Raw genomic sequence first — 110,487 nt, 5'->3', positions numbered from 1 at the left:
AATATGTCTCTTTCTCTAGATATATTGGGTCAAAGTTTGAGAACTCTGGCCCCTTAAAATCCCTAATAACGTAACAAATTGGTGTGGAAGCGATTTTTCCAGATAGATATTGTTACGATCACCACCTTTGCTTCAATAATGCATTACAAATCTTTACAATTTTTTATTTTTAATAGAATTTACGCGTCATTTGGCCTTTGATTAAAGTGGCCATTAATTTTGTTGGAACGGACTTCTGATTCTCTACCACTTTTGTAATATTAGTTCTTACAAAATATCAACTAATAACAAGAGGCTCAGGGGCCACATCGCTCACCTGAACAACAACTGCCTTAATTCTGATCAAATTAGAATTACAGTATCAAAATATTTTGACAACTAAATACAGAAGCTCTTGCTTAAAAAAAAAAATGAAAATGCCAATTTTTATCCACCTCTTTTTTTTGGTAAATACCAAGCCCCTTTTGTTGTTGTACCTGTAAGAAGATTTTTCTCTATTCTAATATACCCCCCCCCCATTTCGTGGCCCCACTCTTCTATGGGAATCATGGTTTCATCAAATTAAATCTGCATAACCTGTGCTTTCACACTAAGTACTGAGTTTTGGACCGAAAACTTTCCCAGATATTTTTAAAGATTTTCTCTATATGTTCCTATGTAAAAATTCAAACTGCCATCACGGCCCCGCCCTACCACTAGGGACTGTGATTTTGAAAACTTGAATTTATATTACCCGAGGATGCCTCTGCACAAATTTAAGCTTTTCTGGCCAAATAGTCTTCAAAAAGAAGATTTTTAAAGATTTTCTCAATATATTCCTGTATAAAAATTTATCCCCCAATTGTGGCCCCACCCTACCCCGAGGACCATGATTTGAACAAACTTAAATCTACACTATCTGAGGATGCTTCCACTCAAATTTGAGCATTCCTGGCCTAATAGTTTTTGAGAAAAAGATTTTTAAAGATTTTCTCTATATATTCCTATGTAAAACTTGATCCCCCAATTGTGGCCCTACCCTACCACCGGGGACCATGATTTGAACAAAATTGAATCTACACTATCTGAGGATACTTCCACTCAAATTTGAGCATTCCTGGCCTAATAGTTTTTGAGAAGAAGATTTTTAAAGATTTTCTCTATATATTCCTATGTAAAACTTGATCCCCCCATTGTGGCCCCACCTTACCCCCAGGGAATATGATTTGCAGAAACTTGAATCTACACTACCTGAAGATGCTTCCATTTTAATTTGAGCTTTTCTGGCCTAATAGTTTTTGAGAAGAAGATTTCTAAAGATTTTCTCTATATATTCTTATGTAAAACTTGATCCCCAAATTGTGGCCCCACCCTACCCCCGGGAACCATGATTTGAACAAACTTGAATCTACACTATCTGAGGATGCTCCAATTTTAATTTGTGTTTTTCTGGCCTAATAGTTTTTGAGAAGAAGATTTTTAAAGATTTTCTCTATATATTCCTATGAAAAACTTAATCCCCCTCTTGTGGCCCCACCCTACCACCGGGGACCATAATTTGAACAAACTTAAATCTACACTATCTGAGAATGCTTTCATTTTAATTTGAGCTTTTCTGGCCTAATAGTTTTTGAGAAAAAGATTTTTAAAGATTTTCTCTATACATTCCTATGTAAAACTTGATCCGATATTGTGGCCCTACCCTACCCTCGGGGACTATGATTTGAACAGACTTGAATTACACTATCTGAGGATGCTCCCATTTTAATTTCAGCTTTTCTGGCCTGATAGTATTTGAGAAGAAGATTTTTAAAGATTTTCTCTATATATTCTTATGTAAAACTTGATCCCCCTCTTGTGGCCCCTCCCTAACACCGGGGACCATGATTTGAACAAACTTGAATCTACACTACCTGAGGATGCCTCCACAAAATTTTAAGCTTTTCAGGCCGAATAGTTTTTGAGAAGAAGATTTTTGAAGAATACCAACAAATTTTCAATAATTCTCAATTATCTGCCCTTTACAGAGGGCGTGGCCCTTCATTTGAACAAATTTGAATCCCCTTTACCTATTGGTGCTTTGTGCCAAATTTGGTTGAAATCTGCCCAGTGGTTCTTGAGAAGAAGATGAAAATGTGAAAAATTTACAACGACAACGACGACAACGACAGACAACGGACAAATTGTGATCAGAAAAGCTCACTGGAGCCTTTGGCTCAGGTGAGCTAAAAAGATACAGGACCGGAAGTGACGAAAGCAAAAATTCAAAAACATATAAAATTTGGATAATGTTCTATCATCTGTGAAATTATTTTTGAGATCATATGAATACTTTTCGAGGAATCGCGTGCACAAAATTTAGGAGGGGGATAATTTAAAAAAAAACATAAAAAAATACACTAGAAGCCATCAAATGTTGAAATATTACAAGCCTAACCAAGGGGGCTGATATACAGTCATTCAAAGACACCAGACGCACAACTCATGAATTACAATGCCACCTGTTTTACTTGAACCATTTATGGCGGTTGTTGTCGTAACCCTTTGTCGTTCCCATTGGACAAGATATCAGAATTTGTTTAGATGATTGTATCAATTTAATAAAGAAACAGATCTCATAGCGAGACACAGGGTTAAGTTCAGCTTTTGGATAATCGCTTTTGATCTTGTGCAAAGGAAAACTTTTCTTTTGAGGGTTGTTTATTCCCAGCTGTTTATATTGCATCAGAAAGTACTAAAGATATGTTATATCCCCACTGACTGTCATGAAAATCACTATTGTGCTGGTTGTGTCACTTGAAATTCCAAACCAAATATCTGGTAAGGGGACAGAGAATGCTCCAGTTGTTGAGTTAGATATTGTACTTGTTGAAAAAACTGATGTTGTTTTAGTTGTTGAGTTGAATTTGTAGTTGTTGTGAAGAATGATGTTGTTTTAGTTGTTCATTTGAATTTTGTAGTTTTTGTTAAGACTGCAGTTGTTTCTGATGGTGGGCTGGATATTGTTGTTGAGACTTGGGATGTTATACTTGTTGAGGTAGTCATTGTAGTTGTTGTAAATTCTGGGCAAGTAGCAGAATTTGGTCGATTGGAGCAGAACCGACCAGATTCCGAAATAAGTAAAGACATGCCTGCTGAATTTGCTGGCTTTTTACATGTCAAATTAACCAAATCTGGAAAAAGGTATTGCTTTCAAAAACTGATGAATTCTATAAAGATTACAAATGCACACAAAATAGTTTTGCAAGAAAAATAAATAATTGACTTTTTTCATTAGTATATATTTTGTTATCGGAGATATCGATGAATTCCAAAGAATATGTTTTTGAATTTTGATTTTTGAAAGATGCAGATAAAACAAACTTTGTGTTAATATTTCTTAACTTTAAAGTTCTCAGATAAGAAAAGTTATTGAAATTCGTACTCTCCTCAATAGTATGCATGTCAAATAATTGTAACTCAAGCACTTGAAGACTGGCGATGTTTTTCAGTTGTTCAAATGGATGGGGTAGCACTGCATCACATTGGAGTTTAAAAACTGTCAAAACATTTAATGACAGGCACCCATTTTTTCGAATATTCTTTATACTGGTCAGGCCAATGGACTGTTTCTGGTCTGGTTATTGAATACTTAGCTTAACTGAATATAATATCTAAATTGCTTTATCCCTTCTAAGAATTTCTTATTGATGTAATTTTTAAGTTTAAATCTATGATATGACTTTGTCTTCTGTCATTTAAACAATGTACAGCCACGTTCGATCGTATCAGAAAACCCCCGTAACTGGAACTTTGGGATTTTCCGAATCACCCAGCGATTCGTGTTTCTTAAAAGTTTAAAGGTACGCACCATCAACACATGAAACTATGGGATATTCATAGTCACCCAGCGATTTGTGTTTCTCAGAAGTATATATATTTAGATTTACGAAGAAATACAAATGTAGCCGAGTCACAATCGAGGGTTAACCGTGTACAAAAAAAAATCAAACCAAGGGATTAATCAAAGAAAGAAATATTATTGTATACCATCTTTTGTTATTGAACCACTGTGGACAAAAATTCAATCTTTGGGATCCTTCTAAAGAACAGATTTATGAACAATCTATTGATATCAAATAATTTTTTCAACTTTAGTATTATTAGATATTAGAAATGTGGAAAATACCACAGAATTAAGATGTTATTGATGAAATTTTTAAGCACTTAGATACAATTTATATAGTTGCAGCTAGAATTGCAGTACAATGAAAATGCTAGTACAAAATACCGTAATGGCAAACTTTATTATTATAGAACAACTAAGTTCATTTTTGACAGGTAAGTTGAAATTTACAGAACTATAGGGAACGATTTGAAGATTCTGTGATTGTTGGCCGGATATTACACATGAATCTTCAGATAGACTTTTTGTTGACTGGCACGTCTTAGGGGGGTAGAAGACAGTTCGTGATAATAGCTACGTATGGATAGAGGTACATGTTATGTCTTGCTTCAAATCCAGCGTCGTTCATGGCCCGAATTGCTGTCGCTCTTAGGCAGTGTACTGTGTAACGTTTACACCCGGCGGCCTTGCAAATATCCGGAAGGAAATTAGCATATGATCGCTTTTTTATGGGCTCGTCTGTTTACCGTGTGTTGCAGTCTTTCGGATAAGAAATGGCAACTTTAACGCTTTATTGAAAAGCTGAGATGCATTTTGGTCCGTTTTAGACAAGAAAAACTTCAACATCTTCACCGGACAAGTTTCGTTTCCAGTTTCATACATTCTTTTGTCGTTCAGTGCTTTAGGTTTGTGAATGCCACCTTGATATATTTTTGGTTTTAATTCATGCTTCAAACCAGCATATATGGAGCCTTCTTTAACTTTGAAATCGAAGGAATCTACGCGATGCTGATGAAGGAATTCAAGACCCCGAGACACAACTTGTATCGCGATAATGTACCACATTGCAAGTCACAGATTGACTGGAGAAGAATATGCACTCTCCAGCTAAGCAGAAGTTTTCTGTAAATTTGATTTGTGATTGATCTCTTTACAAGTTGTCTGGCGAGAAGTTCCAGAGACCATTCTTTGCTGGTCAAACTTTTATTTGCAGCTTTGAACGCTTTATCGTTTACTAGCATGTCTTTATTTTTATGATATTCGGAGGTAAGCTCCTTTTCGGGTTTTGGGGTTTTGCTTCACTGTAAAGCGACTGAGTTTTTTAGCCAGATCCTCCTCGCAAATATCAGCCAGATCTTGAGGGACTCCAAACGTTTCAATGTGCCAATCTGTAATAGAAAACGCACAATGATATCGATGTTTTGACAGCTATTTGAAAAAAAAAAACCTGTGACTGCATTATATGGGCTGTTTTTGTTTGCGTTTAATTACTGCTTACTAGTATTCACTTTTTAAGTAAAAACCCAGATAGCAAGCTTACGTTGGGCCAACGTCATCGGTTACATCGGACCAACGTTGGCAAATGACATTGGTCCAATGCAATTTTGCTCATCGGCCCAACGTTGGCCCCACATGTTGGGCCAACGTTGGCATAATGTCGAATATGTCATCTTCTGATATTGGCCCAACAGTGGGCCAACGTATGTTACATATTACCAACGTTGACCCAATGTTGGGTCAACGTTTGCTTAATGTTGGTTCAACGTTGACCCAATATTGGTTCGACGTTGGTGTAACGTTTGGTCAATAAACACCACAACTGCAACAAAATATAATAACAAAATATGAATTTACCAGCCATGATAAACATCCTTAGAATGAAATAACGGCCTACAATTTGTTATGGCAAGCATATTTTCACAGGGTAAATCTATATCCACACTTTCAAACTAAGCCCCAAAAATTGTTTGTCTGTGTTCATTCAAATTGGTTTATATTTTTGATTGCTTCTTGTTCCATTTTCTTCATAGTCAATTGCACAACACGCAAACCATGAACAGCACTTGCTCCTGAGAGTCAGTAGAAAATTCAACAAAATGGTTGCAGGCCCAAACATTTCCTGTAAATAAAAGTACAAGCATTAGATATAGAGGAGAGTCATAGGATTAGAAAACACAAAATCCATTAAAATATGCAATCACTTGAGATAAATACTTACATTTCTGTTTTATTTGCCAGGCTGTGACTGTAACATCCTCTCTAAAAACGAAAACAGCAAATATCACGAGTTTCTTTGTTCGCTAAATCTGCTAAGTATGAGCAGATTTGGCCATCCCAGCAGATCAGATATCACGATTACCATGGAAACTGGCCAGTCTCACGCTGTGAAAACTCTGTCTTAATTGCTTGGTCAGTGAATGTGCTCTTATCTCAGGGTCGGCTTGTTAAAATTCTACACTTTAGAACAATTATGCAACAGAATATTATTTTGCAAAATCTATTTGTTTTGTTTTCGGCTTTTTTACATACAATTTTAAATTCAACTTGTATATTTTCACATCTTTTCGTTGATGAAAAAATAGCCTGCAGTATATTTCCACATGTTTTCATTAATGAAATAATTAATAGGCGTTAATTATGTATATATTTAGATTTAATATAAATTAAATATCACAATTCTATTATACATATCAAATGTTTCAAAGTTTTGTGTATATATATGTTATCGATCAAAAAATCTTTTAAATAAATATTTAAAAAATTGCAATTGACACACATTGGGTCAATGTTGGGCCAATGTCATGGTCTCAGTAAAATATGGACACATTTTACAACATTGGCTTAACGTTGTCCCAATGTTGTGCCACCAACCAACATTGGCAATCGAATGGGAATGTCTCAGGTGGACATAGGCCGAACAATGGGCCAACGTTGTGTACCCAACAGTAATGGACCAACCATTACCCGACGTTGGTCTAACATTGGGCCAACGTTGTTTACCCAACGCCAACGGACCAACCATTACCCAACGTTGGCCCAATGTATGCATGCTATCTGGGAAAGAAGCGTACCTGCAACCCATTTTGTTTTGTAGCCTTTGATTGCGTGAGTTCGTCAAATCCTTTGATTTCTTCGTCGGAAAGCTTGACAAAACGAGTACTTTTTGGGGTCTCTGGGGCTGGCAACCTGGGATCATCGGATTCCTTCAAACCGGAATATGCCTGCTGAGGTAAAGTTATATCGATGTTCGAAACGAAACATCTGTTAAATCCAGTAAAATATATCGTTTTTTTAAAGTGATCTGGTTAGACACTCCTTGTAAAGGTACTCTTCTCGACCACTTGTGCCTCAACATTTGAAAAGCACCGAATATTTTACCAAAGATCACACGTGTGTTTCTTTAAAAGTTTATTTATAGGCGCTTGTTTACGACGATCCGATTGTATCAATAACTAGCAGCTGCAGCCAATCCTTTAACGGATCTTGTAATTGTCACTGAGTTCTTCCATGGGCTTATGGAGAGCGAAGTGGACCGAAAACCCTTGGCTAGCGAAAATGGCTATATGTATTACGACGCGCGCTGCATAGCCAATACCGTTTTTTTGGTTACGCTATAAGACACGCCCATTTTGTGTCACTCGTGTTTTATGAAGTTATTGGGTTTTGGGGTTAAAAATTGATTCGTAGCGGTATCACCGATAAAGACAGTTAAAATGCAAATATTCCATTTTATTTATTAACCTTTCTGTATTTATGGAAGTATGATCCAAGTTATCTGGCCGCGATGCATGTTGTACTCCTCCTACAGTTTTCGCCTTACGTTGATTAGTCACTCCTCGTTCTTATCCACAGACAGATACTATCTAAAAGATTATTAACCTATTATAGTTGATACTACTATGCACCCAGTACACGTTTTACATGAAAGAGATGGGAACAAGTTTAATTGAGGATTAGAATTAATTGACTCCCATTTGTTTTGTATCCATCCACAGCACTAGACTATCAATAGCATTGGAATCCATTGGTACACACGCAGCTTCATATGAAAATAGCAATATTGGCAAACTCCATTTCTAAATGTATTTCATTTTCATCACTGTTTCAATATTTTCTTCACATTGTGCTCCCATGTTTTCTTGACTTTGTGGTGCTCAAACATTATCTTGAATCTCACTGTTCACTTTGTCTGTGGGACTCGATGAAAATCAATGATTTAGGATGCCACCCTCAGAGGAATGGGACATAGGGTCTCTGTTTGCAATTGGGGTCTGCGGGAGAGGTCGAGTATCCACAGCCTTGGTGTAGTTGTCTGCTTGTTCCATCATTCCATTGTCAGATTTAGAATTTGGGAGTAGTAGTAGTAGGCATTACACTGTCTGGAGACCCACCCCCAGGCTTAGGTTCCGGAAGAAGCTCTAAAATTTGGTGTCTACGGTTTCTTTATTCTTCTCACCTGTGGCCCCTTTTGATTTGTTCCTACAGCTGACGAAAACAAATAACAAAACAACAATAAGAGCTATAAATAAAACACATCCGAGAACGACCCCCACTATTTCAACTCTTTTATCTTCTGAACAAGAGGTTGTAGCTGTTGTAAATTCTGGGCAAGCAGCAGACTTTGGTGGATTGGAGCAGAACTGCCCAGAATCCAGATAAAGTAAAGACTTGTCTGCTAAATTTGAAGGATTTTTACATGTCAAAATAACCAAACCAGGAGAAGTCATTGCTTTCAAAAACTGGTAAAGTCCATAAAGATTACAATCACACGCAAAAGAGTTCTGCGAGGCAAAAAAGTGATTAAGTTTGTTACAACCTTCAAAAACACATTTTTCAATAGTATATATTTGGTTGTTAGAGATATCAATGACCTTCAGTGAATATTTTAACCCGTAAAGAGATTCTTGTCTCAGAACTGTTATGTTGTTTTTTTTCATGGAAAGACTCTCCAGCATTTCGTGATTGTAGAAAAGCAAGGATGGAATATCAGAAAGTCCTTCTCCAGATATGTCTAGACTGGCAAGATTTTTCATAGCAGCAATAGCCTCCCAAGCATACTGATCAATTAAATGGTTGTCCTGTAGATGTAGGGTTTTCATGGAAACCTCTGCTCCTTTTAAGGCATCTAGTCTAAAGTTCAGGGGGTTGTTAACATTTGAGTTATGCTGGCTTCTTAGATCTAATGTATCCAGTCTTGTCATGGGAGATAATGCTCCCTTTTGAATTGTGTGGATCCAATTTTCGGACAAATCCAACGCATGCATATTTGCAAGGCCATGAAAATCGTTGCTTTTAACTCATGCAGAACATCGTTAAATCAAAATTAATCTAATCTATGAACCAAGTTCTTTTCCCTCTTGAGTAGTCAGTCCCATTTGTGTTATATTGCCGCATGATTTTAAACCAAATATTTAGTACCCTAACAGGAGGGAAGCTAGTACTAATTGCACTATGTTTTCACCCCTTATCAATCACTTTTTCCTTTTTGACAAGTTACTTTACAATATAAGTTGCAAGGAATGGAGTAATGATGGTTAACCTGAACAGATACTTCAGGCACAAGTACCTTCAGAAGAACCTCGTTTTTCCTTTAAGTCCGTTGATACTTTAGTCAGATTTAAATAGTATTTCAGGTATTAAGAATAAGAAATTATTGGAAATTCATTATACTGGCCAGGCCAATGGGCTGTTTCTGGTCTAGTTGTGAATATTTAGCTTAACTGAATAAAATATCTAACTTGCTTTATTCCTTCTCTGAATTTCTTATCGATGTAATTTTAAGTTGTAATCTATGATATGAATTTGTCCTCTGTCATTTAAACAATGTACATCCACGTTCAATCGTATAAGTAAAAAACCCGTACCTGGAACTTTGGGATTTTCCGAAATACCCAGCGAATTGTGCTACCCAAAAGTTTAAAGATACGCACCATAAAGAAATGATACTATGAGATATTCCAAATCACCCAGCGATTTGTGTTTCTCAGAAGTTTATATATTTAGATTTACGAAGAAATGCAAATGTAGCTGAGTCACAATCGAGGATTGACCGTGTACAAAAATAATCAAACCAAACCAAGGGATTCTTCTAAGAAACAAATATCATTATGTACCATATATTGCTATTGAACAACTGTGGGAAAAAATCAAACTATGGGTTCTAAAGAACGTATTTATGTACAATCCATTGATATCAAATAACTTTTTCAACTTTTGTATTATTAGATATTAGAAATGCGGAATACACCACAGAAGATATTATTGATGAAATAATTGACCACTTAGATACAATTTATATAGTTGCAGCTAGAATTGCAGTACAATCAATTTGAAAATGCTGGTACAAAATACCGTAATAGCAAACTTTATTATTATAGAAAACGTACATAAAATGCAAATAAAAAATATGAATAAAGTAATGAAATATTCTCGATCAAAAGGAGCTAACGTACATATATTAAATTTGTAAACATTTAACGGATATATAAAACGAAAATCTCAACGAGTATAGGAAAAAATAAATAGATAAAATAAAAATAATTAAAGCCCAGATCAATTGATACCGATGAACTACATGTATACAAGTATTTCAGGGATTGAAACTGGTCTCCTGAAATAAGCAATGAAAGTAACACATGGTTGATAACGATATAATTGCTAATCTACGGTGTGAGTGTATGCATCAAGGTCTAAATAACTATATAAAACAAGATTCAAGAAAAAAAATTATTAAAAAATAAAACGATAAGATGGGATAATGAATAAGGATAACAAAGCACCACAGCAGCAAATTAAGCCGGTTTATGAAAATTATTTAATTGAAGATTTCATCTGGATAGTCTTTCTATTTTTTTGAATAAATGCCAATAAAGAAAACCTCTACACAAAATAGACCTATCACTATTGTAAATTGTATTTGAAAACTTTTTCTACATTTCAAACGAACTGTTATTGTATTTTTGAATGAAATTGAAGTATGACATCAGAACCAAACAGGTTACAGAAAAGAATACTCAACTATGTATAACGTATTTGTATTAAAATTAAGATATTTAATTCCGACTTATAGGAATGGAGAACAAAAGCTTAACTGTAGATTTTGAAAAAGCATTTGATAACATAAGGCGAAAAACATTGTGGCTTTAACTATTATCTCATAATATTTGTAGCATATTGTATAATATCAATTTGAATATGTACAGCCAGATTAAAATAAAGATATGGGTATACTTGTACCTTAAAGATTAACATTATTTTTTTTATAAACGCATCTAATTTTCAAGGGTTATCAACTCTGTCTGAAATGTTTGATGAAATGGTGTGTTACATATATTATGTATATCCAATTGACCCTCTATTTCTAGTGAAATCTCCCGATCTCCAAATGAATTGCAAAGACAATTAGATTATTTTTATATTTTTTAGCAGATGTAAATAAATTCTTTCATTCAAATACTAGTATGTGATATCTCCATTCGGATTGAAGATATCACGAAATGACAATATAAACATAGTGAATTCCAAGGTGCAATTGCCAGATTTGTTATTTCAATACAATTAATTCCCACGATAATTTTGATCATTGTATGCTTTTAACCTTTTATTTATTCTGTAGGTGAATTACATCATTTATTCAGAAGGATTTTATAATTTACCAACAACGAAGTTTTAGTCGATGACACATCTAGGAATGTAGACTTTTTGTCAATATGGAATCATGTTACAAGGTCAGGTTAAATCCTGACATAGCTTGGTGGGGATTTAATGTTTCAAAGATCATATCATATATGGGGTTTTGGTAATTGAATCGTCTGGTAATTGAATTTGCATTTTTAGTTTTAAAATTATGTCATAAAGACAATGCAATGCAAAGCTTGAGACTTAATTTATCTATCAAATTTAACAATAGAACAATTGTTTCTACAACGAAGTATACGTGAAACTATTTCCCCATCAATAAAGTTTTATCCAAAATTAAAAACAAGAATGTTCAAGTATCCAAAAAATTTAATTAGAATTCCAAATACGTTAAAATCAATTACTGGGAAGTCACATGTAATTAATGGCAGTCTTATTAGATTTGAGTGAATTTACATATTTCATAGCTCAGCATTCTCTTAGATATGGAATATACTTAATATAAAAGTCCTAATTAAGTACTGTCTTAGATTTTAGTACACGTTATCATTGTGGAGCTAACGGATGGTATACTAATTAATGTCCATTAACGTTTTGCCCCCGAATAAGTAGTTATCGATATATATTGCCCCTGACTAATAGAAACTAGGATGTTAAATTAGCCTTATTGTCTATAGAGTCATTCTCGCAAGCTCACCTGTCTTCGCTAGTTTTGCTAATGTGTTAAACTTCCAGTAAAAATCACATTAAGCCAAGATAGCAAATTTACCTTTTCGCCCTTTGTTTCCAACATTAATAAAACATTATCGGATCCAAACGATGATTTATTTTCACAAGAGGATATTGTTAAATAAGACTCTTAGTTAAAAGACAAAAACATGTTATAACTTCTGTTTAATTTTGCGTGTATTTAACCTTTAATACGAGCATGCGCAGATCTAAAGGTGGGGATGCGAGTTCGGGACAAGTATTCCTTTTAAAAGAATGATCGGCATGAAATACCATTGGTCAGCTCTGTTTATATAATATACGCAACATGCAGTAAACTATATATAGCACCGTTTAATCATTTTCGAAATGGCAAGGCATGAATGAACTTTACTTTTAGTAGGTGAATTATACTTCCGACTTATATCCCTATGCATATGTGAAGAAAAACGTGATTTGAATCATTATGTATGTAACTCTAAAAATGTTTTATTTTCAGGGTAAACGGATAAGATTACCGTTTTAGTAATCTATGTCTAATTAGAGATTTAAATAAAGTTGTCAATGAATAGTAAATAAAATAGTGCAAGGCGCAATGCGTGCGCAAATAGTTAAATTTGCCGGATGCCTCATATGGACCAACTGTGATCGGCCGAAGCCGATCACAAAAACCTAGCTGGAAAATTCAAATAGTAAATTTAAAGGGACACACAAACCCATGATTCAGGAAATATCAAATTTTTACGACATTTCTACATTTTTTATATAAAAAAAATGAACTTTCGAAAAATAACGGTGTTCCAAAGTAAATAAATTAAATTAAAAAGAGACACGCAAGCGCAGGGTAATGTAAATACTGCAGCGTGGCATGCTCCATGAGCTAGAAAACTATCATTGAAACATGATGTCTTCAAGACCTATATATTTATTAAGATGAAATCTCTATGAATGCATATTTTTTACCACAAACATCGAAAAGCTTCAAATTCCAAATAATTTTTTAAGTGTGGCAATCCCATTGCAACTATATTTAGACAGAAATCGCGATCAAATGATACTAAACCGATGTCCAAAACAACTCGGTTTGTTTTCATGTGCAATTTCCGGTTGAGTTTTTATCACCTGTAGATTGATAGGGGATGACTTATAATGCATGAAACCTTACATTTGATGAAATTTCGAGCTCTTTTTATTTCTGTTGTCATAATCAAAAAGTAAAACATCTATTTTCAGTCACCGTGTAACTTTAACGAAACATGTCTCAGAACACCCCCCCCCCCAAAAAAAACCAAACAATTATCCATGACCCCCCCCCCCCCCACCCTTTCCGGGAAAATTCTGAAATCGCACATGATCAGTACCGACATTAAAAATATCTAACTTAAAGTTAAGATTACAGATTCATCCATTATTACGAGTGTGGGATAGTGAAATTCCACCGAGGGGAGAAGATTCACGGTCTAGGACGAGGCTCTTCCGAGTCCTACACCGTGAAACTTGGCACCGAGGTGAAATTTCACTTTCCCACACGAGTATGTAATGAATTATTATTTTTTCTCGCATTATTTTACATAAAAGAGATGTTTGACAGCTTTCTCTTTTGACGTTTAAAAGTGTACTTTCGGTTTATCCCGCCGCGCGCTACAAATAGTGCAAGTAAAGAAGAGAGCATTTGACAATATCTTCAATGAAAATATGATTGAATTTTAGTCAACTAAGCAAAATAATGACTTATAGATTAGCTGATTCCATCATTAATCATTTTCTTGCAGCATAGGATGATTCACATTTTACAGCGGCGTAGTAATGCACAGTGTAAGACAGAAAAATCTCACACTGCTGTCTCACACTGGACAAACCGATCTGGCGATCTCACACGGTGATTATGCGAGGAAAAACTATCACGTGGAAGATAAATACGGTAGTAAATATTCCAATCACTGGTCGTTGGACAGGTAAATACTTAATAAGGTATTCTTGTTTTAAGTTAGATTCCTCTGAGCTGTGTTTGGTTATAATTAAATTCAAACGTTGAGATGTAAGTGAAAGTGTGAAAGTCAACCCGAAAAAAGAGAGCTTTGAAGATGCCGCAAAGTGAACAAACAAGCAATGGACCACAGAAAATTCCAGAGAAGAAAAAATTGGTTACGAAGTACAATGAAGTGTTTTAAGTGTGACAAAGTTTGACACTTTAAAAGAGACTGCAGAGATAGGTCTAAACAGTAAAAAAAAAAGACCATGAGAAATTAGACAAGGATACAATCGAGCGTTCAGGGATAAAATATCATCTCCATATAGAATATCAGAAGGTATACAAAAACAGGGGTGCAAGAAAAGACCATAAGACAGCAAGGAAAAACTAGTAAATGCGGTGGAACAAGCCGTTTCTAAGCAAGATATGCAAACCCAAACCCCCCTACCCCCTCAAAAGGAGAACAGACTAGCAGGTAAATTTCAATCATCAGATAAATCAGCAATGGATGAAAAGGAAAATGTGTTATCAATGGGAGAATATATCCTAAATCGATTGAAAGATTGTTTCGGAATTTTTTTTTTTTTTGATATTAATGAAATCTAAAACGAAACACAAGCCATAGACACGTTGAACATTAATAATAATCCACCTAGTGTAGGAGAGGTTTAAAAAGACTATTACAAAACTAAAAACTGCAAAAGCATCAGGAAATAATCAGATAAATACTGAGCCTCTCAAGGCCGTAAAATACTGTACAGCAAGCATCTCGACAAATATTGCCAAAAGATATGGGATTCAGAAAAGACGCAAACATTCTGGAAAACAGACCTCATGATTAAACTACCAAATAAACCTGCAACAACTAGAGAGGTCTGATATTCCTCTCGATCACCATGATTTATCAGTAAGGGATAAAAAGGGAAATGTGTTGTCAAAAGAAGAAGTCATCCTTTATCGCTGGAAAGATCCAGAAAACAAAGCATTGGTAACATCAGTCATGAACATTTTGAAAATTAATACAGATCCGCCTAGTGTAGAAGAGATAAAAAGTTAAAAGCAAAACTAGAAAGTGCAAAAGCATTGGATTTTGATCAGATAAATACGGAGTTTCTCAAGGCCGAGTATAATACTACATTTCCAAACATCTTGAAAATATTCCTAAGAAGAAATGGGAATCAGAAGAGACACAAACTGTGTGGAAAACATGTCTTATGGTTTAACTACCAAAATAAACCCCGCAACAATATAAGGGGTATGATGAAAGTTTCAAGCAGAATTACACTTCACTGTACAGAATCACAGAAAAAAGTAATCTCTAACTGCAAAAAGGATAAGCAGATTTTTGGGAAGGGTTGATCATGCGTGATCAGGATATCACTTTTGGAATTTCCAAAGCTTTTCACAGTGTCAACAGCCTACTCTTAAAAGGATTTTCAGTAACTGTGGAATCCCATATAACTTATTTTTATCATTAAGATGCTGAATACAGACCTAAATGTCATTTAGTTATTTGTATAGCAAACCTAAGTGTTGATGATAAGATAAATTTCAAAACAGGATTGAACCAGGGATGTCTGCTCTCTTCCTGTTTCTTCATATCCTGCATTGAGTGGATCATGCGAGAAACCAACAAGCGAACTGAAATCAGCTGGTCAATGTCGGAAATGCTTGGAGATCTAGATTTTCGCAGGTAATTTAATACTGATATCACGACTTGTAAAGAAAATGAATCAACCAGCTTGTAATTGGCCTGAAAATCAAAAACACTTATACAAGGTCATAAAAGTCAACACAAAATCTAACGAACCTATCACCCAGGATCGCGCAAATATTGAAAATGTCGGAGACTTTGTCAACTTAGGAAATAAGATCGTAAACCACAGATGAGAGCTTAGTAGCTTTGATTTTTAAAGCAATAGTATAATTCTATGCTGCATTACCAAACAACAGGAGACCGTAAAAATCAGCACAAACACCCAAAACAAGATTTTCAAGAGTAATGTGCTTTGGGATCCTCTTATAATAATATATAGTGCTGAATCTTGGAGTTGTGTTACCAGATAGTCATGATATAACCTTGAATTGTTAGTACTACAATCTATTCACTATGATACTTATGTCTACCTTAATACTACAGTATTCCTAAATGATGTTATGCAACCAGTTGCAGAATGCGAGCAAATAATTTCCAAATTGTGAGTTTATAAATAATTTGTCATATTTGGGGATTCTATGCTCTGGTACTCTATACTGAGTCATGTATTGCTTATTTTATATAACCTTTGTAACCTTTTAAATCATGAACTTATGTATACTTTTATATATGACCTTTTAAAACTGTACGTAAGCGATGCGCCATACTCAGGCGGGAGACTCAAAGCCTGCATCCCAATACACTTATTCCTAAATGAGGTTATTTAACCAGGTTCGGAATTCAGGCACAGTAAAATCCAACTTGAAAATATCTAAACAAGTTATCAACAAGGAAGTTATAACTCTGGAATTTAATCACTAAATTTTCACTCATGACCGTCGTAGATGGGCCGAACTAGTGGGAACTGTCAATCATAAGTAAAATGTTATATATTCCCCTGTAGAATTATGTTAGACATGCAGAATTTTTTTTAGATCTAAATCAAACATCTTTAATTTTTTAGCTTAAAATTTTAACTGGATACCTTTAGTTTTTCGGCTTATAATTTTGATTTTGGATTTTGATTCAGATTGAAACTTGGGCTGTTATATTTAATTTTGTAAACTGACAAACCTATACGATCATGCTTTTTAATAAACTGCTTGTCAAACAACTATGGGCCTTACTGGTTCCTAAGTTTGGGTGCTACTCAAACAGATTAAGATATCGGACCTCTTGCAAGTGACAAACTGTTTCAAGCAAGATATCGATCCGTTGCCGTTGCAGAATACCATGCACTTTCTGGCCAAATACTTTATCGGATGAAGAACTAACATCACCCATCTTTCCTAGATACCAGAAATACGTTAGAGAAGGTGACAGTGGATAGGATACATGTGTAATATACACCCTACCTCTATCCAAATGATAGCAGCAATGAGATGGACACAAACCTGCAATAGAGGAAGACTGAAAGAGACCCAAAGAAGTGCAGTAGATCTAGAGAAAGAAGTAAAGGAAAACAACTGAACAGGATACAGGTCCAGAGATGGACACAAGATAGACCAACATAGAAGTCCCTGGTGACGCCCTTGTGTGGTTATCAACATGACGAGAACTATAAGTAAGTTGACTGCGACTGGGATGTCGAGAGAGTTAAGGTAAATTGTTTTCCGGTCGAGGCGTTAAGGTTGTGTGGACTTCTAAATACACTTTTAAAAGACTTCTTAAAAAAATATTAAAATAGGGAGAAAAAAAGTAATCCCTTAATTTAAAAACATAACATTTTTTTTAAGAATCAAAAATGGTAATTAAATATTTAAAAAATGACGATAAACTTTTTCATACATACAAGAAAATAAAAAAAAACATATACCTTTAAATACTTTTACATAAAAAAAATGTGACCCTGAAAGTCAAAGGTTGGGGATCGACTAATGCAATTTTTTGAGAAAAAAGATTTATTGGTACACAACAAAAAACAAAACAAAACTTGGTTTTGCAAGAATTGCAGAATTATCCGCAAACGATGGTGTTGTCATACTTTGTAGAATAAAGTGAAATAGGGCATGGTGGTATTTTTAAAATCCACGTCAGCTTTAAGGTTGAATCAATTTAAAAATAATTCTAAGTTGACTTAATAACCTATATTAATAATTATTTCCGTAGTTCTAATCATATAATCCGTTTTACAGCAATCATTTTAAGATTCAACACAACCAAATTATTTGGACACACAGATGCATGATCTGATGATAAATATATTGGTAATAAAAACTGCATCGTTTTAGAATGTAGTATTTGAAGCTCAAAAGAAAATTCAGTATTGAAAAATCTGCACGCATCCTTGCAAACAATTCATAAAATGCCTTAAAAATTAAGTTTTAAAAATCGTTATAAGATATATAGAGTAATATGACTTGTACAAACCAACTCCAAACTTGAAATACCGTTAAGTGAAGAAAAAATAAGATTTTTATCGGATGGTTTTAGAAAAGATAATCAGTATATGAGAGACCGGTGGGCGTATATTTTTCGACTATGGATGTGTTACTTCCTGTCTGAACGAACTTCAATGTAAAGTGTTGTATGTTACAACGCCCTGTGAAAATTACTCACTTCGAAAAAAAGTGCGTTAATTTTGGGACCAATTCAACGCACTTTGAAAACAATTAAAACCAATGTTTCCTACAGGAAATATGCTATAATTATTATAATCTCAGATAAAAGCATGTTTTAAAGAAAATAAACGGGGGGGGGGGGGGTAATCCCAATTAAACTTCGTCGTTTTACGCTTTTATCATTTATCCACATAGAAGTAGAACACAATCAGTTCATTGTTTACAAATTAATTTTTCAAGTTTATCAATCTGTCGTGGTTTAAAAATGTATGCAATGAAAAGACGCTTATGTATGCATATTTATTTGTACATTTTAAATTCAAAGTATCTGCCCGATGGTTTACTCGCCCTACAATTTCCGCCATGAAGTTATTAATCCGTTTCTGAGAATCCCTATCAGGAAAGTTCTTTCCAACAAAACTGTTTCATTTTAGTTATTAACATTTTTGTATTTATCAAAGTCCGATCCAGTACGCGAGTCTGGTGAACAATGAGGGGGTTTCACACATCTAGACTGGTAAATTGATTTGTATATAATTAGCTACTCAATTGTTATCAAATAAAACCAAAAACAATTTTGTGAAATCAAGCATTCTTAAGCTTAAACATCTGTATAGTCCGTCAATTAGTGGTTAAAGGTCTTATGCAAGGAAATAGCCAATTGTAGTTCCATATATAGAGAGACAAATTCTTTTCTTTTTTCCTTTTTTGGCACCTTATTTTAGGCCTACAGTATTGATTATGGACTCAGTGGCTAGGAGAATTATAACTTGAGTGGAATTGTCACACTAATTTCAATAGAACTATTTTTTTAATGCAAATGATGCAACTTCCTGAATGAAGCTTAGTCTGTTTTTCAACATGTGAAACCCAAGGCGTTTTTTAAACTATGCATGCTATTTTGATTGTTACATTCAATCAATATTAAAGAATAATCGAGCGACATCAGTTGTAATGTTATGCCATAAGTATACGAGAAATAGACCCCGCATTACCTTTTACAAATTATGTATTATAAATATTATGAATAATGTCATGGAAAATCTTCCGAAAAAATGACAATGTTAACAAAATATGTTCTTATAACAATAGAGCTTTGATTAATTTTCGTTTTGCTACATATGCTGTGCATTTATATGCAAATTGTGTTACACATTTGACTAAATTCATGAAGCAAACAATTTTCCGAATTGGGCATTTTTGTTGGATAAAATACAGGTTTAAACTCAAATAACAGTATTTTAGTCATCCAGGGTTGATAAGGAAATAAAACAACAGAAAAATGTTCATAAATCGATAAAACAATGCAAGAAAACAAATAAGGAATAAGGAATCATTCTTTGAGTATTATGAGGTGATAATTTTGGTCGGGGCGTGATTAAATCCAATAAAGCCCGAAATGCTTTATGATAGATTTGATCACGCTCCGACCGAAATTATCACCTCATAATATTCAAAGAATGTTTCCTTTTTACTTATATTTATATAATTTTAAACCATCTTACGATTAAATATTTAAATATAAATAAGTAAACCCTGCTAGCGCCTCAATTTGGCTTTATGGGTTATATAGTACAACATCGATACGTAGTGTTATCACAGGCAAAGACACAGGAAAATGTAAATACAATATTCTTGTTTCTCATATGACGGCGTTGACCCCGTGACGTCACAGTTCATCTCGCGCCAAATTCATAGGTGTGAAATCGGGTTTTTCCCAAATATCTCGAAAACTACCTATGCAATCGCAGCATAATTTCCAGGATGATGTTTTACACATAGATCTCCATAATATAGAAAACATATGCAAGCATTGACCGGCACTGCATGCACCCTTTTAATACGAACAAAATGCACAACATTTAGATTTCATGCACAACATTTAGAATTCATTCCCCCCTGTTGTCTCAATATATTAAGTAACACACTACTCTTGAACAAATTTGATTTCAACTGTAATTTATTTGTTCCTGTACGAGCAATCATCAATCATTTTCATATAAAATTAATTTTAGATTTGGTACAAACAGTTTGAAACGTATTTGGTTTTTATTTTGGGAATATTCAGCAGACTTTATCTGAAGACAAAAATGTGTCTTAATGAATTTATTTTAATTTATTATGCTGTATTTTCATAAAGATTAAAGCAGCTGATTATAGGTTTATATATATTGAATAACATTTCCAATTATATATGTGTTTCATGTTATGAAAAAAAAGCAAATTGATTTTTTGACTTGATCATAAAATCAAAATCATATTTTTTTTCATCACTGGTAATTTAGATATCAATTTTGAAATACAAAATATGACAAAAATTAATTGCTTATGAAATGAAAATATACTAGGTGGAATTTTGAACAGAGATAGAAGTATTATCCACAGACAGTTATAATTTAAAACATTTTAACCCATTATAGTTGATACTCGTATGTACTGGTTTAATTGAGGTTTAAAATTAATTGACCTCCATTTGTTTAGTATCCATCCACAACCACTGGAATATCAATAATCAGATTAATTATTAGAATCTATTGTTACACACACAGCTCCATATGAAAATAGCACACATTTTGAAAAACTCCATTTCTTAATGTATTTCATTTCACACCACTGTTCCAATATTTTCTTTAAATTGTGGTGCTCCTACATTTTATTGACTTTATGGTGCTCCAATATTAGAGAGGTTGAGATTTATAACTACACGTACACGATTTTGTAATTTATCAGTTGAGATTTCATTACCAGTAGGATATAAACGTGTACGTAAATCGACGCAGTTTTGTGACATGAATTTATTTAATTTATTCCAAATCAATGGCATAATTCTTATCAATTTGCATGCAATTCTATACAATGTATCACAATGATATATTACCTCAACTCAATTAGATTATTTTGTTTTAAAAACTAAAAGTTTGTTATTACATGTAGACGACACTCTATATGTTTAGAGGACGTGTGGAAACTCTGTTTTCACAAAAACCGATGATGTAATACGCAAAGAATTTAGGTGATATGTGACACGGTCGCATACTCGAACTCGTTTGAAATCTCAACCTCCCTATTATCTAGAATCTCAATGTACATTTCGTCTATGAGACTTGATGAAAATCCATGATTTGGGAAGCCATCCCTAGAGGAATGGGACATTGAGTCTCTGTTGGGGGTCTGTGGGATGGGTCGAGTCTCCACGGCGCTGGTGTAGTGATCTGCTTGAGACATCTTTCTTTTTTCATATTTAGGTTCGAGAGCAGTAGGCATAACTCTGTCTCGAAACCTACCCTCAGGCATATGTTCCGGAGGAAGCTCTACGGTATGTTGTTTGAGGTCTCTACCTCTTCCCCTTCCTGTGGCCCCTTTTGTTGGATGGGGGTCGTTATTTACTGTTGTTTTTTGACATTCACTGAGTGTGATATGACCATTAGCGGACTGCAGTGATTTGTCGAAATTTTTCTTCCTACAGATGACGAAAACAAATAACAAAACAACGACAAGGACTATAAATGAAACTCCTCCTCCGAGAATGCCCCCCACTATTTTAGGTGTTTTATCATCTGAACCAGGGTTGACTGCTGTTGTGGCAACATCTGTAAAGGAACCTTGGGTAGTGCCTGTTTGACAGGATATCAGGATTTGATTTGATGGTCCTGTCAATTCAATGAAGAAACAGATCTCATAGCGAGACCCGGGGTTAAGTCCGGTTATTGGATGATCCCTTTTGGATTTTTCCAATAAAAAACTTTTCTCTTGGGTATTGTTTATGCCTAATTGTTTACATTGCACTATAAAGTTCTTTAGATAAGCCATTTCTCCACCGACTGTCCAAGAAATCACTATTGTATTTTTTGTTTCACTTAAAATTCCAAATCGAATATCTGGTAAGAGAACAACAGAGGTTGTTCCAATTGTTGAGTTGGTCGTTGTAGTAGGTGTAAAGTCTGGACAAGAAGTAGAACTTGGTGGATTGGAGCAGAACTGACCAGTTTCCAGATAAAGTAAAGACTTGCCTGCTAAATTTGTTGGATTTCTACATGTCAAAATAACCAAACCAGAAGAAGGTATTGCTTTAAAAAACTGGTGAAGTCCATAAAGATTACAATCACACGCAAAAGAGTTCTGCGAGGCAAAAAAGAAATTGAGTTTGTTAAATCCTTCAAAAACACATTTGTCAATAGTATATATTTGGTTGTTAGAGATATCAATGACCTCCAATGAATATTTTAACCCATAAAGAGATTCTTGTCTCAATACTGTCACGCTGTTGTTTCTCATGGTAAGACTCTTAAGCATTTCGTGATTGTAGAAAAGCAAGGATGGAATGTCAGAAAGTCCAGTTCCAGATATGTCTAGATTGACAAGATTTTTCATAGCACCAATAGCCTCCCAAGCATACTGATCAATTAAATGGTTGCCCTGTATATGTAGGGTTTTCAGGGCATGCTCTGCTCCTTTTAAGGCATCCAGGCTAAAGTTCAGTGGGTTGGTAACACTTGAGTCATACTGCCTTCGTAGATCTAATGTTTCCAGCCTAGTCATGGGAGACAGTGCTCCTTTTTCAATTGTGTGGATCCAATTTTCAGACAAGTCTAACGCATGCATATTTCCAAGGCCATGGAAATCGTTGCTTTTAATCACTCTCAATTTATTACCAGCCATAAAAAGGCTGGCTAGTTTTGGCATGTTTCCGAATAAACCATTGGGAATATCTGTAAAATCAGCCATCATATCACCTAAATTAAGCTGTTTCAGTTCATGCCAGTTGTGATTGCCTAATGGTACAATGGATTCTTTTGTTAGCCTATTCAGTCGAAGACTCAGAACCTGGAGTTTTTCAGTGATGCCTATGAAACTCCCATTGTACATATACCTTATATCATTATCCCTCAGATCCAGTTCAGTAAGAGAACTTAGAGAATCAAACGAGTTGCTTGAAATGTTTGTCATTCTGTTGTGTACCCATGAGAGATGTTGTAGCTGACGAAGTCTGTTTATAGCAGACTTTGGAAAAGTTGGCACTTGGTTGTTTGCAAATTCCAAAACAGTCAGTTCCTGTAACTGATTTTTGAAAGATTCAGACGAAACAAAGTATGTGTTCATTTTTCTTAACCTTAAAATTCTCAAATAAGGAAAATAATTGAATTTTGTACTCTCTTCAATTGTAGACATGTTAAAAAATTGTAACACAAGCTCTTGAAGATTGGTGATGTTTTTCAGTTGTTCAAATGGAGGGTATAGTACATTATCACCCTGGAGTTTCACTATTGTCAGATGTTGCTCCAAATCTGCAAAAGCATTTGGGTGAATGCTGTGTAATTTGATATTTGGGCCACTCATATCAATTTCTTCAAATTTTATCGCATTAAACGCATTGGCTTGAATAACTTCTATGTTGTTGTTTGGAGACTTCATGTCTAATTTCTGGAAAATTTCTGCAGAGGAATTGAAAACTGGGATCTGTGTCAGACCAACACACCTGATGTTTCTCTTGCTTTGGCCGGTTACAGTCTCACAAGTACATGTTGGCACTGTGCTGGGGCACTGTGATAAGGAGTAGCCAACATGTAGTAGAACAATAGTCACCAACACTAAGTGTTTCATCCTGTAAAGAGTATAATAACCGTAAAATAACATTAATCAGAAGCAGTCTATGTAGTTCAACGATAGCTTTTAAGTTTATCGTTGAATTATGATCAGAAGATTTGTTATGTGACGGAAAGAGTAAAGGGAAAAGAAAAGGTATCTAGGATTCGATTCCTAAACTTTTGATAAATATTCTAATTCAACCTTGAGTTCCAAGAACCGCACGAAACACCAAATGTATCAAAAAGAAAAATTCCCCCATACCAAGCTATATTGACCTCAGATTTTCTAAATTTTAAGCTAATATATGAACCAAGCTTTTTTTCCCTCTGGAGTAGTCAGTCCCGTTTTAGATAAAATGCCACATGATTTCAAGTCAAATAATGTTAACTAGTACTTTAAAGGTGTTGATTTTTTTTTCAGCGGATAGTTTAATATATGGTTTATCAGTTTTGAAGAGGATAACTAAGTCCTTTTGAATTAAGATTTCATTTATATAATAAGTCACAAGTTCACTTCGAATCTATCAACTTTTTTTAACAGGAGGGAAGCTAGGAATAATTGTACTATGTTTTCACCCCTTATCAATCACTTTGTCCTTTCTGACGAGTAAGTTTACAATATAAGTTGCAGGGAATGGAGTAATAATTGTAAACCTGAACAGATATTTTAGGCACAAGTACCTTCAGAATAACATCCTTTTTTAAGTCTGTTGATACAATAATCAGATATAAATAGTATTTCAGAATTTGTAATATTTATTGACAGACAACCATTTTAGCGGATATTCAATATACTGACGCGGTCAATCGGCTGTTTCTGGTCTAGTTATTGAATATTTGGCTTAACTGAATATAATATCTATATTGCTTTATCCCTTCTCTGAATTTTTTTCGATGTAATTTTAAGTTGTAAACTATTATATAAAATTGGTTTCTGTCATTTAAACGGCATACAGCCACGTTCGATCACATAAGAAAAAAACTCGTAACTGGAAATTGGGATATTCCGAATCACCCAGCGATTCGTGTTTCTCAAAAGTTTAAAGGTACGCTCCATCAACAAATGAAACTACTTAACAGTCTTCATGAGCAATATATGTTATTTATTTACAAAGTTAATCATTTCTTCCATTATAATAATCTAATTCAGTTCCATTTCGAGCATAAAAATCGACTACTAATATTACATTTTCGTCATCTGTGGATATTTTTTGAATCTCTTATTCTCTCATACTAAATAAATTTCTACTGCTGTCTTTTAATTAAATCTGGAGGTTTGTACTTGTCTATAATTCCAATTAATAAGTTTTTGAATTCATGGAAGATGAAATAACAGTCACAAACATCAAATTGAAAACAAAATAAAGACGAATATTAGAAAACAAATGGGTAACTTCTATTAGAAATGTGCAAAACAAAAGAGATATTAATTGTATCTGGGCGCATTGATAGTAGTCTAAATGAGAGGTTAATATGCAGAAGTTCAAGCACTGTATATTGCGTCATATGCAATTATTATATTTATAAATAGATGCCGAATGTGAGAGTACTAAAACAAATTAAACTATGTTCTTATGTTCATGCACCTGTTGTATTGTTTTGTATTGTATTGTATTTAGATTTACAAAAAATGCAAATGTAGCCGAGACACAATCGAAGGTTGATCGTGTACAAAAAATCTAACATTTCCTTTTAATAGAAACAAAAATAATTAATATGCACAATCTTTTGCTATTAGACAACTGTGGAAAAAATTTAAACTAAAGGATCCTTCTAAAGAACAAATTTATGTGCAATCTTTTGATTTCAAATAACTTGTTCAACTTTTGTTATTGTAAGGTATTAGAAACGCGGCAAATACCATAAAAGATGTTATTCATGAAATTATTGAACACTTAGATACAATTTATAAAGACGCAGCTAAAATTGCAGTACAAGTTTTGATAGTGGAACAAAAATCAAGTAAAAAATCATATTAATTCTAACCCTTTGTTTACAAAAGTCGTCCAAAAGACTCGTACAACTCATTACCGTGATAGAAAACTTTATTATCATAAAAAGCGTACATAAAATGCATATAAAAATATAAAGAAATTAATGAGATATGTTTGAATAATCCTCGATCAAGAGGAGCTAAAGAACATATTAAAATTAATAAATTTTTGAAGGGGATATATAAAATAATTAAAACAAAAATAATATAACGCCCAGATTAATTGATGTCAATGAACTACATGTATATAAATATTTTAGAGATTGAAACAGGTCTCTTGAAAGAAGCGATAAAAGAAACCACATGGTATAACGATATAATTGCTAATTTATGGTGTGAATGTGTGGTGTGAATGAATCAAGGTCTAAGTGATTACATAAATCAAGATACAATACAGCAATCTATTAAAAAAATAAAGCTACTGGATAAGATGGGATAATGAATGAGTATATCAAAGCAACACAGCAGCAAATAATGCTGGTTTATGAAAAATTATTTAATTAAAGTTTTTCATCTGGTAAGATTCTTTCTATTTGGTAAAATAAATGAAGGTAAACAAAACCAAGGACTTAAAAACCTTTCCACAAAATAGACTTATCACTATTTTAAATTGTATTTGAAAAATCTTTTTTATATTACAAACGAATGATTATTGCATTTTCGGATGAAATTGGAGTATGACATTAGAGCCAAACAGGTTATGGAAAAACATACTCAATTATTCACAACGTATTTTTTATTAAAACATTGATATTTAAATCGAACTTATAAGAATGGAGAACAAAAGCCTTAATGAAAATTTTGAAAAAGTAATTGATAACATATAAGGCGAAAGCATTGTGGTTTAAACTATTACAGTGTATCTCATATTATCTGTAGCATATAATATAATTGTATAATATCAATTAAATATGTACAGCCAGATCAAATTGAGATATGTGTATACATGTACCTTAAGTATTTACATTATAGTTTAAACGCATCCGATTTTCAAGGTTTATCAATTCTGTCTGAAATGTTTGAATTTTGTACATCCAAATGACCCTCTATTTCTAGTGGAATCTCCTGATCTCTAAAAGAATTGCAATTTTATATTTATAGCAGATATAAATAAATTCACTCGTTTAAATATGTGATATCTCCATTCGGATTGAAGATATCACGAAATGACAATACAAACATAGTGCCTTCCAAGGTGTAATTGCCAGATTTGTTATTTCAATACAACTATTTCTCACAATAATTTTAATCATTGTATGCTTTCAACCTTTTATTTCTTCTGTAGGTGAATTACATCATTTGTTCAGAAAGATTTTTAATAGATAGCACCAAGGAAGTGTTTAGTCGATGACATAGCTAGACTTGTTGTCTTCGTGAAATCATGTTACAAGGTCCGGTTGAAGTCCTCCCATAGCGTGATGGGGATTAAATGTTTCAAAAATCCTATCATATAGGCCGGATTTTGATATTTGAATCGTTTAAAATTATGTCATAAAGACGATGCGATGCAATGCTTGAGACTGAATTTAACTATCAAATTTAACAATAGAACAATTGTTTATACAACGAAATATATGCGTGTAACTATTTCCCCTTCAATAAAGTTTTATCCAAAATAAAAAAAACTGGAATGTTCTAGTAGCAAAACATTTTCATTGAAATAGTATTCCAAATACGTTAAAACCAATTTCTAGGAAGTCACACGTATTGGCAGTCTTAGATTTGAGTGAATTTACATTTATGGAATATATACATAATATAAAAGTCCTAATTAAGTAAGTCTTAGCACACGTTATCATTGTAGAGTTAACGTTCATTTTTTCCCGAATAATTAGTTATCGATGTATATTGCCCCTGACTAATTGAAACTAGTTTGTTAAATTAGCCTCATTGTATATAGAGTCATTGTTGCAAGCTCACCTGTCTTATCTAGTTTCGCTAGTGTGTTAAACTTCCAGTAAAAATCACATTAAGCTAAGATCGCAGCTTTACCTTATCTTCCTTTGTTTCCAACATAAATGAATCATTATTGGAACCAAATGTTGATCTATTTTCACAGAGGATAATGTTAAATACGGCTTTTAGTTAAAAGCCGAAAACGTGTCATAACCTCTGTTTAATTTTTGCGTTTACTTAACCTTTAATACGAGCATGCGCAGATCTAAAAGAGGGGGGTTGGGTTCGGGAAGACCTAGCTGGAAAATTAATATAGTAAATTTAACGAAAATATGCCCCAGACCCCCCCCCCCCCCCCCCAAAAAAAAGTTATCCATCAGACCCCCCCCCTTTCCTGGAAAATTCTGGAACTGCACATGATGAGTACCACCATTTAAAATACTTAAGTTAAGATTTATTGAATCATTCATTATAACAAGTGTGGGATAGTGAAATTCCAATGAGGGCACAATAATCACGGTCCAGGACGAGACTCTGCCGAGTCCTAGACCGTGAATATTGGCCCCGAGGTTGAATTCCACTATCCTAGACGAGTATGAAATGAATGATTAAATTTCCTGCATTTTTTTTTTACACAAATAACGATGTTTGACATTTTCTTTTCTTTTTTGACGTTTAAAAGTGAACTTTGGTTTATTTGTAACCGAGCAGTCAAGGAAAAATGAAGATGTGTATCTGATGACTTTATTTGAATAATGAATATAGAGGCATTGACCTACAAAAAATATTCATCATATGAGAAAACTGACAAAATTAAAGAAAATACATTAGCTACAAGTTACTACAAATAAATCCAGGTGGATTAATTGGAGAAGTATTCAATGCCCAATGCCAGTCAGGTAAAAATAAAGCTATGGATAGCTTCCATAACAATGGGAAAGCAATCAACCTCAGGAAAATTTTCATTATTGCAATGACAGTACTTTGGAAAGAGGGAAAATGATCAGTTATGATTGTTATGCAAATTGTGAAATAGACGCCTTAAAAAGAGATACTAGTATTTACTCGATATGGCGGACCATGCACATAGCCCTCGAGGGGCGGGGGGGGGGGGGTGACCCCCCCTCCCACTTTTTCTCGCACCAAACATTTTATCTTAAATTTATTTCTAGAAAATTGAATTATGAAAACTTTGCCCCACCCACCCCTACCACTTTTTTGGAGCGTATAAGAAATAAGAAATTGAAGTGAAATTAAAGAAATTAACTTTCAATTTGAGGTTTTAGGTACTACGCAGCCCCTCCTTACAGATTATGATTTTGAAGAGTCATTCCCCTTCCCACATGCAAAAACGATGCTAGGTGCCTGGGGATGTATGTTTCCGATGCGTGCGTATTGACGTTAATAGTCCCGTCTATTAAAATTCTAATTCAAATTATTTGAATCCATAGACATTATTCCGTAACTTGATATAAAATACGTATAATTTTTGGACGCCAATGTACATTTAGCTTCTATCCTATTTACTCCACGTTACCTGCACTAGTTCTTATTCAAATGCTAAAACATTTGTACTTGAGAGAGAGAGAGAGAGAGAGAGAGAGAGAGAGAGAGAGAGAGAGAGAGAGAGAGATTCTTAGGCTCAAACACTCATAAACGGGTGGTCAGTTTTTAAACTTTGTCGCAGTCACCCGTTCGTTTGTATAGTTACGTGTATAAACTTCGGAGGCTTTTCTTAATATCGACAGGCAACAGATTTGTATCAGTATATAGACATGCACAAAAGAGGAAAAAGTACACCATCTTTAATAAAAATGACTTTTTAGCGTTGACTTCCAATCAGTAAGAAGACAATCACTTAACAATGAATTTCAAATTATTGTGAATCCATAGACATTATCCCGTAACTTGATATAAAAATATGTATAATTTTTGGACGCCAATGTACATTTAGCTTCTATCCAATTTACTCCACGTTACCTGTACTAGTTCTTATTCAAATGCTAAAACATTTTTTCTTGAGAGAGAGAGAGAGAGAGAGAGAGAGAGAGAGAGATTACATAGCGTTTTATAATGTTCAGGAAATCAATATAAAAGCAACCTTAGTCAATAAACGCATGTATACATGCATGTGTGTATCTATATATGGGATTAAATACTAAGCAGTCCTCCTTTTTAAGCCGAGTAGAATAACGTGGGTGCATTGCTAAATGTTGTGTGCATACAGTCATTGAGATGGCGGCATTTCTTTGATGCCGGCAAAGCGACCCAGCGAACTCTAATGCGGTCGAACTGCAGGGGCACTTCGGCGGCATGTCTTTGATGTCGGCGATGCGACGAGCGTCGGAATTTAGAGAGCTGCTGACAGAAAAGAGCTCTATATTTGTACTAAAAAAAGCCGCTATCTTTTTTATTTATGACAAAATAAAACGGAAAACATTCAAATCCATCATTTTAAAGATAAACCCATTAATCAAAACACAAATGAGAGAGAAAAAAGATTCGGCACTCAGGGACTGAACCCGGGTCGCCTGGGCACAAGTCCAACACTCTAACGACTGAGTTACGCGGACATTTCACTTCAGAACTTTGGAGTCCAAAATCTCAAGAATGCGTGGATTGATTTTTAAAACGAATATCATATTCTGAAGTTTTGAGAGCGTCTCTATCGAATGAAAAACTAAAAAAAATTCGAACCAAAAAATTAAAAAATTAAGGTTTTTCATTTCCTTCCGGTGACGACCGGAAGTGACGGCGAACGTTTGGATATGCAAAGGGCACTGCGGCCGTTCACTCTCTACCATCTCTGAAAATTTGAAAGTCCTATCTTGAATACTTTTTGAGAAAAATTGTGAACAAGCAAAAACATAAAATCTTTAATATCTCGGTACCAGAAGTGACGACCAAAAAAATCTCGTGTAATTTTCTTACAAATTTTGTCATGAATAAGATCTGAAAGTTTCACGAAAATCGGCTGAAGCGTTTTTGAGAAAACGTGACAGAAAAAAATAATAATAATAACTAGACACGATCTCGTTGCGAGCAACGAGGAGGTCTTCCGTCTGATTTTAGAATTTGAGATATATGTTCGATCTTGATTTTGCTATTCAACAGCTAAACATGATTTAGAATAAAAAAAACAGGGTCTACATTCTAAGGGCCAGATATTATTTTGTTTCAGGTATAAGAGCTTTGTTCAATAAATGTTTTGAAATTCGTCACCGTTCTTGAGATATCTGAGAAAAAAAAGTTTATGGGGCCAGTCCCTCATCTCCTTATTGGAGCCGCCGAACCAAATTTTGAAGGTTGCATTTTGTAAAGTACATCATTTTGAGCATCTTTTCTTCTATACTGCATTTCAAAAAATTTTACTTTTTGAGATATAGGTGGTCATAGTTTATGGACTCTTGACCCCTAAAATATCATTATTACATAACACATGAATGAATCATTACATTACTTGGATACAGAACTGTAAAATAAGCATATTTGCCTTTATAGCCTTTCATTAAATTTCCCTCAGTAAAGAGCTACAAATGAAAGATTTTAGAGTCCTTAAGTTCCCTAATTTGAGGGACCAGCCCCCTTTATTGATATCAAATAAAAGGTCATTTAAATCTGAACACATTCTGTTCAACAACTGTTTAGAAATTCGTTACCGTTCTTGAGATATATGGGAAAGAACATTTTAGGGGCCGATCCCTTAACTCCTTATAGGGGCCGTTTAACGAAATTTTGAAAATTGCATATGATTTAATACATCATTTTGAGCATCTTTTCTTCAATACTGCATTTCAAAATATTTTTCCTTTCAGAGATATATATGATCAAAATTCTGGACTTTTGGCCCCTAAAAACCCCTAATTACGTAACACATGATACAATCATTACATTGCTTGAATACATAACTGTGAGATAAACATATTTGCTTCTATATCCGTTCACAAAATATCCCTCAGTAAAGGGCTACAAATAAAAGATTTTAGAGTCCTTTGGATCCCTAATTTTAGGGGCCAGCCCCTTTTTCTTGATATCAAATAAAAGTTCATTTAAATGTGAACACATTTTGATCAACAACTGTTTAGAGATTCGTTACCGTTCTTGAGATATATGGGAAAGAACATTTTAGGGGCCACTCCCTTAACTCCTTATAGGGGACGTTTAACGAAATTTTGAAATTTGCATATGATTTAATACATCATTTTGAGCATCTTTTCTTCAATACTGCATTTCAAAATATTTTTCCTTTCTGAGATATATATGATCAAAATTCTGGACTTTTGGCCCTTAAAAACCCCTAATTACGTAACACATGATACAATCATTACATTGCTTGAATACATAACTGTGAGATAAACATATTTGCTTCTATAACTGTTCACAAAATATCCCTCAGTAAAGGGCTACAAATAAAAGACTTTAGAGCCCTTTGGACCCCTAATTTTAGGGGCCAGCCCCTTTTTCTTGATATCAAATAAAAGTTCATTTAAATGTGAACACATTTTGTTCAACAACTGTTTAGAAATTTGTTTCCGTTCTTGAGATATATGGGAAAGAACATTTAAGGGGCCGATCTCTTAACTCCTTATAGGGGCCGTTTAACGAAATTTTGAAAATTGCATATGATTTAATACATCATTCTGAGCATCTTTTCTTCTATACTGCATTTCAAAATATTTTTCCTTTCTGAGATAAATGTGATCAAAATTCTGGACTTTTGGCCCCTTAAAAACCCCTAATTACGTAACACATGATACAATCATTACATTGCTTGAATACATAACTGTGAGATAAACATATTTGCTTCTATAACTGTTCACAAAATATCCCTCAGTAAAGGGCTACAGATGAAAGACTTTAGAGCCCTTTGGTCCCCTAATTTTAGGGGCCAGCTCCTTTTTCTCGATATCAAATGAAAGGTCTTGTAAATATAAACTTTTTTTGCATTACATGTGTTAACAAAATAATTTTCAGAAAAGAGATAAACCAAGAAAACCATTAAAAATTACGACGTTTTTTTAGTCTCAATTTTCGGGACCAGGCGAGCTTTAACGCCTTTTGAGCATGACAAATTTGAATGCAAAATTGCACATCCACAATCTCTTGTCTACAATCCCTGAAAGTTTGAACTCAATATCTTTTACCGTTTAGGAGTAGATCCCTGGACAAGCCGACCCTCTGAAAATCACTAAAACGTCATTTTCTCAAGAACAGAAATGACGTCATCAAAATTAAAAAATATATATTAAGATCGGTCTAATATCTATTAGATCTGAAAGTTTCACGAAAATCGGTTCAGCCATTTCCGAGAAATCGCCTGCACAAATTTTATAAGAAAAAAAATAATAATAGGGTACTAGAGCAAAGCTCGTTGCAAAGCAACGAGTGGGTCTTCCGTTAATGTCGGAAGTAAAGCTGGAAGTTCCTGTAAGAAGCAGAGCTCTTAAACCAATAACAAGAGTAACTAAAATAAAAAAAAAATGAAAAAAAATCGAATTATTCCTGGTACGACTGAACAAAACCCGAATGATTTTAAGTACGATTTAACAAAAACCTTGTTGATTTCAGTAATGACTTAACAAAAAAAAATCCGAATGTGTTTAAGTACGAGTTAATTTTACTATAAACATTACGCTATTTATTAAACCAAGGATGCGGAAACAAAATTTCCGGAAAAATCAATTTTAAAACCCCGATATCTCTCTAATGCATCGTCTGATTTTAAAACGGGTGTCATTTTTTAATTAAGCTAAATAAAAGCTGCTTTGTTGCTTTATAATAAATATCAAATTATTGGTCAGAAAAGAGTTATCATAAAAAGACTTAGTAGCCATTGTACCCCGTAATTTGTGGGGCCAGCCCTTTTTCTTGATATCAAATAAAAGGTATCGCTAATATAAACATATTTTGTTCAACAAGTGTTCATGAATGGTAAACCGTTCTCGAGATATCTGTACAAATGTGTTTTAGGGGCCGACCCTTTAACCCTTTACCGGGGCCACTAGCAACAAAACTTTTGGTTTAATATTGTTCAGAACAATATTTCGACAACTTTTGTCCTACATTGCTTTTTAAAATATTTCTCCTTTTTCGGATATTAATTATCATAGTTTTGAGTTCTGGCCCTTTTGAAACCCCTAATTACGTAATATATGACTTAGGTATGGTACTGTATAGATGAACAGCTGTACAATGAACATTTTTGCTTCTATAATTAATAATAAAATATTGTTCAGTAAAGAATTATTGTAAAAAGACATTAGAGCCCTTTTGGCCCCTTATTTGAGGGATCAGCCCCTTTTTCATGATATAAAATTTAAGGTCTTGCAAATTTAAAGATATTGTTCAACAAGTGTTCATGAAATGTTAACCGTTCTTGAGATATCTGTACGAAAGTGTTTTAGGGGCCGAAATTTTAACTCCTAAATGGGGTCATAAACAAAAACATTTAAAGTAGCATATTGACAAGAATACCATTTTAAGCAACTTTTGTTCTTCATTGCTTTTAAAAATATTTCTCCTTTTTCAGATATTAATGATCAAAGTTTAGAACTTCTGGCCCCTTGAAACCCCTAATTACGTAACATATGACTTAAATATGGTACTGTATAGATAGACAGCTGTACAATGAACATTTTTGCTTATATATTTATTAACAAATTATTGTTCAGTAAAGAGTTATTGTAAGAGGACTTTAGAGCCCTCTTGGCCCCTAATTTGAGGGGTCAGCACCTTTTTCTTGATATCAAAGGAAAGCTCGTGAAAATTAAAACAACTTTTGCATTACATGTTTTAACAAATTATGTGCACATCGAAAGGTATTACAGAAAATGTGCAAAAATTTCGTGGAAAAATTTGGTGCTAATTTTCAGGTTCAGGCGAGCTTCGAGGCCTTGAGCAATTTTCATAATTGGAAGCATGGGGGTACATCTACAGACATTTATCTACAACCCCTGAAAATTTCAAGCTTCTATCTTGATTAGTTTCGGAGGAGATGCGTGGACAAAATGACCCTTAAAAATTTACAAAATCGTCTATATCTGAAACCGGAAGTGACGTCATCATGCGAAAATTTAATAATATGTAGCAACGACAATGTTCTATCACTCCTAAAAATTTCGTGCAAATCGGTTGGGTAGTTTTTGAGATATAATGCTCCAAAAAAGTCAGAAAAAGAAAAAAAAGAATAATAAGAATAAAGAAAAAGAAACCGTAGAATAACAAGAGGGTCTTCCGTTGGAAAACGGAAGACCCTAAAAAGAAACCGAACGAAAACAATAAGGTCTTCCGTTGGAAAACGGAAGACCTTAACTAGACACGATCTCGTTGCGAGCAACGAGGAGGTCTTCCGTCCGATTTTTAGAAGAGGAAATGACCTTGCCTTTTATCTTCATCAACGAAACATATCACGAAATGCAGATGTGATCTTAAAGTGCGATGGATGAAAGATTATACACCCCGTTGGATCCCTTATTTAAAGAACCAACCCCATATATTTCATATTAAATAAGAAGTCTTTTGACCTAATAACAGATCTAATGACCTGTAATAAAAAGAAACCGAAGAAAAAAAAGATGGTCTGCCTTTGTAAACGGAAGACCCTAATAACAATAAGAATAGAAGGGTCGACGGAAGACCCTAATAATAAAAGACTGTTTTTGTCTAAATCTTAATTGAAGAGTGTTTTTCAACTTGAACTACAGTCCAACAACCCTTTTATGTTGAATATTTTAGTTAGAAAATTAAATAAAAAGGAGAGAAAGAAATAGAGAGAAAGAACAAATCTTGGCTCCGGCGAGATAAGAACACACAGCCTTTGCAGGTGTCTCAAAACATGTTTGACGCGAAATAATTCCCGAATTTGTGTTTTAATTTGGGGCGTTTCCGCCCGGGAGAGGAGCTGAGTTTTTGTATGAGATGAAAAACAACGTGTAAGATGTCTGACTATTTAGGTTTGGTAACAGTGCGAGGTCATTTGAAATATTGATGCTTGTTTGTGTCTGGAGGGGGGGGGGGTGAAAAGACCCGAGCTTGATTTTCGTCGTAAATAAATCGAAAATAGAATTTTGAGGTGTGAATCTCGGATTCGGTTAACAACAATTAGGGCAAATCCTAAAACAATGACTGATGCATTTTACCCATGTATTTCAGTATTGAGATTTTTTTTTGTGACGTTTACTATTATGTTTGACTGTTTTATTTCAACATAAAAGGTAGAAATAACGAAATCAGTAACACGTAAATTTATTCGGTAAAAATTTGATGACAGTAATTTCCACAGTTTTAACATTCATAAGTAGTTCACACGCTATCGTAGATACAGACAAAATGGAAAACAAGAAATATACATGCAACACAAATATTACGCGGCTGCTTACATCCCTTGTACTCTGAAAATTTTAAGTCCCCGTACAGGCTATACTCGCCGTTTGATCTCAGGAATATCTTCTTAATTGTTCAATCCGCTGCATATTTGGCAGACAATAAGAATGGGGTCCGAGATACATTTACACAAAATTTCATTAGGATTGAGTAAGGGGCTTGGGAGTTAGAATTTTTTTCTACAGTACATGTCAAGCACGCCAATCGAAACTCAAATGCCCAAAAAATCATAACACTCTCTTAAAAATGAACGAATAGGTCTGGTCATTAGAACAGTAATCTAGAATTGAACTAGGTTGAAAATAAAGGTTCAAGATGAAAGATCCAGTTAAATCAGGCCAGAAAAACTAAATGATTTTGTGAATAGGAAGGAGGAGAGGGGGGGGGGGGGTGTCGGTGCGTGTACTGTGTAAATTGAATTTCCACGTATAGGCAATAAGCGTCGTTTAATCCCAGGAATTTCGTCCTTATTCTTCAATCCGCTGCATATTTAACAGACGATAAGAATGTGGTCCGAGGTTCATTTTCACGATTTTTCATTAGGATTGAGTGAAGGGCTTGGGAGTAAGATTTTTTTTTTACAGTACATGTCAAACACGACAATTGAAACTCAAATGCCAAAAGCTTCATAACTCTGTTATTAATACAAGTAAAATCTGGCCAGAAAAACTAAATGATTTTATGAATGGGGGGGGGGGGGGGCTCGGTCGGTCGGTGACTTCTATATTAAACGTAGATTATCAAATTCTAAATATCACATGTTACACATGTATAATTTCTAAATAAAATAAATATGTTAGAACAATGTATAAGCGTTGTTTGAAAGATGTAACTATTTTTTTTTTTTTTACATCTGTTTATTCTTAGGCTCAAACACTCATAAACGGGTGGTCAATTTTTAAACCTTGTCGCAGTCACCCGTTCGTTTGTATAGTTACGTGTATAAACTTCGGAGGTTTTTCTTAATCCCAGACAGGCAACAGATTTGTATCAGTATATAGACATGCACAAAAAAAAAAGAAAGAAAAAAGTACACCATCTGTAATAAAGATGACTTTTTAGCGTTGACTTCCAATCAGTAAGAAGACAATCATTAAACAATGAATTTCAAATTATTTGAATCCATAGACATTATCCCGTAACTTAAAATAAATACATGTATAATTTTTGTACGCAATGTACATTTAGCCTCTATCCAATTTACTGCATGTTACTTGTATTAGTTCTTATTCAAATGCTAAAACAGTTGTACTTTAGAGAGAGAGAGAGAGAGAGAGAGAGAGAGAGAGAGAGAGAGAGAGAGAGAGAGAGAGATTTCATAGTGTTTTATAGTGTTCAGGAAATCATATTATATGCAACCTATGTCAATAAACGCATGTATTCATGCATGCGTTTATCTATATAATTATGTAAATAAATACTAATCAGTCCTCATTTTAAAGTCATGTAGAATAACGTTTGTGCATTGTTAAGTAAATGTTGTGTGCATACAGTCAAGGAGATGGTGACATTTCTTTGATGCCGGCAAAGGACCCAGTGAACTCTAATGCAGTCGTACTGCAAGGGAGCTTTGGCGGCATGTCTTTGATGCTGGCGATGCGACGAGCGTCTGAATTAAGCAAACTGCTGACAGAAACGAGCTCTATATTTGTACTAAAAAAGCTGTTATCTTTATTTATTATAAAAATAAAACGGAAAACAATAAAAACCATCATTTTAAAGATAAAATTATTAAACAAAACAAAATTAGGGAAGAAATATAATCAGCACTTGGGGACGGAACCCGGGTCGCCTGGGCACAAGTCCAACACTCTAACGACTGAGCTACGCGGACCCTCGCTTCAGAACTTTTGAGCTCAAAATCTCGGGAATGCGTGGATCGATTTAAAAACGAATTTCATATTCTGAAGTGTTTTAATTGTCTCTATCGAATAAAAACATAAAAAAAAATCAAGTTTAAAAAATTGAAAAATTAAGGTTTTTCATTTCCTTCCGGTGACGACCGGAAGTGACGGCGGACGTTCGGATATGCAAAGGGCACTGCGGCCGTTCACTCTCTACCATCTCTGAAAATTTGAAGGTTCTATCTTAAATACTTTTTGAGAAAAATCGTGAACAAGCAAAAACGTAAAATCTTTAATATCTCGGTACCGGAAGTGACAACCAAAAGAAGCTCGTGTAATTTTCTTACAAATTCTGTCATTAAATAAGATCTGAAAATTTCATGAAAATCGGCTGAAGCATTTTTGAGAAAACGTGGGAGAAAAAAAAAAGAATAATAACTAGACACGATCTCGTTGCGAGCAACGAGGAGGTCTTCCGTCCGATTTTTAGAAGAGGAAATGAACTTGCCTTTTATCTTCATCAACGAAACATATCAAGAAATGCAGATGTGATCTAAAAGAGCGATGGATGAAAGATTATAGACCCCGTTGGATTCCTAATTTGAAGGACCAGCCCCATTTTATATCATATTAAAGCTATACACGCTATAATTTACGTCAATTTTGAATGATGTGTTTGTCTACTTATAAAAGTTATCCTTAATCTGTAAATTACAATGGTGAATTCTATCTCGTTACAAAGATATATATTTTTAATTGTTTATTTTCCTGCCAGGAAAATATAATTTTTCATGAATATTGATGAAGGAAGAGCAAACCGACCTCATTGCGCATGTCCGCGGAGAACTAGGTGGTCGTTATTGTTTGCCTAATTAAATATCCAACTTGATTTTTAATATGCTTAACAGTTGTTAATGTGAAATACATACATGTATAATGAGTAAAATACGTTTGTCATTCACGATACCCTTACTTTTGCATTAACACTTATAGGATCTATAAATAGCACATAGGGGAAAAACACAGGTCTACGTCATTTTTTTTAAGGAAGTATTCATATCTACTCACATGCTTGTATTTTTTTCTTTTGTTTGTACTCGTATATCGGACAAATATATGCTTTACTGAAAATATCCTTTCCTTTGTGAAACTATCACAAATATGAAGATGTTGACCCTTCACCAGTTTTGGTATGATAGGCTAAATTTAGCTGTCGATATCACGTGATAGATTGATATTCACGAGGAGGCATTACTTTCCTGGCAGGAAAATAAATATTTTTTGTTGTTTAATATTTGATATATTTGTTACGTGATCGAATTGAGCATTATAATTAACAGCATAACGGTAACTTTTATTAATAATCAAACACATACAGTTTCCCCTTTATTCAAAATTGACGCAAATTATAGCGTGTATAGCTTTAAATAAGAGATCTTTTGACCTAATAACAGGTCTAATGACCTGTAATAAAAAGAAACCAAAGAAAAAAAGGAGGGTCTTCCTTTGTAAACGGAAGACCCTAATAACAATAAGAATAGAAGGGTGTTCCGCTGAAGACGGAAGACCCTAATAATAGAAAACTGTTTTTATCTAAATCTTAATTGAAGAGTGTTTTGTTTTTCGACTTGTACTACAGTCCAACAACCCTTTTATGTTGAATATTTTAGTTAGAAAAAGAAATAAAAAGGAGAGAAAGTAATAGAGAGAAAGAGCAAATCTTGGCTCCGGCGAGATTAGAACACACAACCTTTGCAGGTATCTCAAAACATGGCTGACGCGAAATAATTCCCGAATTTGTCTTTGAATTTGGGGCGTTTTCGCCCAGAAGAGGAGCTGAGTTTTTGTATGAAATGAAAAACAACGTGTAAGATGTCTGACTATTCAGGTTTGGTAACAGTGCGAGGTCATTTGAAATATTGATGCGTGTTTGTGTCTGGACCCGAGCTTGATTTTCGTCTTAAAGTAGTCCGAGTATCGCACTACGTCATAATACGGATTTAACAATATTGGTTCGACTTTTACAAAGCGTTTTAGATACCCGGTATTGATTTTGCTCTACATCGCTGTTGTAAACAATGGAAATAATAAGCAATTAGAACGGTAATACATGTATTCTAATAGAAATGATTAATGATGAGAAACTCGATTCTGTTAAAGTTAAATGAAAAACGAAGTTTCTGATTAACCAGGATCTCAGGTATGCTTATATCTTCTTTGTTTTGATGCCCCCCCCCCCCCTCCGAAATTTTCTTTTTCTTTTACTAAAACCGGTTTAAATTTAGAGACAGAAGCTATTTCGAATTTAATCATTCGTCAATTAATTAATGTTTAAATGATATCTAACATTGTTGACAGATCTAGGCAGAAAACGGTCGGTGCGTGTACAGTGTGTAAATTTAATTTCCACGTATAGGCAACAAGCGCCGTTTAATCTCAGGAATTTCGTCTTAATTGTTCAATCCGCTGCATATTTGACAGACAATAAGAATGGGGTCAGAGGTTCATTTTCACGAATTTTCATTAGGATTGAGTGAAGGGCTTGGGAGTCAGAATTTTTTTTTTTACAGTACATGTCAAACACAACAACTAAAACTCAAATGCCAAAAGCTTCATAACTCTGTTCATAATGAACGAATTAATCTGGTAATTAGTACAGTAATCTAGAATGGTAATTAGTTGAAATTAAAGGTCGAAGATCAAAGATCAAGTAAAATCGGGCCCTAAAAACTAAATTCTAAATATCACATCTTGCAATATGTGGTATTAAATAAAATACATATGTTAAAAACAATGTATAAGCGTTGTTTGAAAGATGTAACTATTGATTTTTTTTTTACATCTGTTTATTTTTAGGCTCAAACACTCATAAACGGGTGGTCAGTTGTCAAATCTTGTCGCAGTCACCCGTTCGTTTGTATAGTTACGAGTATAAACTTCGGAGGTTTTTCTTAATCCCAGACAGGCAACAGATTTGTATCAGTATATAGACATGCACAAAAAAGGAAAAAGTACACCATCATTAATAAAAATGACTTTTTAGCGTTGATTTCCAATCAGTAAGAAGACAATCATTAAACAATGAGTTTCAGAGAGAGAGAGAGAGAGAGAGAGAGAGAGAGAGAGAGAGAGAGAGAGAGAGAGAGAGAGAGAGAGACAGATTTTCTAGTTTTTTGTAGTGTTTAGGGAATCAGTAAATCAGCAACGTATGTCAATAAACGCATGCATACATGCAAGCGTGTATCTATATATGTGAACAAATACTAATCAGTCCTCCTTTTAAAGCCATGTAGAATAATGTTGGTGCATTGCTAAATGTTGTCATTGAGATGGCGGCATTTCTTTGATGCCGGCAAAGCGACCCAGTGAACTCTAATGCGGTCGTACTGCAGGGGCGCTTCGGCGGCATGTCTTTGATGGCGGCGATGCGAACTGCTGACAAAAACGAGCTCTATATTTGTACTATAAAAGCTATTATTATTTTTATTTATGATAAAAAAGAAACGGAAAACATTGAAAACCATCATTTTAAAGGTAAAATCGTTAAACAAAACAAAATTAGAGAAGAACAAATAATCGGCACTCGGGGATGGAACCCGGGTCGCCTGGGCACAAGTCCAACACTCTAACGACTGAGCTACGCGGACTCTCGCTTCAGAACTTTTGAACTTAAAATCTCGGGAATGCCTGGATCGATTTTAACACGAATTTCATATTCTGAAGTGTTTTAAGCGTCTCTATCGAATAAAAACATAAATAAAATTCAAATCTAAAAATTTGAAAAATTAAGGTTTTTCATTTCCTTCCGGTGACGACCGGAAGTGACGGCGGACGTTCGGATATGCGAAGGGCACTGCGGCCGTTCACTCTCTACCTTCTCTGAAAATTTGAAGGTTCTATCGTAAATACTTTTTGAGAAAAATCGTGAACAAGCAAAAACGTAAAATCTTTAATATCTCGGTACCGGAAGTGACGATCAAAAAAAGCCCGTATACTTTTCTTACAAATTTTGTCATGAATAAGATCTGAAAATTTCATGAAAATCGGCTGAAGCATTTTTGAGAAAACGTGACAGAAAAAAAAAAAGAATAAAAATAATAGTGAAAAAGAAACAAAGCAATAACAATAAGGTCTTCCGTTGGAAACGGAAGACCTTAATAATAATAGAGGAAAAGAATCAAAGCAATAACAATAAGGTCTTCCGTTGGAAACGGAAGACCTTAACTAGACACGATCTCGTTGCGAGCAACGAGGAGGTCTTCCGTCCGATTTTTAGAAGAGGAAATGACCTTGCCTTTTATCTTCATCAACAAAACGTATCAGGAAATGCAGATGTGATCTCCCAAAGAGCGATGGATGAAGAATTATACACCCCGTTGGATCCCTAATTTTAAGGACCAGCCCCATTTTATTTCATATTAAATGAGAGGTCTTTTGACCTAATAACACGTCTAATAACCTGTAATAAAAAGAAACCGAAGAAAAAAAAGAGGATCTTCTTTTGTAAACGGAAGACCCTAATTACAATAAGAATAGAAGGGTCTTCCGCTGAAGACGGAAGACCCTAATAATAAAAGACTGTTTTTGTCTAAATCTTAATTGAAGAGTGTTTTTCAACTTGAACTTTAGCCCAACAACCCTTTTATGTTGAATATTTTAGTTAGAAAATTAAATATTGGTAACAGTGCGAGGTCATTTGAAATATTGATGCGTGTTTCTGTCTGGAGGGGGGTGAAAAGACTTGAGCTTGATTTTCGTCGTAAATAAATCGAAAATAGAATTTTGAGGTGTGGATCTCGAATTCGGTCATTAAATGTACAGTAATCTAGAATTGAACTAGGTTGAAAATAAAGGTTCAAGATGAAAGATCCAGTAAAATCAGGCCAGAAAAACTAAATGATTTTGTAAATGGGGGGGGGGGGGGGGGGGTCGGTGCGTGTACTGTGTAAATTTAATTTCCGGGTATAGGCAGACATATTTGGCAGACAATAAGAATGGTGTCCGAGGTTCATTTTTACGAATTTTCATTAGGATTGAGTGAAGAGCTTGGGGGTTATGATTTTTTTTACAGTACATGTCAATCACGACAATTGAAACTCAAATGCCAAAAACTTCATAACTCTATTAATAATGAACTAATTGGTCTGGTAATAAGTACAGTAATCTAGAATGGTACTTAGTTGAAATTAAAGGCCCAAGATCAAAGATCAAGGAAAATCGGGCCAGAGAAACTAAATGATTTTATGAATGGGGGGGGGGGGGTCGGTCGGTCGGTGACTTCTATAATTAAACGTAGAATATCAAATTCTAAATATCACATATTACACAATTTCTAAACAAAATACGTATGTTAGAACAATGTATAAGCGTTGTTTGAAAGATGTAACTATTGATTTTTTAACATCTGTTTATTCTTAGGCTAAAACACTCATAAACGGCTGGTCAGTTTTCAAACCTTGTCGCAGTCACCCGTTCGTTTGTATAGTTACGTGTATAAACTTTGGAGGTTTTTCTTAATCCCAGACAGGCAACATATTTGTATCAGTATATAGAATAGAAGGGTCTTCCGCTGAAGACGTTTCCGCTCGGCAGAGGAGCTGAGATTTTGTATGAGACGAAAAACAACGTGTAAGATGTCTGACTATTCAGGTTTGGTAACATTGCGAGGTCATTTGAAATATTGATGCGTGTTTGTGTCGGGGGGGGGGGGTGAAAAGACCCGAAGTTGATTTTCGTCTTTAAAAAATCGAAAATAGAATTTTGAGGTGTGGATCTCGGATTCGGTTAACAACAATAAGGGGAAGTTCTAAAACAATAACTGATGCATTTTACCCATGTATTTCAGTGTTGAGAATGTTTTTTCGTGTCGTTTACTATTATGTTTTACTGTTTTATTTCAGCAGGATTGATAAAATCTTTATAAAGGTAGAAATAATGAAATCAGTAACACGTAAATTAATTCGGTAAAAATTTGATGACAGTAATTTCCACAGTTCTAACATTTATAAATAGTTCACACGCTATCGTAGATACAGACTAAACAGAAACCAAGAAATATACATGCAACAGAAATAATACGCGGCTGCTTACATCCCTTGTACTGTGTAAATTTTAAGTCCCCGTACAGGCTATACTCGCCGTTTGATCTCAGGAATTTCTTCTTAATTGTTCGATCCACTGCATATTTGGCAGAAATTAAGAGTGGGGTCCGAGGTACATTTACACAAAATTTCATTAGGATTGAGTAAGGGGCTCGGGAATTAGAATTTTTTTCTACAGTACATGTCAAGCACGCCAATCGAAACTCAAATGCCCAAAAATCCATAACTCTCTTATAAATGAACGAATAGGTCTGGGCATTAGTACAGTAGTCTAGAATTGAACTAGGTTGAAAAAAAGGGTTCAAGATGAAAGATCCAGTAAAATCAGGCCACAAAAACTAAATGATTTTGTGAATAAGAGGGGGGGGGGGGTCGGTGCGTGTACTGTGTAAATTTAATTTCCAGGTATTAGCAATAAGCGCCGTTTAATCTCAGGAATTTCGTCTTGATTGTTCAATTCGCTGCATAATTGACAGACAATAAGAATGGGGTCCGAGGTTCATTTTAATGAATTATATTTAGGATTGAGTGAAGGGCTTGGGAGTTAGATTTTTTTACAGTACATATCAAACACGACAATTGAAACTCAAATGCCAAAAACTTCATAACTCTGTTAATAATGAACGAATTGGTCTGGTAATTAGTACAGTAATCTAGAATAGTACTTAGTTGAAATTAAAGGCCCAAGATCAATTTCTAAATAAAATACATATGTTAGAACAATGTATAAGCGTTGTTTGAACGATGTAACTATTGATTTTTTTTTTTACATCTGTTTATTCTTAGGCTAAAACACTCATAAACGGGTGGTCAGTTTTCAAACATTGTCGCAGTCACCCGTTCGTTTGTGTAGTTACGTGTATAAATTTCGGAGGTTTTTCTTAATCCCAGACAGGCAACAGATTTGTATCAGTATATAGACATGCACAAAAAAGGAAAAAGTACACTGTCTTAAATAAAAATGACTTTTTAGCGTTGACTTCCAATCAGTAAGAAGACAATCACTTAACAATGAATTTCAAATTATTTGAATCCATAGACATTATCCAATAACTTGAAATAAAAACATGTATAATTTTTGGATGCCAATGTACATTTAGCCACTATCCAATTGACTACATGTTACCTGAACTAGTTCTTATTCAAATGCTAAAACATTTGTACTTTAGAGAGAAAGAGAGAGAGAGAGAGAGAGAGAGAGAGAGAGAGAGAGAGAGAGAAAGAGAGAGAGAGAGAGTTATTTTCTAGTTTTTTATAGTGTTTAGGGAATCAGTATATCAGCAACGTATGTCAAAAAACACATTTATATACATGCATGCGTGTATCTATATATGTGAATAAATACTAATCAGTTCTCCTTTTAAGGTCATGTAAAATACTGACTTAAACGTGGGTGCATTGCTAAATATTGTGTGTGTCATTGAGATGGCGGCATTTCTTTGATGCCGACAAAGCAATCCAGCGTACTGCAGGGGTACTTCGGCGGCACGTCTTTGATGCCTGCGATGCGACGAGCATTTGAATTTAGCGAACTGCTGACAGAAACAAGCCATCTATTTGTAATGAAAAAACAAGTTGCTGTCCTTTAAAAAAGGACTACAATACGTGGACCATTTGCATGTGTTTCCAATGAAAACGTGAAATCCTTAAAATTATCAGAGATTCCACCGACTCTAGCCCTCTGCTTTAACCACTAAATTTGTACGTTGTATAACGTATATATATATGTATATATAGCCCTGACTTTTTATCTCAAAAGTTAAAGGGTTCATACTTCTAAAATAATTATGATCTATCTATCAGTTTGCATGTATAGTATCAGGCATTCGGTGAATTCTACTATTTGCGCACACATTACGATTCGCACTACTTCGTTAACTATGCAGTGACAGCTTTGTGTAAATTAAAAATTTCATATTTTGATGCATTTTTCTTGAGATTTAAACATTTATACAGTGACATAATTATTCAATCATACTTAAATGCTTAAACAAATTTAATTGGGAAGTTCTCTAGCCTCACCTACTATAAAAATAAAGTTAAGTTGTACATGTGTATTCAGAAAACAACAAAACATTGCAAATTATGCTATTTAATGCATGTTGTAGTTTCGGCATAACATTAACTTATTTCATAATACTGATAGGTCATATCACATGCCAATCATTTTTTTTAAGGAATACTTTGTTTCTGTACTGTTTACCTACAACTTTACAATTACAGCGCCTTTGAACTTAAAGTGTGGATATGGCACGGAATCCCGATCCCGATTCAGATAAACGTGTGCTAGCCTGGTTCCCTGAGCTACCCATTACGCACAGGAACCAGGCTAGCTCATGCGCAGGCTGAATTTTCCCCATAGCATCCGGTTTAACCTCGCTTATATATTTTCTGCGTGGACCTCAGGGTCCACGCAAAAAGCTGGTATCATTCTTATTTACAATAAATATAAAACGGAAAACATTAAAATCAATTATTTTAAAGATAAAATCTTTAAACAAACCTAGAAAAAACGTTCGACACTCGGGAACTGAACCCGGGTCGCCTGGGCACAAGTCCAACACTTTAGCGACTGAGCTACGCGGACTCTCGCTTCAAAACTTTGAAGCCTAAAATCTCGAGAATGCATGGATCGATTTTAAAACAGATTTCATATTCTGAAGTTATTTATGTGTCTCTATTGAATAGTAACATAAAAATAATTCAAAACAAAAAAGTTAAAAAATGACTTTATTTGTTTCCTTCCGGTGATGACCGGAAGTGACAGCGGACGTTCGGATATGCGTAGTACACTGCGGCTGGACACTTTCTACCATCCCTGAAAATTTAAAAGTTCTATCTTAAATACTTTTGGAGAAAACTCGTGAACAAGCAAAAACATAAAATCTTTATTATCTCGGGACCGGAAGTGACGACCAAAAAAATCCCACGTACTTTTCTTACAAATTTTGTCATAAACAAGATCTGAAAGTTTGATTAAAATCGGCTGAAGCGTTTTTGAGAAAACGTGGGAGAAAAAAAAAGAATAATAACTAGACACGATCTCGTTGCGAGCAACGAGGAGGTCTTCCGTCCGATTTTTAGAAGAGGAAATGACCTTGCCTTTTATCTTCATCAACGAATCATATCAGGAAATGCAGATGTGATCTAAAAGAGCGATAGATGAAGGATTATACACCCCGTTTGATCCCTTATTTAAAGGACCAGCCCCATTTTATTTCATATTAAATAAGAGGTCTTTTGACCTAATAACAGGTCTAATGACCTGTAATAAAAAGAAAAAAAGAGGGTCTGCCTTTGTAAACGGAAGACCCTAATAACAATAACAATAGAAGGGTCTTCCGCTGAAGACGGAAGACCCTAATAATAAAAGACTGTATTTGTCTAAATCTTAATTGAAGAGTGTTTTTCAACTTGCACTACAGTCCAACAACCCTTTTATGTTGAATATTTTAGTTTAAAAATTAAATGAAAAGGAGAGAAAGAAATAGAGAGAAAGAACAAATCTTGGCTTCGGCGAGATTAGAACACACATCCTTTCCAGGTGTCTCAAAACCTGGCTGACGCGAAATAATTCCCTAATTTGTCTTTGAATTTGGGGCGTTTCCGCCCAGGAGAGGAGCTGAGTTTTTGTATGAGATGAAAAACAACGTGTAAGATGTCTGACTATTCAGGTTTGGTAACAGTGCGAGGTCATTTGAAATATTGATGCGTGTTTGTGTCTGGAGGGGGGTGAAAAGACCCGAGCTTGATTTTCGTCTTAAATAAATCGAAAATAGAATTTTGAGGTGTGGATCTCGGATTCGGTTATCAACAATTAGGGGAAGTCCTAAAACAATGACTGATACATTTTACCCATGTATTTCAGTGTTGAGAATATTTGTTCGTGTCGTTTACTATTATGTTTGACTGTTTTATTTCAGCAGGATTGATAAAATCTTTATAAATGTAGAAATAACGAAATCAGTAACACGTAAATTTATTCAGTAAAAATTTGATGACGGTAATTTCCACAGTTCTAACATTCATAAGTAGTTCACACGCTATCGTAGATACAGACTAAACGGAAAACAAGAAATATATACATGCAACAGAAATATTACGCGGCTGCTTACATCCCTTGTACTATGTAGATTTTAAGTCCTCGTACAGACTATACTCGTTTTAATAATTTGATCTCAGGAATTTCTTCTTAATTGTTCAATCCTCTTGGCAGACAATACGAATGGGGTCCGAGGTACATTAACACAAAATATCATTAGGATTGAGTAAGGGGCTCGGGAATTAGAATTTTTTTCTACAGTACATGTCAAGCACGCCAATCGAAACTCGAATGCCCAAAAATTCATATCTCTTTTAAAAATGAACGAAAAGGTCTGGTCATTAGTACAGTAATCTAGACTTGAACTAGGTTGAAAATAAAGGTTCAAGATGAAAGATCCAGTAAAATCAGGCCAGAAAAACTAAATAATTTTGTGAATAGGAAGGGGGGGGGGGGTCGGTGGGTGTACTGTGTAAATTTAATTTCCACGTATAGGCAAAAGGCGCTGTTTAATCTCAGGAATTTCGTCTTAATTGTTCAATCCGCTGCATATTTCACAGACAATAAGAATGGGGTCCGAGGTTCATTTTCACGAATTTTCATTAGGATTAAGTGAAGGGCTTGGGAGTTAAAATTATTTTATAGTACATGTCAAACACGACAATTGAAACTCAAATGCCAAAAACTTCATAACTCTGTTATTAATGAACGAATTGGTCTGGTAATTAGTACAGTAATCTAGAATGGTAATTAGTTGAAATTAAAGGCCCAAGATCAAAGATCAAGTAAAATCGGGCCAGAAAAACAAAATGATTTTATGAATTGGGAGGGGGGGGGTGGGTCGGTCGGTGACTTCTATATTAAACGTAGAATATTAAAACAAATATATATGGGAGTAGAGAAGAAGATTTTCTAAGATTTAAAACATTTTCACTATTTGGCCATATTGGCCCCACCCTAGAGCCTGAACCCCTGACCGAGGGGTCATGAATTTCACAATTTAAGTAGAGGGCTTCATGGACGTCATAACCATGCATTTAGTTTTCAAAAATTATATATGGGAGTAGAGAAGAAGATTTTCTAAGATTTATAACATTTTTACTATTTGGCCATATTGGCCCCACCCTAGAGCCTGAACCCCTGACCCAGGGGTCATGAATTTCACAATTTTGATAGAGGGCCTCATGGACATCATAATCATGCATTTAGTTTTTAACAAATTTATATGGGAGTAGAGAAGAAGATTTTCTAAGATTTAATACATTTTTACTATATGGCCATATTGGCCCCACCCTAGAGCCTGAACCCCTGACCAAGGGGTCATGAATTTCACAATTAAGGTTGACGGATTCATGGACATCATAACCATGCATTTAGTTTTTAACAAATATGTATGATAGTAGAGAAGAAGATTTTCTAAGATTTAATACATTTTTACTATTTGGCCATATTGGCCCTACCCTAGAGCCTGAACCCTTGACCTAGGGGTCATGAATTTCACAATTTAGGCAGAGGGCTTTATGGACATCATAATCATGCATCTTGTTTTCAAAAAATATGTATGGTAGTAGAGAAGAAGATTTTCCAAGATTTAAAACATTTTTACCATATTGGCCCCACAATCGAGCCAGAACCCCTGACCCAGGGGCCATAAATTTCACAATTTTGGTAGAGGGCTTCATGGATATCATAACCATGCAACCAGTTTTTTCCTCACATGCGTGGGAGTAGAGAAGAAGATTTTTGAAAATTTGGCCTTTTTTGCATATTTGGCCCCGCCCGTGGCACCCCAGGGGTGGTAGAGCCATGAATTTCACAATTTAGATTCTTCTTACCATAGAGATGCTTCACACCAAAAATTGTAACGATTGACCTGGTAGTTTTCAAAAGGAAGATAAAAATGTAAAATTGTTAACGCACGACGCACAACGCACGACGACGGACGAAGACCAATTGCAATAGGTCACCTGAGTGAGTGAAGTTGACTTATAACTTATATTAATAATTATTTCCGTAGTTCTAACCATATAATCCATTTTACAGTAATCATTTATAATAAAGCTTGAAAAAGTCAGATATCTATCGGATGGTTCTGGAAAAGAAACTCGGTATATGAGAGACCGATGAACATTAATATTTTATTTATGGATGTTTTTCTTACAAAGTAAGGATTCATGAGCGTGAGCATGATTTTTTGACACAGAATAAGAAGAGAAACATGCATGTACTTTCAATTATCTGGCATATTTTTAATTATCATATGTTAGGGGGTATCAAATATAATACAGCAATATAACTGTAAATGCAGGGAAGATTTTCACGAGTGTCTGCTTTTTCGTCTTCACTTAGATGGTTTGAAATGATGCAATACCAGTGTCATAACATTAATTTTACTTTTTCCAAATTCAAGTTAGTTTATATATAAAATAAACGTTATTGAAGACAGTTTCTGTCATTTAATGAATTATAAAATTTATCACATATGATACAAATCAATAAAACTGATATGAACATTGCACAATGATTTACAAATCTGGCAAACAAACAACTGTAACAGAACTTCATCATTCATGAACATCACATGATCAGTCAGCTGACTGACAACAACAACAACAACCATGCATTACATGTTTACATATAAAACGCATTTCTTTTGTAAGGAAAGCCCTGTAGTTATACAACTATGCATCGACTAGTAGACAAGACTCCAACCCTTCTGTACTGTTAACATGAACATTTCTGGGCGAGGGATATTTACCACAGTTTGAAAATAGCATTTGTGTTTGTATGATTTTTGATGTTAGGTAATATGCAAACCACTAGGTTCACAAAACATAAGTAAATATCACTAAAATACAATAGTATCCACAGGTACAATATCATAGGGTGGCAAGCCAGTATTTAACAACACACAAAAATATGAATTACCAGTACTGCATATGTATAAATGAGACTGCGATAAATATAAAGTATCAATTTAACTATAAATCCAAAAGAAGAAGGCATTCTTATTTCATATTATTATATATTCTAAAGAATTGAAAGTGGATACCTCTTACATGTTTTCTTTTTTATTTCTTAAAAATCTTGTCTATGTTATTAACTAATAAAATATCACTTTTTACATTGGAATACAATTACAGAAATGGAAGTCAATAATGCCTGCAATATGTAACTGCTTTACCTCCCTAATTTTTTTGGTTTTTCATTCACAATGTTCTGGGTATTGCATATTGCACATGAAGAGGAAGATATATAGTCACAAGGCTGGATAATACATTTAAAGTCAACAAAGTCAACAGTAACAGTCTTGATTAGTCCCTTAAGTCTGGTTCCCTTTCCACTTCTCTTCATCTTCTTTTCTAGCATCTGGCTGCAGCTGATTCCTCATGCCCCCTAGGACATTGGAGGTGGCCTCAGTGGCTATGATGACAGGGGAGAGAACTGTTGGGGGAACCAGTCTAATGGCCGCCCCCACCGCCCCCGTCATTCCTTTCTGCTGGTGTTCTTTTGTTGCCACCTCCACAATGTTATATGCTGTGTTACTGAAGCCCTGCAAAGAGTTTCAGCGGTTTTAGCAATCACATAGTGAAATACATTAAATTTCCAGCGGTTTTAGAAATCACATAGTGAAATACATTAAATTTCGTTTTTACTTGCATTTTCAGAAAAAAAAATCTCCTGACACATCAACTGTTTCGAAAAGCTACAGAAATTAAAAATAGGTTATGTAATTTGATTTGTTAAATAGTGTATTTAATTACCTCTGTTATGGCGATGTAAGCATTCTCCACACCCTCTCTGACATCAGCTGGAGGACCCCTCAGTCTGCGTCGCTGAACTCGACAGCTGGGTCCAGGTGTCACCATGTCATACGTCACTTCAGCAACGTACTATTAAATTATCAAACAATAGCTTATAAAACTAAGAAAATGATCCTTTGAATTACAAAATCATTCCTTATGAATTATATGTATACCAGTACACATGTACAGAAGCAGAATTGTTTTTGGAGATTAAACTTGGTTGACTTCAGATCTGACATGGTTTTTCCTGAACTGAATATCATTTTTTTATATAACCACATTAAACATGAAACCATAAAGATTTTCATGAGGGATATAATTTTGTTGATAACAAACTTAACTAAATCTAATCTACGAATATTTCTGCTTTCACAGTAAATACCTTTGCAATACAGTGTACCTTTCTCAGATGTGGATTTACCTGAACAGATTGGACGGCTCGGTTGGTCAGTTCTAACATCGCCATGGCAGTGGAGGTGGAGAAGGAGGTCGCCCCTCTCTGCATCCCCCGAACAAATCGGCCATCTCTCTTGTATTGCTCCACAGGCAGCCAAAAGAGATCTCGAATTCCTTGTGCTAAAATTACACAAAGTAGAATCAATTTTAAGCATAATAACTTTTATCATTAAGTTTTGTACATTTAACGGAGATTTTTTCTTCCTGATAATTATCTTAAATATTAATATGGTTTTACTTAAAATTGACTGCCCCATTGCTTAGAGGAGGAAGAATTACCATGCATTATACATGTGCTAGTTTTGATGGACAAGCATACATATAATCATATTTCTAACCTTACAAATTTACAATGAGTACTTATCTTTTATATAGTTTTACCTATTTGTACAAATGAGTGCATTGGTCCTACACCACCCAGAATGCTGGGAAGCTGTTTCTTCAGGATGTCCGTGACCCACTCATTGATACAGTAAGCCTGAAGCTTATCCATCCCTAGAAGCCTGTAAAGGAAAGACCACTCTATGGAATATTTATAGTAAATCAAGGGGCTCAAACAAATTAAAATACTTGCAGTTATCAGTTTTTGAAGATTGAGTAAATATCACTTTCAAGGATACATGAATTGACAGAAGTTTTAGTGAGAGAATTTGTGTCACATTCAATACTTTGATGGTGTGGATAGACTCAACAAAAAAATCAAATACAGTAATAGATATACAGCAATTATTGATGAAATCACGGCAGAGGCTACTGAAGATTCCTTATTTTACCTGAGAACTTCATTACGCGATTCAACCATCTTTCATCAAATTGTGAATGCTAAACTTTTATCATAGTTTCTTGCCATACTTTTATCAGATTTTCTCAAGTTTATATCTGTCCAAAAAATACAAGCGAGATCTTTGAAGTGCCTCTAACAATTTTACATGATATAAGTTCCTTGCATTTAATTAGGAATCTACAGTATCTAAATTTGTGAGTTTTATTGAAACCCTCTGAATTTTTCTCTGAGAGAAATTTTCAAAATGCTACTGACCCATGTTTATAATTTAGCCTCTTCAGCTTCAGCTCAGAACAGTTAAGACTGGCCAGTCCTACTAACACACCTGCCAGGGTCCCCTAAAGTTCAGGGAAATAAGAGAAGTTATATAGATACTGCCTCATATACACAATATTTTCAGATTTATTTATTTGAATTTTTTAAAATACAGTTTGTTCTTTGAAACTAGGGCAAAAATTGCATTATGTGTACTATAATTATGATACCGGTAATTTATTTTTGTAAGATTCAGAGTGAATAACGCACCAGTACTTGAGATATTTCAGAACTTACATGTTCTCTGTCGACCCACTTCTTTCCATGGTAGTCAAGTCTGATTGGCACATCAGGAGAAAACATGAAGTTTCTACAACATAACCATATAATAGATATAGAAGTTCAAAACAAGCAATAATGCTTTCTTTATGGCCTTTTTAACAGGATGTATAAAAAAAACACTTTATCAGACACAACTGCAAGACAACTGTGTCCATTTATTACTGACACATTAACTAAATGAATTTCGTACTTGATGAACACTGGTTGAGACTGCTCTGTGCGATCTGAGTCACTACTGGCAACAGAGGCAGACGACATCACCGACCCTTGACTGGCTAAGCTCTGCTGCATCTCATCAAACTTCATCAATAGTTCTTGGGGGGTTCTTTCCTCCCCGGGGCACTCTGGTTGACCGACTGTTATCACAGGGGCTGGAGCTCCACTGGCTCCAGATACTGACCTTGCCCTTTGTTTGGGGTCAGGGTCAGAGGGATCATCTACATTACCACCGGTTATTTCTGTGAAGAATTTCTTCAGGAAGAACAAGGAGTCCTAAATATAAAGAAGACATTTTTTTTAAATGTTATAGATAAATCATACAAAAATTGCAAATAGAAAATTTTGCACCATTAAAATTTTGTTTTTTTTGTCATCATCTCTTTGAATACACTGTATGTAAGAAAAATTGATGTCTTTGTTCTGGATCAAAAATTACTTATTGCAAGCAAAAAAATGTGGCCATTTTTAAAAAGCTTTATTTTTTAAAGAGGTACAAAACCTGGCTAGATACCTGGTCAATATTGAGTCTCAGTGGCTGTAGAGAAACTCTCAGTGAGCACTCCTCAGTCTTTACACTGGGATCTGGTCTCTTGTGTAATGCTTTTATGTACACCTGAATGGAAAGCATCAAGTGATGGATATTTTGTATTCTTATATGTCATAATGACTAAGTTTCAATCAATTTGTTTAGCTATTGTTAAAGACATATATCATGGTTCAGAAGTACCTGAGGTATAGGGTGGATACAGGAATTACAGCTAGGACATTATACACAGATTATTCCAAAGTACCGTTATAAATATCATAAACTTATCTCATTATAAACTGATTTTTTCAAAGTATAAATATTACCAACTCATATTTCTTGTAGTAAATGTTAATGAATTTTTGTTTGCTAAATCCCATTTTTACATGATTTTAATTATATTTGGCCATGTGATTTACAGAGTGTATGATAGGAGTTATAACCATTTTAAGAGTTGGATTTTTGATTTACAGACTATTTGATTAGGTTCTAACCATGTTGGAGTTGGTCTGTTTTGGCAAGTTTTCAGAGGAGTACTGGTACAGAAACTTGTTGATCTTGGAGTCAGACAGTCGGTCCCTGATTTCGGCATCACTGATAATCAGCACCTGTCTAGAGGCCTGCTCTGTGTGACCAGGGTACCTCTCATGCTGAAATCTCACCTAAAAATATATGACATCCATTATAGATGGACACAGTTATTCAAAGTGTTATTGCTTTTTTGTTGTGTTTCTGAAATTTGTGATTAAACTTTAGCTTAGAAAATCAGTTAAGAACATCAGTAAATCCAATAAATTTTCAATTTAATATGGAAATTGAGAGAAGGACTTGACAGTGTTAATCAGTGTGAAGCAATTCATGAATCAACATTACTGGTAATAAACTAACTGGTGATGACAGAAAAAATTGAAACATACATTTTTATCTGTTTCAAAAAAGCATTACATGTTAACACTACAGCGAGTGAAGACATCATTCAGAAAGTGAAACAAAACCTGCTTTGATCATCTCAACAAAATTTGATCCAGATGTAAAGAAAATTCAGAAGGTTACATGTAGGTGTTGGATGAGATTAGTCTCAGTATTTAGACTAATGCAATAACCAGTAGTTGACCTGTCTTACCTTAGTGAGCTGGAGCTCCATCAGAGTGTCGTGGTCCCTCCCCACCCCTCCGCGCTGTGTCCACGGGATACGGTCCACTGACGACCCTTTGGAGGCAAATCGTATGGAAGGCTCTGTTACATATTCTCTGAAATTTAGAAAAGAGTAGACTTGATATTTATTTTTAAGCCCTTTATGGCAATACAAATTAAATTCATTTCATGAATGATTTACTTTTATCACAAATAAATATCATTAAAGCTCTGCAATTACCCATAATCCTTCATTTTTCTAGACATGACCACTTCTGTTTCCACCGGTTTCTGTTGGACAGGTGTATCGGAGAAGTCGCTCCCTCCATACATATGCCAGACGATGGTCAGCTCCTTTAGGGTGTACCTGTACTCGGCGTTAGGGAAGTGGTCGGGGGCTTTCAGGAGATCCGTTTTACCATGAGGCTGACTGAAGTAGTTGTCTTTGATCTCTATCGGCTCATCGGTGAATATCTTTACCTCTGGCTTTCCATCTCTTGGCTATAGTAAATTAGAAGAAAATTTGTTTTCATGTGGATAAAATTTTCATATATGAAGTGTAAATTCTGTCTATGATATCAATCAATAGATTACTGGCCATTAGGCAAAGCAGTAGGGGTACGCTCTTTTTAAAAAAGTATCCAAGTAGAAGAACATTGTCTGTCCTCTTTTCTTTTGACATCTACGGAAACATGTACATAAAAAAAATCAATCATCCAAATATTTGATTCCACTCTGGAGATACAATCCACATCCTAAACGTTTCACAACTTACAGTGGTCTTCTCCTCTTATACACCCTATGTACATATCACAACAACTTACAGTGATGCCTAGCCCTGCATCATCAATGATACAGAAGTCCTCTTCCTCCTCCTCCTCCTCCTCATCGCTGAAGATATCAGTTCTCTCTGACACAGCACTACTGGTTACAGAGTCGGCACTGGCTGTTATCACAATAGGTCGCATCACCCCTGCGGGGGGCACCTGGGCATCCGTCCTCTCCCCCTGGGCCACGAAGAACACTTCTGTTTTGTTAGGACTTTGCTTGGAGCTTTCACTTCCATCTGGAAATAATCCCAAAAAATTACTCACAAGGAAAAGATGCACATACCCTGATTGTTCATAACCAAAGTGTGGATGAACAAACACTTTCATACCATAGATAATGGAATTAAACCATAATTTTAGAAATTACCCAAGGAAGCAGTGACTCACCATTATCTGATCCGGATCCAGATTCCTGCATGGCATCCTCCAGATGAGAGGAAAGGTTTTCCAATCTGGACTCACTCAACTCTTTCTTCTTGGAGTCCTCATCACTAGAGGCCTGTAATTGAAAGGTGTGTGAGGTCAGAAGATTTTGCCTTGTTTTTTTTCTGAGCAATGAATATTGAGATATATGTAGATGTTCATTGTTTACAGTCACTGTGTATTCTCTAGAACTTTGAGAGTCCTACGAGATAGAAAGATTCAGATGTTTTGCTGCATGAGTTAATCAAATGTTAAGCCCATTTCCATTCACACAAACTAATAAAACATGCAAACCTTATCATCTTAAGAGCCATCTTGAGTAATAACAAGAACAGGATACATGTGTTGAAATTACAAGTATATACTATTTTGGAAGAATATTAAATTCTGAACAATCACATATTATATCTCTCTCTCCTTGATTATTTTGTCTGGCCAGTCTGACACTACAATGACTGACTGTTCAACCATAGCATACCTCCTCCTTATTCATCATCTCTAGGTCCAGACTCTGGCGTTTATTGGTGGGCTCCTCCTCATACTCCACGAGGTCGCCATCGTTAGCAAAGTATCGAATCAACTCAAACAGAGCCTTACAAGAGTCGGTACACGTCCTCATGTTGATCTTGTTGGTTCGGAGCCGCAAGTCCATCTTTGGAAACTTTGGATCTTTTCCGTCACTTGTACGCAATTCCAATTCAAAACTTTCCACATCAAGCACACATACATAATCTGAAACATTTTAACTATGCAGTCAATCAAATCACTGATTTTGTGTTAAATTATATCCAAAAACCCTTGACAGATTTTTAATGTACAGATAGTATCAAACACACTCCAATATTTCCTGGATGTGTGATACACATGTATAATTATGTAAAAACAAAATCGATCATTAAAATCATTTGTAGCAATTTATCAAAAAAATTATCTCATTATCTATGTGTATGTAAATTCAAAAAAAGAAAAACAGACCATTAAATACAACACAAAATTAATATTATAATGATCCACATTACCTTTTTTGAGGTTGACAGTGGATTCTCTCCCTTTCTTTTGAGACAAATACATCCCAGCATCCTCCAAGACAAACCTGCAGAGGGAGTCCAAGAATATGACAATGTATTATACGAATGTTTGAAGCTTGGTCATTGGATTACATTATACAAATAACTCAATACACTGCACTTTGTACAGCAAGTCTAAAAAAAGTTAGTTACAAGTTATTAGAACTTAGAACTTATAGTATTAATAATGTATGAGACTATATTCACTCTGGCGTAAGAATACATGAGACTACAAAAATATCTAAATTGTTTGTAGTATTGGTATATAAAATTTGAATATTTTCAAAGTGTTTATAGATAAGTTTCCTTGAAAAACAATGCTTCAGCATACATTACATCGAATATTTTTCTATTATTTTCAAGAACTTAGTCTTGTCAGTGGTGATGATTTGTGCTTAGGTCCAAACACTGTTTCACTTTCGGTTTGCCAAAGTAACTGCATAGGAGAGTTGATTAAAATCAACTCCCAAAAAGGAAATGTTGCTTTTTAGGACAGTTTCTTCTATGGATGTATAAGTGCATTGTCACACTCTCCAGTGAATGAAGAAATACCTCAGCAGCGAGGTCTGGGAGTTGGCCACGATGTTACTGGAAATACTGAAGTAATTGGCTGCTACTACTCCTTTGGTTGGTAGATGCAATGGTCTGCAACAAGATCAAATGCAATAAACAATAATATTTTAAAATTCTTTTAAGAAAATAAACATAATCAACAGAAAATATGCAGGAGTAATGGTCAAACAAATAGTAAGTTCATTAGAATGGAGAATTCGACTGACCTGTAATCCACGGCGCAGTCCCAGAGATGTACGTGTAGCTCGGTCAGGATTTTTGGAGTAACATATCCAAGGATGTCGTAGTCCTTCACATCCAAAAAGTTCAAAATCTACAAGAAAAGATTCTGCCATTTATAGAACTTATTCTGCTACTTTGATGTTGATTGCATTGAAGTCTTCTACTATACAATGTGTGTATGCTGACATAACAAAATTAATTTGAAAACTATTTTAGGACCTTGATCTTGCCAATTTATATGAATTTTTACTTCTCAGTGAAAAGAAAAAGGCTTAAGATATACACAAGCAATAGAAAACTTGAATATGTTTTTCCTTCTTCAATTATTATACAATTTATAGAATGTACGAATTTCTTTTATATAATTTAATTAAATAAATGAGATTTGCTGATAACATACTTGAGATATCCAGCTCATATCTGTTTCGGCCATCTTGTGTCTTAGAGTTGCTCCAGTGACACCAACTGCTACTGTAAACTCCTGAGAGACAGAGGATACAAATAATAATAGCTGTTTTTAAAATTCTGAGCTTTTCAAAAGGATTAATACTCTAGCTAGTCCCTCCTCCCCCTTTTTTGTTAATTGCCATGTCTTGACCTTGACCCTGATAGAATGACCTTGGATCAAGGTAAATAAAAATCCATAAGCCATAAGCAATTTACATCATAATACTGGGATGGGCAGATAGACAGATGGACACTGTTCTTATAAATTTAGTTTGTTATGGATTATATCTATCTGAACTTACTGGTATCTGTTGTTTGTAATAAATATAAAATGTAACTAGACATTATTGAGATAGTGACCCTCTCAAAGAGTCACCCTTAAATATTGGACATTAGGATTAAAAGCATTTCAGAACACTTGCTTTGACCTCAACCTAGGACTTAGAAATTTTCCATTTAGTATAGAACTTAAATTCAAACTCACTGCTTACCTTTAATGAAATTGTTTGGTTTTATCTGAGCAAGACTAAAAACTGAATTTTAATGAAAATGGCTATGACCTTAATACTTGATCTAGATATATGGTTAAAGATCACTGCAAACCCTTTAACTAAAGTTCAGTTAATGTGAAGTATGTGCAGAATATATGATACAAAAATTTTTGTTTAAACTAGTCTGATATGACCTTGACCAAAAAACTTTGTTCAAGGTCATTGCACAATCTTTGATCAAGGCACTCTGTTGGTGAAGTATAAGCCAGACTGGATCAAGAGGAAAGAATATATATGATCCAGTCAAGGTTTTTTTTATATAATTCTGCTATGACCTTGACCTTAGATCTAGAAACTTGGTTCAAGGTCATTGCACACCCTTTACCCAAAGACACTCAGTGGGTGAAGTATGAGCCAGATTGAGCCAAGGTGAGAGAAAGAAAAAATGCTCCGAACAAGTGATCTCAGATGGACGGACAGCAGGATGGATGGATGGATGGATGGACAGATTGATCACTATAGGGTAGCCGCTGAGTGGTCTCTAATTATTTCTGACTAAATTAACTTCTGAATAACACGACAGAAAATTGGGTGAATTAACTATTCCCTCTATAAAGCAGATAATTTGTAGGTACTAGTAATAGATGAACTTGGCAAAACATCACAAGATTATATGCATGATCAAGTCTCACAAAGATACAATTCAACCAGTAGATCTACTGCTATCATGTTTAAAATGAATGAAAGTTAAATTCTTTGAACCCTTTAGACCTGTACCATTTCCAGCACAACACGTATGTAGCTAATAGTGCTCCTGATAGCTGACCTTGATTTTCTCATCCCGCGTTAGGTCACTGAGGGGGGTGGAGTCGAGCTTGATTCTGACCGCCACTGACACCATGTCCCTGACCGTGGACTCGACATCAGCTGACTGGTGACACAGAACCCCAGGCTCAGATCTATCTATAATACAACTCTTCTCCAGGTGGGCAGGGATTGTCTCAAAGTCCAAATTCTCTATCTCAAATTCTTCCTTTTTATCTGGAACTGCAGCTGAAAAAAAGATCATTACAAATTGAATCTACATGTTTATGTTTTTGGGGAAACAAAACATTTCACAAGCATATGTCTGTGTAAAACTGTGCATACTGCATGTAGAAGTTTAACTTTGTCAAGAAGACCTGATGAGTACTACAACTCTGTGGTACATTTTAGACTTTCCTAAATGACCTAAATCTTGTGCTGTATATCTGTATTCTTGGATACATCTTTAGACCTTCCTAACAACCTTGAAGTTCATGCTGCATACACAATGTATCTGTATTCTTGCTATCATCTGAAATGTCTTCAAAAAGGTTATTTCCTTCTTATGTTTATGTTCAATTCTGTTTACTTTTTTCAAATTTTGATATAAAACACAATTGTTTCATGGAATAATGAAAACAACTGGTGGCTGTAAGGGCTTGAAATTTTAGGAGTGATACAGTCAACTTAACAGTCATATCTAGTTAAAAACCCTTTTATTTTACTTGTTTTGGGTGGTAGTTTATGAATTTTGACTGATGAACATTGACTACCTACCATTATGATATAAAGTTGCTTTATTGCAATAGAAGCAGATATACTGAAGCAGTGGGTTTCCTTGGTAACTGGAGGCCACAAACAGGTTGGCATCCTTGACCACACCCATAACTTCCCCATGGCAATCCTCAGCCTGAAAAAAACATATACTGGTAAATTAATTGACTGCTTGTACTCCATGTACTGTAGATGAACATACATTAGATCAAAAAATCTGCTGACATGGCAGAGCAGACAAAATCAAATTACACTCTTATACTGTTAGCTTTTATTAATATTAGTCTCTTGCAAAGTGAAACTTTACAATGAAGATAAAGCTGCATTGAAGCCATAGAATATAGAATTATTTTTTGTTATTTTGATTGATAACAATCCTAGGAGCTTATCATATGAACAATATGGCCTTTGTGTATGTGTAACATAAAACAAAGCAGTACACTGTACTATACAGCTATATTTATTTGAACAAACCTTACTTTAAGTAACCTGTTTATTATTTCCCTCATCTAACTTTGGATTAATTGTTGAAATATATAATAAACATGAAGTAGGGAGTAATAAACCTGGGTGATATCTTGTACCACACCTACCAGTACAGTAAAACAGACTCCTTGTGGTCATCACAATCCCTGTGATCATTACTAAGGATTAGTGAGATTAACTCTAGGTAAGTGTAGATCAAAATTATTAAACTTTAGGAGGCCTAGATTGTTGTGGCGATTTTTAGGTTATCTTGATCTCCTTATGAAGATGAGTTCTTTATCAAGATATAGGAAAATTTTCATATTTTAAGCAAAAATTGGGGATGGCAATAGATGGCAGAATTGCTAGTCGGTTAATCGCAATTTAGAGCATCTTACGTTTGAGTCGGTCCGAGCTGTGACTTTCCCTTTGTCTATCTTGAGTGACAGACACATCTTACCTTTGAGTCGGTCCTTGCTGTGATTTTCCCTTTGTCTATCTTGAGTGACAGACACATCTTACTTGGCCTTGACTTCTGGTCAAATGTCCTGCGTGGATGCTTGTTGTCATGAATACTGTAGTAACCAAAACTACTATCTTCCTCCTCATCTGAAGAGTCTGTGAATATATACAGAAGGGACTACAGTGATAACATCGTTATTGTTGTCAAGCCAATTGTGTTGAATAGTTCATATTTCATGGGTGACCCTTTCTGTAATGTGTTGGACCATGTGTGTATCAGAAAAATTAGTTTGCGTTTTTTACCATGTGTGATCGAGCCTGATCATGCAGTTTTTTCGTTTTGTAACTTTTTTTATGGAATGCCAGAGTTTTGAAATCAGTCTATATCAAGTATTCTTACGATTATGAACACATAATATTAATCATATTATCAAGTGAGGCACGCTGAATAAAAAGGTCAAGCTTACCCATTCCTTGTTCAAAACTTAACAATTATTCCGGGTTTTTTTAAAATGAAATTCGATATGCATTCCTCTCTGTTACATTGTATAAAGATTAATTCGAATTAAAATTTATTGAGACGCTGTAAGAATTGGATTTACAAAAAATAGAATTCAATCAATTATGTACTGTATATAATAAAAATATGGGATGTGTAATATCGAAATTCTTTGAAACAAGGCAACAAATTTACCTGTATCTCTCATAATTACGAATAATTGTATGTAGAGGTATGGAATAAATAAATATCAACTCGTATGTAAATAACTTCATGTAGTAATTATGCTTTATCTTCCTTCCTTTTACTCTTAATTTTCTTTAACTTATCATAGAAGTTACTATTTGTTGTGGACACAAAACAATTTAATTAAGTATAATGATTAAGTAATTAAGTATATGCATTCTAACATATCGTTTACTCGTAAAAATAAAACAGTGTATGGCTACTGTTCATGCCGCTTTTCAATAAAACATAAGCATATTATAATATATAAATAAAACAATACATTTTTTTACCTTTGATCTTAAAAATCTATTTTGATTTTGCGTGTTAAATGGTGTAGGATCATTTGTTTGCACATTTTATTGTTCGTGTATCGTGAAAATTCAGTAAGTTAGTGATTATCAGTGTACCATGCTAATCATTCGTGTATCAGAATCATGCTTGTCGTTTGTAAACAATAATGTTGGTACCACTGTTATACTCTTTAACATCTTAAAATGCCAAACCAATTCCAGTCATTATACATGGATCAAAGCAATATTTATATTGAGTTGTATTTTTGAAAATTTAGTTTTGCTGCAAAAACCTGCAATCTTGTTTATTTTGCCTGTATCTTAAACCATTGTGATAAATAAGAATAAAATAATCAATAATTTTTTTTTAAAAGACAGATTTCTTTTCTAAGCAAACCAATTACTGTAGTAAATGATAACAATGAAGTAATTTTAATTCAATCAGGGCCTCTAAATAGCTATTTCCTCAAAACATAACAGAAGTTTGTAAACCATAAACCTTTTTGTCATCTTAGTAGTGAATTGTAATTTGACAATAAAAATATTTCACCAAGAAAATTGCAGCTCACATTGCTGAAACAATTTAAAGAATAATAAAAAAAGATGCAAATAAAAAAATAACTTCCTTATCACTGCATTGTATTTCCTTTCAGAACAGTTCCGACAAATCTTATCTCTTCCTGCATCAGTAACAACTATATGTGCTAATTACACAATTAGTCTAGAATGTGCAGTTTGAATCAAATTTTTCCCAACAGAATCATATTTCATAATTGATCTTAAGAACTATAGATATAACTTGATTATCATTTTAGGATTATTGCCACTCTAGAAGAAAATATATGATTCAGGTAACTGTTGATTCATTACAATTACATATGTATTATGTATACTCTATTATGTTATTTTGTTCCAATACTATTTAAGCCTGATCACACTTGAAAAAATTTGGCATTGTGTTTTATAAAATTTACTGTTCTAAATTAGTCCTATTCGAAATTGACTCACTGACTCCGAAAGATGATGTGACAAAATTTAAATAGCAGGCAAAACTCTAACATTCCCTCTAAATAGTCCATTGAATTTCAACATCTCATAATAATGAGTTCAGAGTGATATTTCTGTATGTTTGTTAATTGAAAAATGTAAGAAATGTCATGGTATTATGGGCAACATACAAGTTTTCTGCTAGTGTGTTTGTCTATTTGTTCTTTCAGTAGTTTTATTTATTCGTGTTTGTTTGCTAACATAATAACAGTCCCAACATAATGACCAGTTTTTTGTCTCCATCAATGTTCTGTCTGTATTCCCTTACCATACTGTATTGCTGACTTTGCCATACTAAAATGTTCTGTCTGTATTCCCTTACCATACTGTATTGCTGACTTTGCCATACTAAAATGTTCTGTCTGTAATCCCTTACCATACTGTATTGCTGACTTTGTCATACTAAAATGTTCTGTCTGTAATTTCTTACCATACTGTATTGCTGACTTTGCCATACTAAAATGTTCTGTCTGTAATTTCTTACCATACTGTATTGCTGACTTTGCCATGCTAAAATGTTCTGTCTGTAATCCCTTACTATACTGTATTGCTGACTTTGCCATACTAAAATGTTCTGTCTGTAATTCCTTACCATACTGTCTTGCTGACTTTGTCATACTAAAATGTTCTGTCTGTAATCCCTTACCATACTGTATAGCTGACTTTGCCATACTAAAATTTTCCTGCAGGACATGAGTATAACAGCTAAGATCAAATGGCTGGATAGACCCAGGCCCAACTTCCTGGGTCGGAATTGGAGCAGGTGCCATTGGTTCCCATAGCAACAGATCATTGCTAATCCTACAAATAAAGCATATTTAAATCATACATCAGGTTACATCCTTTAATGTATGAATTTTAATGTTCCAGAAAAACAAACATATATTCCAATCCACTACTTTCTAGTCATTCAGGGGAGTAACCAAAACTAGAACAATACACCAGAACAAAGAGTAGGTGCATCTCTGAGGGAAGTAAGTGTGGATTGTTGTACCTATTGTACAGAACTTCATAGAACTTCTGGTCTGGAATGTAGAGGTTGATGAGGGGTAGGACTAGCTGGACCAGGGTCAGGCAGTTGGCCGAGGCTCTCTCCTGGAAGTCGGCCATGTCCTCTCTGTTGCCAGGCATCACCATCTGATGACAAAAAACCAATAGACTCACAGTTCAAAACAAGAAATCAACAGAACTTCTGTCCTGAACTTTGTTTTTCCATACAAATGCTGCTTAATTTATTACTTCTGACATATGAATTTAAGAAAAGTATCAGCAAAATGAGGTAATGCATAATAGGATATGAAGAGATATGTGGCAAACCAATGAAAACGTATTGATGCTTTGAACCCATTGCCTCATGTAACAATCAAAGGCTGTATTACATTTAACAAAGAAGTGTTCTTTTAATCACCTCATCACTGACATGCTGAGTAGCTTGGTCCGACATCTCCCCCTTCCCATACATGTGTTTCTTTGTAGAAAAAGGTGACGTGTCTTGTTTGGCAAATTCACAAGCACCATTCAACGAGTCCATAGGAATACTGTTATCTGAGTCTGGATTTTCTTCATCCAGAACAGAGATGGTCTGTTCCGTAAACTTAATTATTATCCTGAAATTTGAACAAGAATGATACTAGTATAATTCATCATAAAAAGACACTCTTCCCTTTCTTATTTTCTTTCACTCTTACTGGAATCACTTAGTTTTATTTACTACTGTACTTCATTATAGTGGAAATTTGAAATCCTCTTGGTCATCAATTCTAAAAAAAAAAAAGACATTCTCTCTCTCTCTCCCCTTTCTCTCATTTTTAACTATCGGTACTACTTACTGTGGGAAGTTGAAGCCCTCTTGTCCATCAATTCCTTCACAGCTAACAAATGCAAAAGGGACTGCACTCTGGTTTGGATCAATACGGAAAGACCCTATCAAAATCAAGCAAAAGTTTTTCATGAACATCATAATCATGAGGTATCTTTAATCTACTGTGAAAGAAAATATTTTTAAATTGTCTTTATTTTATTTCCACCTTAGAGCTATTTTCCCTCATTGTCACTATGCTAAGAAACTTAGTATTTCTTTCCTTTCCTGGCTTACCTAGCACATTTCTGCTGGAGACCTCGACTTGCTGGATTGGCTGGTTAGACAGGAAGGAAGTCTGGAACCGGGCCTCCTGTAAATCCAGGATCAGCAGCTCGTCCCTCAGGTTCTTCTGCCACCAGGGCAGCTTAGTGACCTCTGACCCATTCCTCAGATCAGGGATTGGAAATCTGTCATTACAAAGGCAAGGTATGCCAATATCGAGGTGTTAAAAAGTTTACCTCTACTGTTTTGCAAGAATTTTGATGTGAATTTAGTGATTGATACATGTATATGTTACTTGCATGAAACATGTACATCCAATACCAAACATGTTTAGTACCTTGCTATAATACAGTGCACAGAATGGCAGTGTACCATTTCATGCAGTACATATACCTGTATTTGTAATGTCAACTGCACTTAACATGGGAATTTGAAACACTACATTCATTTCACTGATATTTAGAAAGGGGATAAGGGATTAACTTGAATCATTATGAGAGACTGAGTTGCTGACCTGACTGTGAGTTTGACCTCAGGACAGTTGACACTGAGATCGATCTTTGTCTCGTCTGAAGCAGACTCATCCTCCATCGTCTGGGAGAAACTGTACAATGGACCCTGTAACAGAGTACCAACATATCAACAGGCTATCTCATTGGGTAAAAATTTTGTTCTTTGAAGACCCAAAATTATATTTAGTGAAAAAAGTTTAATGCATGGACCAGCTCTGGTTCCCAATGAACTAATACTGTTCTGCGCAGAATTCTCAGCCCCATGAGGTTGTGCTGTTGTATGACTCATTCTAACCCCCAGTGAGGTTGTTCTGTTGAATGACTTATACAACCCCCTTCCCCATTGAGGTTTGCTGTTAAATAATACCTCATGCTTAACCCACCTGAGGTTGTGCTGTTGAATGACTCATACTTACCCATCCCCTTCATTAAGGTTGGGGCGTTGAATGACTTATATCTACCTCTCTGAGGTGGTGCTGTTAAATGACTTATACTTATTCCCCCCCCCCCCCTTCCTTGAGGTTATGGTGTTGAATGGCTCATACTTACTCCCTGTGGGGTTGCGGTGTTGAATGACTTATACTTACTCCCTGTGGGGTTGTGGTGTTGAATGACTCATACTTACTCCCTGTGGAGTAGTGCTGTTGAATAATTTATACCTACCCCCTGTGAGGCTGCAGTGCTGCCATTGTATGGGCGGTGAGGAGAGGGCTTTATCAGGCTTCCTATCCTGTCTATAATTGTCACATCCAATTCACACTCCAGTTTGGCCAAATTGACGCTAATCTCTGTCCTGGGTCCACCTGAAGACCTCTGTGATCTCTATAGTAAAGATTTAAAAGTTGTAATACCGTTGAAATCAGAGAAATAATCTTTTCATATCCAACTTTCATGTTGAAGTTGCCATATCTAATTTTTTTTTTTATTGAAGAAGAATCTATTTCCTAAATTTGAACAAGCAGATTGTACATGCATGTGAAAATAAAGAATTTTATGGTGATCCAAATGTATAAGTGACATATAGTGTACATATAAAGTCTTTCCAAGTCAAACTTTTAATGTTACATACTGTAAGTACTAAATTCTACATTACACGAGACTATAATCTTGCTCATCAATCAGCTGTTGAGGTGTTGGTGCATTTGATAGCGTTGACTGATTTGGACAGGGAAGCTCCGGGTTCGAGTCCGGTCTGTCGCTATCGCGGTAACATTGTAACCTTGGGCAAGTTACTTTACTCTACTAGTGCACTCTCCACCCAGGGGTTAAAATGGGTACCTGGCACATGAGATGAGCTGATTTTGTGAATGTAAAGCATAAGCGCCCTAATTTGGCAGCTCTGCTTGTATGCTCCCCAGGGAGTTGAGAATGCTATGGATTGTATGGGTCTCGCTGGGGGGTAATATGTAGAAGTCGTGCGAGGCAATTTACTTTGTGAGCAATACTATAAACCCCTACCTTTCTTCTTATACCTTTTTTTGTATAACATTACCTTGTTTTGCTGCACTGACTTGACATGGGCCTTGAGTGCAGGTGCACCTGAGTGCATGCTACTGTACATGTGCCCCTGTTTGGTTGAGACATCTCGGGGGAATACCAGAATCTAAAAATAAAGCACTTTTAAGTCACTTGAAATTCAAAGTCCTGTTTCATTTTCAATACTATAGATATAGGTGTACATGTCAGATGTCAGGAAGAAAAGGTGTATGAATAAGCAATTCTTAATGTTAAACTGATTTTCACATGTTAAAATATCACTTAGACCATGAAGTCACAAAGTAATGATCGATAAACTATTGTTTTTATCATTGTTTGAAGTACCGGCTTTTAATTGTCACATGAAAACAGTCACTTTCTTTAAAAGTGTCATAGATACTGACATGTTCATTATGAATCATGTTAAAAATGAAAAATGTTATTTTATGAAGATTGAAATATGAAGTCTCAAATTTTCATATCATTCATAATGAAAATACCCCTTAACTCTAAAACCAAATTAACTTGAATAGTTTTTATATAATATGTTCAGAACAGGTACCATTAACATTTTAATGTATTTTTTTCTAAAGTATTCGATTTATAATCGATTACATGCTATAAAGTAATCGATTACAATCGATTACTGGACAAAAATGAATGTAATCGATTATTAATCAATTACACAAAATTCCCCTGAGTAATCGATTATTAATCGATTACATTTTTGAATAATCGTGCCCATGCCTGATTATGATATATTTACGGTATTGACAGCCAAGTCAATTTAAGCTTTATATCCCTTAGCTTCCCCCCGTTTTTCATCTAACTGTTAATTAAATTCCATGAAGTTTTGTTCTAGAAATGTGAATTTTTCAAAAGAAATTTTTCAGTTAATACATGCACAAGCCACACCTGCAATTTCATCATAACTTGCAGAAGAAAATTAGACAAAATGGCCTAAATTGCTTTTGAAGGAATAATAGTTGACAATATCATTGGCAATGAGAGTTATCCCTCTTCTCTATGGGATCGGTGAGCCATTATCGGTAATCTAGCTTCCATTTGCAGGAATGACTAGTGGTAATATTAATCAAAGAACCTCAAAAAGAAATATTTTTTTTAGGATAATTCACACCACCCCCCCCCCAATAAAAGTCTGAACCAATATGTTGCTGCAATAAGTTAACAATATAATCAATATAAAGTTTTCTTCTCGAAAAATTAAAAAATTGTACGGATCTTATTTAAAAGTTTAAGGTATATGTACAATTATATCCATAATGTTCAGACAGTGTCAAAACAAAATTCCTAAAATTAAGACTCGTAAGTGCTCTAAATTTTCCTTGTTTATTTTGAAATAATTTCTGTTTTATGAATTTTATTGGTTCAAGTTTTATGAAACCTTTTTGATGGCAATAAATTTTATGTCTATTAAATGTACTTTGTTCAACAAATGTAAACAGTCTCCCCCAGACAATCCTATTTATCCTACTTGATCGTTCTTTACGAGATCACTTAGAGGCAACTTTTAATAATTATTAAAAGTTGCTCTAAAAACAAACATCTGAAACATAAAAAAAAAACAATTGGCGAATGCTTATCTTATCCATTTCTCACCAAAACTTCAAAATTGAAAATAGTTTTTGCTTTAAGTCACTTTTTAAAATTCAAATAGAATATCAATATGTTTTACCGGTATTTTATATTTATATACAGAGGCAAAAGTTTTACAAATGTATTTATATAAGTATCATTCGTATATAGAAGTACATTATATTTATAAATTTACATTTCTAATAATTAAATTTAACTATATAACCCTGAATCAAGGGTCATCTAAATTTTCTACATAGTAAGTAAATGTTCAAGTCAAATGCTGGCTAAGAACAAATGATATGTTCAATTTAGGTACAAACTTAGAATTGTAGATTTTCCATTGATTGGATAGAAGTATTATTACTATTGTCCAATTTTCAGAATACATTGAACAAAATTGTCTTCATTTGTTTTAAGCCCTGGTGACTGAAGTTAAAGCAATTCAGGAAGCGAACACTCGATCTGAGCTTAAGTTTACTTGTGGCGTGCAGTGATAAAGCATTCTTATATGCTTGTACATATATTATAAACGTGTTCATCTCTCATAAATCTTTGTCATCTAAATTACTGGCCCTGCAGTATCTTACAAGCTGCTCCCCATAACAAAAAGATGATTCACACTTAAAATCAAAAAGGCCACTTGTGAGAAAAACGGAAGTTTACAAACAATAGAAACCAATCATATCCTTACTACAGAGAAAACCATAATCACATTGTACATCGATTGTCCAAATTTAACAATCCTGATAGAAATCAGCTAATATTATTCAGCAAATCAGGGGATAGTGAAATTCAAGTTTCTGTGAATTAAACTTTGAGCAATAATATATTATCGACACTTCTGCTGGAGTACCCAATAATGACCATTTTGTCCACCCTAGGGTCCAGGCAGACTGTTATTTACCTGAGGGGGGCAGGTAAGTTCACCTGTGTTCGTTAGATTCCTGATATCATTCAGGTGTATTGATCTTGGTCACTCAGGTATGACCTACAAAACCGCCATGTTGATTACGTAGCCAGGTAAATTCTCGTGAGTCAGACTTATTTTGCTTTCCACAGCATAGGTGTGTTTTCTTTTTTCATTCTTAAAGACACCTTAAACAATAAGTGGAAAGAGATCTACAATCCCATTTTGATGTGAAAATGATTCATAAACTTATAAGGAAACAAAGGACTTAGTGAAGTTGCTTAAGCTTGGATGTTAACTGTTATTTGATCAAAGTGAAATTGGAATTTTCATATTCTAGTGACACTATTGCAAAACTAGACGAGACAGGTAAGCTTCGGGCAATGACTGTGTTTTTGTGTGTGTAAACAACAACTGGACTAGGATAATCAATTTGTCAGGGGCATTATAGGTCAATAACCATTATTGCCCAGGATTTCTGTGATAGACATTTATATTATACTAACTAGTGTATTAACACAGTATCTATAGCGTTTGGCCGCATTAATTCAACATCAATGAAAGCTTAAATCTACATGTCTGCATAACTTATGAAGGGTTTTCTGTATATTAATGTATTAGATTTGTCTCCTAGTCTCCCATTAATGTAAGAAAATGAATTATCATCCTTTCTTTTTGCATTTCACAATAAAAAGTGTAAATATATAATAATAAATAAAATGCAAATAAATTATGTTATTTCAGTCTAAGCTATTGCCTTTATAACCCTATTACACATATTAAAATGTTTAAATTTACACCTAAGAAATTTTGACATTGTGTAGGAATTAAATAACAAGGCCCAACCTTGTAAACAGATATGGGCACTTGAGGGGGGGTGTATATACTAAACATAGATACAAGATATGGTCACTCAATCTGTAAACATGTGTGATCTTGTCAACATTTAACCTTCATCACACCATGGAGGAAAATTAAATGGACCATGCAACACCTAATCCCTACTGACTACGAGACAGCAGACCCAGAGAGACATATGTCATCCACTCAACCATAAACATATAATGAACTTTTAACTGTCATTTTAATGTCATTTATTATTTCATGTGTGCAAGAGATATTTAATTCAATATCACAGTTAGAGACATTCTTATAGATATCCATAGACCAAAACTAAATATGGCTGCCTATAAAATGAAGTCAGCCACCAAGACTTTTATTTATAACTGCTATTCGCTATGTACTTATTTTAAAATGTTTGTTTTTCCTTCTTGGGTGACCGATAACCTGTGTGATAGTAAACATGCAGTTAAAATGACAATGCAAGACAGAATTTGAGAACTTTGTTTACAACTTATCATAATTGACACCACTGAGAAATTTAAAGGGAGGGTAACATGGTGGGAGTAATTATAATGTAGCATGCAGACAATTAAGATTTCACACTCACTGGTAAATAGACTCATTATTCAATTAACTTAAATAACAAAAACAATTCATGAACACTCATAGATATTACAATTTTTTTGATACAATAAATGTGGCTGGCATTAATCACTTTAAATTCCTCTTATCCTAAATAACTGAAATACATGCATTAACTACCCGTATGTAACTGATTATAGTCACAAAGAATTTAAAGGAGAAATGAGGTCATTCAGGAGGCACCTGTGCCTTCATTTCATGTACAGGTATGAAATAGTTACTTAATTTTCGGCAATATTCCTTATATTTACCTGTAGGGGATACAGGACCTAACAACTTCATAATGTCTCAAATATGTTGTTATCATTAAGTACATTATGTACATGTATGAGTGATATTGTAGGGGAACTTGTCAGAGATGATTAAGTGTTTGGGGGAGGGGGTGACAACTCTAAATACTAGCATAACTCCTGTCAACTAAAAGTTGAGAAATTTGTGGTAAATTTCTGACTTATCATATAAAGGATTTCATTACAAAAAGATATTACTACTGTCCATGAACAAAGTCTGCTACACCAAAAATTAAGGTGTCCTTTAAAAAATCTGAACATCTATTAATTAGTTTATAGCAATCAGGTGTCATTGTCAAGTTAGATAGGACTAGTTACTCCAACACAATAGAGATCACAATACAGAATAGAGCACTCAATTCAGTCTGCTAGGTCAAATTTTCTCCTTCCCATTACATTTGGGGTTTTGTCCTATCTCTAAAATTTCTAGGATACACTTCCTAGAAGACCTATATATGTGTCAGTGTATAGCATCGAACTTAAAAACCTAGGGTTTTGTATTCAAATCCTGGTTGTCAATTCTTCTGGGAATCCTGACTTTTCCCAATGAAATAAACAAAAATTTCTTCGATCATGGAACATGGAATGTTTCCACACTTCCATTGCATTATACATTGAATGAATGACATGGGAAATGTAATTTCTCTTAAACTTTATTTCATTGAGAGTCTAAAGAGTTACCAGTTTAAAGCTAAACAATTTCAACTTTTTTGACAGTGAAACAGAGTTTGACTCTTTTTTTTCTTTACAGGATGAAACCCTTAGTGTTGGTGACTATAGTTCTACTACATGTTGGCTACTCCTTATCACAGTGCCCCAGCACGGTGCAAGCATGTACTTGTGAGAATGTAACTGCCCAAAGCAGGAGAAACATCAGGTGTGTTGGTCTGACACAGATCCCAGCCTTCACTTCCTCTCCAGAAATTTTCCAGAAATTGGACATGGATAATCCAAACAATAATATACAAGTTATTCAAGCCAATGCATTCAGTGGAATAAAAGTTGAAGAAATTGATATGAGTGGCCAAAATATCAAATTACAAAGCATTCACCCAATGGCCTTTTTTGGTTTGGAGCAACATCTGACAATAGTGAAACTCCAGGGTGATACTGTACTTCCCCCTCCCTTTGTACAACTGAAAAACATCACTAATCTTCAAGTGCTTGAGTTACAATTTTTTAACATGCCTACTATTGAAGAAAGTACAGAATTCAATTACTTTCCTTATCTGAGAACTTTAAGGTTAAGAAATATGAACACAAACTTTGTTTCATCTGAATCTTTCAAAAATCAGTTACAGGAACTGACCGTTTTTGAATTTGCAAATAACCAAGTGCCAACTTTTCCAAAGCCTGCTATAAACAGACTTCGTAAGCTACAACATCTTTCTTGGGTACACAATGGAATGACAACTATTTCCTACAGCTCGTTTGATTCTCTGAATTCTCTTATTGAACTGGATTTGAGGGGTAATGATATTAGGGAGATGTTCAATGGGAGTTTCATAGGAATCACCGATAGGCTTGAGTTTTTGAGTCTTCAACTGAACAGAATTACAAAAGAAGCAATTATACCATTAGGCAATCATAATTGGCCTGAACTGGAACAGCTTAATTTAGGTCATATGGTGGCTGATTTTACAGACATTCCCAATGGTTTATTCAGAAACATGCCAAAGCTAGCTAACCTTATGATGCCTGGTAATAAATTGAAAGTGATTAAAAGCAACGATTTTCAAGGCCTTGGAAATATGCATTCTTTGGACTTGTCTGAAAATTGGATCCACACAATTCAAAGAGGAGCACTGTCTCCCATGACTAGGCTGGATACATTAGATCTACGAAGTCAGTATGACTCAAATGTTAACAACCCAATGAATTTTAGCCTAGATGCCTTAGAAGGAGCAGAGCTTGCCCTGAAAACCCTACATATACAGGACAACCATTTAATTGATCAGTATGCTTGGAGGGCTATTGGTGCTATGAAAAATCTTGTCAATCTAGACATATCTGGAACTGGACTTTCTGACATTCCATCCTTGCTTTTCTACAGTCACAACAATCTTGGGAGTCTTACTATGAGAAACAACAACATGACAGTTCTGAGACAAGAATCTCTTTATGGGTTAAAATATTCACTGGAGGTCATTGATATATCTAACAACCAAATATATACTATTGAAAAATGTGTTTTTGAAGGATTTAACAAACTCAAATTCTTTTTTGCCCCACAGAACTCTTTTGTGTGTGATTGTAATCTCTATGGACTTCACCAGATTTTGAAAGCAATACCTTCTCCAGGTTTAGTTATTTTGACATGTAAAAATCCAGCAAATTTAGCAGGCAAGTCTTTACTTACTTTGGAAACTGGTCAGTTCTGCTCTAATCCACCAAATTCTGCTGCTTGTCCAGACTTTACAACCACTACAATGACCACCTCAACAATTGGAACAACCTCTGTTGTCCCATTACCAGATATTCGGTTTGGAATTTCAAGTGAAACAAAAAATACAATAGTGATTTCTTGGACAGTCAGTGGAGATATGACTTATCTAAAGAACTTTTTGGTGCAATATAAACAGTTAGGCATAAACAATCCTCAGGAGAAAAGTTTTCCTTTGGACAAATCCAAAAGGGATCATCCCATAACTGGACTTAACCCCGGGTCTCGCTATGAGATCTGTTTCTTCATTGAATTGACAGGATCATCAAAACAAATCCTGATATCCTGTCCAACAGGCACTACCCAAGGTTCCTTAACAGATGTTGCCACAACAGAAGCCAACACTGGTTCAGATGATAAAACAGTTGAAATAGTGGGGGGTGTTCTTGGAGGTGTTTTATTTATAGCTCTCATCGTTGTTTTGTTATTTGTTTTCGTCATCTGTAGGAAGAAAAAGGAAGACAAACCACCGCTACCTCTACCCAATGGTCATATCACACCCATTGGATATCAAAACCAGCCACGTCCAACCAGTCAACCCAAAGTGTTTGTGAGGAAAGCCAATGGTGAAATGCAAGTTATGACCATATCCAATGGGAACCTTGATTCGTCAAGATTATCAGGGTTATCTGCAGGAAGTTACCAAAACATTGATGACACAGCAGTAAGCAATGATCCCTATCCAACAAAAGGGGCCACAGGTGGGGGAGGAGGAAGAGACCCCAAACAGCTAAGCGTAAAACTTCCTCCAGAACATAAGCCTGAGGGTGGGTCTCGAGATGCAGGTCGATACACTGTAATGCCTACTGCCCCAAAACCTAACTATGTGAATGAAGTCAACAGAATGATGGCTCCAGCAGACCACTACACCAATGCCGTGGAGACTCGACCCCTCCCACAGACCCCAAACAGAGACCCTATGTCCCATTCCTCTGGGGGTGGCTTCCTAAATCATGGATTTTCATCGAGTCCCACAGACAAAGTGTACAGTGAGATTCAAGATAATATTGAAGCACCACAATTTGAAGAAAATATTGGAACAGTGGTGTAAAATCAAATACATTGAGAAATGGAGTTTACCAATATTTGTGCTATTTCCATATGGAGCTGTGTGTGTACCAATGGATTCCTATGGTATTGATATTCCAGTGGTTGTGGATGGATACAAAACAAATGGGGGTCAATTTTAACCCTCCAATAAACTTCTTCCCATCCCTTCCAAGTAAAACATGTACTGGGTACATGGGAGTGTCAACAATAATGAGTTGAAAATGTTTCAAATTATATTATGTCTGTGGATAATACCTTTTTCTCTATTCAAAACTCCACCATAAATAGCTTAAAGGTTTCATAAGCAATTAAGTTAATACCTGTATTTCATATAGTATCATTGATATTCAAATTCTAATGCAGTAATGAAAAAAAAAAGATTTACAATCAAGTCCAAAAATCAATTTGCTTTTTTCATAATATTAATTAAACACATAGAATTATAAGACTTTTTATTCAATATATTAAAACCTTTAATCAGCTGCTTTAATCTTTATTAAACTAGAGCATAATAAATTATTGTCATAAAGACACATTTTTGTCTTCACATAAAAAATGCTGAATATACCAAAAAAAATTACATTTCAAACTGTTTTTACCAAAGCTGATCAATTTACTATGAAAATTGCTGATTGCTCTTACATGTACATGCAGGTACAAATATATTACTTTTGAAATTAAATTTGTTCCGGGGCTAGAATGTTACTTAATAGAGACAACAAAATAGGTTGAAATCTAAATGTTGTGCATTTTATTCAACATTTAAAAAAAAGAAAAACTACATGAAGAAGTTACGATGATAGCAATGAGTGTTAGGGATTCAACGGCAATAATTACACTTGAATGAACTATAGTTACCAGTGTATTATGGTACATAGCTTAATTACACTTTATATTGACTGTTGTAAAACAAGCGAATTGTGGTAATATCCCATTTTAAACTAATTCTTCAACGTCCTATTACCTTATTATACAAGAATCATGGTGCTTATAATGTGTACATATCTTAGAACAGTATGCAAGTTGTGTAAGGATTATATGCAAAAATATTAATGTAAAAATATGTGTGCGAGAGGATCTTAATTTCTAACAACATTTCTCATCTCAAAAACTTCATGCAAATTATGCGATATATTTATATGCATTGAGTATAAAGCAGTGGTGGATCCACGGTTTTACGGGGCCTGGATCTCCCTTGTTTATTCCTTGATACATGGATGTATCTAAACTAGAATCTGAAAGGCTCCGTTTATGAGGCAATTTCACTTTCACTTCACGTCAAACCCACTTTCATGTCTATATATATTGAGTAGTCTTCTTGACTCTTTTAACATATACAACTATTATATAAATAGTGCCTGTTCGGGAGGGTAACAGTTGAAATTGACACCCCGAGAAAACCATTGTCAACCGACGCGAAGCGGAGGTTGACAATGGTTTTCGAGGGGTGTCAATTTCAACTGTTATCCTCCCAAACAGGCACTATTTATTTTGTTATACTGAATGTCTTTTTTAAAATTTTTAAGAAAATTTTACTGCTTTTACATAGGAATAACGTGAATTCTACAGCGAACCGTACGCGCATAATTTTCGCGCATGTAACATTTTTTAATGTTACCCGTTGCCAAGTGCGTTGCTAACGCTGAGGGTAATAGTAAATATTATTAACTGCGTCTTAACCAATCAGATTTCAGTATTTAACATGAAAGTATAACAAACATGTTTATGCAACAATGTCCGAATTATGTCAAGGAAAAGATATCACTTAGCAAATTATGTCCTTGCTAAACCATTGTGACACATTAGAAATCGATCTGTGTTATTCTCATCGCTAATTAGTTCTGATAATTAGATATTCATTCTGTTCATTGGAAAAAATATATATTTCAGAGAAAAAACTGTATTTCGTTAAACCATGAAGAATGCCTGGTGTGTTTGTATGTGTATGTACTGTGAGAGATCGAGAGAGTTTATCTGTGTGTGATTCGTGTATTGTTGGATCTCTGTCCCCCTTTGTGATACTTCAATGTCATTCCAATGTTAACCCTACCTGTCCAGACTGTTATGCACTATATAACTATATATGTATACATATAAAGTCTACAAATGTTGTCAAAGGTAGAGAATTTATTACTCTGTACTTTTTTACAATATTATCAAAGAATTTCATGTTATCTACGTAATATTAAAAGTCTACAAAACCTAGTGCACTGTTTCTGACTTGTAATATGTATCAAGGGATCTAGTTACTGTAGCATATACTGTATAAAATTGACGCCCAATTGGACCATCCATGTCCACTAACCACCATCAGTCAAATTTTCAACATATTTGGAATAATTGATCTTCTTTGTTGTTTTGTGACCTACATATACCATGAGTACAGGAGCCATATCGGAATTCTATTTTAATTTTATAATTTCATAAAAAAAAACCAGCAGCTTTTAAAACTACAAGAATTATAGATGATTTTTTTAGGCATATAGAAGAATTTATTTCTTGGATAACAGAAATCTAGAGAACTTATGGTGTATGTTTGTAACTCTCTGTACAAGCAATTACCAGTGTAGCTATACACATGACAGCTAGCCCTGAATGTGAATATACATGATCCATGTCCTTTGCCAGATAAGCTGACATGTGTCCTCAGATATGTATCAAATTCAAAGGTTCCCTGAGGGGACAGGGAAAAAGACAGAGAGAGAGAGAGGGAGCAAATATCAGATCATCCAGTACAGGGCCGTTCTGTCCAGACCAGTGTACGCTAAGCCTGACTGGGGGACATGGAATTTATTAGGTGACAAATTACCCAGGGTTGGGTATTGGACAACAGACCTTATGGTATATCTTAGACCATCATCATATGGTGTGTTACAGTTGGCAGACAAAGTCAAAAGTTGTCAACAAACAAAACAAAACACTTGAAGTCGGTATTTATTAGTATCTGTCCTATATATTTTTCTTATCACAAGAGGGTCAATATAAATAAATGCTGCGCATATTGATAAAATTTTCCTTGGAAAATCCAATGAGTCAACATATAGTTTGATGCCTCCCCAAAAATCAATATGCTGGTAATGCTACTGTATCTTATACACCAGTGACAGATTTATGATTAAGCTCAAGGTGGCAAAGCTCCCATGAGTCATCCCAGAATGGGCGTGGTCCCATTCGGAACTACTGACCACTGTCTAACACTTGACCTATTTACGTATGGATAGAAGGGAGGACCATTATGTGAACTTTGCAGATGAGACTCTAACAGTAAGAGATTTCACAGACGTTAACTCGGTTAAACTTATCACCAGACCCCTGGTGTGCTAGCTGTGCTGTGCCAGCTACAACGCAACAAAAATCCTATGAAAAACAGTGACCTTCAGTCATTCAAGGGGAAAATTATCAGGTTTCCCTTTTCCCTATAGCCACCATCATTTTATCGCGATATGCACAATATTTAAAAGCCTCAGATGACAATTAACTGCTATTGAAGCTGTTGGATCAGTTAGTTGGTAGCTAGGACAGACTAGTTTAAATTTGCAAATATTTTATGTGCAGATTTGAACTCAAAGAAGTTTTGATCTTCTTCCAAAGCAATTTTAAAAGCAGTTTCGTCTTAGTTATACACAGTTCAGAATAGCAGTCAAAGTTATGGTAAAGTGAAATTAATATGTGTAATATTATATAACTATCACCGCAATGCTTCGTTTTTTAATACAGCTGATTTATTATAAAAGAGAAATAAATTGCAGTTGGTGTCAAAACAGCAGCTCGGATCTTTGCCATCCAGTCATATTAAATTTGTCACATAAAATGTCTAACATAAAGCTAAGGCCTAGACGTTTACACACGAATAACTCCGATATGTTTGTCAACCATGGATAGAACATTGTGCAGACTGTACACCGTGTAAAAATACACTGGTGCTGACAACTCAACTTTTTCACTTGAAGTACCCTGAATAAGATGAAGGGATTAACATTACCCAATCTCCATTGGACCTATACACAGAGTATCTTGATAAAACACCTACACAGCCATGTTGATTTAAGATAGGGCTTATCACAGTAAATGTTTCATATATTGTTGATGGCCACTGCAGTTTAAAATCTATTACCAAAGTACTTGGAATATGTGGATATATTTAAAGCAATTTACTTTATCACTGAACAGATTCAAATAATATGTACATGTACCATTACTTTGTTTACATACCGGTACATGTATCTTTAACATGTGTCTCTTTTCCGCAATTTTGAGACCCTTGAGAGAACATTTACATAAGTATTGTCTCTGGTATTCATTATCATTGTATATAGTCTTCATAACAGGTAAAAAAAGCAGTTGTTGACAAAAAATTCAATTCTCAGTTAGGCTGTATATGCTCAAGTATTTGCATTTTGCAATACCTTAAGTTTGCATCTTGTAAATCTATATATCCTTATCAATTAAAATCTTTTAAAATTATAGCAACGCTTTAAAAAAAAAAAAAGAATCTTACAAAACTTAAGAGTTAGCTAGAACTTCATACAAAAGTTTTCTTTACTGGGTATATTCTGCAGAAAGAGTCCCTTTGAAAATTATAGTACTTGTTGTGTATAATTGCATGATTCAATCCAGATAAAAAAGTTCATGATCTAACAGATAAGATATGTGACTACGGAACTTTCAGAAGCAAGTGTATTTGAACTCCATATGGAAGACTCAGGTTTAAATTATTTTTATGACAGTGCTTCCACTCAGGTATTTTGTTTATTCTTCTATTTAAAGAAGTTTTTTATCAGACCACATCATGAAGTGAATATACAACGAGTGAATAAGATAACATCAAAATCCCTTCCCAAATTACGCAATGTTAAGTTAACGTTAACATTGCAACATTCGAAGGCGCTCTCCTGCTGTTACCTTTATTCAGTATATATACACTAAACTTTTTAAATCACAACATGATCTACACCATTAATTCAGCTATACTCTGCCTGACTTGACATAGAAATCAGAAAATTACCCAGTACACTGTCCAAATTTGTATGGGGAAGGGGTAAGGTGAGGCCTCACAATTTATTCTATTATGATTCAGAAAAATAGCACACATAGCTTAAGGAATTTAGGTATGCATATATTATATTCACCCTGAATAGAATTATATTTGTATATTGAAAGTATAAATATTATAAAGCTGTGTTGTTGTTCACGTATTAACCCCAGTGCAGCTTTAAGTCTTTTATTTTATGAGAAAAGAAAAAAATCACTCAATAGTTTGTTGAATTTTAAGCTTTTGTGACATACCGTTCTGGTACTCTTGCTAATGACGGCAAAGGGATTTACCTAGATTTAGTCAGCTAAACAAGGTATTGAACAAATGATATATCTAGATGTATTACAATTATCTACCGGTATATAATATTTATCTAACAATTATCTAGATGCATTACAATATTGTCTATTATTTATCTAACAATTATCTTGATAAATTACAATAGTCTAATCAATATCTAACAATTCAACTTTAATTTTTTATCAGCATGGTTGTTCACTGTGAATTCCTGGACCATCATTTCAGGGACCAATGTATAATCCTTCCTTACTCTAAAAGAGTATTGTAATTTAAAGTTTGCACAAACTTGAATCTGCCTTCTCTATCATTATAAAAAGTTGGGGAAAAAATTCACCAAGTTTAACCAATTAAGTTCTAAATAATATTTCTGAAAATGTTCACAACTAAATGGGATGAAACTCTTCATTTCAACAAGGTTCAATGTCCTTTAAAGAAAATTTTGTGGCAATTTTAAGTTTGGTTGAATTTGGTAGCGTGGGATTTGCCAAAATTACAACAATGATGAATATACTAGAATTGTCAGAGAACATACAGAATTAATCTGTATATACAAGGTTTACAGGAGACAGAATTACTCACTTGGTTGTAGCAAACAGAAACATTGTGTAATCATCAGATTACAAACCTCACCTCAACCATGTCTTTCTTTGAATAAAGGCTTTGTCTCTCACTTTTTCTTTGTCTCAGAAAGTAAAGTCTAAACATGTACTTCATGGGTACTGACCAAGACTTTTTCAAACATTAAAATCAAGAGCTATCAATGCAAAATTTTTTGGGGTAGGACTTTGTAGCTTATAGTTATACAGATTAAATTCAACATCCAAATCATGACTTTAATATTATTCTTTCTTAGATGTATCATCCTTTAATGTTAAATTTAGATATGGCCCAAAGACACTTCAAAATAAGACCTCTTTTTGCTCATAAACATTGTTTACGTTCAGTACGGTATCTTAACCAACCTAGTCCGTCATAAGATGTAAGAATTCCAATTCTATTAGTGTCATATAAAAAAATGTATTTATGTTAATGTTATTTACATATCCTTCAGAGTTTAAATGTAGGAATTGAAGCTGGCTTTGGATTTCCAAGTTTTGTTTTGTTTGTAATTGTAATTCAGTTATATTTGCTATAAACAAGGAATCATAAAAAGCATGAAATCAACCACTATATACACCATTTTAAAGAAAGTTTTTGATGAGAATGTAAACCATCACAAACAACCAGTGATGGACAAAGAGTGTTAGCACTCCTTGGTTATATGGACCAGAAATGAGTTAGAAAAGGAAAGGAAAACTATAGAGACATTAACGTATATAGAGGTTTTAAATAACTGTTGATTCTTAATTAAACATAATCTAAAATATCAATGTAAAATTGTGAGAAGCAAAGTCAACATCTCTGATTAAATTGTTTTCAAAACAAATATTGTCTGTTTGCAATTTTTGTGTTTCTCAATCCGAAAAGAAATGGCAGATTCATAGAATTTTTAACAGTAACTTGAGTTAAAAATATAATTATAGTTCTAAAGTGTCATGAATTCATGATGTATCAAATAAAATAACCTTTTCACTATCCCCGAAGAGTAAGCAAGCTCAAATACCCCATGCTGCTCTTCCATTGACAATACTACAACTAATAAATGGCAGGATACACATTAAATACAAAAATAATTTAACATAAGGGACGTAACTCCCAAAAAATTCTGCAAATACCTGGTATGCACATCAATCTATACTTTTGTCTTGAACAACAACTAAAGAGCCAAAATTTACAGAAAAATAATTGAAATTTCCTGATAATATTCACATGCACAAACTGCATTCTAAATACATTTACCAACAATGTTTCTCAAATTTCCTGCATGGTTATACAGTAAAACTTGTCTAATTCGGCAGAGGGTGGTTCTGAAAAATTTGGCGGGATCAGGCAACATCCGGTTTGGTGGACATTTTTGCAAATTATTTTGTAGTATTTAATGCAGTAGCTCTTGATCCTCTATTCTTGCAACATTTCGAATTCTTCTGAAATATATTAGACCTCCTTGATTGTGAATACGTTGCCCATTTCCATTTTTATTTTTGATTTAGAAAACAATTATTGCATAACGGAAAATGTACAATAGAAATACTTTTTCAATCAAACTATCATAATTATTGATAAATTTTCAAACACTTGATTAACCTGAGAAATCAGACAGGAGACAAGTGTATGATTCTCCGGAAATCATTAAGGTGGTATGGGACATCCGTTGATATTAATGTGGATTAAAGTACATTATTATAAAAATACTTTCACTGGTTTAGATTTTTTAAATTTCAAAATATCTAACCAAAAATATGTTTTTAAAAAATTTTGAAAGTTGAAAATAAAATCCCCAGCAGTATTCAAACTCATGACTTGCAGATTCATTGTGAACCCTCTGACCCACTGCGCTAAGCTGTAAGGTGACAATTTTGGGAAAGTAACTATTTATAAAATTACACAATATTTTATTGTTTATTTCGATAAAATTCACAACATGGAGATGTCCCATACCACTTTAAACAAACAATGACCATATGGCAAGTCAAAGTGTTTACGTAATGGCGAGAACTGTTTTGGTTGTATTTGGCTGTATTAAGAACAAGAGCCAATAGGCCTTAACGGTCACCTGAGTAGCATATAACCCATAGACAAACTTGTCGAGTAGTCTCATATATCCATTTAATTGGGTTTCATTCTGGAGTAGAAAAATTATAAATTTGTATTGACAACCACCTCCCTGCCTGAAATCTTTCTAAAAGATCTGTGAATCTATAATTTTGGCAGGTCTACAAAATCATGAATTCAGTTTTCCTTTCAGGTGTGTGGGAGTAAAGAAGATAATTTTTAAACATTACATGCATTAACACCTATACATTCATTTTGGCCCTGCCCTAGAGTAAAAACCAGGGGTCATGAAATTTAAAATTTTAGTTGAGGACTTCCTGGTAAACATAATTATGAAGTCAGTTTTTCATACAGATGTGTGAGAATAGAGATGAAGATTTTAAAACATTATATGCATTAACACTATATTGCCCCCCCCCCCCCCCCATGTCCTGAACCCCTGACCAAGGGGCCATGAATTTCACAATTTAGGTAGAGGAGTTAGTGGACATCATACCCATGTATTCAGTTTGTTGCCCACATGTTTGGGAGTAAAGAAGATTTTTTAAGATTTAATACATTTTTACTATATGGCTATATTGGCCCCATCCTAGAGCCTGAACCCCTGACCCAGGAGCCATGAATTTCACAATTTTGGTAGAGGGCTACATGGACATAATAACCATGCATTTAGTTTTTAACAAATATATATGGGAGTAGAGAAGAAGATTTTTACTATATGGCCATATTGGCCCCAACCTAGACTGTCCTAGAGCCATGGATTTCACAATTTTGGTAGAGGGCTTCATAGACAACATAACCATGCAATCAGTTTTTTCCTCACATGTGTGGGAGTAGAGAAGAAGATTTTTGAAAATTTAGCTTTTTTTTTGCATATTTGGCCCCACTTATGGTGCCTCGGGGGTGGTAGAGCCACGAATTTCACATTTTAGATTCCTCTTACCATAGAGATGCCTCATACCAAAAATGGTAACAATTTGCCTTGTAGTTTTTAAGAGGAAGTTTAATAATGAAAATTGTTAACGCACGATGCATGTCGCACGACGACGGACGAAAGCAGATAGTAATAGGTCACCTGAGTTTACTCAGGTGACCTAAAAACAGGGAAGAGTTTAATGCAAAGATAGAAACATATATCTATTATAAATTATGATAATCACAAAAATACTAAAAAGCACCGTTTATTTTTGGTGGGTTCACAATCGTAATGGCATACACTAAGGAAATCATATGGATATCACAAGTTAATTGCAACAAGTCAACAGGTGGCTGATTAGATTACGTAATGGCGAGAACTGTTTTGGTGCAGGGAACAATGGATAAGTATTAAAATGCATGGGAATTTAATAAACTTCAAGAATGTGGCATTTTGACAGAGTAAGTGTAACCATACAACGCGCATTACATGTACATACGTTATCGGCAGTGTTACTTCCGCGGTATCCAGAATCACGTTTGGATTTATATTCACAGTTGTTTAAATCAAGTTCAAGTTCTTTGTTCCATGAGACATATATCTCATAGGTTATACATGTGAATATATACATATTAAATACTGTACAATGAGACATACAAAGTGTACATAATCAGTTTTGATTATTCACATTAAGAGTTTGATTGTTTACATAATATAAATATTTCCCTTAATTACATAGTTATTTAGTATTGGAAGTAGATAGTAACTGTATTACTTTATAGATACTTGGTTTTCGGTCTATGGTTTTTCGGGAGTAGTATTTTTTAATATCAAATACATAAATCAATAGCAAGGACAGTAAAATTGATCGACAATTGAGCAGTAATTACCCAGCATGATAAGGCCGATTGATAAGTGGCTGGATTACGGGAAATAGCTCTCACTAATCATAAGCAGTCAGTTCTTTTCATCGCGGCTGGTTTACAGAATAGACAAGATCCGGATTGCACAACACGTTTTAATAATAAATTGATAGGACTGAATAATTTCGCCGGATTGGACAACATGCCGGAATGTACAACATCCGGATTCAACAAGTTTTACTGTATGCACATTTACACATTGCACACTTTATACATGAACTTTTCTGCAGCAGTTTCAGAGGAGTTGCGCTCTTTCTTTTTACAGGTATATTCAATATATGGCCAAAATTCCCCGCCTAAAAGGGACGATTCATTTTCCAGAAAAATAAGAATCAAAATTTTCTAGTAATATTCACATCTACACATTACATCCTAAATAATACAAAGTTTTACAAAATTCTGTGCAACAGTTCAAGAGGACCCTGACAAACTGTTCAATACTTTACAGTAAAATATGCCAATAATGAAATGCCAGGAAAGGGCAATTTGGCTTTGTTGGCAGTGTACTTCGTTACATCATTCAGTCAAATTTACAACATGTAATAAATAAATAACATGTAATAAAGTCATAATAGGGAATGAAACTCAGTTCGTAGTAAGCGTCAATTCATTATAAGCCTGTTTGCTATAACAACCTTTTACTGTATTCAAAATATGGCAAAAATTCTATGTTCAAAAGGGCAAAAATTCCCAAAAATATAGAGTAATTGGATTTTCCTGGCAATATGCACATCTACACATTGTGTCCTAACTACCTACAAAGTTTTAAGAAATTCTATGCAGCAGTCAACACTGACAATGAATAAGACTGACTGACAAACTGATGGGACAAAAAACATTACCAGTATACCCTCCTCGCTTGTTGTGTGGGGTTAAAAACCCTGGCATTCAAAGGAATGATGAAGATTTGTGATTTTACATGGGAAATAAATGTTTGAATCTGGCTCAATACAACTCTTACCTCGGTGTAGTCTGGCTCAATAGTCTGAAGAGTTCTGTTGAACAGACATTCTACCACATCTAGAAAACCAGCAGTTATGTCTACTGTCAAACAATGGTGGGTAGGGGCTGTTCTCTCAACAATCTCTATATTCACCGGTTTACCTATCAACCTTTAAAAACCAACATCAATGCAGTTGCATTTAAAAAGTTTTAATTTAAAAAGCATTAATCATCACACTGGTAAAACTCTAAATAATGAAACTCTACACATATTGCATTAGCTTCTCAAATCAGCGCAAAGTGTTTTTTAAAGACATGATTGTCTTGTTCATAAACACAAAATTAAAAATAGCTAAAAAGGGCAAAAACTGTTCCAAGCCAGTTTAAATGAGTATAATTAAATACTATGCTCTTATATAGTCATTCCTTTTCATACAATTTCTAATATCAAGTATCAAGATTAAGCAGAATTTCATCATCATGTGAAATTTTGCAGTGTAAAAAAAATTGCAGAGTCCTTATAAAAGGGCCAGGTTTAGGTTCTAAACCTTTCTATATTTTTTATCAACTAGTTCATCAAACATCACATATCATAAATGCGTTGAGGTAACAAACCTGAGATGGTCCTGAGGCAATGCCTCTGCGAAGGCAGCACGTAAGGCCTTCACCTCTCCTCCACTCGCCGCACTAAACGAGTGCATCTTCTTGAAATATTGGGCTGCAATGTCCTTCATCTGATTCTTGTTGTTGGCTTTGGCACTGGTAGATAGGTCCACTTTCTGGGAAGGGTTTTCGTGGAGAAGAGCAATAGAAAAGAAGACTGCCCTTAAGTGATACCTACAGAGCTCTGCTGAAGGGTCATCAAGGAAACGCTGAATAGAATCTACAGAAACAAATCATTTATTGTAATCTGTAATAAATACATATTATCATAACTTAGTCCAAAGGGTCTGATCTAATCCTGTTGCCTGGTACAGATCATCAGATCAAGCAAGACACTTCGCTTGAGCTGCATCTGGAAACTCAACATTGTCCAACTCTTTGGATCAAGATGTTAAATCTACTATGATGATAAATCTATGATTTTTAATAAAATAATATATACAAAAACATGATTGTTTATAACCCCTCAAAGAACAAGCCAAAAAGATGTCATCTTCAGTGTCAATCAATTTTTTCTGCCCATTTGGTTTTTCAGACTATTATTCAAAAAATTAAAATGCAAGATTTTTTCAATTATTTTTAATCATCACTGCTTGAAAAAGAGCATGGCACTTCATTAAACAAGAGGCCCATAGGCCTAGACAGTCACCTGAGTACCATAGACCTTAGATAGACCTGTCGCCTCATGTTTGCATTTTAAGCTTCCATTATTTAAAGTGTCTAAAATCCTCTGACTGTTACCCCTGCTTTAATTATTTGATGTTTGCAAACATCAATTCATCAGGAGGGTTGGGGGGAGTGCAAGGGGCCCAAGAGTAGGAGGAATATTTATAACTACCTACAGGGGCCAAAAAAAAAACAACTCCCAAAGAGACTTTCTACAGTACTTCTTGAACACCACCTAGAATCAATTATTATACAAAATAACATATTAAAATTACAAATTTATTTATCTCTATTCTTCTTTGTAAAGTGTATCCCCTACACTCATATTAACATATCCACTAATATATAATACATGTATAGTTTTAATTATCTTTGAAAAATTTAATTGGACCCTTAAACAACCAAAAGATAAATGCTTTGATTTATGTGTGATATTCTAAATACCAGGTAAGCTGCCTTTTACATAAAAGAAAATGTTTCGGGTCATTTATCTGCTACTTTGAGTGGTCAAATTATGACGTACAATCTTCATATGACCGATACACAACGAACTTTGTATTTTGAAACTACATGTAGGCTATTCATTTGCTCCATCTGTGAAAAATTTACCCGAAACTGAAAGTTAAGGGACTCGAATGTAAATTTAACAATGCATGTAATGTCCAGTAATATTGATAAGACCCATCTCAGAATCATCTGTCATTTGTAATTCAGCCCACTTAATGTATGTTGTACCCAAATGTACAATTTTTTTTTGGATGGTTGTTCTTTCATCCACTCCAGTATCGACAAGTGTCCCATAACACCTTAATAAGAAAAGGACGTAAAGGACATTATGAACATCATAATAATCAGTTAGTTTATCTCCCATGCTTTTGATAGTACAGTATACAATTATTTAATGCCTGAGCAGTCAATAGACCAGAATATTTTTCCCGAGGTGCAGGGAACAGCTCAGTATGATCTATTGCCCGAGGCCAACGGCCGAGGGCAATAGATCATACTGAGCTGTTCCCTGCACCAAGGGAAAAAATTCTGGTCTATTGACTGTTCAAGCATTAAATAATTGTTTTATTACCTAATTCCTTTTTTACTTTTCGGGGTTTATAATTTGCATATTGCAGATGGTTTTCGTGCCATTATGCAATATACTAAGATTTTTTTTTCATCTTTTACGTGCACAAAACCTGTTGCATGCATTACAACATCTCAATTTAATATTAGTTTACTCAAAGAAGGGGGAGTTTTCAACCCATTAGATTTTAAATCCATGTAGTCTTTTACCTTATATGAGGCTTTAAAACTGTTGATTATTTGATACTCCATTTTGATAGCATTGAATTTGGTTTCACCAAGTACTAAAAACAGCGTCTATGTAAAGGAATATACATTCCCTGAGAACTATCGAAAGGATGTAACATTAACATACCCGCGTTCTGAAATACGTTGCCGGTCCAATAGATCACAGTCTATTGACCGGCGGTCCAATAGATCGAAGTCTATTGACCGGTGGTCTAATAGATCGCAGTCTATTGACCGGCACTTCAAAATAGACGCAAATATTTAATTTGTAATAAAACAACAAAATCCCTTTGATTAGGTAATAAAAGAAAATATTAAATCAATATATTTTTATTATGTGGCCATCTTGTAACCAAGAGTCCTGAACCCTGTTCCAAGTTTCATAATTTTCACAATTTAGGTAGAAAGCTTCATGAAAATCATAACCAATGGCATGCATTCAGTTTATCTTCCACTATTATGGATGTGGAAAGAAGATTTTCTAAGATTTAACAAATTTTTATTGTTTGGCCATATTCCCTCAACCCTTGGGCCTAAATCCTTGACCCTGAGGGGCCTTTCATTTCACACTTTTGGAATAGGGCTTCATGGACATCATTACCATGAATTCATTTTATTTAAATATTTATGGGAGTAAAGAAAATTTAAAGATTTCTTAAGATTTAATTTACTGTAAACAGGGAAATTCCCTCTTGGTTTATTTTTGCCACTTCTGCTCTCGTTGTAACTGAGCAAATTTAAGACTGGGCAAATTCAAATGGTTTAAATTAATTTTCAGGTAACCTAAAAACTTGAAAAGCATTGGTTAAGAAGATAGCATAGACTACAGAATGGTAAGTTTCTGACATGGAAATCTTCGACATGCATGTGGTACATAATTACTTATCTCTACACTTTAGCATTGCATGTAAAGGAGAGAGTACCATAAAATTTAACTGCGAGGGAGCTCATACCAGTAGTCATAAATGAGCACGGTGTATAATTTGCTGACAAAAGATTCTACCATTTCTTGGCCACTAATGCAACTTTTCCTCATTAAGGGTTTTGTTTCTTTACATGATGGTAAGTATATTGCTGTGCAAGTTTGCTTTTTTAATTCATTACTCCAATATTAAAGGAGAAGAACTGAATTGCTTTCATGTATAAAGAAAATAAATAAACCATTAACCTTAAGTAGTTCTTATGAATATGGGAAAAAGTATCATTAGCAGATACTAAAAAGAGTTCTCAACGATAAATGAATCTCCAGTTTATGAAATTACATTACATTGACATGCACTTGTGACCAACTCACTGGTATAAATAACAATGTCTCTAACTAACGAGCACAAAGGAATTCAAACTGTGAAGAACATCATGGGTCAAAATGCTTCTGTAGTGACCCATCCCGAGATTGTCAAAGAAAGGATGAATCGCCTGCCTTTGGGGATATTCATTCTATTTCTATGTGTTGTAGGAATAGTAGGAAATTCATTAGTCCTGAACATTTTTCGTAAAATTCAATACGATTCTACGTACAAAATCTTTGTCTTTATTTTGGCTTATTTTGATCTAAGCACCTCTTTTGCGCATCTCATGAAAGAGGTAGAACAGCTGTGGTTTCCATCATACGATACCAGTGACATAGAGTGCAGAGTTACCTACTTCGCCGCTTACATTGTAAGCACTACATCTTACTGCATCATTTTCGTCATTGCAATCGAGAGATACCGGAAGATATGCCATCCACTGAAGTCCCAGATGTCTGTTTCTTTCGCAAAACGCATCTGTCTCGCTTGTTTTGGTTTTGCATGCATGACTGGTCTCCCATTTCCATTTATGGTTGGCAACTGGTACACGAAAATGGAAGGACGTACCATTTCCCAATGTATGATTGGAAACGTAGGTGAACGCAAGGTTTGGCCATTTATTTACAACCTTTCCAACCTCACGACATCTGTTCTCTTAGCCATTATTGTAGTATGCCTCCAGGTAATCATTTGGAAGACAATTCTGGCTCAAAAAGCAGCAAGAAAAAAATTAAGAGATGGTCAAAATTTTGGTAATAAGAATCAGGATGCAACTTCAAAAGACAGCAAAGCTGCTAGGCGAGCTGCGAAAGATGACAACGTCAAAATAACACTTACGTTCTGCATCATAACGGTTCTTCTCATTGTCAGCTACTTCCCTCTTGTCACGATAAACACATTGGTTGCGTATAAGAATTATTACGACCCTTACATTGCTATTGATAGATCCACCTATGTTTTGTTTGGTGTGCTTGCACATTTTGGTGCAATTAATAGCATTCTGAATCCTTTTGTCTACTTCTTTAGTGATAACAGGTTTAGAGATTTGTTTAAAGAAATGCTTTGTTAAAATTTCGATTGCTAATATTGGTGTCAATTTGGGTATTGCTATTTTATCTCCCATGTAATTCGTCATGCATTTGTATCAATTTCTTGTTAATTTTTGTGTTGTACCATATTTGTTTTATTAGGGTCTTCCGTTTCCATCGGAAGACCCTATTGTTTTTGTTAGGTTTCTTTTTCTCTATTTTTCACTATTATTATTCTGTTTTTTCTTAACATTTTTCTTAAAACTCAAATATCTCAAATATGCTACAACGGATTTTTATGAAAATTTCACGAATAATACAAAATATCAAGGTCTTTTATCATGTACATTTTTGTTGATGATGTCACTTCTGGTCGGCCGTTATATTCGTTTTTCTTTTTGTAAAAAGTGATCTTGTCCTCCCTTTTTCGCAAAAACGATTAAAGATAGAAAACTGAAAGTTTCAGGAATAATAGATTTTTGAATTTCTAGGGCCGATCAGGTAAAACTACGATCGTCCCTCACTGCCGGTCCGCTCAAACAGCATTTTTGGAAAATTGTGTTTAAAATTTTTTTTAAATCAAATAATCTACAATTTTTTTTCCATCAGAATATGTTTTTAAACTTATCAAATTTTAATATGAGCAGGTCGTCCGTCACTTCCGGTCGTCACCAGAAGTGATTCTAATATTTCGATTTTTTTGAATTTTAAAGCATTAGCGTTTTGTTGACATTTTTGTACTGAATACAAAACTAAAAACCGTTTTAAAATCGGACAACGCATTGCAGAGATATTGAAGTTTAAAAATGACCTTTTCTGGAAATCTGCATTTCGCAGTGTAGGCTGAAAAATTAGTTTAAAAGGAAGTTAATATGATAGTAAATCGTACCAAATATCAACAGTTTAATTGAAACCTATCAATTCAAAATCTAACAAAAGACCCACTTGTTGCTCGCAACAAGGTGCTTTCAGGTAATTCAGGCATTCTCGAGAAATTAAGCATCAAAGTTCTGAAGCAAGAGTCTGAGTAGCTCAGTCGATAGAGTAGTGGACATGGCCCAGGTGACCCGGGTTCAAGCCCAGATTGCCACAAATTTTTTTTTTTTACTATTTTTCGCTTAGATCTACGATTTTATCTTTGAAGTGATAAGTTTAATCTAATCTATTCAAAAATCGGACGGAAGACCCACTCGTTGCTCGCAACGAGATCGTGTCTAGTTCTGATAATGTTCTTCATGAGAAGACAAAACACTTTTGTTTCAAGTGCTTAATATGCACATATTTCTATTCTATCAGGAAGCACTGTTGAAAAGTACATGTACAAAGTATATGAATTTTTTATTGAATTGTTTACATGTATTTTATTTATAGGCAAATGAAAAGGCAAAAGATCATGCAATTAACCAAGAGTGGAATTACTTCATTGTTAAGTTACAGATTACTACTAAGTAGGTGTTTTCTTATAATGTCAAGTTATCTTGTATGCAAGGTTTGATATTATATGTAATAAGTTTTGTGAATGTGATTTAATCATCCGACAATAAATATTAACCCTTTCCTCCCAAATAAAATATTAATCAAATACAATAACAATAAAACGATGTGTTTAATGTAGATTATTTTTTATTATCTAACGTATTATACCAGCTACTGTAAATATTTTGATTAATGCAGAACTTTTTCAAAGAGTTTTTTGCAATGTTTCCTTTGCCATGTTTCCTGAATTGAAAGGGCCATTCACTGATGCCTGTTGTCAGTCATTTGTAAGTGATTTTGTAGTAACGATAGACTGTTGATTTAATAAATGTATGTGAACTGCAAGATTGCTTAAAGTATTTTTTGGTAAATGTAAAATGTAATCCTTTCTCAGGAGGAGACTAAAGATTGAAACATTTAAAGTGCCATAGAGAGAGAGAGAGAGAGAGAGAGAGAGAGAGAGAGAGAGGGTCCCTTGGGAACGCAGCCAAATGAAAAAACGACTTGTTCAAACGCTGTGGATGAACAGTGAGAGCGCGATAGAGACACAGTAAGATCTCAAAGGACTCCGAGAAGTCTCTGTGCAAGGACAATTGACTTATCACTGAGTCTACACTGCGATTAGCTACATTCTTTGAGGACGCCAATGGACCTCTCGAGGCACTGTTGGAGACCTTACGGCGCTGTCACGGCGACATCACTCCGCTTCTATGGCATGTTTATCAAAACGCTGAGCCATGGCGCGTTCAAAGTTACGTGTGCATGTTCAAAGTGCGCGCCGTCGCATGGCATTCTAAAATGTTCAAATTCTATTGTGACAAACGAAGATGCTGTTGCGTAGTTACAGCACTGTAGGAGACTCTACTGCGTTTACCCTGGCATTTTTATATTATTCAAGGACGCAGTGGAATTGCCGTGAGGACGCAGCTCCGGTGTGACAGGGGTTTAATACTTTAACAGTAGTCAGTAGGTCCTTATGTACACTCAATAAATCCCAAGATGTGCACTATTCATGTCATTCTAGGATCAATAATTGGTGGGTTAGAATGAAATCGTAAACTACACGATGTTACACTGTTTTTAAACAGCAAAAAATCTTTCACAAGATGACATTTATAGCTTTAATTATTGTATTGCAGTGCCTGCTCTCTCTCTCTCTCTCTCTCTCTCTCTCTCAAAAGAGCTGTTGCTGCATTCATCGCGCTCTCTTGACGTTTCTTCTGCGTTTGTACCGTGCTCCCACAGCGTTTCTATTGCGTTGTCTTCCAGACCATGAAAACTCGAACAATGGCTATTGCACAATAGGAAGCATTGTAGTAATAATCACACTAGATGTGTATAACTATGTAAAAACTAACATTAGCTAATATTCCAGGACCTATCAAAGGACGTAGATGGAATTCATACCATTTGGTTCTGATGTTTTCACATCCTTTCTTTGTTTTCTAACAACTAATAACCCCTGCACAATATTTTTTAAAAAGTGTGTTAATATCAATGATATCAACACGCTTTGAAAAAAATTTCAAAGTGCATTGACATGGTCCCACTTTTATTTGACGTTTGCAAACATCAATTCATTAATAGGAATGGGAAGCCTCCGAGGAGGGTGTGTATGGCATGAGTCAGAAGAATCTAGAGTTATCTCTACCCTACCTCCAGGTACCCCTCTAGGGGCTAAAAATTGTGAACTTTTGGTAAAAAGAAACCTGCAGACCTTTAATGGTCAATCTTTTATAACAAGAAATCTGTGAGCCAATACCCCCACTCTGATGTGAATATATAAAAATTAGTAAAGTTGACATTTAACAAGAAGTTGAAATCTGATTGGTTCAGAATAAATCCTATCAAAAAGCATGCCTAAACAAAGAGTGTGTTAAATTTTTAAGCATCTGCAATGAATAGTTGCTAAGAAATCTTTGATGAATATGTTTGAAAATTTTGGCCAAAAAATAGACAAAGTCATCATTTAATAGGAAGTTGATGTCCGGTTGGTACATAAATGGATCCCACCATATGCCAAGTCTTAACAAAGAGTGTGTTCAAATTTCAAACACCTGTGATTAATAGTTGCTCAGAAAAATGTGATGGAAATTTTTGTTATGGACAGACAGACAAGGGTAACACAGTATTATTCGGTTTCATTTATAATGCACACTGACACAACATGCATGCGGTTTATTGCTACTAGTATACAATGCAAAGGATGGTCATAACCATAATCAGCTAGCGGCAGTGTTTGGAATCAAAGCCAAATTATCCAGTCTGATAAAACATTACTACGGCATTTTGGTTCTGAAGAAGAAAATTTCTGAATTTCCTCACCGAATCTTTACTCCCTCTTAATTCTCTCCCCTTTGAAGGGGAACTGGCCCTTGATTTGAGCAAGCTTGAAAGTTCACCCCCAAGGATACTTTGTGCCGAGTTTGGTTGAAACTGATCCAATGGTTCTAGGGAAGTAAAATTTTCAAACACCAAACAATTTTCAGTGTTACCTGATTATCTCCCCTTTGAAGAGCAAATGGTCCTTTATTTGAACAAACTTCAAAGCCCTTCCCCTTAAGTGATTTTAATTAATAAGTTGAAGTTCATATTGGATCAGTGGTTCTGAAGAAAATTTTTGAAATATTGAACCCAATTTTCACTTCTAACTTATCTCTCCTTTGAAGGGAAATGGCCCTTCATTTGAACAAACTTGAAAGCCATTCCCCCAAGGATGTTTTTTGCCAAGTTTGGATAAAATTGGCACAATTGGTCTGGAGAAGAGGATGAAAAAAGGAAAGCGTATGGTACGTGTCAATGATGATGACAACAATGACAATGATGACAGACATCGGGTAAATTTTGATTAGAAAAGCTCACTTGAGCCTTTGGCTCAGATTAGCTAAAAGGAATTGCTCTAAAGCAGGCTTGGGGTAATGCTAAATGTAATGGTAATGCATTGCAATGCATTACATGTCTTCAAAGTAATGCTAGTAATGTGTAATGCCACAAAATTAGCATTACAAGTAATGGTAATGTAATTTATTACTTTCCAAAATCTAGTGTAATGCTGGCATTACATGGCATTACTTTGCATTACTATGCTTATTTATGCATGTTCACTTTAAAAAATGTGATGAATAAATGAATAGTTGAAATTGAATTTGACTTAATTTATTTTTTAAGAAGATAGAAATAATTCTTGAGATAAAAATGTTTTAATTGTATTATTAAAAAAGATTTTAAAAATTCATTTTTGAATTGTTAATATTACTAAATATAACAGCACAATTTCATAACATTTTTAAGAGTGTTGTTATAAAGAGTTTTTAATCATTTAAAAAATTTACTCCAATTAGTTTGCACTTCCATAAGAAATGTGTCAACAACACACTATGCCCCCAGGATAATCTAAGTATCAAAACAATCTACCAAGGTATTGTTATAAGAAGTGCTAAACACCCCAATCTCCTTCCCTTCACTATGTCCCAATAGAATAGGAGACAGACATGCACCTTTAAAAGCAAAATGAATGCACTGTCCATACATGATGAAAATCAATATCACTTCCAATATTATAACCCATTTGAAAATAATTTTACTACTTACTTATTCTCTCTCTCTCTCTCTTGTATATTAGGTACACTGTACATTAGTTTGGACTGATAGAAAATACAAGATTCATGTATTTTTTCTATTATTGCACTTAATATATCCTAAGATAAAGATCGTCAAACAGTACTTTTCAGTCCAAGCTTCGACTCCTCCTGTAAAACATTTATTTAGTATAGCTGGGTAGATTTTCAAATTAACAGGATGCAGTTAAAAGATGAACCCTTTGAAACTTCGATCATAAAGTGCAACAGCAATCTTTTGTCTGAAAGTGTCCTCAGTAGAAAGAAATACGATTCAAATACAGTATCTTAAGAAATATAACTGGGAAAAACCATCTGTTTATGAATTAATACAATTAAGTGTCCAAAATTATAGAGATTTGTGTAATCTGGGGAAATATCTCTATTTAGCTTTTGATAACTGCAACATTATTCCATAAATTGATTTTTGTTATGCATGTAATTCTGCGTCTCTATTTCGTGTCCTACATTGTATCATGCCAAATGTCAATAAATATCATTTTACTTATTTGATAAGCATGTTGTTCATAATGCCACAAGATGATTATATATTGAGCAAATAAAGAATGACTCTTGTATAGTCATTGAATTTGAACCTGATACTGAGCATGAACCTGTAGATATGTTAAAGAGTGTTTAATATTTGAAACATTTGCAAAAACTCTTTATTAGCTTTACTTTTTTAAAACAAAGTAATGGTAATGGTAATGCATTACTTTACTCATGTAATGGTAATGTAATGCATTACTTCAAGAAAATAAAGTAATGGTAATTTAATGCCCAAATTCATGAAGTAATGGTAATGTAATGCATTACTTTACAATGTAATTCGCCCCAAGCCTGCTCTACAGTGTATTATATATTGAATTTGTAAAATTTCAGTTCCATTGTACAACATGTATAATTAAGTTGGAGTCATAAACACAAAAGCAAAAATTCATACATTTATAAATGGATGTTGGACGTTGAGTCAGTTGTACTCACCTTTTGCAGCTTTCCCATCTTTTCTTGGCCCCGAACGTGTGGCTGCAATATATAAAATCATTATTAAAACAGATCGAATACATAGTGAAGAACCCAAAGTAAAATATCATTAAATCAGATCCTTTGATCTACTTCTATAGATTGATCACTACACAAGATTCTTAAGTCACCCAAAAGAAGGTCATTTTCAAATGTACTTCAGATATCAACCTCAAAAAAGTTAATACCACAATAGAATATCAATTTCAAACAAGAGGACCATGGGCCACATCGCTTGTCTGAACAACAATAACCATAATAAACAATAACTAGATGATTTTAAAGTCACATCAAATATTGAGCAATGCATTTCTCAAGGAGATCTTGAACAACTGTTCATAAAAATATAACCCTACATCAAACTATGAACCCCTTGTGTGTCGCAAAATTGCCAACACCTGAGAATCAACAAATGTCAAGATGCTTATGTATGGGTAATACCATATATCATAACATTTGAGTTTTGAGAATCATCAAATTCATTTCCTATGTTATAATTCACCACCCCCTTCCCATTATGTCCTCATTCTATCCCTGGGGATCATGATTTGAACAAACTTGAATCAGCATTACCTGAGAATGCTTCCACACAAGTTACAGCTTTTCTAATTAATTGGTTTTTCTATATATTCCTATGTAATAATTTGACCCCTATTGTGGCCCCCTAACTTCTGGGATCTTGATTTAAATATACTTAAATATAAATTACCTATACATGCTTCCACAGACGTTACAGCTTGTCTGGCCTATTTGTTTTTAAAGAGAAGCTTCTTAAAGATTTTCCTCAATATATTCCTATGTAAAAATTTGACTCTCCATTGTGGCCCAACCCTACCCGAGGGAACATGATTTGAACAAACTTGAATCTACTTTATCTGAGGATGCTTCCATATAAATTACAGCTTTTCTGGCAAGTAGATTTTTTGAGAAGATTTTCAAATATTACCAAGAAGTTTTCATTAATTCTTAATCATCTCTCCTTCAAAAGGAGCATAGCCCTTTATTTTTAACAAACCCTTCACCTCAATAATGTTTTGTGCCAAGTTTGGTTAAAATTGGCCCAGTGGTTCTGGAGAAGAAGTCATAAAAGTAAAAAGTTTACAGACGGACAGATGCCCCAGGTGAGCTAAAAACCACTACATTATCCAGATAATATCTTGGTTTACTGGTAGCTGCCTGAGATATGGATAATATTCACAGAGGGAAAAAGGTAAGGTAAAAGTATGGATAATATTCACTGAGGGAAAAAGGTAAGGTAAATATACGGATAATATTCACTGAGGGAAAAAGGTATGGTAAAGATATGGATAATATTCACAGAGGGCAAAAGGCATGGTGAATTATGCTCTTCTCGAGAAGCTAAACTATTCCAACAACATTGCTACAACCAATCAACAAAATGCATGTGATAAGGGGTGTGCATATTTTTTATCTTACTGGTTACAGTGCTTCCAGATCTGCCTGAAGCCAAGCTAAAGTTACTGTTGACTGATGATTCCATTGGGTCAGGAGCCAGTGAAAAATACTGCTCATCCCCTACAAAAAGAAATGTAATGTCAATGTAATAAATCAAATGATCAACATCATTAAAAATGACCAGCTAAAAGAAATGATATGTAAATAATGAATCAGAGAACATGAAGCTTTGATTGCTCAGTTAAAATTCTCACTTGAGAGTCACTAATAAATCCCTGAGTGGCTCTTGGTTTAAAAGCTCACCAGAATCTTTCTCTATTAAGAAATTGACTATTTTACATTGAAAATCTGCCTCTACAAGTCTCCTTTATCAGAGAAGAGTTGACAGTTTCACAATGACAAATTACCAATGGAATGTGTCATGATGTCTTGGAGATCGGTGGCAGTCAGTGTGTCCATGTGGCTGGGGTGGAAGCGGTCCGAGTGGAGCTGTTTCTGTAACTCCGTCTCCACCTTCCTGTAATCCTCCTCATTCATTGGCTTACTTTTACTCCTCGCCCGCTCCCTGCCCTCATTGCTGGATTCTAAACAGAAGAAAACTTATCAAAATGTTTCCATTATATAGGCACAAAATGAGCCACACTATACATGTATAACATGTATATATGCTAATAAAAATCATCTATATTTACTTCGTAAGTTGTTTAAATGTCATGCCCAGTACATCTTATGTCAAATTTTAGGTCAATTAACATTAAATTCAAAATAGCAAGGTTAACCCAATTGGGTCTGCAATATATGATACTTGATATTGCTTGATCCCTAGTTTGGCACATACACTGTGTTAAGGAATCCCCCACTATTAAGTATCAGCCTACATTTTTTTTAACTATTTCCATAAACAATGTAAACATGTGCATGACAATAGGCGTTTTCTGGTATTCAGTTCCTTACTTGGCGACAAGAAGCCATTAACAAGGTCAAGGACAGCGTGGAACTGTGTGGGACTGAGCAACAAATGGAGTCCTCCAACTTCCAGCTCAATCTCCACCTAGAACATACAAAACTATAGCTAGGACCCTTAAAACAGTTTTATCAAAGACAAAACATCTGCACATTACTGGTACTTTTCCCCTAGGAAAGCGCCATGTGTTTTGGGTATGCCCAGTTACTCAACTTTTAATATTATTATGAAGCTGTTCATGTCATGACACTTTTGAATTTTCAGCATACTTTATTCAACAAATCTATATTCTTCTGACTGATTTTCTAAGGTTAAATGATGTATATAAAACTGCCTTTTTACATTACTACGGTTTTCAAATGTTTGCTATTCACTGTAAAGGAAATAAGATGCCAGTTTTCTATAACTTTATATCTTACTGTGGCACAAGCAAGAAACTACAATTTAAGAAATTAACATTTTTTGTCCTAATAACAGGAATACTTAGTCCAGGCTTGGGGCGAATTACATTGTAAAGTAATGCTGCATTACATTACCATTACTTCATGAATTTGGGCATTAAATTACCATTACCATTACTTGATTTTCTTGAAGTAATGCATTACATTACCATTACATGAGTAAAGTAATGCATTACCATTACCATTACTTTGTTTTAAAAAACCAAAGCTAAGAAAGAGTTTTTGCAAATGTTTCAAATATAAAACACTCTTTAACATATCTACAGGTTCATGCTCAGTATCAGGTTCAAATTCAATGACTATACAAGAGTCATTCTTTATTTGCTCAATATATAATCATCTTGTGGCATTATGAACAACATGCGTATCAAATAAGTAAAATGATATTTATTGACATTTGGCTTGATACAATGTAGGATACGAAATAGAGACACAGAATTACATGCATAACAAAAAACAATTTAAGGAATAATGTTGCGGTTATTAAAAGCTAAATAGAGATATTTCCCCAGATTACACAAATCTCTATAATTTTGGACACTTAATTGTATTAATTCATAAACAGATGGTTTTTCCCAGTTATATTTCTTAAGATACTGTGTTTTAATCGTATTTCTTTCTACTAAGGACACTGTAAGACAAAAGATTGCTGTTTCACTTTATGATCGAAGTTTCAAAGGGTTCATCTTTTAACTGCATCCTGTTAGTTTAAAAAAACTTCCGAGCTATACTAAATAAATGTTTTACAGGAGGAGTCGAAGCTTGGACTGAAAAGTACTGTTTGACAATCTTTATCTAAGGATATATTAAGTGCAATAATAGAAAAAATACATGAATCTTGTATTTTCTATCAGTCCAAACTAATGTACAGAGTACTTAAGATACAAGAGAGAGAGAGAGAGAGAGAGAGAGAGAGAGAGAGAGAGAGAGAGATAATAAGTAAAATTATTTTCAAATGGTTTATAATATTGGAAGTGATATTTATTTTCATCATGGATGGACATTGCATTCATTATGCTTTTAAAGGTGCATGTGTCTCCTACTCTATTGGGACATAGCGAAGGGAAGGGGATTGGGGTGTTTAGCACTTCTTATAACAATAGATTGTTTTGATACTTAGATTATCCTGGGGACATAGTGTGTTGTTGACACATTTCTTATTGAAGTGCAAACTTATTGGAGTAAATTGTTTAAATGATTAAAAACTCTTAATAACAACACTCTTAAAAATGTTATGAAATTGTGCTGTTATATTTAGTAATATTAACAATTCAAATATGAATTTTTTAAAAATCTTTTTTAATAATACCATTAAAACATTTTTATCTCAAGAGTTATTTCTTTCTTCTTTATAAATAAATTTAATCAAATTTAATTTCAAATATTCATTTTTTTATCACATTTTTAAAAGAGAACATGCATAAATAAGCATAGTAATGCAAAGTAATGCCATGTAATGCCAGCATTACATTAGATTTTGGAAAGTAATTAATTACATTACCATTACTTGTAATGCTAATTTTGTGGCATTACACATTACTAGCATTACTTTGAAAACATGTAATGCATTGCAATGCATTACCATTACATTTAGCATTACCCCAAGCCTGATACTTACTATAGCAGTATACACATATTTGTTTTCCCTTGGACTGAAATGTCACATTTACATTGGTTTAAACATAGCACGTGATTGCCTCATATATCTCTATATTTGTTCTGTGAGAATTAATATTAGGCAATATGGCCGTCATTGGTCAACGCTTCGCTTACTCATTTCGACATTTCATAGTATTCAATACATATACCGCATGCCGTAAGTTCTTAAAGTATAAGGAGTAGTCGCCCTTTGAAATTCTTTAAAATTAGAGTAGTTGCCCTTAGAATATTGACGTCACATTGTTTTGTCTGAAGCAGAACAAAATGGCAGCGTCGAAATTTGCTCAAATCTCTTCAGAGAAAAGGGAGAAAACATTTACAAATGAATAGCAACAAAACATTGTAGGTAAACATGGGTGAAGCAAAGATTTTTAAAGAGTATTGAAAGGTGAGATTGAAAATTTTGAAGAGTTTAAATGAGTTAAATTGGACGAGATGTTAGGCATCTTGTACATGGCTGTGCCATGATCATCGCTATTTGTGAATAAATATGTCACTTAATAGTCCTCGGGAAAACAAAACACTTATTAGGTTAGTTACTGACTCACTACGGAAATATATTGGGTTGATCAATCTCATAGACGGCTCGGCTTCGCCTCGCCATCTATGAGATTGATCAACCCAATATATTTCCGTAGTGAGTCAGTAACTAACCTAATAAGTAATAATGTATATGGTATGTAATAACATATACAATTATGGACATCTTTAAATAAATAAATTCTTGTTCAGTTTTTCATGATTATTTATCCCCGATTTCATTTCAGAGCCATATACATGTAATACTTGTGGACCCTAATAATGTGCATTATATTACCAGGTATTTTGAATATGTGCAAAACTTGTGCACTTCTTGTAAACAGTTGACAGTAAAAAAGGCTTACTGACAACCTTGAATGTGATATAGAGCTAGGATATTCACTAGAGGGTTAGGACAATTTGCTGACTGACTGATATACCTTTGGCCCCTGCACGCCTTCCTCCTGTTTGAGTTTGACTTTCAGACTGGACTTTCCTGTGAATCCGGCAATCTGTACCGGGTCAGAGAAGACCTCCGATACCGGGACTGTCCCACCTTGATTGTCCAGTGGAGAGGGTGGGGAACTTGTAGTGGACATGAAAGTCTGAAAAAAGTCAAACCACACAGAGATAGAATGAATGGTTTGTATGAGTGATGGAAAAATGATATAATGAACCAATACAGTTAATTTTTTTTAATTTTTGTACTTTTTCTGTATCCTGATAAACTGTTAAAGTAAACTGTACAACCAAATGCATCATCACATGAAACATTATATACTAGATAATACGCATCCATTAAAATCTGCGCAAAAACTGACACAGGTAGAGTGTGCTTTACAATTTCTTTGATGTTGTATTAAAAAAGCTTAAAAAATATATGAAATCCTTTAATTACCAGTGTTATAATTAAAGAATAATGATATGAAGAAGAGCACACTTTTATAATAGGATACATGGTCATCATTACCTCAAAGATTCCTTATCTAAATTTTCCTTTACAGAGAAACACATGAACTTTAAATTAAAAGATTATTTCATAAGCTTTCCTCATTTAGAATTTTAACAAAGCATAAACTATAGATATACATCCAACATCAGATACATGACCATGGTAGATAAGACCTGTTGGTACGAGTCAGACGAGAACATTCTGGAGGGGGTCTGATGAGTGGGGCGACTGAACTCGTCACACAGAATCTGCATGCCGTCTATCAGCAGGTTCTTGTGGGCGATGGCTGCTGGCTCCCACGTGGTTCTGGAGGAATCATCCACTGGACTGCCCTCCTCCTTCGCCATGTCGTCAAAGTACTCTATTCTGAAGTGGAAAGAAAACTGTTAGTCCGTATTGAGAGATATGTACCTACATATGCTTGTATAGCAACAAAATCAATTCATAAACTTTAAATGAATGGAATTTTTTTTTCACTTGTTCCAAGATTTTTTTCAGAGAACAGATCCGAAGTATTTATCCATTTCATAAATAAGTATATCCGAAAGATTAAATTAGAAAGAAGTTCATTTTGTGGAGATCTCAATGAAACAAATTGCAGTTTCCTCTATCAATCTATACACAAGTTTCCACTTGTAGAATATCAAATAATCACCGTTTGATTTTGATTTCAAGTGCCACGCCCTTCTCTGCTGAGTCAGGGAGGTGCTCCACCCTCACAACTGTGTCAATCAAGGTGACCTTCACCCTGCACAGCACTATAAATAGATATGTCCAATCAGAGTGAAATAACAAGCATTTTACTAATTGTAAGAGATTGAAATCAATCACGGAAACGTAAATTATTTGATCAAATCTTATTCCTATCAATTCAGCAATGTTTCCTTGTATTGAATTTTAATTTCATACACCAACCAGGAACTTCTGGTTATTTCTTCTCATGTTATCGGAGAATGTTTGTAATGTGTACAGATGTGTGTTGCTATCTTGCCGTCCAAAAGAATAAAATGCAAAATAAAATTTAAAATACCAGTAATCATTTACGTTATTCCTATCTTGCATTCCATTCTTTTTTAATGAAAGATTTTTTCTCTATAAAGATTTTACAATTTTTAAAAATATGTTAAGAAAAAACGTAAAACTTGATCAACTAAGAAGGTATTTCCTTGTTTAATTAATATACATGTGTTCTCATCTTTTGTGATTTTTTCAAGTAATTTGAAAATAACATCTTATCTTTCAATGCACAATGTATGCAATGAACATTAAACATACATCACCAAACATTAAAAGGTTAAACTTTTAATAACTAAACATAATTTAACTTTGATAGTCACAAAGCTCACAAAAAGTCCTTTATAACGCAGATTAATTAAAATTCTGTCTAAGCTAATTATGGCTATTTTACACAAATACCAATTACCAATTTATAATAGGCCAAAAACCCTGACACCAATAAAGGAAGCTTAATTCATTAAAAGTTTGATGTATGGTTGGAATATCTCTACAGGCATTTCTCCATTTCACCATAGGTCTTACTCACCAGAATCAATGGTCTGGGCAAACTTCTGCACGCCCTCAAAAGGTGTGCCCAGGTCCTGGCCCTGGTCTGCATCTGATGTGGACTTGAGGCAGTCCTCCGCTATCTGTAGACTGCTGGTCATGCTGCACATGCTGTTGAACATGGTCTCCAGGCCCCCCACTGAAAACACAGAAATAATAATTATACACAAATATTAGCTGGTATTTAAGTATTCTTAAAAAGCAAATATTTTATATGAAGCACAGTGTTCATAGTAAATTACAACATGTATCAAAGTTTTTCAGATCATGGTAAAATTCATTTTGTCTTTATTGAAAATTTGCAAATATTCACATGAAACTTTTCATCAATGACACTTATTTCAAATAGTCTAGAATAAATTGTCACAATAACTAATAGAAAGAAATAAAGGAAAAAATATATAATTCCACAGTAAAGTGAATATGACATGTGTATTATATTGTGAGTTTTGCCCACCATTTTCCATGCGCTGTTTGGGCTGTACTGTGATCTCTAGTCCCTGGATCTCCATCTCTGTGCTGCTCTGGATCAGATTGGTCCAGGGAACAGACACGGAGATTTGGTTAATGAAGCCATCCACTATCTCTAGTGGTACACTGCTGGAATCCAAGGCTTCATTCAAAGCCTGAAAGCATAGAGTTAAATATGTTCAAGCACTTCACCACCAAACTTCATGTACATATTGCATTGGTGACTGTTCATATGATCCAATATGATTCGACACAACATTATTATAGACCGACTTGCATGTCTACGGGACAAAAAAACCCCCCAGTCTTAAAATGATGGTTTAACATGGGTGGCCTCAAATGAAATTTAATTGCACATGTGAAACTTATTATATTTTTTTTAATTCATCTGAACTTTGAGTAAATTATTGTCTCTGCTCTTTTAAGTTCCCTTTCTCAATTATAACAGAATAATGCAAGACCCCATGTCCATGTCTTGCCCGAGATTACCCATGACACATTCAAATTGAATAAAGCTCCGACAACTCAAAATATAAACGGTACCTCCACATCCAGCTCCAAATCTTTGATCGAGCCTCTTCCATTGTACAGATCAACACTCAGTTGATCTAGAGACAGTTTCTCTTTCAAAAACTGTCCCAAATAATGTTGTAAAAGGTATCGACATGCTCTTTTCTTCAAAAATTCTGTCCATGGAAATGTCCAAGGCATTTTTTTACATTTGAATATAAAATTGTATCAAATATCACAGAATTACATTGCTCAGAAAACGTAAACATTGACAGTAAGTGAGCAATACATTTCTCTTTATTTACAGTTCTGACGTAGTTTGATGTTTTTCCTGAAGAGTTCACTAAGGGAGGTCACTCTAAGCATTGATTTGCGTATTTGTCAAACAATGCCGTTTTTTAAAGGCGGATCCTTGACTTTGATTGCCATCGGGCAAAATTTAGTTTACTTAAAAGAAAACAACGTTTTTTGCATCGTGTGAACAATCGAACTTCCTTGGGACTGTCTAAAAATACAGGCCTAAGACCAAAGGATAACTCTAACATAGACCAATTTAATGACTCTAAACAAATTTAGCATTTCTTTTTAATTTTCGTATTTATCTTTGAACAGCTGTTTAAGACAAATAAATATTGGTCCAAGTCACACATCTGAAGCCAAATGGGAAATTATGTTTACCGAGAGTTTACCTTGACCTTTGAAAAATTGTGGTTTACCTTGACCTTTAAAAAATTGTGGTTTGACCCTGACCTTTGAAAATTGTGGTTTAAGGTGACTGCACTGTTTTATGGGTTGAAGTTTCAAGTCCAACTGGACCCAGAGAGAGAGAGAGAGAGAGAGAAAAAATATGCTCTTAAATTAAAAAGAAAGAATTTTACATGTAGGGTTTCCTTTTTACCTTGACCTGTTAGTCCAGAAAATTGATTTAGAGATACTAGCTCTTATCGTAGGCATTGTATTGACAGAGTCTGAGTACAAATAAGTCAAATAGAATATAACTGCGCTTCTTACAAATAATATTGTATGGACAGATGCAGACTGATCACAAAAAGGCACAAGCATTATGAACAGTTCTACAGGAAGATGGAGGATCTTTGGTGTATTCATTTCACTGAAGATGTCGCATTTTTTTCCAGACCTTACGTAATGACCATTGAGGATGAGAAGGGGGCTAATATGAGTTCAAAATATAAAAATACACAACACAGAAAATGATAAATTATATATTTTTGATAACATAGGGATAAACTCTGCATCATGTACTATTGGAAAGGTGTTATTACAACCGTCTTTTTCATTTCGATCAGTATAAGTGAATTAAATGAAGTCTGGAAAAATCTGGAGCAGTTTAAGTAGCATATGTGGCAACCATAGCAAATCCTTGTCTTCCTCACCAATATGACATGGAGAGTTGATTCTGTGATAAACAACCAAACAATAAATCAAGATCAACTTATTTTAATATGTCCGACAGCTACACAACCAATACATAACAAACTTGTGCAGATCAACAGATTGTAGTATAATAAAGTAAACAAATAGGTGTTTATTACAAATACTGGTACTATAGTAAACAGTCTGATTAAAACCAACCCCCCTTGAGGGCCCTTTCTCCTTACCCTTGTCAGCGACAGGGGCGGTTTTAATCAGACTCTATTGTGGACTAATGAAAAAAAAAAAGCACTACATACAGTAACTGAAAAATCTTAACTCACAAAAAATGCAATTGGATCTATTTGTTTGCATAAAATAAGAAGAATACTTTATGAGTTAAATTCTATTAACCAGTGAATATGTTTTTTTGCCAGTGAAACAACCAAGTTCTTCACAAAAGAATATACTCACTTGTATATTTAAATTAAAACTGGACTAAACATGCACCAATTCATCACAAATTCACAAATTTTAACAGCATTATGTGTATACATATAACATAGAAACACAGAACCTGATACATGTAACAAAATAAAATCATGTTTTATAAACATTTCGTTATGTTAATATAAATTAAGCCAAGATATTTGGGGGAAAAAAGGTAATTCTAGACTAGAAACTCGCACAGTATGTCTTCTAGATTGAGGTAAAAGTTCAGGAATATGTTTATTCAGCATAAAGAGATGAGAAAAGATTCTTTAAAGCAGCAGTGTCAGTTGTAAAACTCTCTCTTGCTCTTATCTACCAGCAAATGCATATGCTCGAACTTTAATATAAATGTACTTACTGCATTGTATCATACATTAACATCTGTAATTTTAACATAAGATACATAAATATTGTTTTAAATTTCAAAACGGATTACACAAAAAGCAAATATAGGTATAATAATCATGTGGTATACCAGCAGATTGTATGTATATTAATAATTGTTTTATTATCTTTAGATAGTATTCCATTTAAATGTAACAACTGATTACAAAAACAGCTGAGAATATGAACATGCATGTATCCAAAGCAGATATATATTGCATTAAAACCCTTCATAAATGCCTAAAAAATATGGAGCAATTTATCATGCGGTGTTTATAACATCAAACAGTCAGCTGCTCAAATGCATGAAAATATGAATATACCTGTAGTCTATATATGTGACCAATTTATCATTCACATGCCATGAATCATGTTAAAAAAATAAAAGAAAACAAATTGAACAAGTTGTAAACTGGGTGACACTGGGAGGTGTATGTAAAGTATAATAAACTGTCATGGTCAAAGCAGTTTTCTGTAAACGATCAACTGGTTTAGATAATAACATAAAAAGGCACAATACACATTGGTTAAATTGCTATTTTTGTGTAAGTCTGAATCAAAATATGCATCTTTAAAATTAATATATACATGTAGAATATAAAAGGGAAATTAAGATAATACCGGCATATACCTGTATATCAGTTCTCAAAAGAGAAAAAAAAAACAACACTTATAATTTCTTTCTTTGAAACACTCAAAGTGAAAAATTCAAAAGGTACCGGTAAAACAAACATGAATTTAAAGAGAAAACAAAATAATTATTTTGTCATAACAAAAAAAATCTGGGTATGTCCTTCTCAGTACTCAGTAAAATTTCATCCAGTCAATGCATGCCATTTGTTGTCTCGCAGGGCGATCCCCATTTACAGAGATATAAACTATAAATCCTTTCCCAGCCTGTCAATCTCGTTAACTACAAAGTCCATGTCGGATTTCAGGATCTCCAGGTTTGTGATGATCATCCTGAAGAAATTGACGTGCTCCTCATCCGGCTGGTACCCGATCAACATGGTGCCTGCCTTGGTCATCCCCTCCTTGATTTTTGGAGCCACCTTTAATGTAAAAGTAGGAATGAAAAGAAAGAAGTTGTCATTTGATAGCTAGTGCTTAAAACATTTCTACATTCATTATACAACATTTCAGTAACAAGTAAAGATTTGCAGATACATGATGAATATTTTAAATTATCATTGCTCTTATAAGATGACCATGCTAAGTTTTGTTGTAAATCAGGACAAGCTTTATATACTTGGTCTCATTTACCACCATCATTTTTATCTGTACATGTAGTTTTATAACCTACTGCATCACAGCATATCATTTCTATTTATCCTTGCTGCTACCAGAAGACTGAGTACAATCTATATTATGAGTAATATTGAGAGAGGTTTTCCTCTTGACCAAACTCTGCTAAGTACAACAAGAGATCATTACCGATACAAGCTACGTTTTGAGTTATATTAAGGGTGTGTTTATACATGTACCTTTCCCAGTCTCTCCCACCAATCAGCATCTCTGGTCTGGTCCCTCATGCTGGCCGGTATGTACCAGAAACAAACATTGGTACACTCAGGCTGAAAAAAAAGAAACCCAAACCAACTCAATTATTTAAAAAAAACCA

General features: G+C 34.4%; 4 protein-coding genes across 9 annotated transcripts in view; 1 reads left to right on the top strand and 3 right to left on the bottom strand.

Moving 5' to 3' along the window:
- Positions 1 to 20,605: 20,605 nt before the first annotated feature.
- LOC105338876 (leucine-rich repeat-containing protein 15-like) lies at positions 20,606 to 28,150 on the bottom strand. Of its 3 annotated transcripts, XM_066088755.1 has the most exons (3): positions 28,011 to 28,132; positions 26,971 to 27,090; positions 20,606 to 24,042 (listed from the first exon to the last, which is right to left on the bottom strand). In XM_066088755.1, exon 3 carries the CDS (start codon positions 24,039 to 24,041, stop codon positions 21,450 to 21,452), a length of 2,592 nt encoding a protein of 863 aa, XP_065944827.1. In that variant the 5' UTR covers position 24,042; positions 26,971 to 27,090; positions 28,011 to 28,132; the 3' UTR covers positions 20,606 to 21,449. The 3 variants fall into 3 exon arrangements, with proteins under 3 accessions (XP_065944827.1, XP_011442462.3, XP_034326744.2); XM_011444160.4 differs by lacking the exon at positions 26,971 to 27,090 and having other exon boundaries at positions 28,011 to 28,150; XM_034470853.2 differs by lacking the exon at positions 26,971 to 27,090 and having other exon boundaries at positions 27,939 to 28,075.
- Positions 28,151 to 50,724: 22,574 nt separating this feature from the next.
- On the bottom strand, positions 50,725 to 106,948 carry LOC105338878 (autophagy-related protein 2 homolog B). Its single transcript, XM_011444166.4, has 41 exons — positions 106,653 to 106,948; positions 106,096 to 106,264; positions 105,619 to 105,777; positions 104,731 to 104,833; positions 104,249 to 104,441; positions 103,564 to 103,728; positions 100,475 to 100,571; positions 99,928 to 100,104; positions 99,542 to 99,640; positions 98,066 to 98,107; positions 87,656 to 87,923; positions 87,060 to 87,210; positions 68,515 to 68,625; positions 67,686 to 67,844; positions 67,025 to 67,128; positions 66,523 to 66,695; positions 66,257 to 66,350; positions 65,836 to 66,034; positions 65,422 to 65,564; positions 65,074 to 65,228; positions 62,362 to 62,519; positions 61,440 to 61,572; positions 60,685 to 60,911; positions 59,321 to 59,401; positions 58,905 to 59,011; positions 58,678 to 58,770; positions 58,078 to 58,151; positions 57,537 to 57,790; positions 57,023 to 57,134; positions 56,630 to 56,871; positions 56,047 to 56,306; positions 55,795 to 55,921; positions 55,166 to 55,333; positions 54,657 to 54,758; positions 54,117 to 54,418; positions 53,882 to 53,954; positions 53,585 to 53,667; positions 52,927 to 53,048; positions 52,511 to 52,665; positions 52,048 to 52,176; positions 50,725 to 51,836 (listed from the first exon to the last, which is right to left on the bottom strand). Exons 1-41 carry the CDS (start codon positions 106,818 to 106,820, stop codon positions 51,606 to 51,608), a joined length of 6,162 nt encoding a protein of 2,053 aa, XP_011442468.3. The 5' UTR covers positions 106,821 to 106,948; the 3' UTR covers positions 50,725 to 51,605.
- LOC105338877 (leucine-rich repeat-containing protein 15) lies at positions 61,995 to 78,477 on the top strand. 4 transcript variants are annotated; one of them, XM_034470852.2, is made up of 2 exons: positions 61,995 to 62,106; positions 73,531 to 78,477. In XM_034470852.2, the coding sequence occupies exon 2, from the start codon at positions 73,532 to 73,534 to the stop codon at positions 76,271 to 76,273; it is 2,742 nt and encodes a 913-aa protein (XP_034326743.2). In that variant the 5' UTR covers positions 61,995 to 62,106; position 73,531; the 3' UTR covers positions 76,274 to 78,477. The 4 variants fall into 4 exon arrangements, with proteins under 4 accessions (XP_034326743.2, XP_011442466.3, XP_011442465.3 ...); XM_011444164.4 differs by lacking the exon at positions 61,995 to 62,106 and adding an exon at positions 70,851 to 71,014; XM_011444163.4 differs by lacking the exon at positions 61,995 to 62,106 and adding an exon at positions 71,105 to 71,373.
- Positions 106,949 to 109,673: 2,725 nt separating the features above from the next.
- The window catches only part of LOC105338879 (cysteine sulfinic acid decarboxylase), a 6,960-nt gene continuing 6,146 nt past the window's right edge, over positions 109,674 to 110,487 (bottom strand). The window contains exons 11-12 of the mRNA XM_011444167.4: positions 110,351 to 110,440; positions 109,674 to 109,918 (exon numbers count right to left, since the gene is read on the bottom strand). Of these exons, the coding sequence (XP_011442469.3) occupies positions 109,745 to 109,918; positions 110,351 to 110,440 (264 nt within the window). The 3' untranslated portion in view covers positions 109,674 to 109,744. The remainder of the gene's footprint in view (positions 109,919 to 110,350; positions 110,441 to 110,487) is intronic.

This window comes from Magallana gigas, chromosome 6 (genome assembly GCF_963853765.1).
Source record: "Magallana gigas chromosome 6, xbMagGiga1.1, whole genome shotgun sequence".
NCBI classification, from domain to species: Eukaryota; Metazoa; Mollusca; class Bivalvia; order Ostreida; family Ostreidae; genus Magallana; species Magallana gigas.
Note: the sequence above shows the minus strand (reverse complement) of the source record. Positions and strands in the feature narration are given on the sequence as shown.

Coding starts and splice junctions, on each gene's coding strand:
- LOC105338876 (XM_011444160.4), bottom strand. CDS start 28,045: ATGATTCATTTATGTTGGAAACAAAGGAAGATAAG. Junction 24,043..28,010: donor TGGAAACAAAGGAAGATAAG/GTAAAGCTGCGA, acceptor TACTCTTTACAG/GATGAAACACTTAGTGTTGG.
- LOC105338877 (XM_066088709.1), top strand. CDS start 72,652: ATGAGGTCATTCAGGAGGCACCTGTGCCTTCATTTCATGTACAG. Junction 72,696..73,530: donor TGCCTTCATTTCATGTACAG/GTATGAAATAGT, acceptor TTTTCTTTACAG/GATGAAACCCTTAGTGTTGG.
- LOC105338878 (XM_011444166.4), bottom strand. CDS start 106,820: ATGCCTTGGACATTTCCATGGACAGAATTTTTGAAGAAAAGAGCATGT. Junction 87,924..98,065: donor AGATGGGAAAGCTGCAAAAG/GTGAGTACAACT, acceptor TTGTTTCTGTAG/ATTCTATTCAGCGTTTCCTT. Junction 58,771..58,904: donor GACTGCGCCGTGGATTACAG/GTCAGTCGAATT, acceptor ATCTTGTTGCAG/ACCATTGCATCTACCAACCA.